The 125,560-nt window shown below is 45.8% G+C and overlaps 1 protein-coding gene across 1 annotated transcript; it reads left to right on the forward strand.

Annotated features, from left to right (window-relative positions):
• Positions 1 to 3,884: 3,884 nt before the first annotated feature.
• LOC135877757 (deubiquitinase DESI2-like) lies at positions 3,885 to 106,990 on the forward strand. The gene is given in 9 exon segments (XM_065403308.1): positions 3,885 to 3,984; positions 13,739 to 13,854; positions 14,542 to 14,667; positions 65,196 to 65,268; positions 69,115 to 69,208; positions 70,295 to 70,436; positions 106,197 to 106,419; positions 106,828 to 106,847; positions 106,850 to 106,990. Coding segments are annotated over 9 exon segments (1,035 nt in total).
• The last annotated feature ends 18,570 nt before the right edge of the window (positions 106,991 to 125,560 follow it).

The raw sequence follows: 125,560 nt of genomic DNA on the forward strand, positions 1-125,560 counted from the left end.
ACTTCTGTTTCCAGGATCTGCCAATCATGTATCTTTCACCACAACTGAATTTTTTAAAAAATGCATTGGCATGTTTTAGTTCTAATATTTAAAAGGAAGAGAATGAAACACTAGGTTCAGAAGTAGTATTATATGTTCCAGTAATTTGCATAATTGACAGCTCATTAGAAACAATGAAAATCATGTGATTAATGAAAAGCCAGCATAACTGTTGGGGGAAACAATCTCTTGTATCCTTTCCCCTCACCCTTCCTTTGATTTGGGTGTGTTCTTGGTTTTGTTCATTTAGATTGTAAACACTTCAGGGCAAAGACTCTTTTCCTGTATGTACAATATTTAGAAAACTTTAGCTATTGCCACATGCATAAAAATTATTATGCTAGAAGGTGTTAATGGCTGCCATAAAGTATGTCTTTGATCTATACATCAGTCACAAACCTGGTCAAAGTCTGTGAGTATACTAAGCATCCTTTTTTCATGCTAAATGGAAGGAGCAATTAAGCCTCTTTATGGAACAATAGAAGCTTTACGGAATGTGAGTCAATAGAAGCTACTGCCCAAGGCAATTGGCAACATGGCAAAGTCTGAGCAGGACTAAGCTGGGTGGTTTGAGGGGTTTCCCTGGAACTGATTGCAAACATAGGGGGCTAGTAGATTGTTTTTGGCAAACGGTGTGTCTTTGTTAAAGCAACCAGAAAGGTAGAGAAGCAGTCATGAGTATGACACAAAGAGGGAGTAGAGACAGAACTCCTTGGGGCATGGGACTGGCTGGAAAGGCGGGTCTAGAAAATGTGAGCAAGGAAACTATATACCATTGTTTGTTCCTACTGTGTTCAGGGAAACAGGACTCAGTGTACATTCTTTGTGAATCAACGGGATTGCCCTAAAGGAATACCTGAATCATTTAATCAATGTTTCCTCTTAACAAACAACCTGTCAAGGCCCTGACTATTGGCTAATTGCTAGGGTCAAAGGGGAAAGAGATTCTTAAAAGAGATGGCTACAGAAATGAGCATGTATTGTTATAAATTAAAACTCGAGGTGCAGAGTGTGGTAGCTTTAGTGTTTCATGACTATAATGAGGAACTGGTAGAACTGGTGAGCTTCCCCATGTCTCTTAAGCCATGCAACTCCAGCTGTGTCTGATCTGGCCCTGTGAAGGCTGATTTTTCAGAAGGACTTAACACCCACAACTCTAATCAAAGTCAGTGGGAGATCAACATCTCTGAAAAGCAGGCCCATCTTGACTACTCATTCTGGGCTGAGCTTGCAAAATCACAAAGTAAATTATGTGAGTAGGCCCACTGATTTTTAATGGGATTAGGTATGATAATAAAGTTGTGTGTGTGTTTGTAGGATTTGGCTGTACCTTAATGTATCCACTAGTTTTTTGTTAAGAAGACCAAACTCACTTCATTTATTCTCATAACAAAAAAGCTAGTCCATTAGCCTATAGTGCCATCTAGCCTCCTTGTCTTCTCATTTTTTGGAAATTTCATAAGTGTAGTATGAATATTTGCGAGGAAACAGCTGATGATATTCATGGGGCCATTTCTTTCTTAATGAAAATATATTTATTAGCATGAGTAAAAAAATGTTTCCTCAATATTTTGAAAAATGTTGACGCTCTATTAGCTGGTGGAAAAAAGTGAGAAATTTACTTCAAAACTTGGAAATTTCTTGAGTAGCTCCTGTAATTCTCAAAATCCACAAATCTGAGCAAATTATAAGGAAGCAAGCAGATAAGGTATATGACTATTATATATTTCCAGCATGATTAATTCCCGAGTGCTTTACAAATGTGATAGGAATCACATCAGAAGCATCCATCTCTGGGGTGGAATGGTGAAGTTGTTAGTAGCATACAACCACATTTCATAGCTCTTCATAACAGAAAATGCAGAAGAATATTGTATGAGAGTTAAAGTGAAAGGAGAATGTAGGATGGGGGTCCAAGATTAAAATTGTCAGGTGACCCAGGTTAGCATCCCTACTCTTGAGGGGAAAAGTGCCACAAGTCTTTTACTAAGTGGCCAGGAAAAAAGTGGGTCAAATATGGTGAAACAATCCACTTCTCTTCAATGCACTTATTTACAATTCCAGCATGTCTGAATTAACTTTCACGTACCAACTAACAACATGTACATTTAATCAAGAAGGCTCCTTGATTTTCTGCAGTCCTGTGGAAACAGACATACACCTTTTCATTGTGTCTTCATTAGCCATAATGCTCCTCCATTCAGAATAGAAAGAAATTAGCACACAGCCCTTTTGTGAACGACTGCAAATGAAGGCTAAACCTGTAGGGGGGGCACCATATTTTGATGTAAACAAAATAGACAGGAACAGAAATCATGTGCGCACTGCCGCAGGCCCTCTGGGCTGTGAACTGTCTTCTAATTAGTTTTATATTGCAAAGTAACACTGCAAAATGATCTCAAGGAAAACCGGATTGTACGCGACCTTATTAGTAGGACTCTTATACAAATTTCAGCTTCCATTATAGTGGTATCCACTAATATGAGTAAGACAGATATATGCTATGTACACCTGGACACACAATTTTAACTTCTTGAGGACAATTCTTTTTTTGTTCCTCATCAGGCTCCTCTGCTGGATCTTGCTGTCTAACTGTTCCTCCTGTGTTAGTGGTCTTTCTGTATGGAAGCAAATCTAGCTGGTGTACTTTGGATTGGCAGAAAACATCTATCAGCCAATCAATGTATCCATTGCAAATTGTTAGCTATGTCACCTGTCCACTATCACTGATTATACAGAGGCATGTATTAGAATTTCCATTATAACCCTAGATGGCTCACTGGGTTAATACGAAAGCCCTTCAAAATTCTTGTAAAGCCAGACTAGTGCTGTATGCCCTGAGAGATGCTGTGAATCAATTCAAGGAGCTAGAAAATGAAAGCATAATCTCCTTTGTTGCCCCTAGGGAATGAGCTACATGCTTTCTGTGGGCAACTAATCAGAAAGTGAGGTACTTGTTTTGGGGGAAATTAAACAAGGGCTGCCACTTTGAAAATATAGATCAATATCTCATTCCGTAAAATTAAAGACTTTTGGGGGGAGGGGGGTGGTAAAATTTGGGAGAAAATATATGCACCAATTGGTTTTGACACAGATTTACCAGCAGGTGGTGTTGGATAGGATATCTTAGCAGTCTTTAGTACAGGGGTTGGCAACCTTTCAGAAGTGGTGTGCTGAGTCCTCATTTATTCATTCTGATTTAAGGTTTCGTGTGCCAGTAATACATTTTAATGATTTTAGAAGGTCTCTTTCTAAAAGTCTATAATATATAACTGAACTATTGTTGTGTGTAAAGTAAATAAGGTTTTTAAAATGTTTAAGATGCTTCATTTAAAATTAAATTAAAATGCAGAGCCCCCTGGACCGGTGGCCAGGACCCGGGCACTGTGAGTGCCACTGAAAATCAGCTCGAGTGCCGCCTTTGGCACACATGCCATAGGTTGCCTTCCTCTGCTTTAGTACATTGAAAGGCTTTTCTACAGTTTCTTTGTGAGTGGCTAGTGCACCAACAGGGTTTTTTCAATACATTATTGACCGGAAACTGCAGCAGCTCAAAGATTTCTCATGTTATCTGAATGATATAATAGCTTTGGAGAAATCCATGGAAAGGCAATTGCGTAAATTGGATAATAATCACTCAGACTAGGCTATGGGATGGTGTCACATAGCTTCTCTGTCATTACCCAGTGTACTTCACTGCCTGGCCAGTTCATGTGGCTGTATGGTCACAAACACACACCAGCTTGTTATCTTTCACCAAGATGCGTATTCTTTTCTTACAAAGTAACAAGCCCTTCCTGAATGGGCTGACAGGGAAGCCGGTGATGGTGAAGCTGAAGTAGGGGATGGAGTACAAGGGCTACCTGGTGTCTGTCGACGGCTACGTGAACATGAAGCTTGCAAACACAGAAGAATACATAGATGGTGCATTGTCAAGACACCTTGGTGAAGTTTTAATAAGATGTAACAACATCCTGTACCTCAGAGGAGTAGAAGAAGATTGAGAAATGAGAGTAAGTTTGTATATTTCTGGAAAATAAAGATCAGTTTTTCACCAAAAAAACCAGTATAATTCAGATTTAGGGCAGGGGGCTTCCCTGCAGCCTGTACTCCTTAGCCCAAACTCACCCTCTGAGCTTCCTTCAGACTATCTTCTTTGCTGCCTGTTCCTTCCACTTATATTCTCCCAATTACCTGGTTAGTCTAGTGATTACCACCCAGCTGCTCATAATCCCCCAAGGGAAAGGTTAATTGCCTCCAGCTGGGCCTGCAGACTTCTTCAGGCTGCAGCAATGTCAGGTGATCAGGGTGCTGCTGATAGTGCCCTGTTAAGAAAAATGAAGTAAATTGTATTATCCTGAAAAAACTAACATTTGGACACCAACGTGATTGTCAAGAAACTTATACAGTGAAGGAGAAAAAATGGAGCTAGCCTGCTATCTACCAGTCTTACTGGACTGCAGGATTTCCTTGCAAAATGCTAAAGAAAAAATAATTTTATGCTTGCCTGTGCTGGTAAAACCTCTTTCTCATACGTAAAGAATGAAAATTAGGAATGGTCATGAGAATACAAAACAGCATTTAATACCACTAAAATGTTATCATCTGCACTCATGTTTTATGCAGAGACTGCAAAAGAGACTTTAGATGTAGTATTTGGAATAATGAAATTCTATTAGTACAGCATAATACCTGAACACACATCCTTATATTTCTTGACTCAAGACTTCTATTTTTTCTAGAAGCTACTAGACAGTAGCAATAGTGTATGATTTTGTTTCCGTATCACTATGATGTTGATAAATTAAGTGTCCTGTCTTCTGGAGAAAACGCTGGTCTTTAAAGATTATAGGGAAGGAGGAGAAGGAGGAATTTGCTAACAAAGGAAAGTTTAGCTTGGCCTGATTCTATGCTCAGGAGAAGAAAGTGGGAAACATACAGAGAGTCAAATAGAGCAGATGCTAGCTAAGCAGCTGGGAGACTGGTAAATCTGCAGAGTTCAAAGGGACAGTGTCAATCTGAGAAGCTTCAAACAGAAAGTCTCTGAAGAGAGGAAAGGATGTTTTTGTGGTTCTGGCAGTGGGCTAGGACTGAAGAGATCTCTGTTCATTTGCTGACTGTGTCACAGGCTTTCTGTATGACCTTGAGCAGATCACTTAACCCCTCAGTTCCACATTTGAAAAACCGTAATAATACTTCCTTTCTCCCAGCCTTTGTTTGTCTTGTATATTTAGACTACTAGCTTTTACTAGCAGGAACTGTCTCTTCCTGTGTATTTGTGCAGGGCCCTTTGCAATGAGGACCTGATCTTGTCTGGGGCCTCTGGGTGCTTATCCAAAGAAGCAAGTGGTGAAAGACCCTCTAGAAATACTAAAATATATATCTGCTCAGCCTCTGTGATACATAGTGTGAATTATTGTTACCATGCAATCGCTCTTTCCATGAATTGTGATAGCTCCTTTGAAACCATTACAGTCTGTGCTGTGAATTCATATTAATAATATCAAGAAGTATGTAATTTTGGTGTTCAGGAGTGGGTGTTAATACAAAGGTTCAGCATTTATATGTCTATTTCCAGATTTAAAAATATCATTGAGACCCCCTTTCATTGGGAGATATATAGCTATTGATTTACAGCAACCTTATTACAATCTTGTGTTACAAACGAAAAGATAAAAGCCCAAACCTCCAAATGCTTGACAATCAGGAACCTGTAGCTGGAATTAAAAACCAAAACTGAAACATACAAGTCTGGAACTACTCAGTGCAGGTTTCAACCAGTGCTTAATTTGTAATGAAAGAGGTGCTGGGGCTCAAGCAATTTTTTTACATTGATAACTGAGGCAGCCTGGGCTATGAGGTGCTGGGCTCAGCCCTGCAAAGCCCTGGCACAAATTAAGCACTGGTTTCAACACAAACATTAATTCTGCCCTCTTATCCCCAACCACTGTCCTTCATTTAACTTTAAGCCACAAAATGTATCCTGGATAAAACCCTGCAAATTGATCCATAAACTGTGAAACCATCCAATAATAAAAGGCTGGGGACCTTTTTGGTACAGACCAAAGGCCACAACATTTTACATATTGCCTTTCACAATGGTCTAGACAAACCATCCCAGTCCTTGGCTGGATATCCCACTCCCATTCACCCTCCCAATATTGGTCAGAAACCCCATACTCAAGATTCAGGTCAGAGATCAACTAGCTCCGTAACAGGTATATGGTTGCACAATGGGAGGTGAATATAAACATCTCTTAAATAATCACAGTGAAGCCTGTAACACTCCAAGGGCCAGTCTACAGAGCTCAAGTACTGATCTATGAGGTGGTTTACTATTGAAGATGGAATAAGTGAAACACAACAGTTTGCTCCTTCACAAACACTGCAACCTTCCTCAGGAATCTGATGAAATGTTGCCTCCAGTGTTTAACTCTATTTCATGCTGCTTTTAAAAAAATAGAATCCTGGTTAATGTACGTAGAATGGGATAATAATGACAGCTGTATGTAGGCAAGAGTATTGTGTGGAATCCCAAATGAAAGTTGTCAAAAATAGTAATGGACAACTGAGAAGTGCACCTGACATGGTTATAAGACACATTAATGGTGGGTTGGTGGAACAGATGTAGAAAATTTTTCAAGGCACCTTTTGCTACTGGTAATTGAGACATGATTATCTTCTCTGATCTATGCATAAAGTCTCCCACAATGTTATGTTGTCCCTTTAGTTCCAAATGAAATATAAAAACTTGTGTGCTAGTGCACTGCAGTGCCAACTGGAAGGAACCTGAGGAAGACTTCAAGTGAGAGAAATATTGTTGTTCCTCTTCTCTCATCTACACTATAAATCAGATTAATAGGTACCAGTAATTACTGAAGTTCAATGTCTGATTCTTGGTTTTTTTAAAGAATTTGTTAGACGTTGACATTAAATATTGTTTAATAACACCTTGGACTTCTTTGATATTCATGAATGGGTAGTGCTATAGCAGTTTATAAATACTATTTCAGCTTCAAGATACAGAAATTGAACCACAGAGTCTAAAGTCATAATTGGCAAACTTGGCTGAATAAAGTTTAAACACAATTTTCCTGTTGGGGTATATCTACACTGCAATAATAGAGCCGTGGCACAGCTGAACTGCCGGGCTCACTTGACTCGGGCTGCAGGGCTATAAAATTTCAGTGTAGACATTTGGGCTCGGGGTGGAGCCTGGGCTCTGGGACCCTCCCCTCTCCTGGTGTCTAGAGCCCAGGCTCCAGCCCAAGCCTGAAAGTCTACACTTACTACTGGGAGAATTCTGTGCTACTGCACACATGCAGAATTCATGTTTCCCACAGATTTTTTCCCCTGCAGAAAATAGATTGTGACAGGGAGGCACTGCAATTACACCTTCGCCTACCGGGGGCTGCTGTGGCACCAGAACAGAGGGCAGCCAGCCAAGGAGAGGAAGGCAGCCACTGCCCCCTTCTTACGGTGCCCTGGCACAGGATATGAGGTGGGAGGATGGATAGAGCAGAGCACCTGGGACTGCTGGGAAGTCACCTAGACTGGGATTCAGAAGGGCTAGTGGGGGGACAGACTAGGGCAGGAGCATAGGAGCCAGTGGGGTGACAGTATTGAGCCAGAGGCTGAATGGAAGTGGGGGTGCAGAGACACATGATGACGGGGAGAGGAGAGGTGGCTGAGTGTGGGTGCAGGGACACACAGGGATGGCTGAGTGTGGGTGCAGGGGCAAATGGTGACAGGAGCAGATGTGCCTGACTGAATGGGAGAGGCCAGGGTCTGCATGGGGAAGGCTCCCCAACTCCCTAACAATCCCTACCCCCCAAAAAACTATTCCATAACTCTCCCACACCCAACAACCTCCAGGTTCACTCCCAGGCTCCTTCCCAGCAATTACCCCTCTCCCTCAGCTCCTCCATTACCCCTGATGCCCCCAAGCCTTTGCACTTCTTCTGAGGGGTGCAAGAAATATGTTTCTGTATTGTAGTTTAAATGAATTATTAGTTCTGTATTAATATGCCTAGTAAGGAATTTATTTGTCAAAAAAAATGTCCTGAATCTTTTTTGTTGTCTGTATTGTTACAGACATACTTGCTTACAGGCATTTTGAAATAAACTACTTAAATAATTGAAAATCGTGTGATTATATTGTGTTATTTTGACCAATAAAATATGCAGAATTTTAAAATATTGTGTACAGAATTTAATGTTTTGACGGAGAATTCCCCGCAAGAGTACACACTGCAATTTTATAGCCCCACAGCCCAAGCCCCACGAGCCCGAGTCACCTGACCTGGACCCAACCATGGGTCTTCTATTGCAGTGTAGACATACCCTTCATGTAATATGGGAACTCTGGCTGCTCAGCAACTCTGAAACTCAGGTAGTCTTTATTTGCTTAGGTGCCTAACTATGAATTTAGGTATCTAACTTTAGGCACGTGTTTGAAAATTCTGGTATAAATTATTTGCTTAAGGTCACACTAGAGGTCAACCAGGCACAAACCCAGATCTCTTGCGCCCCAGTCCTAAAGGTCCTAACCACGAGTTTTACTACCTCTTCACACACAATTCATCTAAATCTTAGTGCATTCAATGGGCCAAAATCAGACTCTGGTTTTAGTGAGCACAATTCCATTGATTTCAGTGTTAATTTGAATTCAACCTGAAGCCAACGGACTTGCATCCATTAATGACTGCTTCTTGGAGCAGCTAGTCCTGGAACCCACAAGTGGAGAGGCAATTCTTGATTTAGTTCTAAGTGGTACATAGGATCTGGTCCAACAGGTGAATATAGCTGAACTGCTTGGTAATAACAACAATAATGAAATTAAATTTATCTTCCTTGCGAAGGGGAAAATACCAAAGAAACCCACCCCAGTAGCATTTAACTTCAAAAAGGGGAACTACACAGTAAATTATTTGTAAGTACCTCAGAGGCAAGAAACCAGCCAAACAAGCAGTGGGGATACTGGATGCTCCAGGTGCTAAAGGACTACTCAAGAAAGACAAGGACATAGTGGAGAAGCTAAATAAAATCACTGTAGAGGATGTGAGGGAGATTCCCACACTCGAGCCATTCTTTTTAGGTGACAACTCTGAGGAACCGTCCCAGACTGAGGTGTCAATAGAGGAGGTTTTGTAACAAATTGAGAAATTAAACAGTAATGCATCACCAGGACCAGATGATATTCACTCAAGAGTTCTGAAGGAACTCAAATATGAAATTACAGAACTACTAACTGTGGTATGTAACCTATTGCTTAAATCAGCATCTGTACCAGATGACTGGTGGATAGCTAATGCAACACTGAATTTAAAAAAAAAAAAAAAGGCTTCAGAAGCAATCCTGGCAATTTACAGGCCAGTAAGCCTAACTTCGGTACCAGACAAATTGGATGAAACTATAGTAAAGAACAGAATTATCAGACACATAGATGAACATAATTAGTTGGGAAAGAGCCAACATTGCTTTTGTAAAGGGAAATCATGCCTCACCAATCTATTTGAATTCTTTGAGGGGGTCAGCAAACATGGGAACAAGGGTGATCCAGTGGATGTAGTGTACTTGGATATTCAGAAAGCATTTGACAAGGTCACTCACCAAAGGCTCTTAAGCAAAGTAGGCAGACATGGGATAAGAGGGAAGGTCCTCTTGTGGATCAATAACTGGTTAAAAGATAGGAAACAAAGGGTCATCTTTTACAGTGGTGAGAGGTATCCCCCTGGGGTCTGTACTGGGCCCAGTCCTATTCAGCATATTCATAAATGATCTAGAAAAAGGGGGAGAAAGTGAGGTGGCAAAGTTTGCAGATGGTAAAAAATTATTCAAGAGAGTTAAGTCCAAAACTGACTGTGAAGAGTTACAAAGGGATCTCACAAAACTTGGTGACTGGGCAACAAAATGGCAGGTGAAATTCAGTGTCGATAAATGTGAAGTAGTGTACATTGGAAAACATGATCTCAACCATACATACAAAATGATGGGATCTAAATGAGCTATTAGCACTCAAGAAAGAGCTCTTGGTGTCAATGGGGATAGTTCTCTGAAGTGGTTTGAGCATTGACCTGCTAAACCCAGGGTTGCAAGTTCAATCCTTAAGGGGGCCACTTAGGGATCTGGGGCAAAAATCAGTACTTGGTCCTGCTAGTGAAGGCAGGGGGCTGGACTTGATGACCTTTCAAGGTCCCTTCCAGCTCTATGAGAGAGGTATATCTCCATATATATTATTTGCTCAATGTGCAGCAGCCATCAAAACGCTAACAATGTTAGGAACCATTAGAAAAGGGATGGATAATAAGAGGGAAAAGATCATGTCACTATATATATCCATGGTACACCCACACCTTGAACACTGTGTGCAGTTCTGGTCACCCCCATCTTAAAAAAGCTATATTAGAATTAGAAAAAGTACAGAGAAGGGCAACCACTATGAGTAGGGGTATGGAACAGCTTCCATATGAGAAGAGATTAGTAAGACTGGGACTGTTCAGTTTGAAAAAGGGATGACTACGGGGGGAATATGATAGAGGTCTAAAAAATCATGAATGGTGTGGAGAAAGTGAATGAGGAAGTGTTATTTATTCCTTCACATAACACAAGAACCAGAAGTCACCCAATGAAATTAATAGGCAGCAGGTTTAAAACAAACCTAAGGGAGCACTTCTTCACAGTGCACAGTCAATTTGTAGAACTCATTGCCAGGGGATGTTTTAAAGGTCAAAAGTATAACTGGATTCAAAAAAGAATTAGATAAGTTCCTGGAGGATAAGTCCATTAATGGCTGTTAGCCAAGATGGTCAGGGATGCAACCCATGCTCTGGGTGTCCCTAAGCCTCTGCCTGCCAGAAGCTGGAACTGGGTGCCAGGGGATGTGGGTCACTTGATAAATTGCCCTGTTCTGTTCAGTCCCTCTTGAAGCATCTGGCACTGACCACTGTCGTAAGACAGGGTACTGGGCTAAATGGACGATTGATCTGACCCAGTATGCCCATTCTTATGTTCTAATTTAAATCAAGGCTGAAATTAGCCCACATTGATTCCGATTAAAGTTGCAAACACCTTCTGTTTGTTAGTAAGATGTTCTAGTACAACTGACAAAAACACAAGGAAATTAAACAATAACTGTTTGAAGTCATTTTACGGAACTGATCTCAACTTACAAATGCAAGGAAATTCAGTTCTGAGATTAACATTCGTTGTATCTCAGTACTACAAAAGTCTCTAAATAGCAAATAACCTTTCAATTATATTTGTTCACTAAAGACAACCACGTGAGGTTAAGGATGGACTTTTAGCTTTAAATCTGATTTCCCCCAACCCTGTTTTTTCTGACCCTTAATCTACTTTAAAAATACGTAGAACCATTGGCTTAATTTAATTTATTACAAGATTTTTTTTTAATCTAAATGATTGTTATCTTTAGAAATGTCTTTAGGATAAAAGTGAATAAAAGATTGCAAGCCATGATCAATTTACTTTAAATCTATTTTAGTATATCTAAGAATCCATCTTTGTAATATGGCCTGCTCCAAAGTCTTTTCATTGACTTCAATGGACTTTGATTCAGGGTGCGTCTGAGCAGCAGATATTGTGCATCAGATTATTTTATCAAGTAACATAGTATGGTGTGTAGATAAGATATGTTACACAGTGATGAGCCCGTTTAAGAGGAAATGAGACCAGCCCCTCCTGTGCCATAATTAATTAGCTCCTTCCCAACCTGAGGGGGGTGGGGGGCTAAGAGGGATCAGCTGATACTTTAATAGGCACATGGGCCTTAAAAAAGGACTCAGGGAACTTGCTCTGGGAAAAGAAAGATAGTGAGCAAGCAGAAAGGCTGGCTCCTGTGGAAGGCTTTGGGGTAGGGTCTGTAGGGGAATGGTATTCCAGGTGAGCCAGTCTGGTGCTGAGTGTTTGATACTAGAAGAAGGGGAAATACTCAAAGGTAGCCCAGAAAAGGGCTGAGAACAAGGTGTTTTTAAGAACTGTTTTGTTTTTTGGGACCTTCTTAGTGGAATCTTGCAACCCCTGCCAGGGGTTAAGTTTGTTTGATATGGGTGGAGGGCTAAGACACATGTTTAGCACTGATCTTTGTGTGGAGTTTATTAAAAAGCCCTGAAGGAGAGGCATCCTAAAGTAGGGTGCCTGCAGCCCATGGAGGGGTGCTTGAGTAGCAGGTGTCCTGTTACACTGGAACACTCCTGTCGTGTGATCCCAAGGACTTGTTGCCAGTTTAGCAGGAGTGTGATGGCTGCTTTTTTGGGCCCTATCCCTTGTGAGGTTGAGTAAATGCATCCATTAGGAGCTTAGGATGCTTAATAACTAGCAGTATAGAATCTTTACCTTTATTTTTTAAATAGCATACAATAAGTTAAAGGGCAAATCCATTTCCCAGCTCTCAAACCAAGAATCTGAACTCAAGGAAGATATGAATGGGGGAAGGAATCTTCCCCACTTCTCCACATGGAGCAGCTGCTACTGCAATCCAGAGGATGCAGTATGCCTCTGGGACCAGTATTTAAAGGTGTTTGGGTGCCTAAGGATACAGATAAATGCATATTGGGATTTTTCAAAAGTGCCTAGACTCCCATTGAAATCAATCTGGACTCTGATCTTTCTGAATGGAGGGAAGACTTCCCCAGAGCAGCAGGTCATCTGACCCTGGGCCTGCCTTGCTCTGATACCCTTTAATCCATAAAAGCTTCCTGTGTATGTGCCCTCCATCTCCCCTGCCCTTTCTTGCACAGCAGAGATGCATGGGGTCTTCTGCTAGGAGACTCTCTGAAGGGTAGAGAGGCAGGGCCAGGATTTGTCCCTAAAGGCACACAATTCTATTTGTTTGTACTTATATCTTTCTAGAGGGATGACTAGAAATTGCTTGTTGGCTGAGAGTTTACAGCTGATCAACTCTGGCCTCACCCCTACAGTCACTGCCAGAGGGTGGCAACAGGTATTTTAGGACTCTGCCTTTTAGGCTGCACTCTGAGTTCTTGTGATATAGTAAAGCTGATTATATTTTAAAAAGTCCATACTGCAGCAATAACAGGAGCAGAAAACACCACCAAAAATACTAGCTTCAATGTAAATTATTCTACCCAGAGGGAAAACGGTGGGGCCTTTAAAAACAAGGCTGCTGGTGTTGCTAGAAATGAACAGGCCAGTACTTCAAACTATCTGAAGTGTTTTGTCCTCCCTTGGCCAGCTGGAATGTTGTTGATTTCCTTGCAAGCACTGGGGCACTTGTGTGAAATTGATTAGCTCAGCAGTCCTTATATACACACACTGAAAATACAACACTTCCCCTTTAAACTACAGGCTGAAAAAGGTGTTAAACATTAGGCACCTCTACTGAACCCCGTTTAACACAGAATTTGTGAAAGGTTCACCTCGAAAGAGAACAATGAAGGATGGTTAAAAGATTGTAAAGGCAAATTATTTTTTCACCCCCCCCCCTTCCCCTAACACACACCGGGTTACTAATTAATGGCATAATGAACCATCTAGGCAGGCAGGTGCAGTACTTTGACTCCCAAGCCATCAGCACTGGGGTTATTGTCACCCTCAAGAGACCTTCTCGTCTATTGAGTGTTTCCCATGCGGCGGAGGAAAGCATTCAGCTGTTGCCTGTGGAGGGCCGGGGAATGCTGGGCTTTGCTGATGTAACAGGCTCCCTGCACTTTTCATTCAGATCTGGTTGGCTGCAAGCTGGCAGAGAGCCTGAGCGACGCCTCCAACTCCGATGAGGTCATCCCAGCTCCCCTTTTTGGGTACTACAGGCAAGATCTGCGCTGCCTCAGCATTAAGGTCAGCTCGCGGCTCCCCCGGAAAAACGGATGCCTCTAGGAAGCCCCCTGCCGCCCATCCCCCTAGCCCAGACCCCGCGATTCCCTTAAAGCGAAAGGAGGAGCAGGGGGGGATTGACCGCAATGGATGTTCCCGTTTGCTCGGATTTGAACGCTGTTTGCGAGTCGGTTGCAAGAAATTGCGGAGCTGCCAGTGCCCGGCGCCCTCCTAACTAGCGCCGGGGAGGAGGCAACTCCCGAGCTCGCCGCTGTCAGCAGCGACACTGCTCGCTCAGCCCGCTCCCCAATTCGTACCCCCCCGCCCCCATCCCCGGGCGGGGATGCAGCGGCCCCGCAGAGAGCGGCGCGGGCTCCATCAGCTCCCAGTCCCCGGAGACTGGCTGCTGCGGGACAAGCGGATCCCGAAGTAGGGTTCGCAGCTCACCCCACGCTCCGAGTGGCGGGAAGAGCAAAGGTTTCCCGCGCTGGGCGCGCTCCAGCCCGCCCTTCAGCACTCGGGCAGCTCCCTGCACGCCGGGCCGGGACAAACTCCTACGGATGCGATGGCAGAGTAACTCCAGGGCTCGCTGAAAGCCCAGTGGCTGGTCTGGCCTGCGGCGCGTCCCTCTCCCCACCCGACAGCCAGGCCGGAGCCGGAGTCCCGCCGCAGCTCCCTGTTGCGGCTTCCGATGCCCTTTCGGCTCCGCAGGGTTCCCCGCCCGCGGCCCGAGAAGAAACCCGGAGAGAAACTTCAGCACCCGGACAGCTCCCATCTAGACGCGGGGACAGCAGCACCGCCTCGCGGGTGTGTCGTGTCAAGCCAAGCCCGGCCCCGGTGGGAGCGGTGACCCCGGGAGGATGAGGGCAGCGATCTGGACCTGATTCTACCCGCGCCAGCACAGCGATGGGGAGCTGACCTTCCTCCGCCGGCTGTGCTCCTACCTATTCGGCTGCTCCATTTGAATGCCTACTTTGCTTGGGAGTCTTCCCCTCTTTCACTAATTCAACCGCCCCCCCCCTTGCATATTTTCTGGAGACGGGGGGCTGATATCTGTGCAAAGAGCCTGCTCTGGCTGTCGTTTGGTTTGGCAGTTACAAGGCTGGAGGGTGCCTGGGTAGTGTATTGTACCAATGCAGCAACCCCGATGAGCTGCAGCGTTAGAAAGAAACCCAGGATTGACTCTGCTGGTGGGGGGTGAAAAAACACCCCCCCAACTTTGGCATCCAGGAAAAGCGTGTCCCCCACTACCCCACCCCAGCCAAGCTTCTTTCTTCGGCGACCATAGAAAGACATTTCCCATCCTATGTAGCTGAGGGTAAAAGCGTACCCTGGGGGCAGCGCCACATCTGGCAGGGATTTGGGGGTTTAAATCCAGTGTCCGCCGCAATCAACAATGGCAAATGAACCGGTGATTCTGAATGTTTATGATATGGTGAGTATGAAACAATATGATGGGGGTGGGGGAATGACAGCGTGCGATTGGTCGCAGAAAGACCAAGATGAGGAACCTAGCATCTAGCCCCGGAGAGGCTGAATTTTCCAAGCTTTTCTTGTTCTGGCTGACGCGGGTGGTGCTGGCTCTGGCTTTTTTTGTAGCACATCACAGCGGATTAAAGGTAAAACTGTGCTGGATTTTCTGTAGATTAGTGAAATTGACTTTTCAATTTACGAAGCCGCAGCTAGAGAGAGAGAGGTGCGATCGCCTCTCCTATTCCTAGAGCTAGATGCCCTTGACTTTCAAGGCTATCAAGCATCAGGCTGGAGAGAGAGCCCTGGGGGGAGGAAAAACAGTTTCCAAAATATTCCTTTAGTGTTGTTAAAACTAACAACCCAAATCCGAATCTCACATGTTTGGAACAGTTGAACAGAGACTGGCATTAGGAAAAGGCTTGAAGAAATGACCTGGGTAATTTTTTTTTAAGGTGAATAGTAATTGCTTGAGTAATAAGCAATTTTAACTGATAAAGCTTCGGCATGGGAAGTGAAGTATTCTGCACTCCATGATCATGCCTGAGAATGTTCTCTTAAAGTTCACAGCATATTTAACATCTCTCCTTACCATTCCTTTGGGGGTGGGGCGGGGGGAGAGGAAGGAGGAATTATTTGTGTTAAAATCAATAAACAAAGCAGAAATCTCAAATAAACTCATGGTACAACTCAAAACCATAAGAGGGCTTTGAACAAACCATTTTATTTATGGTTCCCACATACACTCATGAGAGTTGTACCCAGCTCCCTCTTAAACGATTGGCATTGAGTAGCATTCAGAGTGGGGACATTTTGATGGGGAAGCATTTCACCCGATTTGTCCTTTATAAGCCAAGAATATGAAATTCCATCAATCCCACAATTTTTAATTAACTTTTCTGTGGAATATATCACTTTATTAGGCCCAACATCTGACTTGATCATAACTATCCAATCCCACACTTTAAGAATTTATGGCATGACACTTCATTTTAACTCCATACAGTGGTAATTAACACTAACTTTTAACAGAGTCCATGGAACATATAACACTCATATGCCAAATGAATTATGATGAGGAGGTTCATAATGAATGCCAAAAATAGTAATAATGGGACACTTTAAATGAAGTGTTGGCATTTACAGCAAAGATTAAGTGATTCTCTGTCACCTGGGAAGCCTTAAAGTACTCCTGTTGGGGGAGAAAAGTGCTATTTAAACTGTAACACCTAGATCTAAGGACACAGAGGAATCCAGCTAGACTAACTTGGCATATACAATACTGAGCCTCACCTGAAGGCTCTCTCTGTTTTATGAACCACGCTGACATACTTTCATTTCTTTTGGAATGCACTCTGCTGTAGTCCATGTTTAATTGGTTGGCATCCCAAAACAGTGCCTTATTTGTGAGACTGTAGTAGGAATCATTCTATCTAATGCCTTGGAAAGGTGAAGTGTCAGAGGATGGTTCATTCCAGAAAGATTCAGACCAACACCACCTCCATTTGGTTCCTTCATTTTTTTTAGTAAGTGAATTCCCTGAGAAGGGTGTGAGCTTGACAGCCCTGCAGGTGAATTCTGCTGATTCTCCTTCCCAATGTTACAGCATGGGCAGCAGTGTAAGCTTTCCTTTGGTGCCCCATTCTCAGTATGCCTCAAACCTGAGCTGAAAGGATCGCCTCCAGAGGTGAGGGGAACCCAGTTTCCATGGCCCATTCAGTCCTTGACTGTTCTTCTGTGATTGTCACCAAAGATGATGCCTATTAAGGGCTTTTTTTTAACTCTGCCAGTTTTGTGTTGTGATGTGTATGCCTGTCCACAGGGAACTGTGCTGAGGCCACAAATTTAATTCAGACTAAACAAATTTTTGATCTCCACCAAACTGTGAAAGTCTCCATACCTCATTATTAATCCCCTGGGTTTCCCCTAACTTAATGACTGTACATAGAAAGCATTCTGGTTTCATATTCCAACTGCTTGCCTTATTACTGAGTCGCATACAATTCAGTTTCTATATTATAACTGCTGGGGCTACATTCTTTTGACTGGTGCTATGATTTTAATGCCATACAGCATGGGATATAGCCATGCAGTTCATTACATTGTGGTGGGGAGTTATGGGGCAGCAGGGAAACAATTGCACACATAAATAACTGTTTTTAAAGCGGCATTAATAAAAGGGGGGGAAAGGCAGCTGGGGATAACAATTAACTAGAATTTAAAGCTCTGCTTTCTTGACAAAGAACATGACCCCAGCATGGCATCAGGGAGTACTTTAGCTACAGGAAAGCTTAGCTTTGGGGCAAAAGTTCAATTAAGAACCCTCAGCGCAGATATGAAATATCCTCTTTGTGTAGTCTTGAGTATCGAACGATTTTTTCCCAGCACAAAATAATTGAGCAAAAATTGTTCAGTGTTTCCAAGTACTCAACTTACTATCAATAAAAGCAATTCTACCCACCTACAATATAGATGGGGATTGAATTATATATTGTTTCTGCCTAAAGAGCACAAAAAATATAGGAGGATGGAGAATTTACCTATTGAGACAGAAAACTTTAAAAATAGAATAGGTGGGCTGTTAACCTACTGATTTCAAAACATGAATCTAAAGTGATTGCATGGCTCAGCGACCGGTCATGGGGTTCAGAATCTTTTAACTGCCACATGCCCAGTTTGAAACTGTTTGAGAGTGTAGTCGATGGATACATGAAATGAGTTGTGCAAGTTCTGAAGGGGATGGCTGCTGTCTAGATAGTACTGCTCCTTTGAAAGGGTAAATCAGGGCACCTTTCAGATTAAGATGGGGAGAAAAATATTAAACTATTTAGTTCAGCCCAAACATTAGTGAGATTGTAAGATAACTTGCTTCAACCAGTCCATCTCTGGGTCTATTGAATGTCTGGGAATTTCCTTTAAGTATTTGTGGCTTATTTTGAGATGATCAGCTAAATCAACATAACTAACTTTTAATAACGATCAAGGTACTAAATCAAAGGTGTAAGATTGCAAATATTTGAAAGTATTTAACTCTGACAGGCTAACTACATTGACATGCCAAAACACTTCTCTAAAGAATAGTCAGTTTTGCACAGATTAAGGTCATCAGACAATCTCATAATGTTTTCAGTCAGTTACATGGCACATGTCGGCTGTTAAATTAACAGCTGTCCATGTATATCATTGCTCTCTTGCTTTATCTTTAAAATTGTCATGATTCTCCACTGCCTTGCACCTTGTGTCTAGCAGAAAAATGCTACCAATCTGGCCTGATGGCATTTGGTACCCACTGTGCCCTGGTGCCAATGATTACACCAGGTGCAGTGCGATGGCGAATCAGGCCTGGTGGCTGCAGTAAATGTAGAACTGTAATGCTTGATCTCTGTATTTCCTGAAAGCATGGGCCTGAGTTTCCTCTCAGTTACACTAGTGTCGTTCCACTGATTTCACTGGATTTACTCCTGATTCTCATGGGAGTAAATGAGAATCCAGTGTGTTCTAGGCAAACTTGATCTTACATTTTCCCCATGATCACAACCTTCAAAATGATAGCCAGAATGTAATTATTTCACTTTGGGGAGCCATTGGCTTCTTTGCATTTTCCAGGTATCCTTTAATCAATTGTAATCCAAGTGGCTGATAGTCAATAATTGCTAACAAGGGGCTGACACTGAAAATCTATGCATAAGTCTCTCATTTGCTTAGCTGATTATAGAATGACAGTGTCTTTTATCTAGGTTCTTATATAGCACCCATCACTCTCTTTGAGTGGCTCATGAAATCGCAAAGCGAACACACACATTTTTTTCTCTCCACTGCAGTCAACCAGGCCTAGGTTTGTTTGTGTGTGTGTATGTGTGTGTATATATATATATATATATTTGTGGTATTATTGTGGGAAGCCAACGCTGAAGAAGGGATTGCATATTGCTCTGAAGGTGCTGAGGTTTGTGGTCATCCTCATCTTTTCCAGGAGTCAGTTCCAGAGGCACAGGTCGGTTGCCAAGAAAGCTCTGTCTTCTGTAGATATGAATCTCACTCTCATGTTCCATTGTTCCCATGAAACGTAGCTGTTGTGGGAAGTCATGATTGTGCAGGGGGAGGCAGTTTGTCAGGTTAGACTTGAAGATGAGAGCCAAAACTTTGAGTGATGTGGTATTCAAAGGAAAGATAGTTAAGAGATTAATTCTGGGGTGATGTAGTTTCTGCGTTCTGTGTTACTGAGAAAGGAGCTGCTGTTCTATACCAGTTGCCGCTTTTTTAAGGTTGTTGGTTTCATATGTAGGTACAGAAAACTGCAGCAATCAATCCTTGAGGTCACAAATGCATCAACTACTCTGGCTAAATCTGAAGCTGACAGCATGGGGTGCAGTCTCCTGGCCAGCTGCAGGTGGAAAAAGGCATTTTTCACAGCTATGGCTAGTTGTCTTCAGAAGCCCTGAAGGGTGCAGGTGGAAACTGAGGGTGTAGACTGTCTTAACGATCTGAAGGCAGATGCATCCAGTGGAGGGTGATATTCTAAAGGTGGTAAGTTCTTTCCACACTACGCTTACCACTTTAGTCTTTCCACCATTCAGTTTCAGCCAGATATTCTTCATGGATTGGCATTGGATAAAAATGATGGAATGGAACTAGACATCCCTCTTCTCTGGTATATTTGAGAGAGGAAATCAATCAAGGAAAGTAAAGAGAAAGCAGTTAAACTGAGTCCATTAGTTCAAGTAGAAGGAATCAAAAGCATGCTGGGTATCTGATCTAAACCTCACAATAATAAACCAGTTAGAAGGCTAAAAGAGTAAGTGGCATGGTCTGTGTTAATGAGTCCAACAGCAAAATGTGTCCCTTTGTGCATAATAAATGGATTTTTGTTGTCTTAGCAACTGCCAGAAAATGTGCCAACTATCAATGTAACAATCTGCTTTGTCATCAGGGTGACAAGTTAACTACCTGTCCATGGTATATCCAGTTATGCCCATATCTTCTAGCTGACTGCCATAAGCTTTTACACCAGCTATTTAATTTCTTTCAACCATTCAGCTTGTTTGGACACACACGAGCTAGATCCACAAAGGGATTTAGGCACTTAACTACCACATTAGGCCTAAATCCAAAAGTTAGATCCTCATACCACCCTGCTCCCACCATCTAACCCTGTAGGTGCTTAAATTTCTTCCAGTGGGCATGTGCAAAGCCATCTCAGTCCTGATGCCCAGCACCTAATCCCTGGCAGAATACTCAAACTAGGTGTTAGCTCTACCTATATCACCATGACTTGCACTAAACAGTGGTTAGAGCACTCACCCAGGATGTGGGTGAGCCAGGTTCCAATCCTCACTCTGCCTGATGTGGAACAGGGACTTGATCCCAACTCTCCCACTCCCTAGGAGAGCACCCTAACCCTGGGCCATAGGTTGTGTAAATCAGCATAGCTCCATAAAGGAGTTACATTAGTTTACCCCAGCTGAAGATCTGATCCCATATCTCTTTGATGGGAAGAAGAGAACTCACCTCTGAACTTTCGCAAAGTTTGGGGTGTTTGGATTTGGCATGTTAGAGAGGGTGGGGTTCAGGTGGGGATCTGGATCCAGGGGGTTGATTTGGGCCCATGTATAATGTAGAGCTTGTATGAAACATCCACAACCTGAGCATCTGGCCCACAAAGTTCAGCTCCAGATGCAAAATTCAGCCTGGGGTTATGGTTTGGTTCTCCCTACAATAGTTACTTTCATTTATATCAGCAACTGGGAAGGTAGAGATTCTCTGAACATATGAGACAAATCCATGAAAGCAAGACAGACTTGCTCATACTCCATTCAGTCCTTAGCTTCTGTGCTATTCAGCAACTGGTAGTATTCTGCAGAATGGTCACCTGCCCACTAGCAACTGAAATGAAGCCACCAACTCATTGCCCCTGGGCCCCTGAACAATCATCAGGTGTATCTGTTAATATGGCGATGTGTGGTATATCTGAGTATTATCAGATAACTACATTGGGTCACAAGTGACCTGGGCTGAATTTAAACTGGTGTCCTAGCCTCTGTTAGCTACCCCTCAATCATCCAATTTTCTCTTGTTTGATCAAGGTTGGATTTTTTGACCACCTTGCGCTCATCAAGAACATCAGGATGATGCAATTGTCTGAATCTTGAGAGATGGTTTGGGAGGCAAGGGGGAGAATCAGACACCAAAATGGATTTATTTGCCTGTCTAGGAAGGGGAAAGAGAGAAGTAAAGTTCCTGTGTTTTTGTATCATTTTATTACTGAGCTAGCCTATATTGCTGGAAAAAACTGATTGACCGTATCCTATGTAAATCATGTGTGTTCATGAGGCTGATAGAACTATTAGCAGAGTGAAGGCAGACACCCCCTTTTGTGGGTTCACATAGCAAGTCTATGAATCGATGGCATTCCTTATGCCACAGCAAACTCTATGGCTGTGCCCAGCTTGGGCTTTTTTCTAAGAGTGGAAAACTGTTTAACTGATAGCTGGTAATCTAGGGTTCACTGCTGGGAAAGCAGTATTTATTTATTTAACATTTTGCTTATTCACCGAGCCAAGCAATAGCATTCTTAGTGGCCAAGTGGAACTCTTGGAGCCCACCGCTGAATTTGGTTCCTTGACAACGTGTGTCGTTGTTTGATCTACACCACAGCTGCAGCTTGGATTGTCTCGAAGACCCCAACAGTGCTAGTTGGCTGCACGGAGGCCTCGCCCAATTCGGAATGTGTTAAGAAGGGCCCACTGAAGACATGGCAGGTTGAAGCTGAGCGGGTTAGCAGTAAGGTCTGTGACGAGAAACTGATTGGTGGTTGGCAACAGAGAGTCCTGTGGCACCTTTAAGACTAACAGATGTATTGGAGCATAAGCCCACGAAAGCTTATGCTCCAATACATCTGTTAGTCTTAAAGGTGCCACAGGACTCTCTGTTGCTTTTTACAGATCCAGACTAACACGGCTACCCCTCTGATACTTGATTGGTGGTTGGTGATAAGCACCAGTCTTCCTGCCACGGGGACTCCGCTATCACGTCCTGGCATGGCAACCTCAACCACAATGGGTGTTGTGATGAAAGATGTGTAGCTGGTGGGTTTAAAAGGTCTTTGAAAAAGGCAGGTTTGGGTCAGCATGTATCTTCTCAAGCAGCTTGCCTGTTGCAATCTCCTTCCTGATGTAAGGGGGAGCAATGTGGCTCAGAACTGGAAGCCCTGAAAGATGAGTCGGTTGGAGAGTTCCTGTGATGATACGCATTGTTGAGTTGAATTACATATCAACAAGTTTTGGTGTGTGCCGACTGACTCCATACTGGCACACAGTACTCTGCTATTGAGTATAAGATGGCAAGGGCTGAGGTCCTTAGGGTTGGAGCATTTGCTCCCCATGAAAAATCTGCCAGTTTGCTGAGAAGGTTGTGGCGTGTCTTGATCTTTGCTGCTATCTTGCTCAGGTGGCTTTTGTATGTCAGTGTTCAGTTGGGAGTCGCACCTGAGTAAACTGGGTAGGCTTCATGCTTTAGCCTCTGGCCATTCATTATGATGCTTAGTTCTCTCTTAGAATTGGCATGGTGGAGGTGGAATGTGCTAGAGACTGTCTTGCTGGTGCTAGGCTGAAGGCGCCATGTCTTGCAGTAGTCAGCCAGCTTTGCAGAGTCGTCACTCAGGGTCTTCTCCAGCCCAGAGGAAGTTGGAGTCTGTAGCCCACAGCAGCTGTTGTCTGCATAGGTGAACTTCCATTACTGGGTTGGTGGCAGGTTCATTGACGTATAGATTGAACAAGGGAAAGCAGTACTAGGGAAGGGCAAAGTGCTGTGTTAAAATGTTCTCCTAGAGCCCCATTTCATTCTGGAGAAAAGCAGGCTCAGGGTGCTCAGAATGACAAAAGCATTGCAGCCTGTCTGGTAAGTGGCCCACTCCCCCAGTCCAAAATACAGGGCACTTACCAGATAGCCATGAAAGATCTGTAATTGGGAATACGCTGGAGCAGATTTGCAAAGTAAAGAAAGTATGCTGTGAACTGTGTGTAACATGGCTTCCTGGCCTTCAACCCCAGATCTGCCACTCTTCTTTCCCTGCAGTCTTATCAACAGCTCCCCTGGGATATAAGATTTCCTTTGTTTCTCTCCTCAACACCTTCTGCAAGCAGTTTTTATAAGATATTGGTGTTCTAAGAAAAAAAGCTTTCATTACTAGGATGGCCATAGGATTTTGAGTGTGTGAACAATTGGCCAGAAACTCTTCTTAGAATATAGCATGACCTGCAGCTCAATAGGTCAATAGAGAGAATTTCCCTGGGATTTGTGAGAGAGAAAATAACTCCTAGTTATATACTACCAGACTCAGTTATTTGCCCAAGGCCAGAGAGTTTGAACCTGGTCTGTTTTTAGGAACTTCTGGTAGTTTTTGGATGGGGCAAGCACTTAAGACCCTCCATTTTCCTTTCCCTATACTTATTTCCCCTCTCCCCCCCATTAGCACATTGAATTTGATGGCTTTCTGAGAGAGAGAGAGATGGGACAGGAAGCCAAGAAGTTCTGTCTTCTGACCCTGACCCTGTGTGACCTTGGGCAGTTCATGCCCTGTGATATAGTTCCTACATATTCTAGTGGTATGAGAACAGGCCTGGGAGCTAGGCACTTCTGAGTTCCAGTCCCAGCTCTAAGAAACTCTCTGGCCATGGGCAAATAACTCTTCTCTGCCTTTTTAAGCCAATGCAAGTGGAATTGTAAAGGCAAAGAGGTACATGGTTTATATCCCAGATAATCCCTCCCCTGCCCCCCCTCCTCCCCGCCAGCATGCTTGCTGAGTTTAGTTTTGGTTTTAATGCTCAGTGTTCTTGGCTGTAATGTCATCCGCTATGCTGTTCATTTTAATTTTGATGGATATCCGTTAGCCAAGACAGCTGGCAGTTTTCCTTCTGGTAGCCACTTGGGATGCAAAATGGAGCAACTCCAATTTACCCCAGCCAAGAAGCAGGCCTTCTGTGTGTATATATACTTGCTCAGTTTAAGATTAATGAGGCCAATGCCAAACCTAAATCATCCTTTCTACTTGGTTGCATAAGTTGCCATATGACTGTTGGATGCTGACGAGCTGCCTTACGGGCGCTTAATCATGTGAAGTTGCAATACAGTGACTAATATGCGCAGTATGTCATGATGGTTGGGAAAACTTAAAAACTGTGGGAGCGTCTTTGTGATTGTGACATAGTTTGCTGTAATTTATTGTGTATGAGTGGGTTTTTTCCTCCTTTACTTCAAGAATTCTCAGTCTTTTTTGAATGAGTGTTATGGCGTGGGTGACACTGCAATGCCATTCAGTGGCCCGTCCATCATTGAAAGAGAGATCACGCTTAGCGACATTGCTTGGCAACAAATCAGCAGCATTGTGTGCTATGGAAATGTCATTTCTGCTGAAAATAATTTGATATTTAAAATCATATGGGGAGGACTCTTTCAAATATACAGCCCATGTACTGGCTCTCACAAAATTGCACAAGCATGTACCACATGTGTAAAAATAGGTTGTGCACAAACAAATGATGTGTGTGCAATTTCCATAGGGCAGATGTAGAGACTTTTTTTTTTTTTTTAAGGGTGTGTGGGTGAAACAAATATTTGATCATCATTTGGGCTGAACTATGCAACTCCCTGCTGGATTAGCAATTTATCCTGAGTAATGCAGCTATTCCAAACTCATACCAATAAAGCTTCCAAACCAAACTACTGTATATTCTCTAAGTGTAAATACTTAGAAACATGTCTGAAATGACTCCCCTAGGAGTGACCAATCAGTTTCTTCATGGACGGGTTCATCTAATAAAGATCCAGAAGAACATACTCATTATGTTGGGGGATACTTTGGTGTGACTTCAGAAGACAGGAGGTTGCTTAATAAATGTGGTATCTTGTATAAGTTTCATTGTGACTGTTTCTCTTCCTCTCTCATCATTGTGTTTCACAGTGTAACATGATTTTATATATACAAACTATATGTTATGTTACATACTGTAGATATATCTTAGCTCCTGTTTATCTTAGTGTAAAGGGGCTGGCCTTATATTCATTATGATATGTAAATTGCCCCATCTGCCAGCTCTCTCAATGCCTGGCCAAAACCAGCACCAGTGTGCAGAGTAAATGGCTAAACTGAACCCTAGGGAGACTTCAGTGGTGGCAGCAGGAAGAGAGAAGACCTTGGAAAACCTTGTCTCCTCTAGAGCATTCTCCATTATTGAAAAAAGCAACAGAGGGTCCTGTGGCACCTTTAAGACTAACAGAAGTATTGGAGCATAAGCTTTCGTGGGTGAATGCCCACTTCATCAGACGCAAGTAATGGAAATTTCCAGAGGCAGGTATAAATCAGTATGGAGATAACGAGGTTAGTTCAATCAGGGAGGATGAGGTGCTCTGCTAGCAGTTGAGGTGTGAACACCAAGGGAGGAGAAAATGCCTCTGTAGTCGGATAGCCATTCACAGTCTTTGTTTAATCCTGATCTGATGGTGTCAAATTTGCAAATGAACTGGAGCTCAGCAGTTTCTCTTTGGAGTCTGGTCCTGAAGTTTTTTTTGCTATAAGATGGCTACCTTTACATCTGCTATTGTGTGGCCAGGGAGGTTGAAGTGTTCTACAGGTTTTTGTATATTGCCATTCCTGATATCTGACTTGTGTCCATTTATCCTCTTGCGTAGTGACTGTCCAGTTTGGCCAATGTACATAGCAGAGGGGCATTGCTGGCACATGATGGCATATATAACATTGGTGGACATGCAGGTGAATGAGCCGGTGATGTTGTAGCTGATCTGGTTAGGTCCTGTGATGGTGTTGCTGGTGTAGATATGTGGGCAGAGTTGGCATCGAGGTTTGTTGCATGGGTTGGTTCCTGAGTTAGAGGAGTTATGGTGCGGTGCGTGGTTGCTGGTGAGAATATACTTAAGGTTGGCAGGTTGTCTGTGGGCGAGGACTGGCCTGCTTCCCCATTATTGAAGGCATCTACCCTCAAACTCAGTCCACAGCCTTGCAGTCTTTTTGGCCGCCTTAGAGCGTCTGAATTCCCAAATGGCCATGTCAGGAAACGGATGCCCACTTCAACTGTGTCTGGCCAGGCAACGGCGCCTCTTCTTATGGGCCAGGGCAGACCTACCCACAGTGATCCATGAATATGTGACCCCTCAGACATGATTACTGCAACTCAGATCTAGGGATGGTGCTGCACACCCTGAAAAAGCTCCCACTTTTGTTGATACAAAACACAGTAGCCCATTTGCTTAGGAACAGGTTACCAGGCACACATCAGCCCAGTGCTCTGCTCTTGACGCTGGTTCCCTATTGAATGGTCTCTGCCCTGATGTTCAAAGGCCTCTGTGGGACTGGCCCTAGCTCCCTGAGGGATCACCAATCTCTTTCCATAATCATGGTCTCCACTGGCACGATGACATTGTCAACCAATAGGAGAAGGTCCTGAGCATGGGAGACACAACTTTCATGTAATAATATCAGGGCTGGACGTAAACTATGGAACTCACCCCTAGAAGAGATAAGAATGGCCATAGACATAACTGCAAAACTAATTTCTTCCACTAAGCTTTCCCTCAGGGAGTTCACACCCACCCACTTTCTGTTTGTGTTTACTTGCTTATTTGTGTGTGAGCGACAAACACAATCTATAAACTAATTAAACTATTTAACCTACAGAGTGGGAGGGAAGAAAGAGAGAGAGATTATTTCTATTTTAATATAGTTGGGAGGTGACAAAGCAGCAGTGGGAGCCATGTAAGTACCTAGTGAGATGGATAGATCTGTGATTGGTCTCTATACCCACACTATGTTTCTGCCTCAGTCTGAGTTAGATGAATGTTTGCTGGAGATAAACAATTTATCATACAAATAAGATCAGCTCCCCTGATTACTGTATTTCATCTTTCTAGACACTTTTTCTTGTGCTACCAATTTTGCATTTGGTACTTTGTGAAATTTCTCTGATTGTACTACCTATTAATACCTCACAGCCCTGCTCAGCCTCTCTTCCAGTGAAAGAGAAACAATAGTGTACGCAGCCACTGACTTGTAAAATCAATTTATCCATCTCTACAGAGAGAATAGACTATATACAGGATAATACTCCTATCTCTGCATCCGTGAGGCACATCCTTCTTGTGAAGAGTGGGAGTTGGTAGAAAATGTTATTACGTGAGCTTCTCCCTCTTTGCATTCTTCTGACAATTCAGTAGGCTTAGGCATTGGTTGAAAGAAATTAGACAGTAAGCTGTTTGGGGCAGGGACCATCTTTTAGTTCTGGTTTGTACAGCACCTAGCACAATGGGGCCCTAGGCAATACCTTGGGGATTCCAGATGCTATGGTAATAGAGATAGTGACAGTTACATAAGAGAGGTGTCAGAGTACAATATTTCTTGCATACTGTGAGTAGGAGAGGGGTATCTTGTCCTCTGGGAGCAGATACACTTAGACAAAGATTGTACATAATATTTGTGTGTGCATATATATCATGTGATGTATAATTCAGCTTTGGACAATATCCGTTTTTATAGCTTTCTATTATATAACATGGTGTCCAACTAATGATAAGCAGGGTGTTGAGGCTATATGGGCAAGAATGACTTGGACAGCAGGCCTGATCTCATATACACCAGTTTGTCCCCCCCCCCACACACACACACTTCTGGAGTAGCTCCCTGGACATTAGTGACGTTGCTCCTGAATTACACTGGTGTAACTGACACCAGAATCAGGCCCAAAACTGTGAGTGAAAGAGGTTTAGAAAGGTGCAATGTCACTTTTTTTAACTCTGCAAATATCTTTATGGAAACAACTTTCTCACAACCCTTCCCTTCCTCCCAGCATAGCCACTCATCCTCACAGCAATGGAAAGTCATTGGATTCATCAAGCCCGTCTCTCTCAATAGCTTATGTGGAAGGCAGTGTCCTTAGGAGAGGTGAATGCAAAAGGGAAGCGAATTTCCCATCCTCCTCTTGGTTCATCTCCTCCCTTGCTTTGTATTATCTTTCCTTTCCCCCTTGTTTGTAAGATGTGAGCCAGTGAGAACAGGTGCAGCAGCTGGACCTGCTCCTGCATCAGCGCAAATCTCCCTGTAACCAGACATGAAGAGAGATTGCTGAATGTATAAATACCAGCCGCCTACCAAGTTGCATTTCTCTCTTTGGCAAATGATGATCTCATCTTCCTTTTTAACGTGCTTATCTCATCGTTGCGTTTGTGTTCAAGGGAGGTACTGATCGGCACTGGGATTCGTGGGCATGTGTTACGCTGGCATTGTCTTGCTGCCTCTTCCAACTCACTCCCCTCTTTCCTTCTTCCTTACTGAAGATATAGTATGTTCAGAGGTTTCCTCTTTGCAAGATGGGAGGGAGGAAAGCAGATGTGAAATGTAAGTGCAAGGAGGCCAAATCTGAATTAACTAGTTGGGGAGGGCATGTGTATTCTATACAATGGTGGTGCTAATTCATAAAAAAAATGCTTGTTTTCAGGGGGAAGGAAGGGCCAGAGAGACTCAACATCTTCAATGGAGGGGGGGCAATAAGGAGACCCTCTGGAAGATGTTTGGAGGGGTGTTGAGGGGAACCCTTTGGAGAGAGTGTAAAGGTTTCTATAACTCTGAGCTTTTTAGGGATGCTGAAGCACTTCTGTACATTTTGGATTGTGAGCGAGTTTGCCATGACAGCAGGCCTCCACTTGAGCGTAGGGACAAAAAAAGGTTAAGAGATGTGTTAAATAGTGTGGCCTAAAAAATAAGGATGGGCAAACCTCCACGTGTTTGAAGGTTCAATTCAGAGAGACAGTGCATGTCTGGGATACTTATCCGACCTCGCCCAAGTGTTTGGGTCTGCAAAACTGGGCAAGGAGCCTGGGAATCTCCTGAGGACACTGTCTCTCATGTGGCTTCTGGTCAGTGCAGAGATAAAGTAAGAATGGCCTCTCTGGCATTTCTTATCGTTAGAGAGTTGAGACGTGCAGTGAAAACATTAAAAAAGGGGCTTGCTGTCATTCAAGTATTATGTGTAACCTATGCAAAAATATATAATTTTGGGCAAATGAATTCCCTCATCTTGGACCATCTGCACCTGTGGAGAAAATGGCAGGAGGATTCCCCCCAGAAAGGAATGGGCAAGGAAAGCATTCATTTTAAGCTCCCATCTGGTAAACCACATGTGTGTTCTGTGGGTGGTTGGGAAGGAAGCTGTCCCTGTCATCAAGTAGTCAGGATACAGTTTGAGCAAAGGTTTCTAGAGGAAATCATAATTGACCAATTAGCTCTTGCTTGCAAAAGGGATTTTCTTGCAATTATCCACGTCCAGCAGAGCGGAAATCCAAATCTCTCTGCCTGCTGTGGATTTGCTCTTCCAGTTCGTTAGGATTATTTTTTTTTTCACCACCCACATAATTCTCAGGACCAGTTTTTCCCTGTTGCCACATGCTAAGGTTATAAAGATGATTGGTGCTTCCTAGTGGCAGTGCAGAAGCATCTTTATCCATATCACTGTGTACTGACAGTTCTATTTTTTTCATTACAGTACTTCCTTCCCAAAGGGTGCACTCTGGTTGCTATTTCCAGAGCATGTGTCTGCATGTAGCCTTGGCCATTCCACATCTCCAATATGTCCCGCCCTGTAATGCTACTATGTAAGGGCTTGTCTATACAAACATCTTGGTTCCCAGCAGACTGCCAGGTAAATCTATCCCGTGCCAACCGACAGCGCACTAACTGTCCATGTGGATGCTGCTGCTGCATAATGAAAGTTCACTAGTCCATTTTGATCTACTCCCATTTCAAAGTGGGGTAGATCAAAGTACACTAGGGAACTTTTAGTGCACGACAGCAGTGTCCACGCAGCACCCCTCCAAACATCTTCCAGAGGGTCTCCTTATTGCCACCCCTCCACTGAACATGTTGAGTCTCTCTGGCCCTTCCTTCCCCCTGAAAACAACTCACAAGACAATTAAGCCAAAACCAAGCCTAATTTCTGTGTTTTTTCATGGGTTTGGCATGTCTGCTGATTTGAGGACAGAGTTCACAGTTGTGAATCCTGGGCAGGGGCACAACCAGAATATTTTTAAGGAGGGCGCCCAGGGAGAGAACCCCACTCCAGGCCCCACAGGCTTGGCTCAGTGCACGGCTTAAAGAGAGCAGAGCCAGCCACAGGCAGGTTTGAGGTGCTGCAGCCAGGGAAGAAGTGTTGGGATGTGCCAAGTCTGGGCCTCTGTTGCCAGGGCACAGCCCAGAGAGTGTAAGTGGAAGTATCGTGCAGACCCATAGCCCCATGTGCTTCTGTCCCTGTGGAAAGTCCCAGCATCCGGGTTGCAGCTCCCCTCCCTGCTACTGCCCTGCCTGGGGCAGAGGGCTCAGGGAAGCATTGGGGACTCCTCTCACAGCCTTCAGGGCCAGGACTCTGTCAGGAGCTCCTCTGTTGGATGGGGATGCGGGCACCCCAGCCCAATACCTCCTGTGGGGGGTTGCAGCTCCCTGGATGTGGGGCTGTCTCACACTGCTGTCTTGGGCACAACCAGGAGGGCAGGGAGTGGCTGCTGGGTTTCTGCTCAGAGCTGGACAATGGTGGGCCTGGATCCCCCTCTTCACTGTGCCCTTGGCAGAGGGAGATACCTCCCTTGAAGTGCCTACGTCCCTTTGAGGAGTGGGGCGTAGGCCTTACTCCTCTCCTCAGTATTTCCTATTGGCTGGCTTAGGTGGCTCCTGGCTCAGTGTGCTGGCTTTTTAAAATCCCATTCTTAGGCACCTAACTCTCCTGATGCGTTGTATAAGGAGCCTGGATACCTAACTCACGGCTGCAGGTTCCACCAGGTGGTAGGTGCCTACAGGTATGTCTACTCATGTTACATTCATATCTCCCAGTAACAGCCTAGACCTAATATGAAAGTTAGGTGTTGCAATGCTAAGTCTAAGTCCCATTTGTGGATCTTAGTCTCTCTGGGTGTCAGTTCCCCATCTGTACAATGGGGATAGTGGCATTTTCCTATCTCATAGGGATGTCGTGAAGATAAATATATTAAAGATGGTGAGGTGCTCAAACCCTGTGGTGGAAAGGGCTAGCTAGAGCTCTATGTTGTATTCTTCAATGATTTATCTCCATAGTCAGGATATGTCCTGACCACATGGCTTCGAAATTGATCACCATTTGAAAATGTGTGTGTGTGTGTAACACACAAATATATATAAAATTTGCAGGTAGCCATCTATAGTTACTTGGGCTTTGCTAATGAAATGAAATATGCAGTGAGTTGAAACTGTTTCCTCCCACTTCCTCTACCCCATCTCATCTGGGTATAATGAAGTAAAAAGCTCCCCCTGAAATCAAACTTCAGCTGTCACAAAGCCAGCAGTCCCCATGCCCCAGTGAATCTCTCTGCTAATGAAAGAAATAGAGGCTACAGCTAAATGCTTCATCTGCCATAAGTGGCCAAAGGCCAATGAAAACAACGGCCAGGAGCAGGTGTGTGGGTTGCCTCCCAGAAAAGCTTATTTGATATTGATAAAAGGAAGCTCCGGTGAAAGAGATCAAAGCGGCAATGCCAAGAGGAAATGAGAATCCCACGCTGCACTTTAGCAAGTGGCAATATATCAATCTTTCTACCCCTAGGCAAAACTGTGGGTGGGATGGTGAGCTCTAGCCAAAGAATGAGTGGCAATTGCTAATTAGAGAGCTTGCTCCCATGTCACAGAGTTGGAGTAGAGTTTTAAGGGCCTGATTCTGCTCTCATTAAATTCAGCTGGAGCAGGACTGGCCCTCAGAATGGGGTTTAATTAAGAACACTTCTATTCTCCAGTCTGGTAAGAACTGGTGGTATGCACTGGAAAACTAGCATGCTTTGCAATTGCAGAATCTCTGAAGAAAGGGGGAGGAGAAGAGCCACTGCCTTGCATGGCATGCAGCTGTAGCACCTGACTCTTATGAGAATTACATGGATTTATGCAGGTGTATATTTTATACGTAATAATAGCTAGTACTCAGGTAGCACTTTTAATCTTTAAAACATTTTACGAATGCTCATCCCATGAGGGAGGAAAGTATTTTCCTTCCTATTTTACAGGTGGGGAAATTGAGGCAGAGAACATTACTTGATTTGCTAAAGGCATAGACTGAGTTGGAGCCAGCCTGGATTAAAACTCAGGAGTTTCTGGCCCCCAGGTTTCATTTATTTTAGATTAAGGCCCCAGTATGAGTTTCATCAGTGGGGTGACACAATCTAATAAAGATTAGTAGTATTCAGAGCCATTGATTCACACACATTCTAAGCACTTGTATTTTTCTCCAACAGCCATTAAAGACAATTTTGTATTTGAAATGGTGGGAGGAAAAACATAGCTTGTGTATATGTCTCTGTCTGTCATTACACACAAATAGGGTTACCATATTCAAACATTTAAAAAAGAGGACACTCCACGGGGCCCCGGCCCTGCCCCAACTCCGCCCCTTCCCCGCCCCAACCCCACCCCTTCTCCGCCCCCATTCCAACCCCTTCCCCAAAGTCCCTGCCCCAACTCTGCCCCCTCCTCTGAGCACCCCGCATTTCCCCTCCTCCCTCCCGCTCTGATCTTGGTTGGGGGTTGCTAAGTGCTTCCCTGCTCCCCACTCGCCCTGCAGCCTCTATGCCCTTGCCTGCCCTGCCCCTGCAGCCTCTGCGCCCCCTGCCTGCCCTGCCCCTGCAGCCTCTGTGCCCCCTGCTCCCCACTCGCCCTGCAGCCTCTGCGCCCCCTGCCTGCCCCGCTCCTGCTGCCTCTGTGCCCCCTGCTCCCCACTCGCCCTGCAGCCTCTGTGCCCCCTGCTCCCCACTCGCCCTGCAGCCTCTGCGCCCCCTGCCTGCCCTGCCCCTGCAGCCTCTACACCCCCCCGCCCCTGCAGCCTCTGTGCCCCCTGCTCCCCACTCGCCCTGCAGCCTCTGCGCCCCCCCTGCCCCTGCAGCCTCTGTGCCCCCTGCTCCCCACTCGCCCTGCAGCCTCTGTGCCCCCTGCTCCCCACACACACACCCCGCCGCCTGCCCTGCTGCCCCCGCTCACCCGGCAGAGGGAGAAAAGCGGGCTCCACGTGGACTCAAACACTTCCGAGCTGCTCTGTGGGGGAGAAGGGAGCGGGGGAGGGGGAGGGACTCTGGCTGCTAGAGGCCCTAGTGGCTGCGAGCGGCTTTCAATCAGGCCAGGCGTCCAATCAGCTGCGCCGCACTCCGCAGGAGGGGAAATCCCGGACATTTCTACTTCATTAGAAATCCCCCCCGGACGGCCATTTAAGGCTGAAAAAGCCGGACGTGTCCGGGGAAACCCGGACGGATGGTAACCCTAACACAAATGAAGGCAGATCTCTGATTATGACATTCATCTTGACTGGAGAGGAAATATAAGAGTGCTCATTTATGACTAGGCCAGTCATTGGATATCTGTCATCTCCTCACTCACAAAGATAAATGTCCTGTCAGAGATCATCTATCATGGTTTTTTTTTATACATGATGATACATAAGGTGTAGCATACAGCTAACTGGAGACTGTGTACATCTTGGGATCCTAATAATGCCATGGGAACAATAGAGTGAAACCTAAATTCTGTGCACAGCCTTATTTGCAGTGTGATCTTTTTATGTACAGTACTTGATGGATCACCCAAGTAGTTAACAAGGAGAATCTTTTTACCCTCATTTAAAATCTGGCTCTTACCAGAGACCGCCTTTTGAGGTGTTCTGGCAAACTTTTATAAATGGGTCAGAGGATGAATTTGTTTAATTGGAGTTTCTGCTGTGACAAGTGCAGACTTCAGATTACAAGACTGTTTGTATAATAAAGGTGAGTAGTTCTGTCCTTCTGTATCATCTAGGAGTATGGCATATCCTCCCATTTTAGAGTGCTTAAAATGTACCATGTTATGAAATGATCCTACAGAGACAGACCAGGGGAACAAATTCATCCCTAGGATGGCTTGCCCCAGGGATAAAGACATAGGATTTTACTCTGTTTTATATGTGCTTCCATGCACCATGGTGGTGTATCCTCTTTCCCTTTCCTCCACTCCTCCAGAATCATTCTAATTAGAGATGAGCCTATAATAATAATAATAATTAATGGAGATGTCCTATCTCATAGAACTGGAAGGGACCTTGAAAGGTCATTGAATCCAGCCCCCTGCCTTCACTAGCAGGACCAAGTACTGATTTTGCCCCAGATCCCTAAGTGGCCCCCTCAAGGATTGAACTCACAACCCTGGTTTAGTAGGCCAATGCTCAAACCACTGAGCTATCCCTCCCTGAACCAAAACCAAACCACTGCATCAAAAAACACCCAAAGTTTGAGGAAGTTTGGATCTCAGTGCAAACATTGTGGTTATTCTCTATTTTAGAGTTTACTAAATTGCCCACCTCTGCTGAATCCCTGTCTCTATAGTGGGCTCAACCAGAACCTGAATCTGAACTCTGGGAAGTTTTTAGATCCATATCTGGATCTGAAGTTTCTGGCTTGGGCCCATCTCTAGTTATAATGGAATGATCCAGTGCTGGAGACAGCACTGCTGCCAAAGGCACTTGGCAGGGGCAGTGTGGAGGGGGACTTGTGGGGGCTATAGTCACCCCAAAATTTGCCTTAGCCCCCTCCATAGCCAGCCCTGCCAGTGCAAAGGTCAAACATGACGCAGAAGTAAGGGTGGCATGGTACGGTATTGCCATCCTTACTTCTCCGCTGCTGCTGTTGGTGCTGCCTTCAGTGCTGGGCACCTGACCAGTAGCCGCTGCTCTCCGGCTACCAACTCTGAATGTTGGTGATGTCCAGTGCTGGTCTTAGCAAAAATGGTGTGAATGGGGGTGGGGTGGGGGAAAGCTCCTTGTATAGTGATGATTGGAGCACCTACAGAGAAAAATTAGCAGGTGCTTAGCACCCACCGGCAGCCAAGCTCTCTCCCTCCCAGTGCCTCCTGCCCACCGCAGATCAGCTAGGGAGGGAGGGGGATGAGCGGGGATGGGACAAGTTTGGGGGAGGGGGTGGAAAGAGGTGGGGAAGGGAGCAGAGCAGGAATGGAAAGAGGTGGAGTGGGGCCTTGGAAGAAGTGGTGGAATGGGGGCAGGAAGTGGTGGAATGGGGGCAGGAAGTGGTGGAATGGGGGCAGGAAGAGGCGGGGGCTTGGGGGAAGGGGTGGAGTGGGGGCAGGGCCTGGGGGTGAGCACTCCCAGGGAAAATTGGAAGTTGGCACCTGTCACTCTGTGCTCTTGCTACATTTTTGGGGGTCTTTTTTTGGTAGGGGGCTAAGAGGTTACAGTACTGGTCTCTTCCTAGTAGCGAACTCTCTGGTTCAAGGCACTTGGCTGTAGACTACACCCACACCTCCTTGTGAGACAATCTCTCTAGGTATTTACGCTGTTTTCATAGCCGTGGGATCCGAGTGTCTACAATCTGTGTCGCTTCATGGGGCCAGCTCACTTAGCTGGGATGCCTAGTTGGAAACTGAGTTCATGTGTTTAATACGCTTTACAAGCACTTTTAATGGTACACCTCTGAGACCACCTGGAGGATAATGATGGAGACAGTTAGAAGCACTCTTTAAATTCTTATGTGCGTGAGAGGTGGAATTAGAGTTTCAAGTGCAATTTTTTTTAAAGTCCCTGTTAGAGGCATGTTAGAGGCTATGAAATTGTTCTGTACACGAACTTTTAAAATTTCCATCTGCATAAATTTGTTTGATCCAGTAACAGCTTTAACTACATCTAAATTTATACAAATTGAGACAATAAGCGTGGAATTACATATTGCCAAATAATTACGTATTACAAAGTGACATCTTGAAGCGGATCAGCCCTGCTCTCTGGCTGTGCAAATTCAGCCTCCAGGTGTTGAACCTCTGAGGCCCATGCCTGAGTGAAGCTTTCACCCTTCCCTTCACAAATTTTATGGAGGGTACAGCACGCGGATATAACCACGGGGATGCTGTCTTCGGCCACGTCCAGCTTCCCATAAAGAGAGCGCCAGCGGCCCTTCAAACAGCCAAAAGCACACTCCACAGTCATTCGGCACCGGCTCAGCCTGTAGTTGAACCGTTCCTGGTTGCTGTCCAAGCTCCCTGTGTAGGGTTTCATGAGCCACGGCATTAAAGGGTAAGCGGGGTCTCCAAGGATCACAATGGGCATTTTGACTTCCCCTACGGTGATCCTCTGGTCTGGGAAAAAAGTCCCGGCTTGCAGCTTCTTGAATAGGCTAGTGTTCCGAAAGATGCGTGCATCATGCACCCTTCTGGGCCAGCCTGCGTTAATGTCAATGAAACGACCACGGTGATCCACAAACTCCTGGAGAACCATGGAGAAATACCCCTCTGATTAATGTACTCAGAGTCTAGGTGGGCTGGTGCCAGAATAGGAATATGCGTCCCAACTATCGCCCTTCCTCAGTTAGGGAAACCCATTTGTTCAAAGCCAGCCACAATGTCATGCACGTTACCCGGAGTCACGGTTCTTCTGAGCAGGATGCGATTAAAGGCCCTGCAAACTTGCATCAACATGATTCCAACCGTCGACTTTCCCACTCAAACTGGTTTGCGACCGACCGGTAGCTGTCTGGAGTTGCTAGCTTCCAGATTGCAATAGCCACCCGCTTCTCCACCGGCAGGGCAGCTCTCAATCTCGTGTCCTTGCGCCACAGGGTGGGGGCGAGCTCAGCACACAGTCCCATGAAAGTGGCTTCTCTCATCCGAAAGTTCTGCAGCCACTGCTCGTCATCCCAGACTTGCAGGACGATGTGATCCCACCACTCAGTGCTTGTTTCCCGAGCCCAAAAGTGGCATTCCACAGTAGAGAGCATGTCCGTGAATGAGACAAGCAATTTCGTGTCATATGCGTTACGCGACTCGATATCTTCGTCAGACTCCTCACTGTCACTTTGGAGCTTAAGCAGTAACTCAACTGCCAAACGAGATGGGCTGGCGAGACTCGTCAGCATGTTCCGCAGCAGTTCGGGCTCCATTCCCGCAGATCGAAAGGGAAGACAAAGCGTGCTCTGTACAGAAACCGTTGAAAGATGGCGCCAAATGTGGACGGAAACACAGGGATTGCTGGGATGCAAAGTGATGCATCACGGGGCATTGGGACAGGATCCAGAATGCCCCGCACCCCACGCCCCCTTCCCACAAGCCACAGCGCCAGAATGGGAAGAGGTACTCTGTGGGATAGCTGCCCATAATGCACCACTCCAAGTGCCGCAAATGTGGCCACGCCAGTGCGCTTGCAGCTGTCAGTGTGGACAGACTGGAGTGCTTTCCCTGGTGCGCTCTCCGAAGGCTGGTTTAACCCAAAGCGCTCTACATCTGCAAGTGTAGCCATGGCCTAATGGACTCGGTAGCACTCCAAGGCCATAAGGAGGTATGACCAATCCAATTTCGCAGTGTGGCCAGAGTCCCACCCTGATTGCTTTCTTGTCACTTTTGTGCTGGGGGAGCACATGCCACACTTTTTGAAGAGTTGCTGCTCAGTTCTCCCCCGCATGCGGCCACTCCCCTGTGAGGCATTCTTTGTATCAGCTTCCTGTCTGCACAGGCAGATTGCCTCAGCCTACCAGAACACTTTGCATCCCCGCCAGCAGCACTGACTCTACCTAATGGAAAAGCCAGAATTTGGCCCATAAGACAGAGAATTCAACTGACAAATCTGTACACAAGTCCTTGTAATTTGTATTAGTTTATCTTTTCTGAGGCTTTTGCTATGTGAAAACCACAGTTTCCTGTTATTAGGAACATTCACTTAATGAGACCTTCTCAGGCTAAAAATCACATCTTAAAAAATAGGCACATTTTCTTTCCTATGGAGCCAACAATATTTGGGAATATTAAAACTGGAACCATCTAATTTATTTTTCACTATATGTGTAATCTGTTTGCATTTCTCTTGGTTTGCACTACGAAAATAGATTGGTCCATTTCACTTGCATTTTTGTTTTTTCAGTCCCTAATCAATTTCACCGTCAGATTCTCATGCACTAGCCCAGTGCTGAAATGTTAGGGTCACAAACGCTGCAGAAGAGCATTTATTTTAAAAAACAACAACCTGTTCCCAGTTAACCAAATGTTACTGTACCCAGTAAAACCACATTCTGTGACTCGTGTCCTTGCTTAATTTGCAGTTTCATTCTGAGACTGCCAACAGCCAAATCAGGTGGCTTGTGTGCGTAGAATTGTGAAAACACTCATGGTGGATCTACATTCCCATGTCACAGAAATATTTTATCATTGCCACCTTCCAACCAATGTCATCCAGTTTGGAATTTTAGGAGTCTAGCTCTAATCCAGTCGTGCAGTAATTGGGTGATATGGGAAGGAGAGAATGTGTGGTCATGACAAAACGTATTCACTTAACCTCATAGGAAATATAGTACAATGGAAGAAGATCCAAGGCTGGCAGCAATGGGGACGGCATTGGGAGGAGCTTTACACAAGACAGAAAATGGGGGTGAAGGAGAAACTAGTATTTGAGGAAATCTATATGCCCATATATCTTTCTAAGCTAAACTGATCAGACACTGCAAATCAACACAGCTTTTAGACGCTTCCTAGTAAGAATCATAATTTACACTGGAGCTGGGTTTCCCCTTCCATTCTGAAAAGTGATTCCCTCTTTGGAAGCTTAGAGATGGATACTGATTTTGCAGTAGTGCACTCCATACAATGGCACCCATCCAACCCCTTCAGAGTCATTGATGAGGCATTTTAAATGTGAGCCACCCAAGCCAGCCTGGAGAATATCTTTCTCAGGCATGAGTCCAGGACAGAAAACAGACCTTCAGAATTCTTTCCGAGTACATTTCCACTCTCAGCTCTCCCCAAGGCTGTTGCCGTCAATACCATCTGCACAGGTGCACATGCTCATGCCAAGAGAAAGTGGACCTAGAAAACTAAAAGAGGATGAGATGTCTCTGTGAAATTTAAGCATTTGGGCCTGATTTTAGTCTGAGTAATACTGGTGTAAAACCAATGTGAGAGGAGAACTGGGCCCTTTTTTTGTTGCGTCCTGTGCTGACTGTAGGGATCTGGCTTTTATCAAAATGTCATTCAATAACAAATAAGTGTGTAGGCCTTGGGGACCTGGCTCTATCTCTGCTGTTAGGATCTCTGTGCATAGGTATGGTGCCATGGAATCTTGAATACAAATGATGAGTGATGGAAGTGATAGTTCTGGTATGTGACTCTCAGGAATTTTTTTTCTCTTAATTAATTAGCCTCTTAGAGTTGGTAGGACAACTCCCACCTTTTCATGTTCTCTGTATGTATATATATATATCTCCTCACTATATGTTCCATTCTATGCATCCGATGAAGTGGGCTGTAGCCCATGAAAGCTTATGCCCAAATAAATGTGTTAGTCTCTAAGGTGCCACAAGTACTCCTGTTCTTTTTGTGGATACAGACTAACACGGCTGCTACTCTGAAACCTGTCAGGAATCTCTGATGGCCTTATCTAGGTAAATAAGCTTGCTTTAGCTCTTTCAAAGATTGCTGAGACTGATAATACTGGGAGAGATTTCCAAAGTCCTAAAAAGCAGTTTGGTGCCTCAGTGCCTTGGACATCCTTCTCCCAGGGACTTTGGGCAGAGAGAGCACTGCCATTAATCCTCCTTTCTCTTTTGGTACTACAAGAAACCTGGAGTATACACCACCAAATTTCTCTTGTTCTGGGACTGATCCCATTGTTTCTATGTCTAAAAGTTCAAAGCAGAATGTAATCATAGCTGGTCAAGCACTCAGAGATTACTGAGTGCATCTCCCGCCTGTGTCTGATGGTTGATTTTTAATACAGTGGTTTTCAGCCTGTGGTCCACGGACCCCTGAGGGACCACAGATTCTGTCTAAGATTCCCAAAAGGGTCTGACCTCCATTTGAAATTTTTTAGGGGTCCGCAAATGAAAACAGATTGAAAACAATTGTCCTAATAGATTCCATTTTTCCATCTTCTTTTAAGAGATTGTAAGTCTGAAGTGAGGATTTGGAACCATTTCCACTTTGCTCCATCTAGTCCTTTCACTCTCAACTACCATTTGTTGAATACATCTCATTTTAAAATGGCAAACCCCTGTGGATAACCTTTGGCCTTTCATAGGGTGCAGAAATCTCCTTGGAGTAGCCACACACTGGAACTGCTCCCATTTTCTTGACCTCTGTCTATCTGAGGTACTTATCTGGCCCCATTACTGAAGTATCTGAACACCTGGCAATCTCTAATGTATATATCCTTGCAACCAGGGCCAGCTCCAGGGTTTTTGCCGCCCCAAGCGGCGCGCAAAAAAAAAAAAAAAAAAAGCCGCGATCACGATCTGCGGCGGCAATTCGGCGGGAGGTCCTTCGCTCCGAGCAGGAGTGAGGGACCGTCCGCCAAATTGCCGCCAAATAGCTGGACGTGCCGCCCCTCTCCGGAGTGGCTGCCCCAAGCACCTGCTTGGCAAGCTGGTGCCTGGATCCGGCCCTGCTTGCAACACGGTGAGGTAGGGAAGTGCTATCCCCATTTTACAGATGGGGAACTGAGGCACAGAGATTGTGACTTCCCTAAAGACACACTGTTTATTCAATTGTCTGTGCAATTCTTATTCCTTTCTTTGACTCACATGTTGAAGGAAGGGATTTCTTATCCTTTTGTGATGACTATAGTTGCTATCTATACCTTTTGGTTGCTATCTAAACTTTCTCCAAGTAGTCACTCCTGACTTCTGCTGAGTCCTTAGGGAGTTGCTTTATCTGGTTATCTTCTTTCCATGGTGTTGACAGGTGCTGCCTTTTTGAGACCTTATGAAAGACTACTGTCCCTGATGAAAATCTCAGTGAATCTAGTAAGGCATGCAAGATGAATGCTGAGGCTAATGCAGTCTTGTTGGTGAGAGACTTGAATCTTTTCTTCTGGACTAGTTCTTTTAAGGCTAGTATTCCACTGATGAAATTAGCAATCTCAACACAGCTGATGAAATTGAGTTTTTTGCTTTTTACTCCTACACTCTTTTACTCTTGCCATCTGAGGGAGGCAAGTCCCCTTTGGATGGGATCATGTTATTCTTGGCAAAGGAGGCCAGTATGGTGTCCCTTTTTGAAAGGGTAACTACAGTAGATTGACTTCATTCTTTTAGACTTTATAGAACCTCATTATGTGTCCATGTAAACACTTTCCCTTGCTGAGGCATTCAGTTCCCTTTTGACAGACAGTATGAATGTGTAGGTAAACACAGGCCTTTGAGTCAGGATGTCTGCATTCTGTCTCCAAATCTGCTCCTTACTCACTGGGAGACCTTGATCAAGTTGCAGTCTCTCTGTGCCAGCATTTTCCTGTTTTTAAAATGGAGATTATAATGTTTTCTTGCCTCACGTGAATGTTGCAAGGCTTAACAATTTAATGCTTGCAAAGTGCTTTGAAACCCACAGATAGACTGCCAAATAGAGGTGTAAAGTGTTATTTAATCCCCTATTCTGAATGAAAGGAACCACTGACTCTTTCTCAGAATTTATAAAGAACCATTTACCTCAACATTTCTCTTTTCTGTCCAGGCTGGGAATTCTCCTCCTCTTTATGATTTCTCAGTATCTACCCTGGAGTAGCCTTTCTTTAGTGTCTTTCTCCTGAGGCACTGAATCAGAGAGCTCTGCTCCTCCTCTAGAGAGAGGCAACAACCCAGATGAGGATGAACCTGCACCTCCTGTCCTTAGCATTCCCTTTATCTTTTTATCTGTTTTTCTTTTTTAGGTATTTGTAGCTCTGAGTCACTCGTTGCTGAATTCCCTCAGTTTAGCTGGTCTCTTTTTTTGTGACTCACCTCACTTCCAGAAATTCTCTCCTAATCCTCTCACAGGCCCAGTGCAGCAGTTTTTCAGAGTGAGGCTCTTCAGACAGTGTCTCTGCAAAATAATGCTGACAGGGACTTGTCCACAGTGGATCTGCATTTACCTACTCACTCCATAGAAAGACAGACTTTGCTGTAGCAGATCACACCATTTGTCTACCAAGTCCCATCCTCTAGCACTGGTCACGGCCTGATGCATGAAAGTGCTGCCCTCCCCCACAAACACCTGGCTAATTACATAACTGTTTTTGTGGATGGTTTGGGGGACATTCCCTTCTGATCCTGGCAGGTGAGCGGCTGATGCTCTGAAGTGTGAGATTTGATTACACTTCCCTTAGTACAGCGTAAACAGAGGTCAGAGTGTGACTGAAAGAATCATGAGGCAGGAGGCTGAGCAGGTTTTCCATTACTCCAAGTTATGAAACTAAATCTAGATGTCAATGGGATTGCAGAGGCACAGGCTGCTGTCATAAGAAATAGCTGAGGAGGAAGATGAAAAAATCTTCTCTTGGAGGGAGATTTCAACTTGCTTTAAAAACAGATAGGCCAGAGGTGGACAAACTATGGCCCGCAGGCCACATCCGGCCCACGGGATCCTCCTGCCTGGCCCCTGAGCTCCTGTCCCAGGAGGCTAGTCCCCGGCCCCTCCTCTGCTGTTCCCCCTCCCTCGCAGCCTCAGCTCACTCCGCCGCTGGCGCAATGCTCTGGGCAGCGGGGCTGCGAGTTCCTGGGGCAGCACAGCTGCAGAGCCGGGGCCTGACCCTGTGCTGTGTGGTGGCGTGGCTGGCTCCAGCCGGGCGGCATGACTGCCTGTCCTGGTGCTCCAGGCAGCGCGGTAAGGGGGCAGGGAGCAGTGGGGGTTGGATAGAGGGCAGGGGAGTTCGGAGTAGTGGTCAGGGGGAGGGGGTGTGGATAGGGGTCGGGGCAGTCAGAGGGTGGGGAACAGGGGGGTTGAATGGGGGCAGAGGTCCCCAGGGGGCAGTCAGGAAGGGGGTGCAGTCAGGGGCAGAGGTTCTGGGGGCAGTCAGGGAGAAGGGGTGGTTGGATGGGGCAGGGGTCCCGGGGTGGGCAGTCAGGAATGAGAGGAGGGGTTGGATGGAGTGGTGGGGGGCAGTCAGGGGCTGGCATTCCGGGGGCTGTCAGGGGACAGGGAACGGGGGGGCCGGATGGGGCAGGAGTCCCGGAGGGCCATCAGGGGGCGAGAAACAGGAGGGGTCGGATAGGGGGCGGGGCTGGGCCACACCTGGCTGTTTGGGGAGGCACAGCCTCCGCTAACCAGCCCTCCATACAATTTTGGAAACCCAATGCGGCCCTCAGGCCAAAAAGTTTGCCCGCCCTACTGATAGGATGTTACATTAATTGTAAAACACTGGTCAGATGACAGCTCAGCTGACAGTAACTGTGAATAATTCAGTCCCTCGAGTCCAGTATCTCTGTGCTGTGGAAAGATGGAGGTGCTGTGTGGCAATTACCTGATGGATAATCAGCCTGTACCAGCTATAAATTCCCTCTTTGGCTGGTCAAATTATTCTCCTGTCTTCCTCGAACTGCAAAGGTAATGTAGTGGCATCTAATAATGGTAGGCAGGACCCATCATCTGCCGGCACTGCTCATCCTGGTCTGGGGAATGAGAAACTGCTCATAATTGCAACAAATGAGGTTGAGAAGGAAGTTTTCACCTCCACCCACCACCATGACTGTGTAGAGTTCCTGGCTTCCCTCACCTGGACCTGTTCAGTGTCTGTAGCTTTGAAGGAGAGAGCTACCCTCTGAATAGCTAATGTCTCAGGTGGGCCTGCTTTGTCATTGGATCAGACCATTGGTGCCATTTAGTTCAGCATCCTATTTTTGACTGATGCTAATACCTGAAGCTCCAGAGGAAGGCCAGAAGGCCCTATCACGTACCTATGTAAATACATGGTGAGTGACAGGTAGAATTCAGTCCTGGCCCCCATTGCTGATCAGCCTACACCCTGAAGCATGGTATTTGATTATCCTCATTATAATACATAACCACAAATGGTAGTGGTGGCAGCCATGAAATATGCCAATTCTTTTAAAACCCAAGCCCACTTCTGTGGCCTACAGTTCCAGAGGCTGACTCCATTTCTGCACAAAGCAGGAGTATTTCCTTTCACTTGGTCTAAGTTTACTGACCTTAAATTTCTTTAGGTGACTCTTTTTTGACCCTTTTTAGGGGAGCATAAAAAGGAGGGTTCAAGGTAGTTTTCACTCCGCCCTTGAATACCTTTATCAAGTCCCCTCTAACTCTCCTCTTCTTCAGTCTTGGGGGTTTGCAATCTCTCTTCCCACGTAAATCTCTTCCTATTGCTACTCATTGTCGTTGCCCTTCTCTGGACCTTTTCAGTCTTTGCTGTATCTTTCTTAAGATGAAGTGACCATGAGGCCTGGACACAGGGCTCCAAACAAAGGCAAAAATAGCATTTTATTCAATAGGAGGTAATTCTGCCCTGGCCTCTGCGGTTATGGATTCTCCCTTGGCAGCAGAATAAGTACAGTTTTGTTCTTCAGGAAGGAGGGCAGATTTCGTGCAGGGGATGTACACTCTGTGCAGAGCATAGCTCAATTTCACAGCAAATGGGGCCAGGACCAGGCAAAGTCAGGGCTGAGGGTATTGTGTTATTTTCTATCCCATTTTTAAAGAATCCAGGTATCCCATGTTTTTAAAAATACTGCTGCTCTGCACAGTGGTAAACACTCCCTTTTGGAGTGACAGAGATTGATAATGGTGTACAACAGGAGGCATTAAGCCTGAGTCCCAGTGTCCCTGAGCCTTGGGACATTGCCCCTTCTATCACAGAGACTGTTCAGGGTGCACATGATGGCCCTGTTAAGCAGTAATTCTGGTAGAATCATGGAACTGTAAGACTGGAAGGGACCTCAGTAGGCCATCTAGTCCAGTCCCCTGCACTCAAGGCAGGGCTATGTGATAACGAGACCATTCCTGACCAGTGTTCCCTCTAATTTTCCCCACACATGTGCGGGATGAATTTTGTTACGTACAGCAATATGGAAGTGATGTGTGACACACAACAAAATTCATGTGGTGGGGGTGGGACCGAGGGGTTCGGAGTGTGAGAGGAGGCTCAGGGCTGGGGCAGAGGGTTGGGGTGTGCGGGCTCCGGCTTGGGGGTACAGGCTCTGGGGTGAGGCCAGGGATGAGGGGCTCAGGACTGGGGAAGAGGGTTCTGGTGTGTGTGTGGTGGGGTGAGGGCTCTGGCTGGGGATGCAGACTCTGGGGTGGGGCTGGGAATGAGGGGTTTGAGGTGTAGGAGGGTGCTTGGGTGTTTTTTGTTGTAACAGAATGAGATCTTAAACTAATGTGATACCAAACTAGTGTCAAGGTGGCCAAACTTGCATCATCACTGAATGCTTCTTGCATCTGTTGGCTTGGAGAGGATTAATTTATCTTTACCTTGGGTTAAGGTTCTGAAAGTGTTAGTGAATAACCTGCTGGAACACCTAACCTGTGTCAAATCCACCACTATATTAGACCAACAAGTGCAGTCTATCTAAGCAAAGGCAGAGGAAAGTGTTTCTCATCTTGCATCTGTCATCCCTGTTCTCTCCAAGGAGTTTCCGTGTTTATGATGTCAGGTTCTAGGGAAGTAGTCTGACCCCTTTCTCTTTGCTAACGTGCCCCAAATAAGAGGTGAGCGGCCCGGGGCTGATCACTAGCAGACTCTGTCTGTGGTTCATTCTGCATGAGGGACCTGAGAGCCTGCAAAAATCTACCCTATAGCAATCACTCCTTTTATTCTACTCCCACCTTTAATGTATGTTAACGAGCAGTTAGTCAAACAAGTTGCGATTTGGGTAAAAGGTGAGCCAAATATGGTGCTAATCAACATAAAGCAAAATACATTTGTGCCACTATTTTTTCTGCTGTCCTATTACACTGGATAATTGCAGCCTGGGTGAAAAGCATAGGTAGGGTTTATCCAAGCCAGCAAAGACCCTTAACGGAATGGGAGGGAGTGTTATAAACTCCTGTGCTAGCTGTGGGGAACAGGGAGCAGGAGCTAGAGTGATTTGTTGCTTCTTGTCAGTACTTTGTCCTACAGCTCAGGAAGCATCTTACAGCCCTATACTCACAGATGAAAAAGACTTATAGAGGGAATCATCAGCTGCCTTTTTAGGGTGGCGTTATGGCCAAGGCAACATTGTCACGAACCTCGGGTCTCAAACCCATGTCTCCAGGTGTTCCTGGAAAGTCATCACACTCCAGGCCTCCACTCAGTAGCTTATTGGCATTACCTGGAGCCTGGACTCTTTCAAGCCCATCTTAGCTAGCAGACTCCCCCCAGGGCCCCACTTGGCTGAACACCTGAGCTCCTGATTGGCCTGCTCCCCCTATTAAAACAGGAAGGAGGAACAGGAAGTTGTCTGTACAAGTGGCTTCCACCCTGCTTTGTAATGCTTACCCATCTCTGTCTGATCCCCTGGTTTCCTGACTCATCCTGATTCAAGGTATCAGACTCTTGGTTCCTGACCTCCTGGTTCTGAACCCCAGCTGGTGTGGGGACCTGGCTGCCTGCTCTGTGCTAACCAGTAGGCCTGGCCACTATGCCCTGGTTCTGACTGACGAAGAAGGTAGGGCTGAAAGGCTGGCTTATCACTTCTCATAATGCCCAAATAATATACTGCAGTTACCACAATCGTAGGTGTTGCATATGTAATGACCCAAGATGGTTCGCCAGTAAGCATAGAAACAAAGACCTTCAGAACCCAAAACTTCTGAGCTAAAAGAGTAGCTCCTTTAGCTGTGAGTAACAGCATGCCCTTATCCTCTGTGTGATCCAGCAACAAGCAGGGGGGACCCATTCAGCCAGAGTGTTCCATGCAGTCACAGAGTGTAGCTAGCTTAACTACATTCTGAAGGAGAGGCTAATGGCACATGTGGCCTGAGGCAAAGACTGGAGAACTGCTCCACTTGCACACCTGAGGTGATCCACAGGAGAGGTGCTATGCTAAAGTGCACCTTCTAAACTGGTAGAACAAAATTATTAGTGTGAGTGGTCAGCTCGTCACAGATAAGAGTGCAAACACTATCTCATTATGAGGCTGATTTTTGACCCTACCCCCTTGTAAGTTAAAACAAACCAAAAACTCATGCGTTCACATTTTTAGGGTCAAGTCTCATTCACATTTAGAATGTATTCTGAAAATTTCTGAATCAACTGAATCCGTTATTTTGATATTAAAACACACAAATGCCTCCTTTGGGTGAAGTGTTTAATGTTTCTTTGTGACCCTTTATCAGCCCAATAAAACATTCACATCACAACATTCAAAACATAAGTAGATTTCTGGCTGCCTCCAGGCAGCCTTGCTGTTTTTTAATCCATGTACAATGTTTATATGCCATGGTAATAAGCCCTTTATAAACGATAGCTTGGATTTTGACATAGGATCATCCAACTGTGAGTTCTCAAGTATATAGGCAGGGCCGGCTCCAGGCACCAGGCAACCAAGCTGGTGCTTGGGGCGGCACCTGGAGGGGGGCGGCGCGGCGCTCGGGCCGCCGGGGAGAGGGGGGCCACAGCCGGGCTCGCCGCCCTCCCCCCGGCGCTCTGGCCGCCCTCCCCCCCGCGCCCTCCCCCCGGCTGCCGGGGGGAGAGCAGCGAGCCCCTGCAGGGGCTCGCCGCCCTGCGCTCTGGCCGCCGGGGGGAGAGCCGAGCCCCAGCCGGGGCTCGCCGCCCTCTCGCCGCCCTGCCCCCGTCGCTCTGGCCGCCGGGGGGAGAGCCGAGCCCCCGCCGGGGCTCGCCGCCCTGCCCCCGTCGCTCTGGCCGCCGGGGGGAGAGCCGAGCCCCCGCCGGGGCTCGCCGCCCTGCCCCCATCGCTCTGGCCGCCGGGGGGAGAGCCGAGCCCCCGCCGGGGCTCGCCGCCCTGCCCCCGTCGCTCTGGCCGCCGGGGGGAGAGCCGAGCCCCCGCCGGGGCTCGCCGCCCTGCCCCCGGCGCTCTGGCCGCCGGGGGGGAGAGCCGAGCCCCCGCCGGGGCTCGCCGCCCTCCTCCCAGGGCTCCGGCAGCCCTCTCCTCCGGCGCCCTCCCCCCGGCCGCCGGGGGGAGAGCGGAGCCCCCGCCGGGGCTCGCCACCCTCGCCCTGGGGCTCCGGCCGCCCTCCCCCCGGCGGGAGAGCGGAGCCCCCGCCGGGGCTCGCCGCCCCCCCCCCCCGGGCTCCCCCCCCCCCCCCCCCGCGGGGGGGGGGGGGGGGCGGCCGGAGGCTTTTTTGCCTGGGGCGGCAAAAAAGCCAGAGCCGGCCCTGTATATAGGAATAGTAAAATGAGGAATGTCAAAAGCCTGAGACAAAGTCCCTCATAAGGGGCAATTAAGGAATCCGAGTCACTATCGAGTGAGTGTAAAAGAGCTGGTGTAGATCAGAAACCAGCTAACAGATGGAAAACAAAGTAGTCAGCGCTGGCCTTTATAATCATGCAGACCTCATGGTCATGGGCCTCCCTTAGTTTGGAGTGGTTGAGTACCATGGTGGTGAACTGGCATCATGGGGGTTGTTAATACGGTTGCTAGACATCCAGTTTTTTACCAGACTGCTCAGTCGAAAAGGGACACTGGCGGCTCCGGTCAGCACTGCTGACCAGGCCGGTAAAAGTCCGGTTGGCGGCGCAGCAGGTTCTAAGGCAGGCTCCCTGCCTGCCCTGGTTCCGCACCGCTCCTGGAAGCGGCCAGCGTGGCTGGCTCCTAGGTGCAGGGTGGCCATGGAGGCTCTGTGTGCTGCCCCTGCCCTGAGCGCCGGCTCTGCAGCTCCCATTGGCCATGAACCATGGGAGCTGCAGGGAAGGTGCTTGCAGGTGCAGGCAGTGCGCAGAGCCCCCCGGCCCCTCCGCCTCGGAGCGGGACATGTCGCAGCTTCTGGGAGCCACACGGAGCCAGGGCAGGCAGGGAGCCCACCTTAGCCCCACTGTGCCACCAACCAGGAGCTGCCTGAGGTAAGTGCTGCCCGGCTGGAGCCTGCACCCTGAACCACCTCCCGCATCTCAACCCCCTACCCCAGGTCAGAACCCCCTCCCGCACCATAACTCCCTCCCAGAGCCCGCACCCCAATCCCCTGCCGCATCCCTGAGCCCTCTCCTGCACTCACGCATCCTCCCGGAGCTCACACCCCAATCTTCTGCCCCAGACCTGAGCCCCTTCCTGCACCCCAAGCCCCTCATTTCTGGCCCCACCCCAGAGCCCACACCCTCAGCCAGAGCCCTCACCCACTCCTGCACCCGAACCCCCTGCCCCAGCCTGGTGAAAGTGAGTGAGGGTGGGGGAGAGCGAGCAACAGAAGGAGGAGAGATGGAATGAGTGGGGAGCGGGGCCCTGGAGAAGGGGTGGGGCCACAGTGGGGAAGGGTGTTCAGTTTTGTGTGATTAGAAAGTTGGCAACCCTCGTTTGTTAATGTTGTCTTTGTCTTTTTAGTGGTTGTGGTTTTGTGAGGGGAATGCTCTTGTGCAGCCCTAACTGTAAGTTAACAAAGAATTTTGTCTGGGAATTTCCCAGTTTATTTAAAGAACACGCCCCCCAGCCCTCTATGTAAACATAAGGGTTGAGGAATCTGGGTTGGAGACTGGTTGAGAGTGTGGACAGAAAGGCAAGCCGAGGAATTAAAGCATCTTTCATCAGGAATGTAAAGTTTTAAACAGAGCCAATATGACTGTTTCACCACTATCCCTGTCCTTTGTATCTCACTAGCTCCATTCTTGACACCCCCAACTGGTAACCATGAAAAGTCTTCATCCTCTGCTCTAAACCCTAAGGAGGGACATCCTGTTTTCCCCAATCTCTTCCTTGTCTACTGCCACCTCCATTGCCCCATCCAATTTTCTTGTAGACCAAGGCCTTGTCTCTATCTGCAAATAGCTCTGATTCATCAATGAGTGTAAATGCATTGGTGCTGATACTGACTCCTAAATGCCCATGTGCAGCGTTGCACTGATTGAGTTAATCAGGATTTTGCCTTACTTCAAGTCCTTAATTTTTTAAAAGTTTTTCCACGTGGGGAACGCGTGTAAGGAGAGGAGCTGAGTTAGTTGGTTGACTCTATGATGCTGAAAAAAGATGACACCTTAAGTTACATTTTTGAAAATGTTGATTTGTGAGGTTTTATAGTCTATTTTAGGAGCATTACTCAGTGCTCCAAATACCCTCAAAAATCCAAGGGATCCTTAGAGCTCCTCAGAGCTGAGTGGCACAGAGTTGTGAATATCCCACTAAAGCCAAATGCTTGCTGCTGTTGGGGCCTCCATAATAGCTGTGCCTAATGCCAAGTTTCTGCTACCACCTGCTGAGGCACTAGAGCTATTCCCAAACAAATTGCAAATGTGTTTTTTGTTTGTTTGTTTGTTTGTTTTTTACAAACTGCAAAAGCATATATATTTTTTTCTCCTTTCATATAATTCTCAAATCCAGTTCACTCATTTTTGCTCTATCATTTCAAAAACTGTTATTTCCAGATTCAGGTTGTGATTCCTTTGCATATGTAGCCCAAAACTGCATTGCTTTTTGTTACATTGCAAAATTCCATCTTATTTCCTGTACTGTGGAAGTTAAGTGTAGACAAGGCCATTTAAAATTTTCTGCCCAGGTTTCTAAACTTTTCAGGTCCCTTTGTATTATTTCTCTGCCCTCATTGATATCTACAAAACCTTCTCATAAATGAGTCAGAGAATCTGATTCTTTGCTTATAACTACTGACCCTCTTGCAGCTCTTCCTTTTCTGTACCTTGTCTCCCAGTAGGATTAAAACCTGTACTTATGTTAAACCTGTTACTGCTAAATTAAACCATTTTTTTTGCATTAAAATGTGTTATGAGTAGCCTCTTTTATTATATTTCTAAAGTGAATTGAGTGAAAGGTACTGGATTGAGAGCCCTTCAGACTGAAGTCTTATCTATTTATCCACAAAGCCTACCAATATGCTTCAACCCAAACTTGAGAAGTCCGCCTTCCAGGGCTGCAAAGGGAATTCAGTGTCCATGGGATTCTCAGTAGAGAGGCCAAGGACTAATTGGGCCAATAGCCAGAGCCAAATTAGTATGAACTGTGGTGATTTTTATGAGGTGGAACTGTCTCCACTAGAAGACTGGACTGAAGCCATCCGCTATACTGCATATGCCGCCAACTATCTATCAGATGTCATTGACTTTGATTCATCACTTGAACCTGAGGTGAAAGGCTCTGCGGCCCATTAACAATCCTGCCCCAGTTGCCTGTTGACTTCAATTTCTGACATTCTAAAAGTGTGGTTCCCAAGGACAGCAGTAGAGAAATAATGTTTCTGGGCCACTGGCAACCAGATTTCATGTGTTCACCTTTTGTTTACAGAGAAAGAGATCATATAATAGTGGAGATCCTGGAAATGGGGTCTTGATGTGGAAGAATGAGCTTTCCTGGCTTGTCACCTGACTTAACACTGGAACTCCCCATGGCTTCTAGTGTAGTAGGACAGGCGTTTCTGTTCTCGTGCGAGAGGCCGTTTTGGTGAGTTCCTGTGGCGTATGAAGTTCTAAGAGCGGTGGCGGTGCCTGTTTGTGTGGTGCATTCTGTGTGGCAGAGTTCTAAAGACCTGTTTGCTGGTAGCTGTTATGACTGCAGTTGATTTGGAGGCTGCACTCAAGAACACAGCTGTGGATGTAATTTGTAAATAAGGACCCACATATTTATTTCTTTGTTGTGGTTTGATGTTCTGATCCAATGAAAGTCATTGTAACAGATTTTAAAAAGTATAATTTGCTTATGGGATTTCAGGAGACTAACTAATCCCCAGTTGGAATGCTCCACTGAGGGCTGACATGTCTATGCCATGCAGCAAAGGCACTGTAGAGTACAGCACTCACTGGGAACCATGTTGAAGACCTAATGTTGGAAGCTATCCTCCACCCAGGCAAAATCACATGTAGCTGTTGCATTGTGAAAACAGAAGTAATTTTTTCCCAGGTAAAAATACCAAAAGGAGATCTCAGTTGTCTATTCCCTCCCGAAATATCCTTTTTTGACAGCAGCTATTAATAGTGTCTTACAATCTGTTCCTGTTTTCCAAACCATTAGGAAAAACAAGGTTTTCTACTTGGTTAATTCACAAGCTTTGTACCATTGGAAATCTGAATATAAAATGACATAAGTCACAGATGAAATGAGCCTTGGATCTCATCCAATGGCTAGAGAGAACTTGCTAACATCAGACCTGCTATGTAATTTGATGTCATTTCTCATGATGGTACATTTCTGCTCCTAGGGCTTCAGGACTGGAATAGAAATAATGGTAGGATTGAGGCATATTGACAGAACTATGTGCAAGCCCAGGACTGGACAATTAGTGGATGATGCACATCAGGGCTGAGGTGTTTTGGCAGAAGTTTGTGGGGTAGCGTGTCATGCCTGCTTATAATCAGGGTAATCTTGCCTCTTCTTTGGAAGCATTCCATTTATATCAAGGAAGTAAAATATTTTGTTTGCTTTTCTCTCTCTGTTTCCTTCTTCACAGATCTAAGTAAGGGTTCTGGAAGCCATTAACCTATGTTGGAAAAACACACTGGGTGAAATCGTGGCTCTGCTGAAATCAATGGGAGTTTTGCCATTAATGTCAATAGGGCCAGGATTTCGCTCAGTGAATTCCTGAAGTGGTATTCCCTGGTTTCCCCTCTGTCTTCCTCTTTCATGCTATCACATTTCACATCTGGATCAATACAGCCTAAGAATTGGATGTCAAGACATTACTTTAGCACTCCCTTGACTGGCCTGCTGAATCAAACTGGTGCTGCCTCTACTAATGGCTTTTGGTTTTCGCCTTCATGTCACTAATGGATTTTCCCATGCTTGTGGTGTGTTTGTGACTACATACATGCACTCAAACATGCAAGCGTGTATATACACACTTCTCCATGTGTATACCACAGCATGCGTTAAATGTCCTCTCATCCCTGCACAAAGCCTAAGCAAGTGAACTTTGCACGGAGGATCTAAAGAGGGGCTGGTGTGGGGAGAAAAACTCCCTGCCAACCTGGTACCTTTCGTGGAACATCTGTGCAGCCAATGAACTGTGATAGCAGCTGGGGACCCTTGTGTGGTCCCTATGGGGGAAGAGGTTAAACCTTTGTATCCACATATTGATAGGTCCTTTCTCAGTTTGCCCTTATGCCACCGACTCCCCCATTCTTCTCAGCCTGACCCCTCTCTGTGCTGCCGATGCAGTATGGAATTGTATAAGACTATCTATGCCTGCAAAGGAGGAAGGCTCAGCATTTGGCTCCCAATTAAAAGTGACTCTAAAACAAACCACAAACAGTTGCACAGATGGAATCCATTTCAGAAGCTTGTGACACTTAGCAGGAAGACTCCAGAGGCTGAGGATCACTGGAGTGCAAGGTGGTCTGGCCAGGCCCCTCATACCTCTACATGCTCCCTACTCACCTCCAACATCCAGATCTCAGCCTTAGCTCTGCTCCCCTTTGCCCTTACTTATTCTCCACTTGCCACATGAAAGAAAGTTAAGGCAACCTTCTGGAATTACATTTGTATTGTCTCTTTAGTGTGATATAGGGCCAGATGGATCCTCCACTTCATTGACTTCATCTTGACTTCAGTGGGTTTACACTAATCTGCACTCCTCTTCCAACCTATATCAAGCAAAGGGTCTCATTTATATCATGCAACAGGTTTGTGGCCTGCATGTTCAGATGGATCTGGGGAAGGGCTGAGTAGGGTTGCTGACCAATAATGGGAGGATGAATGTGGTAAAGTGGGGTATCCAAGCTATGGAGGGGTATTGGATGGGAATAGGGTTTAGTATATGGACCACTTGGAGGAGCAAATATGTGAAATATAGTCACAATGTGTGTCCACAGTGTGGACTGCAGCCTCTAAGGGTTTGTCTACATTGCAATGTAAGCCCAGGGTTAGTAAACTTGAGTTAGCAGTCCCTGGGTTTGTTATCCTAGGCCTTGAGCATCTACACTCATTTGTAACCCCAGGTTAGGAATTGTTGAACCCTGGGTCTGAACCCTGGGTCCTAACTTGGGGCTCCAGTGTCTACACTGCATTATATGGGCCTGAGTCCACGCACCCATAACTCAGACTTCCTAGCGCCCTTCCCAAATGTGGCTGCTCTAGCCATTTATTTGTGATGCAGTGTGGGACAATTTGACTGTCTACCAAATGTGACTCTCCAGAGGACAAAGAAATTCAGCACATGGGATTGTGGGATTTTTTTGGCGGACTCCCAGAGCATGAGTCTACCGGGACTGCATCTACACTGTAAAGCAATAGGGCTTGAACCCCGGGTCCCAATTTGACTCAGGTTTGGACCCTCCACCCCCAGGGCAACCTAGGACGAGCCCTGAGTTAGCACAATTTGTGTGTAGACAGAAGGGGGGTTAGGCTTCAGCCTGAGTTTGAACCCTCGGCTTACATTGCAGTATAGACATACCCTAAAGCAGGGGTCGGCAACCTTCGGCACGTGGCCCATCAGGATAATCCACTGGCGGACCGCGAGACATTTTGTTTACGTTGACCATCCGCAGGCACGGCCCCCCACAGTTCCCAGCAGGGCCGGCTCTAGGCACCAGCAAAACAAGCTGGTGCTTGGGGCGGCACATTTTTAGGGGCGGCATGGCCGGTGCCAGAATGCCGCCCCTAAAAATGTGCCCCGGCCGCCCTAGCTCACCTCTGCTGCTGCCGCTCGCGCGCCACAGCGCGCGAAACAGCTGATTCGCGTGCCGCTGCTCGCCCTCCCTCCCAGGCTCTCAAACCTGGGAGGGAGGGGGAGATCCCGAGCGGCCGCGGCGCGCGAAACAGCTGATTCGCGCGCCGCTGCTCACCCTCCCTCCCAGGTTTGAGAGCCTGGGGGGAGGAGGCAGGGCTGGGGATTTGGGGAAGGGGCGGAGCTGAGGCGGGGCCGGGGGTGGGGTAAGAAAAAAACGGGGGGGGAGGGGGCGGCCAAAATTGTTTCTGCTTGGGGCGGCAAAAATCCTAGAGCTGGCCCTGATTCCCAGTCATCGCAGTTCGCTGTTCCCGGCCAATGGGAACTGTGGGAAGCCGCGGGCCACGGAGACGTGCTGGCTGCCGCTTCTCGCAGCTCCCATTGGCCGGGAATGGCGAACTGCGGCCACTGGGAGCTGCGGGGGGCCGTGCCTGCGGACGGTCAACGTAAACAAAATGTCTCGTGGCCCGCCAGCGTATTACTCTGATGGGCCGCGTGCTGAAGGTTGCTGATCCCTGCCCTAAAGGGTTAGCTAGCCAGACCATCCAGCATAGGAGGGGAGGAAGTATTTCTGTGACTCATTGTTGAACATTCGATGCCAGATGGGAATAGTGGTCTGAGGTAAAAAAATAGGGTTAAAATCAGTGATGGAAAACTGAATTGCTGGCAGATGTGAGCAATGGTGTTAATGGGCAACTACTCTTGGGACCTTTATCTTCGATAGGAGCCCATGGGTGCTCGCATTTCCCGACACCTTGCAAAATGAGGTAATCTGTACTCGCCTTCTCCTCTACTTCTCCAGACCAGTCTTGTCTGCAGTGATCAAAATGTTGGTGTTTCTCAGTCTTGTACTTTTCTGTGATGCCTAACGTGGTTCAAATCATGTCCTATTCAGATTTCCACTTCACTTCTGTATCTGCAGACTAGAGATGGGCACAAGGATAGGATCAGAATAAGAACCAGTTTGAACTTTCTCCCCAAATTTACCTTACCAAACCAAACCACACTACAAGGTTTTTGGCTAGAGCTGGTCTCAAACCCAGCCTCTGGAACCAAAAAAATCCCTGAATTTGGACAGTGTTTGGAATCTGAATCTGGATCCAGATCCTACATTTACAGTTTGGTTAGCTTTCTCCACTGCCTCAGTTGTTCATTTTCAGGTTTTTCTGTGTGTCTTAGTTCCAGATGAGACTGAGACAGAACTGCCTAAATCCATTCGCTTGGGATTTACTGCCCAATTTTGCAGACACCATGTAATAAAAGTATGAGACAGCAATGTGCTAGTCAGAGACCAATGAACATTATTCCTTGACCTGGGATGAGGTTACTGTGATGCTTCTCTGGACACTCAGGGCTGTTAGTCACCTTGATGCCACCTTCTTCCGGTATCAGTTCCCTAAACAACCAGCCTGTCAGCCACTCAAGCACTCTTCTCTGGGCTATACCAACCCTGCTGGTGACAATAGAGGTACCCCAGCCTCTAAATCCCTTCACAGTGTCCAGACACTTGTGGTATCCAGCCTCTGATCACTGGATATCCACAGAAATCCCAGATCCTCCATGCCCAAAGGAACAGTGTGCCCCAGTTTTACCTTAGACCAGCACTCCTGCTTTACACCAAGCACTTGAGTTCAATTATAAAACAAAAGGAAATTTATTTTAAGAAAGAACAGAGATTCAAATAGAAACAAGTGTGAGTGATGGAAACAAGTGGTTACATACAAAACAAATCATAAAACACAAACTAGGGCCTATGCTTACTAAGTTACCTTTCCTGGCTAATGAAGTACATTCTCACCCCAAAGTTCAGCCTTTTGCAGCGTTTACTGGCCCCAAGGAGCTAGGACCCAGTCTTTCATGAAGCAACTCCTGCACATTCAGTGAATGGATCCAGAAAGTCTTTCTCCACTCTGTTATATGCTAAATCAGTCTTTTGTCTTTATTCCCAGGCAAGGCTGTCATATTTTTCCTTTTCATTCCCAAGTGGTTTTGAGGTTTAGTTTATCTTTGATGGTTCTCCATTGACTTTTCTGGGTTGTTATCAGTGCTTAATTTGTGCCAAGGCTTGCCAGGACTGAGCTGGCCCGACACTTCTAGGCTTGGCAGTTCATAGCCCCGGCACCTCTGGGCTTGGCAGTTCATAGCCCTGGCACCTCTAGGCTTGCTGCATCAGTTATGAATGTAAAAAAATTGCCTGAGCCCCAGCACCTCTTTCATTACAAATTAAGCTCTGGTTGTTGTAATGGTGGATAACTGAGTAATACATTATGTAATTGAATTACCAGGCAGGGGTGACAACTGCCTCCCACCTGAATGGCCCATCACTGAGATATATGATTCCCTGATGACTCACTGTTACTCCAAGACCATAAGGAAATAATTTTCAATATAGTCACATTATTCCTTAAATATTACCTGTGCATGCATCTCCCAATGACTATGAGTATCACTAAGTTGTAAGCTTTCAGTAGAGCCCTCATAGGCTACCTCTTATGGATAAATACCATGAAAGTGGTGTATTAGGTGTAGTGAGTTTGTCTGGTCTGAGGTAGGAGTTACTAGTAAAGAACAGGGAACACTTTTCCAGTTGGCACTACTGGGCCTCTGCTTCAGTTACAAAGACCAATAACCCTGTTGTTTGACAGGGATCAGTATTTGCTGACTCAATTGATAGCTGTTACACTCAGAAATGCAGACAGAATCAGGCAAGTTTCAAGTGCTTGAACAAACCAGAGTTCAGATCTGACTAATTTGCTGAGCTGGAAAAGAATCTGACTGATGTGCTCAGTTTAGACAGAGCAGCCATGTCCAGAGATTTCCTGAGGACTGTGCCAAAGTGCTGGCAGGTGTTTGCTGCACGTTCAGCCGTGCATAGTCCTGAGGCAGCTTCTGCAGCTCTCTGGAGACTGGGATGAGGTGAGGACAATGGTACCCTTGCTGCAAAGGTGCTTTGCTTTTTGGTGCCTCTGATGAAAATCATGGGGACATTTTTTGTGTCTGAAATAGACATGGGCCCAAACCCAATCCGCATTCCAATAAATGTTCAGGATTGAGGGTGTTTGAAATCTAAAGCTTGACCCAGATTCAGCCTCTTCAAATGACTCCTACTATTATAATAGGCAGAAGCAAAGCACCAGGGCCAAGTTGCTGTACTTTGGGATTTTCAAAATCTTTATCTGAATTTTGAGGTTTGAGTTAATTTCTAATTTAAAAACTTCCCCCTACTTCCAGGTTCCTTATTCCTCCAACCACTGGGGCTGGCAGAGCCTGCAAATGCGGTGAGACATTGTTGCTACTTATAGAATCATAGAATACACTGGTCTACAATTTTTGAGAAGTCGTCTGCTTCAGAAATAAAATGTGCTATTTATTATGTATTTTGATGTGCTGAATTCAAATATGACAATTAAAACAACTGATTGGCTACTGTTTCTAAGATATTTAAGTTTTTACATTTTATGTCTATGTATATTGTGTAGATAGTAGAGTTTTAATCATAAATTGTAAACCTAGGTCTTTTCATGTGTTTATGGTTGCTTTACATGATAATATTTCACCTGTCCTGTTTATGTAACACTTTAAAAATCAGCAAAAGGGTTATATAAATAAAATTTATTATGAAACAAAAGGCAAAAAACTATTCTGTAGATAGTTTAGTCCTATTCAGTGTCTACTCGGCGCTTCTTGGCTTGTCTCTTATATTCATTAAATGGAGCATCTCTTGCAGGGCCGGCTCCAGGCACCAGGCAACCAAGCTGGTGCTTGGGGCGGCACCTGGAGGGGGGCGGCGCGGCGCTCGGGCCGCCGGGGAGAGGGGGGCCACAGCCGGGCTCGCCGCCCTCCCCCCGGCGCTCTGGCCGCCCTCCCCCCCCGCGCCCTCCCCCCGGCTGCCGGGGGGAGAGCGGCGAGCCCCTCCTGGGGCTCGCCGCCCTGCGCTCTGGCCGCCGGGGGGAGAGCCGAGCCCCAGCTGGGGCTCGCCGTCCTCTCGCCGCCCTGCCCCCGTCGCTCTGGCCGCCGGGGGGAGAGCCGAGCCCCCGCCGGGGCTCGCCGCCCTCTCGCCGCCCTGCCCCCGGCGCTCTGGCCGCCGGGGGGAGAGCCGAGCCCCCGCCGGGGCTCGCCGTCCTGCCCCCGTCGCTCTGGCCGCCGGGGGGAGAGCCGAGCCCCCGCCGGGGCTCGCCGCCCTCCTCCCAGGGCTCCGGCCGCCCTCTCCTCCGGCGCCCTCCCCCCGGCCGCCGGGGGGAGAGCGGAGCCCCCGCCGGGGCTCGCCACCCTCACCCCCGGCGGGTGAGCGGCGCCGCCCCCCCCCGGGCTCCGTCCCCCCCCCCCCCCCCGCGGGGGGAGGGGGGGCGGCCGGAGGCTTTTTTGCCTGGGGCGGCAAAAAAGCCAGAGCCGGCCCTGATCTCTTGTCACTGTCCAGCAATAGTCTGCAAGCATTGATGGGCTCCATTTGCCCTGATAGCGTTTCTCCATTGTTGCAATGTCCTGGTGAAATTGCTCGCCGTGCTCGTTGCTCACTGCTCTGCAGTTCGGTGGAAAAAAATCTAGATGAGAGTGCAAAAAATGTATCTTTAGTGACACGTTGCAATCAAGGCTTTTGTATGCCTTGAGGAGGTTTTCCACCAACAACCTCTAGTTGTCTGCCTTGTTGTTTCCGGGAAAATTTATTGCCACTAACTGGAAGGCTTTCCATGCTGTCTTTTCCTTGCCACGCAGTGCATGGTCAAATGCATCATCTCGAAGAAGTTCACGAATCTGAGGACCAACAAAGACACCTCCTTTATCTTAGCTTCACTTAACCTTGGAAATTTTCCACGGAGGTACTTGAAAGCTGCTTGTGTTTTGTCAATGGCCTTGACAAAGTTCTTCATCAGACCCAGCTTGATGTGTAAGGGTGGTAACAAAATCTTCCTTGATTCAACAAGTGGTGGATGCTGAACACTTTTCCTCCCAGGCTCCAATGACTGTCGGAGTGGCCAGTCTTTCTTGATGTAGTGGGAATCTCTTGCACGACTATCCCATTCGCAGAGAAAACAGCAGTACTTTGTGTATCCAGTCTGCAGACCAAGCAAGAGAGCAACAACCTTCAAATCGCCACAAAGCTGCCACTGAGGTTGGTCATAGTTTATGCACCTCAAAAGTTGTTTCATGTTGTCATAGGTTTCCTTCCTATGGACTGCATGACCAACTGAAATTGATAGCAAAACATTGCTATTATGCAGTAAAACAGCTTTAAGACTCGTCTTGGATGAATCAATGAACAGTCTCCACTCATCTGGATCGTGAACGATGTTGAGGGCTGCCATCACACCATCGATGTTGTTGCAGGCTACAAGATCACCTTCCATGAAGAAGAATGGGACAAGATCCTTTTGACGGTCACGGAACATGGAAACCCTAACATCACCTGCCAGGAGATTCCACTGCTGTAGTCTGGAGCCGAACAGCTCTGCCTTACTCTTGGGTAGTTCCAAATCCCTGACGAGGTCATTCAGTTCACCTTGTGTTAGGAGGTGTGGTTCAGAGGAGGAGGATGGGAGAAAATGTGGGTCCTGTGACATTGATGGTTCAGGACCAGAAGTTTCATCCTCTTCCTCTTCCTCGTCTGACTCAAGTGAGAATGATTCTGGTGCATCAGGAACCGGCAGTCCTTCTCTGTGGGGTACTGGGCGTATAGCTGATGGAATGTTTGGATAATGCACAGTCCACTTTTTCTTCTTTGACACACCTTTCCCAACTGGAGGCACCATGCAGAAGTAACAATTGCTGGTATGATCTGTTGGCTCTCTCCAAATCATTGGCACTGCAAAAGGCATAGATTTCCTTTTCCTGTTCAACCACTGGCGAAGATTTGTTGCACAAGTGTTGCAGCATATGTGTGGGGCCCACCTCTTGTCCTGATCTCCAATTTTGCAGCCAAAATAAAGGTGATAGGCTTTCTTAACCATAGTGGTTATACTGCGCTTTTGTGATGCAAAAGTCACTTCACCACAAACATAGCAGAAGTTATCTGCACTCTTCACACAAGTACGAGGCATCTCTGCTCACTTTGGCTAAACAGAAATGTGTCCCTTTGCAAAATCAAACACTGACAAATAAGAGAGCACGACACTGTATGATTTCTAGAGCTGATATAGGGCAATTTGTTCAGCAGAGTGATGTAAGCTTCGTTATGATTGCATCATCCATGACTTCTAGGAATAACATGATGCAATTCATATCATGTATGATGCAATACCAGCTTCAGATTGCATCATTCATTGTTTTGCCTAAAAAGCAAGTCCTGTCCAAACCCAGTCATAGATTTATTCATAGATCCAGTCAAAGATGTATTTTAGTCATTTCTGGTTTAAATTGAGATCCCTTCCCTTTATAACTCACTGATCCTCCACCATTCCCAAGTCAAGGGTTGTATATACTGACCCAATAGCATATCTTGAAAACTAGAGCCAATCAACAATTTTAAGCATCATTTTCGTTCTCAGTGACCCAGAATTAGTAAAGTTTGACTACATTTATTTCAGAAGCATTTTGGCTGTAGAGCAGTGATCAGGGTTGGAAGGGACCTCAGGAGGTCATCTAGTCCAACCCCCTGCTCAAAGCAGGACCAGTCCCCTACTTAGTCTGAAGTGTGGAGGCAACACAGTTAGCACATGCTCTTGGACTGTGTGGTGAGTGGCCCTCAGAAGGTTCAGAATTCAGGCTTAGTTCCAGGGCTTCTCCGAAGCTTAGCAGAAAGAAGTGAGCATGTGAGCAGCCAGCCAGTGAGAATAGAGGAAGGAAACGGGGGGAAATAGGGGATAAAGAAACTGAAATTGGCAGAGAGATGAACAGCAATTAGAGAATGAGGATAGCGTCACTTTCTAGGGTGCAATCCAGACCAGTGAGGGGTTGTGTCCTGCAATCTTGTGTGCTTCACAATGCTTTGCTGTAGCTCCTCACCGGAGCCACTCACAACTATCCTACTAGCAAGCAGGTCACACCCTGTGTGTCTCTGTGCTAGACAGCCCTGGTTCAGCAGTTCTGACCTCAGCAGCCAGTCTACAGCCCCACTCTTGCTTCCACCAGCCTTGGTCACTACTTGCAGGGTGACCCCAACACACTCCCAGTCCTGAATTTTCCCAAAACCATGTGCTCTGCAATGTCCAGCCCTCGACAGTTCAGAGAAATATGATTTGTGTGCTCCTTTAAGGAGTGAAAACACACCAGTTTGCCACATTAACTGGAGCTGATGTTCATTTTAGTATGAACACAACAATATTGGTTTAATAGTAAAACAAGTTTATTAACAAAAGCAGATAGGTTTTTCAGTGAGTTAAGTATAAGAGATAATGTTATAAAGGGTTACAACCAAATAAAAATGAAAACACGCATCTAAAAGCCTAAAGATTTGATTCAAGGCTTTATTTAAGATGGCATTTCTCACCCACAGTCTTCAAGCAAGATGGTGAATCATCCATTCCTTCGTCAGGATCTCTTCCAGAGGCCCATATGCTGGTGCCTTTGTCATCTTAGGTGAAAAGATTTTTGCCTAAGCAGGTTTCTCACCTATATTCGGTTCCAGAGACTTCTATCTGCCCCCTCTTAGTTTAAGGACCCATCTTTCTCAGCCTCCAAGAGCTCTGGCCCCTTCTGTCTGTCTAGTGATGGATGCCAAAGAGAGCTTCTGTCCTTGCTTATATCTCCCAAGTTCAATGATCTTGCTTCAAGAGGCAGGATGACCTCATGCTGTTCTGTTCTTCCTGTGGGCTTCCTATATGATTTCTATGTAAATGGGTCTTCCATTGTTTCTGATTCCACCATGCTTAATGTATATAGGAGACAGGTAGATAACTGTGCCATTCCCCACTGTCTGGGCAGACAGTACAGCCTAATATCAGTGAGCATCCATAATTCCTTACATTGTGTTAATACATACATTTCACAATTATATTAATCACCAGTGTGTCATCCGAAAAGACCTCACTCTGTACACTTTTATAATACAGTAATATTGTATACAATCAGTTGATTATCATTTGAGGTTAACCTGCTTCTCCCCATCTTTATAGCCCAGTAAACCTTTGAAATGAATTCTTCTGAAAAGTAAAACCCAGACCAACCTTCTCTCTCCTGCTGGATGTAGACGCCATGCTGTCTTCTCTCCCACTTGTTAGTGTGAGGTTTGCCTCCATCCCTTGTTAGTGTGAGGTTTGCCTCCATCCCTTATTAGCTTGATGAGTTTGTTTACTGTTTATATGTAAATTGAGGTAAACACACATTCCTTTGTTTAAGATAGACTGGTTTAACAACTCCCTGGTTCACACATACAAATATATGCTGGAATTATAACTAAAGTAACTCTTAATACCCATTGCGTACATACGTTGCACACGAATATTAATGATCAGTAAGCTGTTAGTTTTCAAATGATACCTCACAAGGCATATTTTGAACAAAGATTATTAAATAGTGTGTAGGGTGTGAATACAGGGCTGCTTGGTGTCACAGACAGAAACAGAAATTGGTGGAGTAGAAATTATGGAATGGGACGACGACTGGGGGATCCTCCCTTCCTTCCCTGAAACAGGGGGTCTGTTGCTCAAAGGGAGGGTTTGCTGTTAATTGAGAACAAGGGGCACAAACAGAGGTTCCCAACCTTCACCTAGCTCCAAACCCATGTTCTTAGGCCATCACTTCTATAAACACTGCACTTCACAAAGTTCAGTTAAAAAGCCTGCCTAATGAGGAGACAAATGGAGATTTAGTAATGGGAGAGGTGACAGATGGGCTGAGGGACTACAGAGGCTCATGTAGTTTGCCAGCTGCTCTCCTGAAATGGGAGCATATGTTTTAAAGCAAAGATCTGTAAAGAAGAAGAAGCACTAAGGGCTTCCTCGCAGGGGGAACAGGCTTGTAATGTCTGAGAAACTGCTAGTGAGGCATTTTGGAATTAGGGGTTTATGGTATTTGGGTTGAACCTCCTCCTAGTCACCTTTGGGACTGCACCAAGTATAACAATGCAACACTTTATATAGAGTTGTAGTCAAATACGTCTCCAGATATCTCACAGAGCTAATACAGTCAGTATTCAATCATCATCAATAATCCGTAAACAAGTAGAACTCAGAATGTGGATTAAGTGGAACAAATTTGTGGTTACCTGCCAACTGTGAAGCGCCTACTCTGCTGCACATCATGGCCATGCAGACCCCACAGAGATAGAAGGGATACAACTTAAATATTCTGGCTTCAAAAGCACAGACTCTCTACTATGTGAGCTGAGAGAGAATCTCCTGTAGGTGTTAGCATTATAGGGTCTTTGACACAGTTGGGGGCAGTGGTACACATATACTAACCAGTTAATTACAGGATTATTCAGGGAGAGTGACAAATGATTGAGGCTAACCGTCCTAGCAGGGCTTAAAGAAACTCTGACCATGATGTTCTGAATCACTAGGAAGTATCTGGAGGAGGAGGAGAGAGTAAATATGTGCTGGACTGTAGAATTCCTCTGCCCTTGGCGGAATGCAGATGTCCTGGACTTGGAAGCAATGATCTCATTTTCATTGAATTTTCTGAGGTTGGCTACTGATTTTGTGAATCAATATGAGACCCCATTGGGCTGGTTTTGGAGATGCAAATGCTCAGCCCTTCTGAAAATGGATGCATTTCATATGAGCTGGCACTATGTAAAATGTTGACCTTAACCTCACTGTGTTTTTGTTTCCACATCTGTTCTGCAAAATTATTACCTATGTAGTACAGATAGTGGGGAATGGTACTTTATAGACATGTGAGAAGAGATGCTTCCTGCTCCAAAAAGCTTGCTACCTAAGTAAACACACACAAAATGCCTTAATACAAAAAATCTGAAATGGGGAGAGTATTTACCTAACTCACATGGGTGTTGTGAGCTTAAATAAATTGGTGTTTGTAAAGTGCTTTGAAATCCTCAGATGCATGGATGGTATAAAAATTGTTGTTAACAAACTTAACTCTGCGTTAACTAATGTTGTTAAAATGCAGAGACAGATAAATATGCCTCCCTCCACCCCACGTCCCCTACTGCAGCAGCTGGTTCTTGGTGGGCTCATAGTACAGAGGGTATATTTACATCTAAACCCAGGGGAAAGTCCCACACTGTGAAGTCCAGATGAACAGTTTGTTTGGACATCACCCCGTCAGTTGGGCAAGCACAGCTCCCACATCCAAAGTGGTTGGTATTCTATCAGTGAAGAGTTTGTTTGTTTGGTCCTTGCCAGACTCCAGAGAAATAGCCTTGAGGAAAGGACACCAGGATATATAATAGACCAAGGTCCTATGTTCAGTTTATGCTCCACTAATGCTTCCAAATCTACCTTTCTTCTTACTGTAGTACTGGATAAATGAATACACCTCTACCTTGGGGATTGGGGTCTTCCACTCCGGCATCGAGATCTACGGCAGAGGTATGAAGCTTTCTTTTTAGTTACATCTGAGTCTGGGGGGACAATCCTACTGATCTTATGATCTTTTATAAGAAAGGGGTGCCCTGGTTTGTGCCTTTTGGGGCGAGGGGGCTCTGAGGAGTAGAAATTCAGCCAATTATTTTTAGACCGGGGTGTCCAAAGTATGGTATGCAGCTCATGCAAATAATCTATCTATCTATGGTATGCAGCTCATGCAAATAATCTCCTTTTCAATATAGATGTGCTGTCTGCAAAGCTAGAGTACTGTTTCTTCAAAGCTGTAGCAGGATGTTAGGTAAGAAGGGGCTGGGAAACATTATAGGCAAAGTGAAGCAAGGCGAGAGACAGAAAGAGAGTAGCTTTAAGGATAATACAGTTTCCCTTATTTTAATACATTTCCTAGTTCAGTGTTAGAAGAAAGCATCCCAGAAAAGTGGCTTTCTCGCTGTCCAATGACATGGTCTCAGAAATTCAGTCATTTTGCATCAGCGAGAAAAATAAAATGTCAAAATTCAACCCTGCCCAAGACTTTCAGTTTCATAAGCCCCTGGAATGGCCTAAGGGGAAGGAGCACTTTACTAGATATTGAAGCTTACCACACAGTTTGTGGTAAAATACAAGTCAGCTCATTAATTTATGCAGTGGGGAGTGAAGCTAAAAATGTTTAGAAATCACTTGCCTTCACTGAGGAATCAATAAGAATAACTATTATGTTGCCTTTTAAAAGGGTGGTGAGTATTTAATTCCAAAAAGGAAAGTATTATATGAACGGCTATGCTTTTATGGCATTTCTAAAGGTCTTTTATGAACAAGCAGAGCATCGTGACTTTGGTATCTGTCAGGGAGAGCACGTAAGAGAACATATAGTGGTTGGGATTTTAAACAAGGAGCTTTCAAAAGAATCAGGTCTGAGGTCCTCTGGAACAAGGTGGTACAACAGATATGCCATCTGAACTAGTGAAAATGCAAGTCACCCAGCAAGGTAGCAGTCAGAGCAATGTGCAAGAAGTAGCAATGAAAAAATTCCCATGGAGGAGAGGGGGAAAGAAGCCTCATAACAATGGCTCTTAAGAATGCTGAGTTCCTGGACAGAACTGTGGCAGTTGTGGCCGGGGAGAGCACAGGACAGATTATTATTATTATTATTTTTATTATTATTATTGTAGTGCCTAGGAGCCATCGGTGGAGGTACATAGAGGTAGAGCAAGAAACAGGGATATTAGCAGAGCAGCTATCAAAGCAAAGGAATGAAGGAGTACAAGCCAGAGTGAATAATTCATGTTTCTTAGGATCTGTGTCCAAAGGCAGCGTTTGTGAATAGATTAGATCCAAATCTCAAGATTTGCAACATTTGTTAAATTTAAAATTGATTTCAGGGGTAGAGGTGACTATCTTGTAAAGAGACTTAAGAAGATAAGCCTTAGTCCTAACTTGGAGTAGCCCAGGACAGTGTTCAATAGCCCAGGGGAACAGATCCATTGCCTCAGTCAATTCAAACTTACCTACAGAGGCAAGGAGCATCTGGTGTTAATGAGACTACCGCAAGTAAACTAGACCAAACCACAATCATTAAGATGGCCCTCATAAAACTGGACATTGGCATGGTGTTCAACAGACAGAGCCTGCTTAAAACAGAACCATTCCAGATCCTACTAGAAGAGAGGATGTACCCTATGTGTGCAGTACCACCTGGAGAGCGCCCATCCCACTGCTCCTGAAAATGAATGAAGAACTGGAGAGGAATGGCAAAATAAAGAGCAGTAATGAACCACCGAGTGATGTGCCCCAGTAGTGTCATGTTGCAAGGGGGAAAACTATTAGCACAGATCTAAAGAGGCTCAATTAAACAGTAAGGAGGGAAAGGGATATTCGTCTCACCCCAGAAGATACTATCTCCAAGTTAATGGGTGCAACAATGCTTTCTTCACTAGGTTTCAGACAAGTTCTTCTCCACCCCAACAGTTCCAACTTTTCTGCAAAGCTATTCAGAAGGAATTGCTCTTTGCTGCCTCCCAGTCAGGGTCACAAGCACCCAGAAATCTTCCCATGGAAAAGGAGTGGGATACTGCAAGGCCTGGAGAGAGTGGAAGCTTTTCTGGATGATGCTATAACTCCTAGGAAATCAGAGAAAGAACATAGCATAATACAGTATTGCAACAAGTTCTGATGGCAATGTTACAACAAACCCAGGAACAGTTCCAATTGCTAGAAGAGGGGGGAGGGCAGATCCAGAAAAAGCTAAAGCTATAATTGAAATGTTACCGCCTAAAATATACCAAAAGTGATGTGGTTTCTTGGTCTGATAAAATTTTGGAAAACAAACTGGAGAAAATTCAGATCTAACCCACCCTCAAAAGGCCAAGCTCTTTATGAACTCCTTAAAACAACCGTCTCTAAGTGAATCTGGAACCAAGCATAAGAACAAGCTTTTGAGGATCTAAAGAATCTATTGACCACATCCCAGGTACTGATATGTTATGATGTTTCCAAGTTTACAGACTCCACAGATTTCAGCTGCTACTGAGGGGTGCTAATAGGAGCCTTTAGCATATTGTTCCAGATGGCTTTCAGATCCTAAAGCCAAAGTAGAGAGAGAACATTTGGCAAGCATATGGGCATGTGAGAAGATCAAATGGTACATATAGGGTCTTGGCAGTTTCATGCTCGAGACAGACCACAAACCACTGAGACCTTTAATAAACAGCAAAGATCTAGGAAAGGTGCCCCTTACATGCTAGAGTTTTCTCATGCATTGTTTGAGAATTAAACCTATTGTAGAATATGTACCACGGAAATCCTTTGCGGTGGCTGAGAGGTGCCAAATCTAAGAGGCTTTCTTCTCTAACTGTTAGAATGCAGCCCAAAGCTTATCCAGCCTTAAACCAGGAGACTCAATCCTGATAAAACCACATGAGGAAGAATGTTGGACAACACCAGCTGTTGTCACTGGACGTAGCTGCAGCCTGAGATCCTACATGACTGAAACTGATGAAAGTACTCAGTACAGAAGAAAGAGGCAGCACCTTTGGCTGGGTGGAAGGAAGGTTCTAGACTGGAGCTCTGCAGTGAAGCGGAGAGAGAGGGAGAGAGAGAGACAGAATAGCTTTAGGGGTAATTTTGTTTTTCCTTATATGAATAAAGCTCCTTGTTCAGTGTTAGAAGAGAGTGTCTGTCTTTCTGTGATTTTTTTTTTCTTTTATCATTGCCACATGACAAATTACATGTTCCAGTATGCAATGGTCCACCTTGAACCAAGCAGCTTTTACAGTTGACTCGAGATGGAGCATGACATGATGGGTCCTGTAGTTTCCATATGTCTGACCAGCATAAAGATGAGTGCAGCTGCAATTAGCTCAGATTTCTAAAAATCAGGTGCAGACTTTTGACTCCTGGTAAACTGCCTGTGTGTCCTTCTGCTGGGCAGTGTTTGGTAACCCTCTGCTTTACTGAAGAATGGAAGTTTTCTCTTAACTGGGCGTCAGTCCCATCACCTTCCTAAATGACTTTAGGATTTCTTCACCTTAGTAATAAGCTTTGCTGCCCCCTTGGCTTGCTGATCAAATCCATTCAGGCAGGCTCAGAGAGCCCCACACAGGGATTGTCTAGGACTATGGCCAACTAATAGCATTAGCAGAGATGGAGCATGATTGGGAATTGGGGTTGTGAGGGTATCCTGGGGCTGATATGTAACTGGACTAGGAGGATGGATTTTAGTGCCTGACTGAAACTGACTCTGGCAACGGCCCTAACACCATGGCTGACATTAAGCCATGCAGACAGCTGCTGTGGACTTTCCCTGATACAGCCTTCATTTGATTACTCACAGTCTCTTTCTTTCCTTGTCAGAATTTGCCTATGGAGGGCATCCTTATCCTTTCAGTGGGATTTTCGAGATCACACCTGGCAGTGCGGTAGAGCTTGGCGAGACCTTTAAGTTCAAGTAAGGGCCCTTCTCCACACACCCTTCATCTTGCAGTTATCAGTGAGCCTATTTAGGGTCAACAAATCAGTCCTGCCTTGCCATTTTGAGTCTCATCTTCCCATTACCTGCTCCCACCCCCACCATGTCCCCCCACCTGCTCCTGATTCAAAAGCAGTCCAACAGGACTCTTGGTGTGGGTGAAGGTTGTGCACAAGGATGTGGGGCAGTATATCTGAAAGAGTGCTCAGAGTGTTTTCCTCCTCTGTTTTCAAGTGCAGTTTGACGTGAACACAGTTCTTTTTTGTAATTTGGTTGTTTTCTTTTTGTGCTCCAGTTTTGCCATTCAGCAAAATTCTGAGACAAGTACCTTGGTAGCTGCTGCAGAGCCAGTAGAAGGAGCACAGGAACATCACACGTTGCTTTTTATGCTTTCCACAAAACCAGGAACTATTGGAAGTTTTCTCTCCTATTGACAGAGTGGGAATACATTACTTTCTAGAGCAGAAGTGGGAGGATTTTAGATGCCCCGTTATAAAATATTCAAGGTGATCAGATTTTGGGACTGTGGCTCAGTTAATGGAAGATGGAGCCTGTCTTCCCTAGATCACTGATTCAAATTTGGCTCAGAAGAAATTGACTGACTGGAGGATTTTACCCTCAGAGATCCATGGCCTATGTCAAATGAGCTTGGTGGGGGCGGAGAATTTTAAATCCAGTTCCTACTGTCAGAAGTCCACATCACAGAAACCACCACCATAACTGGCACACTTCTTGGCAGTCTCAGCTGATGGACCCCGGACTGAATGGGTAGAGAAGTGGTCTCTGCAGCTCAGAGTTAAGGTACTTTTGCAGGGCAGTGTGTAGGGAAGGTCTCAGTGCCGCTGCTTGGGCTGTACCTGTTTTTGTGGATAAATAAAGGACATTAGCCTGCAGTGTTGGCCATTTAGGAACTTTTCACCAGCACTATGTACATGTAAACCAATCCTGCCAAATTTAAAGCCTAAATGACTTGCCAGTGTCTTGTTTTCTCTCTCTTTAGCCTGTGTTCGTTCAGCCTTTTTCACTGTGTGTCTTCCCATGTTTCCTGTTTTGTTTTTAAACTAGAGAGTCCGTTGCCTTGGGCACCACTGACTTCACAGAAGAGGATGTGGATAAGATTATGGAGGAGCTGGGCAAGGAGTACAAGGGCAATGCATACCATCTTATGCACAAGAACTGCAATCACTTCTCCACCGCTCTAGCAGAGGTTGGCATAGCTATTTTCTACTTATCTTTACTGCTTCAAGACCCATGGCAATGCTCATGTGGGAACTGGGGCCAGCACAGCCATAACCAAATCTCTGATCTCTGGCTTTAATCCTCCTTGTGATGTTGCAAAAGTCCTTTGCTGTTCTTAAGCTTTCCAAAGCATGCAATCAGGATGGTAGTGAGATCCAATACAGCAGGTTAATCGCAAGTAGGTATTGTCTGTATTGCTCACCTATAACTTATGTATCTGTGGTAAAGAGGTGGGAGCTGAAATAGTGCTATAGGGCAGGGGTACCTGCACTCTGGCACACTGTATTGGCCACTCAACAGGAACCGGAAGGCCATATTTAAGTAGCATGTAAAATGTACATAATTTTTAAAAGCAATCTTAAATTGCCCATGCAACCTTAATTCAGCCCCCTTGTGCACATGCCTTATGATAGTATGTGATCATGCAATTAAAGCCTGTTTTTTACCACAGGACCCCAGTCTCATTCAGTGAATGGGTAGTTATTCGATATTTCTTTTTATCCTCCGCATTCCGTATGTGACCCCAGGTCTTATTTACCACACATCATCCGAACCCTGCACTGAAGACTGACTTACTAATTTCCTCATAGACTTTTCTATGGTACTCAACACTGTAGTATCCGAGTGCTTCACACATATTAATGAATTTATGTTCACAACACCCGTATCTCCATTTTACAGGTGGGGAGCTGAGGCACAGAGAGATTAAGGTAAAAAAATATCCCCTAATTTTGGATGCCCACTTTGAGACACCCAGGACTTGATTTCAGAGTGTTTAGCATTATAGAGCGCTTCATATATTCAAAGCACAGCTTCAGTTACGGCTGTGAGTACTCAGCACTTCTGCAAATCAGACCCAGGGTCTCAAGTCAGGCACTCAGAAAATGAGAAACACACAATGAGTGCCCATCTGTGTAAAGTTTGGTTTAACTGACTTGCCCAGCGCCACACAGGATCTCTGTGGCAGAGGCAGAGATTGACTGGAGAACTGGAGTCTATTGCCTTAACCGTGAGGATGCTCTTTCTCTTCCTGCAATCCCCTACCTGATTCACTATACACTTTCCAACTTTTGCAACAGATGAAGCAGAGGTCCTATAGACAAAAGCCTCTGTCACTACACAGTCTTGATTGATCCCCACAGCAGGTCCATCCTCTGCACTGAATGAGGCAGGGGTCTTGTGGAAAAATGGTATCTGCTCATGTAATTAAAAGCAGTGTCATAATTGTGAGAACCAAAGGTTAATTTAGGAGGGAGCTGATGACTGGCTGACATACACCCAGATTTTCAATGGTTCTGGTCCATGTTGCCTATTGAAAGAGAGAAGATTCAGTATCCGTTATATACATTTTATTAGTGTTAATAAACAAAAATAAAATCAAGAAAGCATATCGCTAAAAGGAAACTTCTATTAACACTGCTAAATTGAATTAAGAAATACAATTACAAAATCAGCAAGTTAACAGCAATATTGGATGGGAGTCAAATCATCATATTTATTTTATACAACAGATAAACTTATAAATCATAAAAAGGCATCTCAGGAGGTGGTTGTCTGGTTATAAGTTCCAACTAAAGAACTTCATCCAAGGCAGTGCAAAAGATGAAATTTGACAACTCTTATTTGCCAATTTACAGCTGACAATTTTAAAGTGTTTTAGTTCTCTACACAGAACATGGAACATGCATTCAATCAATAGCTTTCAAGAGACTGAGTTCAGGGTTGTTTAAACTTTCTTTCCAGTTCCTTCTCTGTGTGAACATTCTAGGCACTCATATGCACACACACATCCACGCTTTCGTCTTCTAAAATGCTGCTAAAAGGCCGGGACATCCTCCAATTAATAAAATAAGACAAAAACAGAAAAAGGAAAAATAAAATACATAAGATAACAGGATTTGAACTCTTTAGCTCTCATGGTCTCTGGACTCACATGGAATAGGAGCTGGAGCTGCAGTCAGGGAACCAGATGATGATGTAGCCGATACAGTGCTTGGTGCTGGGAGACTGGGCAAAAGTTGGCATAATCTGTTTTTGTTGTCTTCACTTCCTTTCCCCAAAGGTGGCCTGCTTTGTATACCAGGAGTGTCAGACTTCCCTTGGCTGGCCTGTTGAGCTGATGGACAAAGGCCCATGGCTTTAACCTTCTTTTTTATAGTTTGCGATTCTCACTCACTCCACCTTACAGCACCTCTCCCTGAGGTCTTTGGGCAAATCAGGCGTGAAGTATACCTTGATCAGAGGTTAGGTAATTTTTAGGCCAGCATCAGTTTGAAAAAGAGCTGCTTAAGCCAGCAGTTTTAAAAATATTTATTGTTGCATACTACAAGCATTGTGGGGGTGAGTTTGTCACCCCCAAAAATATCCAAAATGAAAGAGGCGCAAGACCCCTTTTGAGGAAGTTAACCTCCCTCTCTCTTCCCTGTCCCCTTTGGGGGAGAAAGCCTTCACTGATATCTTGCACCAACTTACCAAAAGTGAGGGCTCAAAATTCAGTAAAAATAGCTGGTTGCAAAGACCCTAGCAAAAACGCCAGCCTCTCAACATCCATCAGCAACATTAAAATTACATATGAACATCTTCTGACAGATGTCTCTGACTTTTCTGGTAAACACGATAATTTGGCAACCTTCCTATTTTAAAAATGAGTGACAGGTCATGCAGCTTATCTCTTTGGAAATTTCAGTCTTCTAGGGGAAAGACTTTAAAGCTTTTTATGATAAATCCCATTTAAATGAAAAATAATTAAAGTTTATATAAAGTCTGTATTTTCATATATGTTATTTCTCTCTCAAATCACACACACACAAGGGGGCCAAATTAAGGTTGTGCAGGCAACTTTAATTTTGGCATTTCCTAATTTTTGACTGCTTAACTTTGCTTGACTTAATATTCTTTTCATGTGGGTTTTAATGTAACTTCCTATTAAACAAACAAAATGAAAAAACAAATTCTATCATGTGGAGCCATACTGTCCACCCACCGGAATCATCAGCAGGGTTTGGATCTTTGCATTCACAGTAAAGGGCAGTAACTAGTAGCAGTAGTAGGCTGTTATCTTCTCTATAGACCAATCAGTGGAGGATGGCAGAGAAACACGCTTTGCCAGTAGGCTTCACAGATATTGGCTGAGAGCAGACAATTTAGAGACTTAGGACTCCTCAGTTCAATTTCAGGTTTTGAAGGGGTATGTAATCTAGTTGTTATAGACCCTTATGCCCCCCAGCCTGTCTCTTTTCCCCGTACTCCTATCCATCACAGCCCAGCTCTCACCCTTCTGCTCTTATCCACCCCCAATTCTCCACCCACCCTCCTTCTATGCTCCTACTGCACCTTGCCTCCAGCTCTCCTCCCCTTATTCAAGCCCCTATCCCCTGGCTTCTGTCCCTCCATTCCTCTGAGACTATGTACCCTCCAACTTATTCACCCCTTTTACTTCTATCCATCCCTGTCCCCTTCTGTTCTTATCCAGCCCCACCCCCACAGGGGCTCCTCTTCATCTGAGGCAGACCACAGCATCTATTTAATAATGCATAGCTACATTATGCAAAAGTGAAGAACTGGAAGTAAAGAAGAATATCGAAGTGTAGAGGTGCTGGCCGGGGCTCGCCCCTCTCCGGGGCGGAGGGGAGCCACACCGCCTCACTACACCAAGAAAAAAATTGAGGTGGGGATTTAGGTCAGCAGAATGTAATTACTTGCTCAGACTGGGAGTTGATTAGGGACACCAGGTTGAACATACAGCCCCATGCAAAAAATCCCCAGGGGGCTCAAGTGGGTACATGTGGTCAGGACCTCTCTTGCTACCTCTCATCCAAGAGATGGCACTTTCAAGACTACTGTGCCCTTACACCATGCTTGGCATTGACTCACTTCTGGCATGAAAGCAAGAGTGCTACCTACTGAATCATCAATGCCACTTCCTACAGCACACTGGCATTCCTTGGAGGTAGTGTGGCCTAGTGGATAGTGCATTGCACTGGGCTTCTGGAGACCTAGGTTCTATTCCTGGTGCTGCTGCTGACTTGTTGGGTGACCTTAGGGAAGTCTCTTCACTGCTCTATGCCTCAGTTTCCACATGTATAAAATGGGAATAATGATACTGGCACTTTGAGATCTACTTATTGGAACTGCTAGATAAGATCTAGGTATTACTCCTGCTTCTACTACGATTATTATTACTATCTGTCAGGCCAATACTACTTGGGATATTTGATGAGATCACAGCCTGTGGTGCTCTCAGTGCAGACAAAATCAGGGGTGGCACTATGAAGCTAGGGAAAGAACTATCTCATCCAGAAGGACTTAGCTGAGACAGCCCAAAAGCCAGTTGGCAATGTAAGAGTTAACATTTAATTTTTCACAAATACGGCTGGTGGGCCTCAAGGGTCAGATGGACAGCCATGTGCTAGCTGACTGTGTTTGGCCTTCTTAATTTTCTCATTTGGTTGTGGCCCTGTTAATTAGTGTCCATACAGATGATTGGCTGGAAGTTTGGAGGCTACCATCTGGTCATGTGGTCTGAAGGCAGACTCCACGGCATGTTAAGCAGACAGAGGTCATGTTGCCACAGAAAGAGGACAGAAAGGAGTAGGAGCTCTGTTCTCCCCATGGGGAATGGGTTAGGTTCTGAGTCCAATCTTAATAAAACACCCATTCTTCCCATTGATCGGGCTCAGCTGATTGATTGAGCTCCCTCAGACAAAAGCCCAATTACAATCTGAGACAGGAATTTGAGCTACAACATTCAGATTTGGATCCAGTTGATAGCTGAGTTTTGGAAACACTTGATAGTTGAGGGGAAAAGGGGGTATATGTGTTGATTTCAACCTCTCTCTTATTACAGTAGGACAGATTTACTTTTAACAAGGCCTCAGCTTGGCTTGCCTTGCCTTTTCATGCCCACCATTGTTTGTGGATGCAAATAGCTGTGGATGCAGTTGATGTCATTTAGATGTCTAACTGCTGGCCTGCACCCACATATTAGGCATCTAAATGATTCTAGCTGCAACCCAGATCTTACCTAGCTGCCCCTATTGGTACCTTAATGGTTCATCTGGGAAGGGAGTGGGAAATTAGTGAATGTGGCAGCCTCCAGCAGGGATTTTCAGATGTGAAATGTGCAAGAATAACCTGGTTCCCTTTCAAATTCTTCTAGGGCAGAGGCAAGTCTTAAACTGTACAAAAGTGTGCTCTGTGATCCTTATGACAGATCATGCATGACTGCTCCAAACTGTCCCTTTTGATGATGCATCCTCAAGCTGATGTCCCTATAATTAGGTACTGGATTGAGAACCACAAACTGGTTTTAATCTTAAAGGGCATTCATATTGGAAGTACACTGCAGGGCTGCAGTGACAGAAAGGCCAGTGGTCGGTTCATTTATTGGTTCTTTGCTCCCTGCTCTTGAAAGGGGAATGATTTTCTTTCTGATTTGTATGCGTAATTTATCTGAAGTGCCACAGAAAAGGTCACAACCTTCTTCATCTTGTAGCAGCCTCCCAGCCTGGAGTTATTTATCTGTCTTACAGTTGCTGTGAAACCCTCCTGCTGCTGCTTTTTTTTAAATAATGGGGGCAAGTAGAAAAAGGCTGAATCAGTCAATCCAACCAGGTCAGGTTTCCCAGGGCACAGACAGAGAATCCCTGACAGCTATTGGGCCAAACACTGCTCACATATGCTTGTGTGAATGGGCAATAATTCTGCTTAAATCAATGATAGCAGAATTCAGCTGCATGGTTGAAAAACTTGTTCTGAAAGGTTTCAGAGTGGTAGTCGTGTTAGTCTGTATCAGCAAAAACAACGAGGAGTCCTTGTGGCACCTTAGAGACTAACAAATTTGTTAATCTTAAGGTGCCACAAGGACTCCTCGTTGTTTTTGTTCTGAAAGAGCTCTCTGGGATGCTGAGGTGAGAGTTCAGCATCCCAAATCACCTAAATTATCATATCATATATATATATTTTTTAAACCTAGTGTGACAAAGTTCCTCCTCTAGCTTGGTGGGTCCTGCGCTTATTGGCGGATTTTCTTGCCTCAAAGATTCACCATGTGGGTTGGGGAACAGCCCAGAGACCTTCCCCTCTGGAAGAACTCACAGTCCAGGTCAATTGGGAGGTTTGGGGGGAACCCGGGCCCGCCCTCTACTCCGGGTTCCAGCCCAGGGCCCTGTGGACTGCAGCTGTCTATAGTGCCTCCTGTAACAGCCGCATGACAGCTACAATTCCCTGGGCTACTTCCCCATGGCCTCCTCCAAACACCTTCCTTATTCTCACCACAGGACCTTCCTCCTGGTGTCTGATAACGCTTGTGCTCCTCAGTCCTCCAGCAGCACACCCTCTCATTCTCAGCTCCTTGCACCTCTTGCTCCCAGCTCCTCACACTCTCACCACAAACTGAAGTGAGCTCCTTTTTAAAACCCAGGTGCCCTGATTAGCCTGCCTTAATTGATTCTAGAAGCTGCTTCTTAATTGGCTCCAGGTGTCCTAATTAGCCTGCCTGCCTTAACTGGTTCTAGCAGGTTCCTGATTACTCTAGTGCAGCCCCTGCTCTGGTCACTCAGCCTCTTGGAACTCGGGTGTAGGGATGGTCTGTCGTTCGCCCTCCTGTCCCTGGATCAGGAGAAGGCGTTCGACAGGGTGGACCACGGGTATCTCCTGGGCACTCTGCGAGCGTTTGGCTTCGGGCCCCAGTTTGTGGGTTTTCTCCAGGTGCTGTACGCCTCCGCAGAGTGTTTGGTCAGGCTCAACTGGACCCTGACCGAACCGGTCAGCTTCGGGCGAGGAGTACGTCAAGGGTGCCCCCTCTCGGGCCAGCTGTATGCTCTGGCGATCGAGCCCTTCCTCTGTCTCCTCCGTAGGAGGTTGGCAGGGTTGGTGCTGCGGGAGCCGGAGCTGCGGCTGGTCCTGTCGGCGTACGCCGACGACGTGCTCCTCGTGGTCCAGGACCCGGGTGACTTGGTGCGGGTGGAGGCTTGCCAGACCATCTATTCGGCGGCCTCCTCCGCCCGGGTCAATTGGGTCAAGAGCTCTGGCCTGGTGGTAGGGGACGGGTGGCAGGCGAGCTCCCTCCCACCCGCGCTTCAGGCCATCCGGTGGAGCGCTTCAGGCCATCCGGTGGAGCGCGGGTCCGCTGCTCTATCTCGGCGTTTACCTTTCTGCCACGCATCCGTCTCCGCCGGAGAACTGGCTAGGTTTAGAGGGCAAGGTGTCGGAGCGGCTCCGGAAATGGACAGGACTGCTCCGGTGTCTCTCCCTTCGAGGGAGAGCACTGGTGCTCAATCAACTAGTCCTGTCCATGCTCTGGTGCCGGCTCAACACCCTGGTCCCGGCCCCGGGCTTCCTGACCACCCTCCGGACGTTGATTCTGGAGTTCTTTTGGTCAGGACTGCACTGGGTCTCTGCGGGGGTTCTCCATCTACCCCTGGAGGAGGGAGGGCAGGGCCTGAAGTGTCTGCATGCTCAGGTCCACGTCTTCCGCCTCCAGGCCCTGCAGAGGCTCCTTTATGGTGCAGGTAGTCCAGCATGGAGCGTATTGGCGCACGCCTTCCTGCGCCGCTTCCGAGGGCTCCGATATGACCGGCAGCTCCTTTGTCTCCATCCGAGAGGTCTTCCGCGAGGCCTCTCCGAGCTGCCGGTCTTCTACCAGGACCTCCTCCGGACCTGGAAACTGTTTTCAGTGACCAGGTCCGTGGCGGCCACCGTGGGGGCAGATCTCCTCGCGGAGCCCCTGCTACACAACCCCCAGCTTCGTGTGCAGGTGGCGGAGTCCCCCATGGTGCGCCAGAGGTTGGTCCTGGCAGAAGTCACCAAAGTCGGAGACCTCCTGGACTACGACCGGGGAGACTGGCTGGATCCCCTGACGCTCGCTCAGCGCATGGGGCTCTCCAGACCTCGTACTCCCCGGCGCGTACTTCAGGAGGTGAGGGCCGCTTTGCCGCCCGCTGCTCGGGACTATCTCGACCGGGTCCTGCGAGAGGGCACGCCCCGCCCACCCTCCATTCCGAGCCCTCCAGACTTTTTCATCGGGCCCCTGCCCCGTGGACCCAACCAGCCCCCTCCCCGTCCATTTGCCATGAGCCGGCTGCACCATCTGCAGCCGGTTCTGTTCCGGACCGCGCCAAGGAAACATCTATACACGCTCGTGCTCCATGTTCTTCATGTCCTCACCCTCGCGTCCCGCCCCGATACGAAGTGGTGGGACCTTCTGCCACCTCTGGAGGGTGAGGAGCCCCGGTGGGCCAGCCTTTATTCTGCTCTGATCCCGAAGCCCACCGGGGACATCAGTTAGCGGCTCCTTCACGGAGCCGTGAGCACGGGCGTGTACTTGGCGCGGTTTACCCCTATCCCAGACACCTGCCCCTTTTGCGGCGTGAGGGAGACCCTGGCGCATGTTTACCTGGAGTGCGCCAGGCTGCAGCCCCTATTCCGGCTCCTCACGGATATTTTATTAAGATTTTGGTTGCACTTTTCTCCTCACCTTTTTATTTATGCACTCCCTATCCGTCGCCCCACAAAGTCGCGGGACCTCCTGGTCAACCTCCTTCTGGCCCTAGCGAAACTGGCCATCTATAAAACCAGAGTGAGGAGGTTGGCCGATGGAGTTTCCTGTGACTGTGGGGCGTATTTCAGGTCCTCCGTTCTTTCACGTATCCGGGCAGAGTTCCTCTGGGCGGCGTCCACTGGCTCCCTTGACGCCTTCGAGGAGCAGTGGGCGCTGTCCGGGGTTCTCTGCTCGGTGTCCCCGTCTGGTTTGCTTCGTTTGACCCTTTGACCTCACTCCTGTCCCTGTTCTTTTATTAGTTGTCCCCCGTAATTTTTTGGTCTCCAGGTCCTGTGGACCCCCCCTTAGGCTGGGGGGGATCCTTTAGCAGTGGGCGGGCTTTGCCTGCCCACTTCCTGGATCCCAATAGGTCTGTTCACTCAGGGAACAGAAAACTACTCATCCAGTGACCAGTATATTTGCCCTCTACCAGACTCCTGTACCCCACTGGTCTGGGTCTGGGTCTGTCACACTAAAGAGACTATTTAAAGAGACTGAAACTGATCCTGAAGTTAGCACATTAGGTTCAAACTCCCATGCGATTATTTTTTCAAAGTCTCTATATTTCTAAGACTATCTGTTTAGATTTGATTGGTAAAAATCACTTGTCGGAAGCAGTATCATCTCAGTGACCGATTCCCTTCTTACCAGGCTTGTTTTTTTCCTCCTTTTGCACCTGCTGCTGCCTTTTTCCTCCTTTATTCCTCCACTCACAAGCCAGTAGGTTCCCCATCTGTCCAGCATCATCACTGTGTGGGCTAGTGGAATGATCAAGTGGAACCTGGCAAGGTTCAGAAGTTTGGTTTGGATTAGCACCTTGAACTGATTACACTGCTCTACTGCCAAAATGCTTCTGAAATAAATGTAGTCAAACTTTACTAATTCTGGGTCACTGAGAACGAAAATGATGCTTAAAATTGTTGATTGGCTCTAGTTTTCAAGATATGCTATTGGGTCAGTATATACGACCCTTGACTTGGGAATGGCGGAGGATCAGTGAGTTATAAAGGGAAGGGATCTCAATTTAAACCAGAAATGACTAAAATACATCTTTGACTGGATCTATGAATAAATCTATGACTGGGTTTGGACAGGACTTGCTTTTTAGGCAAAACAATGAATGATGCAATCTGAAGCTGGTATTGCGTCATACATGATATGAATTGCATCATGTTATTCCTAGAAGTCATGGATGATGCAATCATAACGAAGCTTACATCACTCTGCTGAACAAATTGCCCTATATCAGCTCTAGAAATCATACAGTGTCGTGCTCTCTTATTTGTCAGTGTTTGATTTTGCAAAGGGACACATTTCTGTTTAGCCAAAGTGAGCAGAGATGCCTCGTGTGAAGAGTGCAGATAACTTCTGCTATGTTTGTGGTGAAGTGACTTTTGCATCACAAAAGCGCAGTATAACCACTATGGTTAAGAAAGCCTATCACCTTTATTTTGGCTGCAAAATTGGAGATCAGGACAAGAGGTGGGCCCCACACATATGCTGCAACACTTGTGCAACAAATCTTCGCCAGTGGTTGAACAGGAAAAGGAAATCTATGCCTTTTGCAGTGCCAATGATTTGGAGAGAGCCAACAGATCATACCAGCAATTGTATCACCAGCATGGTGCCTCCAGTTGGGAAAGGTGTGTCAAAGAAGAAAAAGTGGACTGTGCATTATCCAAACATTCCATCAGCTATACGCCCAGTACCCCACGGAGAAGGACTGCCGGTTCCTGATGCACCAGAATCATTCTCACTTGAGTCAGACGAGGAAGAGGAAGAGGATGAAACTTCTGGTCCTGAACCATCAATGTCACAGGACCCACATTTTCTCCCATCCTCCTCCTCTGAACCACACCTCCTAACACAAGGTGAACTGAATGACCTTGTCAGGGATTTGGAACTACCCAAGAGTAAGGCAGAGCTGTTGGGCTCCAGACTACAGCAGTGGAATCTCCTGGCAGGTGATGTTAGGGTTTCCATGTTCCGTGACCGTCAAAAGGATCTTGTCCCATTTTTCTTCATGGAAGGTGATCTTGTAGCCTGCAACAACATCGATGGTGTGATGGCAGCCCTCAACATCGTTCACGATCCAGATGAGTGGAGACTGTTCATTGATTCATCGAAGACGAGTCTTAAAGCTGTTTTACTGCATAATGGCAATGTTTTGCCATCAATTCCAGTTGGTCATGCAGTCCATAGGAAGGAAACCTATGACCACATGAAACAACTTTTGAGGTGCATAAACTATGACCAACCTCAGTGGCAGCTTTGTGGCGATTTGAAGGTTGTTGCTCTCTTGCTTGGTCTGCAGACTGGATACACAAAGTACTGCTGTTTTCTCTGCGAATGGGATAGTCGTGCAAGAGATTCCCACTACATCAAGAAAGACTGGCCACTCCGACAGTCATTGGAGCCTGGGAGGAAAAGTGTTCAGCATCCACCACTTGTTGAATCAAGGAAGATTTTGTTACCACCCTTACACATCAAGCTGGGTCTGATGAAGAACTTTGTCAAGGCCATTGACAAAACACAAGCAGCTTTCAAGTACCTCCGTGGAAAATTTCCAAGGTTAAGTGAAGCTAAGATAAAGGAAGGTGTCTTTGTTGGTCCTCAGATTCGTGAACTTCTTCGAGATGATGCATTTGACCATGCACTGCGTGGCAAGGAAAAGACGGCATGGAAAGCCTTCCAGTTAGTGGCAATAAATTTTCTCGGAAACAACAAGGCAGACAACTACAGGTTGTTGGTGGAAAACCTCCTCCAAGGCATACAAAAGCCTTGGTTGCAACATGTCACTAAAGATACATTTTTTGCACTCTCATCTAGATTTTTTTCCACCGAACTGCGGAGCAGTGAGCAACGAGCACGGCGAGCGATTTCACCAGGACATTGCAACAATGGAGAAATGCTATCAGGGCAAATGGAGCTCATCAATGCTTGCAGACTATTGCTGGACAGTGACAAGAGATGCTCCATTTAATGAATATAAGAGACAAGCCAAGAAGCGCCGAGTAGACGCTGAATAGGACTAAGCTATGTACATAATAGTTTTTTGCCTTTTGTTTCATAATAAATTTTATTTATATAACCCTTTTGCTGATTTTTAAAGTGTTACGTAAACAGGACAGGTGAAATATTATCATGTAAAGCAACCATAAACACATGAAAAGACCTAGGTTTACAATTTATGATTAAAACTCTACTATCTACACAATATACATAGACATAAAATGTAAAAACTTAAATATTTTAGAAACAGTAGCCAATCAGTTGTTTTAATTGTCATATTTGAATTCAGCACATCAAAATACGTAATAAATAGCACATTTTATCTCTGAAGCAGACGACTTCTCAAAAATTGTAGACCAGTGTTATCTGAACGTGTTGGGACAAATTCATGCACCTTCACAGACTTCAGTGGTGTTGCATTTCCTGATTCTATCCTTAGCAAAAATTCCAGTATGCTCCACTGAAAGTTTCCAAATGCTCCCTCTTCTGTCTCAGCTGGATTTATTTGGAAATCTAGGAACCAGTAGACCAAAGAGCTGCTTTGCTTTGTTTCAAAATTGGCCAAATGGAAAAGTAGTGTGGGGTTGTGGAAAGCATCCATTTCCTTCCCCATCTATAACAAGATCTTCCCACCTTTGCATATCTATCACACACACACACACACACACACACACACACACACACACACACACACACACACACACACGTATACCTTGGCCACCTCTCACCAGTCTATGGGCAGTGTTAATCCTCCCCTCCCTATCTGAAATTCTTCATCATGTGATCACACCTTCCTCACACCCAAATTGGCTCAGGAAGTGGAGCCAAAGAGCAGTTTCCTAAATGGACAGTGGGGAATGGTATTGAGGAATTAGTTCTCTGCTGATGCCTGATGGCTCTGGAGTTGGACAGGATCATGGAGAGGGAATTTAGAAAGATACTTTGGCTGGTGGGTCATGGGTACGTATATGGAGCTGGTTCTAGGGATGGCGAACATGGTGCCCACTTTGGTGAGCAAAGCTCTGGGACTAAGAGTAGTGGCAATAGTTACTTTAGAAAAAAAAAGGGTTGAGATGATGAAAATTTCATGGGTGAGGAGTGTCTCCTTGGGGAGAATAAAAGGAAGGTGACTGAAGAAGCTTGTGTCCTACTAGGCAGTTCTCATAATGTCACAAGACCAACGCTGCTCAGACATGCTTGGGGCCATAGCTACTGGCTCATACAGACTCTGGATTCTCACTATTAATTGGTAATGAGCCAATACCTAGAGTTCAGAGGTCTGATTTAGAGAAGCATTCAAAAGCTTGTCTGCTTATCTGCCAGCCTTTGGGTGGTAGCTTCTTTTGTTTTATCTGTCTTACTCCATAAAGGAACTTAATTGCTTCTCCTATTTAGTCAGAATGAGGGGAGGCTAGCACACTTATCAGCCCCAGCTAGGTCTGTGATTGCCCACAGATGAAAGACATGCTTGCTGGCAGCTACCAACACCAACAGGAATGGAAGGAGAATGCGTATGAGGTCAGCAGTTAGAACGTGAGATTGTGAGCTAGGATTCCTGTGTTCCATTGCCTCTGCCACTGACTCACTGTGTGACAATGGACAAATTTGCTAAACTTCTCTGTCTCCGTTTTCTCATCTGTAAAATGGTGACAATAATACTTCCCTCTTTCATGGGCATAGTGTGAGGCCTAATTAACATCTGCAAAGTGCATCAGATCCTCTGATGACAGGCGCTTTAAGGGGCAAAGTATATATATTTTTTATTAAATAGCCTTAGTTGGCTGCCAGAAGAAAAAGAGAGAGGCTCCTAAACCCCTGAGCTGGTTTAGTTCAATCTGCAATAAAATACTTCAATGTCCTTACTAGGGCTGAACTGTGAGATTCCAAGCTTATCAGAACCAGTTACCACTGAGCTTTGTAGCTAGAAATCTTTTGTGAGTTCTGGTTCAACAGATTCAGCATCACTTCACTCAGAGCATCCTGCTATGAGGGTTAGCCCAGAAACTCACAAAGGCAGTTGGGTTCTCTGAACTTTGGTAAACATCCAAACCCCAAATTCTTTGGGGTTGTCATCCTCAGTAATGCTTATTTTGAAATTGCTAAGATTGTGTCAGATGGAGTCTGAATGAGGGATTATGCGGGGTATTGCAACCTGAGGGCTAGTGTGAGTGTTAGCATGTGGGAGCTAAACTAGCAGTCTAGTGGACAGGGTGCTAGTGGCTGGCACCATGTTAAGATTATCAAGATTATGGGGGCAGATGGAGCTGGCTTGGGCAGGCACACCTGATGAAACCATGCAAATGGAATCTTAGTGGGAGGTATCTGTATGCAGTGTTGTTGTAGCCATGTCAGTCCCAGGATATGTGAGAAACAACGTGGATGAGGTAATATCTTTTATTGGACCAACTTCTGTTGGTGAGAGAAACAAGCTTTTGAGCTACACAGAGCTCTTCTTCAGGTCTGGGAAAGGTACTCAGAGCGTCACAGCTAAGTACAAGGTTGAACAGATAGTTTAGCATGAGTAGTTATCACATATTCTAAGGCAGAGGTGGGCAAACTACGGCCCGCGGGACCCTCCTGCCCAGCCCCTGAGCTCCTGGCCCGGGAAGCTAGCCCCCGGCCCCTCCCCTGCTGTTCCCCCTCCCAGGCAGCCTCAGCTTACTGAGCCGCTGGCGCAATTCTCTGGGCAGCGGGGCTGCGAGCTCCTGGGGCAGCGCAGCTGCAGAGCCACGGCATGACCTGGTGCTCTGTGCTGCGCGGTGGCATGGCTGGCTCCAGCCGGGCGGCACGGCTGTCTGTCCTGGTGCTCTGGGCGGCGCAGCTGTAGTGCCACCATTCACTGGTGCTCCAGGCAGTGTGGTAAGGGGGCAGGGAGAAGGGAGGGTTAGATAGAGGGCAGGGGAGTTCGGGGGTGTGGTCAGGGGGCGGGGGTGTGGATAGGGGTCAGGGCAGGGAAAAGGGGGGTTGAATGGGGGCAGGGGTCCCGGGGGAGCAGTCAGGAAGGAGAGGAGGGGTTGGATGGGGCGGCGGGGGGCAGTCCGGGGTGGTGATTCCAGGGGCAGTCAGGGGACAGGGAGCGGGGGGTGGGTGGATGGGGCAGGGGTCCTGGGGGGGCCATCAGGGAACGGGGAGGGGTGGATGGGGCACGAGTCCCAGGGGGGCCATCAGGGGGCGAGAAGCAGGGGGGGTCGGATGGGGGCAGGGGCCGGGCCACGCCTGTCTGTTTGGGGAGGCACAGCCTCCCCTAACCGGCCCTCCATACAATTTCAGAAACCCAATGTGGCCCTCAGGCCAAAAAGTTTGCCCACCCCTGTTCTAAGGGACCATTCAAGGTGAAGTGGCCTGTTAACACCCGTGTAATCATAACACAGAAAGGGGTTATAGATTGTTCTAATAAACCATACATTGTGTCTGTATTAAGATCATGATTTTTAGTGTCTAGCAAAGTTATGGATTTAAGCTCCCAGGGTCATCTTTACAAAGTGTTGTGCAGGTTTCCTCGGTGTAGCTGGAAAGCATGTCTCTCTCCCCAACAGAGATTGGGCCAATAAAAGATATTCCCTCAATGACCTTGTCTCTGGGAAGTATCTGGCGATTCCTGATGCTACAAGATTTGCAGGTGGAGCCATATCCAGACAGGATACAAGATTTTGTCCCCCACCCCACCCCTATCATTCTGGGCAAAGGTCTCTCTATTGATAGGTGGTGGTGTGTGGCGGGGAGGGCGGTGTAGGTCTGTCACTGGTTGATAGAATCATGCTGGACAGGTTTGTGCCCTGTGTAATTGAAGCCATGGTGGAGTGGGGGTTAAGGAGTCTTAAGATACCTGTTATGTGGACAGGTGGAGTTATGTTTTTTGCTTTCAGTGTGGTGGGTAAATGGCTCATCCTTCATATGGGCAGTTGGAGCCATGTTGAGATGGGGCAATTTGTTCTATTGTCAGGTGGAGGGTAGAGCTGTGCTGAGGAGCGGATGGCTGGAGCATACTAATTGGCCTCTTGCGATCTGTATTTCCTTTCTAAACCAAGGCAAACCTGCTGATGTGTGCAACAAACGTACCCCAGTGTTCTGATTTCCTTAAAAATTGTTTGATTGTCAGCAAGGCAGGTCTGCTGCATCAAGGAATGGTCAAACAAGAAAGCCGCTTTTTAGCTGTCAATGAGTAATTCGACTCCAAAGCTGAATGCATCGGTGTCCGATTTTGAAGATGCAGCTGCTTTTGGAAGCTGAACTTGAGCATATCCCAGTCAAATAGTATCCAAGGTTTCTTCAGCTGGTAATTACTGTTGGTTTGTTCTCCAAAGATGAGGCCCATGGGATGTGTTTGTGGGAATGACATTTTGTTCAGCAAACACATATGAGCTATTCTGGTTAATGGTTGGCAGGGGGCAGAGACAGTTAGGAGGAGGGATGGGCAGCAGGAAGAAATAACAGAGAAACAAAGAACATCAGCAAGTGTTTGCTTGTTTCGTTCCTGGTCCAATATCCACTGAAGTGAATGGAAAAACTCCAACTGACTTCAGGGGGCTTTGAATGTGGCTAGCTGGGGGCAGGGGCTGTATATTTTTTCTTAGTTTAAGTACCATGATGATTTACAGCATTCCATAGAAGCTCATTAATAATGACATTCTGTATCCATAAATTCCTCCTGCAGTTTCAATTGGAGGTGATTTTTCTTTATTTCCTGCCATAAGGTTGTGTAGTTTTGCTGTTGAATACAGCAGCTGTTTTATTTCAGGTTTGGCTACATTAAGGCAGTGAAATGAGCAGATTTCTAGGAATAGCTTCTACATCAGTTTAAGTTTATGAAGCATTTTAGGATTCCTTGGGATGAAAGATGCTATATAAAAGTCTAAGAGATTATTCTTTCATCACTAACCTTTCCACTCTTGGCTGCACTGCGTGATTCTCTCAGCTCAATGAAAATGATTAACAGATAAATGGTTCAGAGAGGGCAACAAAGATGATTAAGGGTATGGATCAGCTGACATATAAGGAGAGACTAAAAAGATTAGAGCTGTTCAATTTAGTCATAGACATGAAGGCCAGAATGGACTATGATGATCACCTGGTCAGACCTGCACATCACAGGCCACAAAACCTCACCCACCCACTCCTCTGGCTGAGTTACTGAAGTCCTCAAATCTTGATTTAAATACTTCAAGTTACAGAGAATCCACCGTTTACTCTAGTTCAAACCAGCAAGTGACTCGTGCCCCATGGTGCAGGTGAAGTTGAAACTCCACCAGCATCTCTGCCAATCTGACCTGAGAGAAAATTCCTCCCCGACCTCAAATATGATGAGCAGTTAGACCCTGAGCATGTGGGCAAGACCCACCAGCCAGACACCTGGGAAAACATTCTCTGTAGTAACTTGGAACCCTCCCCATCTAGTGTCCCATCTCTTGCCATTGGGGATATTTGCTAATAGCAGTTGTGGATGGGCCATATGCCACTGTATGCAATCTCATCATGCCATCCCCTCCATACATTTATTAAACTCAGTCTTAAAATAAGTTAATTATTTTGTCCCCACTTCTCCCCTTGGAAGGTTTTTCCAGAACTTCACTCCTCTGATGGTTAGAAACCTTTGTCTAATTTCAAGCCCAAAATTACGGATGGACAGTTTATATACATTTGTTCATGTCAGTTTTGGCCCTTAACTTAAATAACTCCTCTCCCTTCCTGGTGTTTTTCCCTCTGATGTATTTCTAGAGAGCAACCATATCTCCCCTCAGCCTTCATTTTGTTAGGCTAAACAAGCTAAGATTGTTAAGTCTCCTCTTGTAAAGTAGGTTCTCCATACCTCTAATCATCCTAAAAGCCTTTCTCTGCACCTGTTACAGTTTGAAATTATCTTTCCTAAACATGAATTGCTCACAGAATTCCAGATGAGGTCTCACCAGTGCCTTGGATAATGGTACTAACACTTCCCTATCTCTTCTGAAAATACCTTGCCTGATGTATCCCATGATTGCATTAGCCTTTTTCATGGCAACATCACATTTGGCAGCTCATAGTCATCCTGTGATCAACCAATACACCCAGATCTTTCTCTCCCTCTGTTGCTTCTAACTGATACATCTCCAGTTTATAGCAAAAAGTCTTACAGCTAATCCCTAAGTGTATGACCTGCACTTTGCACTGTTAAATTTCTTCCTAGCTCTTTTACTACAGTTTTCAAGGTCATCCAAATCTTCTTGTATGATATTCTGGTTCTCCTCTGTATTAGCAATACCTCCCAATGTTGTGTTATCTGCAAATTGTATTAGCACAAAGCCACTTTTATGTGCCAAGTCATTAATGAAAGTGTTAAATATGACCAGTCCCAAGACTGATCCTTGAGGAACTCCACTCGTAACCTCCCTCCAGGCTGACCATTCACCTTTCAGTATGACCCTTTGTAATCTCTCCTTTAACCAGATCCTTACCCACCTTTCAATTCTCATATTAATCCCTATTTTTTCCAATTTAACTGATAATTTCCCATGTGGAACTGCATCAAATGCCTTTCTGAAATCAAGGTAGATTCGATCTACTGCATTTCCTTTGTCTAGAAAATTGGTTATCTTCTCAAAGAGATTGTTAGTCTGCCACAATCTACTTTTTGTAAAAGCCTGTTGTATTTTATCCCAATTACCATTTACCTCTATGGATTTAATTATTCTCTCTTTCAAAATTTGTTCTAAGTCCTTGCTTGCAAGTGAGATCAAACTCATGGGTCTGTAGTTTCCCAGTCACTATTTTTTCCTTTCTTAAATATAGGTACTATATTTTCAATTCTCCAGGCATAGGGTATGACCTCCCCACAAGTTTACACATTCATTAAAAATCTTTTGTTATTGGGGTGGCAATTTCATGTGCCAGTTCCTTTAATATTCTTGGAAGGAGATTATCTGGGCTCCCTGATCTGGTTCCATTAAGATGTTTGAGTTTAGCTTCCAACTCAGATGTGATGATTTCTGCTTCCATAACCTCGTTCCCATTAGTCACGCTGCCAGTGCCCCCAAGCTTCTCATTACCCTTATTAAAAACAGGCAAAATATTCATTTAGGTGTTTTGCTGTGCCTACATTATCTTTAATCTCCACCCCATCCTCAGTGCTTAGCGGTCCCACTTCTTCTTTCCTTGTTTTATTTTTATTTAGATGGCTAAGGAACCTTTTACTATTGGTTTTAATTTCCTTTGCAAGGTCCAACTCTGCTTGGCTTTTGGCATTTCTCACTTTTCCCCTACACTTTCTGACCTCCAAGAGGTAGCTTTCCTTGCTGATGCATCCTTTCTTCTATTCCTTAAAGACTTTCTGCTTTCTCATGATACCCTATTTGAGATACTTGTTCATCCAGTTTGGTCTGGAACCCTTCTCTACAATTTTTTCCCCTTGCTTGGGATGCAGGGTTCTGATAGTTTCCTCAACTTTGACTTGAAGTAATTCCAAGCCTCCTCCACATTCAGATCCTGGAGTTCTTCAGTCTAGTCCACTTCCCTAACTAATTCCTTTAATTTTTTTAAATTTGCCCTTTTGAAATCAAGGACCCTAGTAGCAGACCTCTTACAAAAGAGATGATTAAGGGGGGAGGGGATATGACAGAGGTATGTAAAATCGTGAATGATGTGGAAAAAGTGAATAGAGTAGTTTTATTTGCCCTTTTCCACAATACAAAACCCAGGAGTCATCCAATGAAATTAACAGGCAGCGGGTTTAATACAAACAAAATGAAGTACTTTTTCACACAATGCACCATTAACCTGTGGAACTTGTTGCCAGGGGATGTTGTGATGGCCAAAAATATAACTGAGTTCAAAAAAGAATTAGATAAGTTCATGGAGGATAGGTCCATCAATGGCTGTTAGCCAAGATGATCAGGGATGTAAGCCCATGTTTGGGGCAACCCTAAACCTCTGAGTGCCAGAAGCTGGTAGGGGAAGATGGGTAGATCTTTCCAAAATGGCCCTGTTCTGTACACTCCTCCTGAAGCTCTGGTACCGGCCACTATCAGAGGCAGGATACTGGGCTAGATGGACCATTGGTCTGACCCAGTATGGCCGTTCTTATAATTGCCTGTGCTCACTCTTGGTCCAGCCTCAGGCCCTGTCTATCCGCACTTGTGGGTAAGAAATTTGAATTAAGAACAGAAACCCCTTAAATTTCACATTTCCATTTTAAAGTGGTCCTATTGTCAAGCAAATGATATGAAATTTGCAGGTATCTTATTAAAATAAAGGCACATGTTCTCAACTGGCATAAATTGGCATAATCCCACTGTAGTCAGAGGAGCTATGCCAATTTACACCAACTCAGGATCTGGCCTGAATTTTCCTGGTCATAGCAGCATCAGTGGCATAGCCAGGTTCTAAGAGCAGGGGGAGCGAACACAGGAAAAAACGCGCCACCCGCTACGAAGCAGCGAAGAAGAAGAAAAAAAAAAAGAAAAACCCAAATCTTGCCGAAGAACCTGCTGCGCCGAATTACCCACCGCCGAATTGCCGTCGAAGACCAGGAGTGACTGAAGCGCCCGCTGCCGGATTGCTGCCGAAGACCCGGAGCTGCCTGTGGGAAACCCGCGCTGGAACTGCAAGGTAGTAGGCGCCCCCCAGCAGGCACAGGGAGGAGCGTCACCCGGCCGCCACAAAGCGAGGGCGGGGGGAGCAGGAGCCGCCGCCGCAAGATGCACGCAGCGGAGCCCGAAGACCCGGACATGCTGGGTAGCGCCGAGTGAGTGCTCAGGGGAGCGGCCGCTCCCCCTGCTCCCCCCCAGCTACGCTACTGAGCAGCGTGACATTTTTGTGTGTGCAATGGCATGAAAACATATTCCTCTTTTGCACAGCTCTAGATGGCAAGGACAAAACCTAATCCTTATAACTAAGCTCGGCAGGACTAGCTTTGTATCAGTAAATGTCAATTTTACCATAAACACAGGCACAAAAATATTTCCATTGATGATGATTGAAATTTACAGATAGGCAAAGTAAGAAAAATGCTGCTTGAGTTCTAAGAGTTTGATTTAAGGATATTTACTTTGTATATTTTGACATGTGACGTTGACAATTTCTATTTCAATGGCTGTAAAGCTTAAACTTTTTGAATCTCAATAACTACATTCATTAAATAATTATTGCCTGACCCTCTATTGTCTGGACCCCCCCCCCCCATAATTTCCCACAACTGTGAAAATTTAAAACCATAAAAATAAAAGAAAATGCTTAAAAATAAACATTGACATTATCCACTGAAATTACATGTATAAAAAAATCAAATTCTGTCCAGCCGACTTATAACAGAAGCCAGTTGATAAGTAAGAAGTGTCAGAAGGGTAAGCAAATTACCTAGGTGTGGCCGTTAGTTTTTGCAGGATTGGGAGTCTTGTTTGGGAGCAAATCCCCCCTCACTCCTAAGAGCTGCTGGATTCTACCTCTGATCTTTCCCTGCCTCCCACCACTCCACCAACCTGTTGCTTCTGTATAGTTGTTAGAGAAAAGCAGCTGGGAAAAGAAAAACTGGAGTGTCAGAGTCAACCCTTCAGGGAAGAGGCTGGTGGTGAGCTCATCACAACACACAATGGGATTGGCCTAGAAGACATGTTCAGCATGGAATCCACACTCCAAGGGGTGAATCTCTGAGTTGTGGCTGTTCTGAGCCGCTGGCCTGGCAGGAACACCTGCTGGGAAAGAAGAATTCCTCTGTGTGCCCTTGCAATAGCTTGAGTGAATTACAGTCGTTCATCCATTTGGTATGATAACCTTAATTCTAAGTGTCACCAGTAGTCCCAGTCTTAATTATACTCCGTCTTCCCTAGAGGACCTTCTGCTATTAGGCCACTTGTTACCGAGCTTGTCATCCTGCAGCTGCTTGCTGTACTTAAAATCCTAGTCTCAATGAGTTTCACACAGGGGAACATCATCATAGGGCAGGCTTGGTTTACAGCTGAACAGCTTGATACCATTGGTGGATTTGACTTGTTTTGTTCATCAAGATGGCATATAGTCCAGACTCTCAGCCTTTGAGTATCTCAACTGGAGTCCTGGTTGGCTGGGCTGAAATAGCACTTCATCACCCACAGCCCCAGAAGCCAGCTGTTTCATTTGACCCTGATTTTTTTCTGCTCTCATAACTTCTCTGCTCATGGATTCCTATGTACATGTAGCTATATCCTCTAGTACAGGGACATGGAGATGCAACTGCCATGTTTCCTGCAAGTGGGCAGAGGGAGTATGAGTGATGGTTTGGCAGACCCATCATTTCTTCCTGTTCTTTCTCTTTTGCAACCTCCTTTCCAGGTTCATTGTGACAGTGCAGAGGCTTGTTTCACTTTACATGAGGAAAGTGACTGGGATTCCAGGGAGAATCTCCATGAGTGACCATCTCGTACCTAGGGTGGACCAGAAAGTGAGTGCATGGGGGAATCTGGGCATCCTGGACAGCCCTGCTTGAACTGATTTTAAAGCTTCTCACCCCTTTCCCCGCTGGCCTTAGGATACCAATTCCCTGAAAACAACCGAACTCCTGAGTCCAGTCATCCTCATTTACTAGTCTCAGCTGTTCTCTACACTGTGAGATGAAGGCCATTCACAGTACTGCTTCTTTAGTGCATGCACACTGAATGCAGTCTGGCCCGAGCTTTATGGCATGTTGCCACTCAGTCTATTTTGTTGATCTCTGCAGGCTAGTTACACTCCCTGGGGTGAAAGTTCAAGTTTTTACACAGTAACTATAAAACAAATTTAGTCTACAATTAATTCCAACATGAAAACTTTACTAAGGCTTTTAAGGAAACTAAGCAGTCATGGGATAACGGGGAAGGTCTTCTCATGGACCAGTAACTAGTTAAAAGATAGGAAACAAAGGGCAGAAGTAAATGGTCAGTTTTCACAATGGAGGGAGGTAAACAGCAAGGTCCTCCAAGGGTCTCTACCGGAACCTGTACTGTTCAACGTATTATTTAATGATCTGGAAAAGTGAAATGGCGACGCTTGCATATTCAAAATTATTCAAGATAGTTAAGTCCAAAGCTGACTGTGAAGAGTTGCAGAGGGATATCACAAAACTGGGTGACTGGGCAACAAAATGATGAAATTCAACATTGATAAGTGCAAAGTTATGTACTTTGGAAAAAATACAAATATATAACGATAAGCTCTAAATTAGCTGTTATCACTCAGGAAAGAGATCTTGGAGATGTCATGAATACGTCTCTGAAAACGTCAGTTCAATGCGCAGCAGTGGTCAAAAAGGCTAACAAAATGTTAGGAGCTATTTGGAAAGAGATAGAAAATAAGACCAAAAACCTCATGTGTCACAATATAAATCCATGGTGTAGTGTGTCTGGTTCTGGTCACCTCATATCTAAAAGGATATAATGGAACTGGAAAAGGTTCAGAGAAGGGCAACAAAGATGATCCAGGGTATGGAACAGCTTCCATATGTTGAGAGACTCAAAAGGTTAGGGCTGTTCAGTTTAGAAAGAGAAAATATGATAGAGAGAGAGAAAATAATAAATGAGATGGAAAAAGTGAATAGAGAAGTTTTATTTGCTTTCCCCACAAACAAACAAAAAATAATCAGCAGGTTTAATACAGTAGAACCTCAGATTACAAACACCAGAGTTCAAACTGACTGGTCAACCACACACCTCATTTGGAACCGGAACAATGCAATCAGGCAGCAGCAGAGACCAAAAAAAAAAAAAAAAAAAAAAAAGGCAAATACAGTTCAGTATTGTGTTAAATGTAAACTACTAAAAAAATAAAAGGGAAAGTTTTAAAAAAAGATTTGACAAGGCAAGGAAACTGTTTCTGTGCTTGTTTCATTTAAATTAAGAGGGTCAAAAGCAGCATTTTTCTTCTGTTGTAAAGTTTCAAAGCTGTATTAAGTCAATGTTCAGTTGTAAACTTTTGAAACAACAACCAAAACGTTTTGTTCAGTAACAAACATTTCAGAGTTACAAACAACTTCCATTCCCAAGGTATTCATAACTCTGAGGTACTATTGTAGAAACAAAAGGAAATATTTTTTCCACACAGTGCACAATTGACCTATAGAACTCCTTGCCAGGGGATGTTGTGAAGGCCAAAAGTATAACTGAGTTCAGAAAGGAGCTAGATAAGTTCATGGAGGATAGGTCCACCAATGGGTATTAGCTAAGATAATCAGGGACGTAACTCTGTGCTTGGGGTAACCCTAAACCTCTGCCAGAAGCTGAGGGGAAGATGGATCTCTCAAAAATTGCCCTATCTATACACTTCCCCTGAAGCTCTGGGTTTGGCCGCTGTCAGAGACAGGATACTGGGCTAGATGGACATTAGTCTGACCCATTATGGCAGTTCTTATGTGAAATTGGTTTTCACTACATCTCAAGTTATGGTTTCATGCTTGAGTACATGTTACCTTTCAGGAATGTTATTTGAAACAAACAAACCTCATGTTAGACAACCAGGAAATGAGGAATTCAAGTTGCACTTCTCCACAAGGTACCCAGGCTCCCGTAACTCTGCCTTCATAGAGATGCCAGGCTGCCATCTTCCCTCCTTTGCATGCAGAGCATTAAAAGCACGCACCACAGAGCATTGATTCTAAAATTTAAACCATGAATGCCCGAATGCTAATTGTGCTGCGTTGTCAACACAGTAACTCTTTCTCTTTTCACATGACGTTTGCACAATAGCATAATCTGGGCACATGACGTTTGTAAAAGGAGACCTGCTAGCCTGTGTTTCCTGGCATCGGTAGAACTGGTTGCCACATTGAATCACAGGGCCTGGTTCTGAGGGCTTGATGAGCGCCATCTACAATGTACTGAATACCTTCAGCTCCTCTCCGGATTCTGCCCTTAGAGTCAGAGCCAAAGTCCTTGGGAAGACTCACATTGACTTCATGAGGTTTTGGATCAGGCCCTTAATGAGGTGTGGGAAATGATTGCCCTCACTGTGTTATTTGTCTAATCAGAATTTTTTAAAATTCTGTGTGCGTTCTAAGTACGATCCTAAAGAAGGTTGTGAAGCAGCACAACAATTATATGCTTAATGTTAAAATAACAGGAGTACTTGTGGCACCTTAGAGACTAACAAATTTATTAGAGCATAAGCTTTCGTGGGCTACAACCCACTTCTTCGGATGCATATAGAGTGAACCATATATTGAGGAGATATATATACACACACATACAGAGAGCATGAACAGGTGGGAGTTGTCTTACCAACTCTGAGAGGCCAATTAAGTAAGAGAAAAAAAACTTTTGAAGTGATAATCAAGATGGCTCAGTACAGACAGTTTGATAAGAAGCAAGTGTGAAAATACTTACAAGGGGAGATAGATTCAATGTTTGTAATGGCTCAGCCATTCCCAATCCCTATTTAGCCCTGAGTTGATTGTGTCTAGTTTGCATATCAATTCCAGCTCAGCAGTCTCTCGTTGGAGTCTGTTTTTGAAGTTTTTCTGTTTTAAGATAGCCACCCGCAGGTCTGCCAAAGAATGGCCAGACAGGTTAAAGTGTTCTCCCACTGGTTTTTGAGTATTATGATTCCTGATGTCAGATTTGTGTCCATTAATTCTTTTGCGTAGAGACTGTCCGGTTTGGCCAATGTACATGGCAGAGGGGCATTGCTGGCACATGATGGCATATATCACATTGGTAGATTGGGGACAATACCTTCAAGTCAGCGGCACTGCTATGGGTACCCGCATGGCCCCGCAGTATGCCAACATTTTTATGGCTGACTTAGAACAACGCTTCCTTAGCTCTCGTCCCCTAACGCCCCTACTCTACTTGCGCTACATTGATGACATCTTCATCATCTGGACCCATGGAAAAGAAGCCCTTGAGGAATTCCACCATGAATTCCACCTCAGAGTTGGTAAGACAACTCCCACCTGTTCATGCTCTCTGTATGTGTGTGTATATATATCTCCTCAATATATGGTTCACTCTATATGCATCCGAAGAAGTGGGTTGTAGCCCACGAAAGCTTATGCTCTAATAAATTTGTTAGTCTCTAAGGTGCCACAAGTACTCCTGTTATTTTTGCGGATACAGACTAACACGGCTGCTACTCTGAAACCATGCTTAATGTTGAGGCTTTCTAGTCTTTGTGGTCACCGATAAAAGGAAATTCTGTAGTGCTTGGATTAAGAAGTAGGAGTTTCTGATTTTGTAGGGCCCAGGTATGGAGACAGAGTTAAGATGGTTTGGGGGTCGTGTTTGAGAAGTGTAACCTTCACTCTGCATTTTATAATGTGTGAGGATTGTACGGTGTTGTTCTTAAAAGCTCTCATTCTTGAAAGGTAATACACACCCAAACTGCTGAGATGTGCCTGCCTCAAGTGAGTCTAGAGAGTTTTTCAGGCCTCCAACAAGCCAACGTAAGTCTGTCAGGGTCTGAAAAGGCTCAGGCCTCCTGTTGTCTGCAGTCCCATCCCTCTGCAGGTGTCCTAAGGTTTGCAGGACAAGGACTCCTTTCCTGCAGACCTCGGAGGTCTGCAGAGTGAGAAGCATATGAAAATTGGAGGGGAGGGGGTGTAAGGTGAGGGGATAGGATGGGAGGAGAGTAGATGAGGGAGACAATCCTCCTGGGATTTCCAGGATAGAACCTCCTTGCACTGGTGAAGTTCTCTTTTTCGTTAACAAGCCTCTCTAGCCATCAGGTTTCACTTTAAGTTATATCGCTGCAGGGGAAAGGACCAGAGACTTATTTTTTCCATTGACATGCTATAGTAATCTTGCTGAGGCTGATGTTCCCTGTAGTCACTAAAAGAGAACTTAACTTTAGGTACGTGAGATTATTGTTTAAAAATGTGGTCCATGGCATTAGATCTCAGCTAGGTGACTCCAGTGAAGTCAGTTTTATCCCTCTACTATGTTCTCTCAGTCTATGAAGCTTTGATCAGTAATTTAGCAGAAGATCCTGTGGTCTGTTATTTGCCACTGATTCATAGATTCCAAGGCCAGAAGGGACCATTGTGATCATCTAGTCTGCCCTCCTGTATAACACAGGCCATAGAACTTCCCCACAATAATTCCTAGAGCCGAGCTTTTAGAAACACTTCCAGTCTTGATTTAAAATTTGCCAGTGATGGAGAATCCACCAGGAACCTCGATAAGTTGTTCCAATAGTTAATCACCCTCACTGTTCAAAATGTATTTCCAGGCTTAATTTGTCTGGCTTCAGCTTCCAGCCATTGGATCATATTATACCTTCTTTGCTAGACTGAAGATCCCTTTATTAAATATTTGTTTCTCATGTAGGCACTTATGGACTGTAATAGACTCACCGCTTAACCTTCTCTTTGTTAAGCTAAATAGATTGAGTATCTTGAGTCTATCACTAAAAAGCAGGTTTTCTAATCCTTTAATCATTCTTGTGGCTCTTCTCTCACCTTCCTGCTAACCGTGCTCCCTCCTTATCCCCCATTCTCATGTTTAGGTCCCCAGTACATTTCTAGGTATCCCAAATATCACAGGGGTATTTGGGGATATTGGGCTAAACCTAAATACCAGTGATATTTAGGGAACTATTCAGCTGGCTGAATAGCACCAGTTAGGGACGATAGTTTCCTGTTGCATTATTCCAAATGTTTTTTATCACACCTTTTGTCACTCTCCTATTGCCTGTGAAGTAGCATTTCTGGCATATATGGGTCAGATTATCCAGCTGTCAGTTTCAGCAGTAGTAAAGGATGCGGCTGCCAGCAATAACATGTGCTTTAAACATATGGTGGATGTTATAAATTTCTGCTATTTTCCTTCATTTAAATGAATTCAACTCTCAGATACATTGGAGGATGGGAATGGGAAATGGCCCTGACTTCAGGGGCTCTGAGGCGCTCTCTATTTTCTGCATCACTTGTAGATTGGTGAGCTGAAGCACTGGTGTGGACTTGACAGCTCCCCAGAACTAGATCCCAGGCTGTCAGTTCCCATCTCTCCTTCACTTTTGGCTTCTGCTCTATATGTCTGAACTGTGTTTCCACTTGGCTCCCCAGACAGCAGCAGGGGCATTTGCAGTTCTTAGCCAACCCCCCCCAGAAGAACTTCTAGTAAAGGAAAGCCAACTTCTCTACTGTAAAATGCCCCCTAGTGGCAGTAAGTACACACAGCTGCTGCAGAAGTTTTCTGCCTCAAATGGGGGCAATGCATGAAGTGTGCAGGTTTTAGTGTGAGCCGTTAACCCATAAGGGAGATGGTGGAAGATGCAGGAATATCAGGGATGTACATGGGGATAAGCAGTGACTCTCAATCCCTACTCTTGCTAGTCCAAAGTGTTGAATCTCTGTCTGTAGGAGCAGTGTGAGCCCCCATGGCACCAAAATGTAGTGGGGCAAGACGAATAGATCAGACTTGGATACAGAAGCTGTGGAAGGTCTAGGGCCAACAGCAGTGAATGGATACAAGTCCCAGGGGTTTTGTATGAACAAGAAAAACTGTTCTTGGGATGTGTATTTGGGACTTTTTCTCTAGTAGCTGTACCTCTCAAATGGCCACTGTCTACACTACCAATTTGTGTTGACAAAAGTGATGTCGACACCCAAAAGTCGACATAATAAAAATCGCAATTTCATGTTCAGACTTGCTACCTCTGTCGGCAGATTGCGTCCACAGTGGGGGCACCATCATCGACAATGTGAGCAATGCACTGTGGGTACCTATCCCACAATCCTTCTGTCGCTAGGTCTTGTGGGATGATGGGGTGAATTGCGGCGCATCTTGGGACAGTGCTAAATGTCCCGTGATGCATTGCTTTCTGTCCCAGAACTCCATGGGCTTCTGGCTTTCTTTTGCGGCATTTTTTTCAGGAGCCCTTCTTTGCTGTGCACCCCGGCATCTTGGTGAGAAGGGATGGATCCCGCACTGCTCTCCTATGCTCTGTTAACTGTCATGAAGACCTCGTGGAGGGCAGTGCAGTTAATTGTGAAGTTCCTAACTGAGGAAGACTCGCAGGTGCTTGACATTCTGCACGATATGGATAGGAGCAACTTTAGATAGCTTTTGGCATTCACAGAGCAGGTGCATAGGATAGATCGTCGCTTTTGGGCTCATGAAACAAGCACTGAATGGTGGGGTCGTATCGTCATGCAGGTGTGGGATGACGAGCAGTGGCTACAGAACTTTCAGATGCGGAAAGCACTTTCCTGGAACTGTGCGCGGAGCTGGCCCCAGACCTGTGGCACAAGGACATCAGAATGAGAGCTGCCTTCTCAGTAGAGAAGCGTGTGGCAATCGCTGTGTGGAAGCTGGCAACTCCAGACTGCTACCAGTCAGTTGCAAATCAATTTGGAATGGGGAAGTCGACCGTTGGGGCTGTGTTAATGCAAGTGTGCAGGGCAATAAATCACATCCTGCTATGAAGGACCGTGACTCTGGGAAATGTGCATGAAATAGTGGACGGCTTTGCAGAAATGGATTTCCCTAACTGTGAAGGGGCGATAGATGGCACACACATTCCAATTTTGACACCAGACCACCTTGAGATGGAATACATCAATAGGAAGGGGTACTTCTCCATGGTGTTGCAGGCACTTGTGGATCACCGTGGGCATTTTACTGACATCAACATGGGGTGGTCTGGGAAGGTGCGTGATGCATGCATCTTCAGGATCACCAGCTTGTACAGAAAGTGCAAGCGGGGACTTTCTTTCCTAACCACAAGATTATGGGGGGTGGGGTTGAAATGCCCATAGTGATCCTTGGAGACCCTGTGTACCCCTTACAACCGTGGTTCATGAAACCTTACACGGGACACCTGGACAGCAATAAGGAGCAGTTCAACAACAGGCTCAGTAGGTGCTGGATGACAGTTGAATGTGCCTTTGGCAGATTAAAGGTGCACTGGTGATGCCTTTATGGCAGGTTGGACCTCACTGAGGATAATATTCCCAGGGTCATAGCCGCGTGCCGTACATTGTGTAATCTCTGTGAAGCTAAGGGTGAAAGGTTTGCTCAGGGGTGGAGTGCTGAGGCAGACTCCTTGGCCACTGATTTTGAGCAGCCAGATACCAGGGCTGACTGAGGAGCCCAGAGGGGAGCTATTCGAATCAGGGAGGCTTTGAGGCAGCACTTTGACAATGACCACCAGTAACGTATATCTCTGTGTGACTTGCTTTGTTACATTACATGTAGTTTTCCTAGGGGGGCAATGGTGACATTTGGGGCATTATATTCCTGTAATAAAGTGATTAAAAGGCTGTGCATGTATTGGCAGTGCTTGCAATCTCACCTTGTAGAAAAAAAAAAAAGAGATGATTTACCATTATAAAAGTTTGCTTTTATTGCACAAGAAAAAGCACACACAAACACATAGATGCTTGGCAGGAAAGGAGGAACCAGGGAAGGGCAGACTTTCACAACTGTGTGTAGGTCCAGCTATCATTGTGAAAGTTGTCCAAGGGGGTGGAGTGAAGAGGAAACCGAGAAGTCCCGGAAGGTGGAAAGAAATGTGGGGGAGGAGTTTGGGGGGGCATGAAAAAGAGTTCTGAATGTGCTGCAGTGGAGGTCGAGCACTGATCTGCTCAGTCTGCTGCATTATTAAGGACTTCAGCATCTGCGTTTGCTCCTCCATTACTTTAATCATCTGCTAACGAACGCGTGATTCTCTTTCCTGTCCTGCTATTTGGCTTCCCAGCACTCCTTGCGTTCCCTTTTTTCTGCATTGGAGCACTGCAGGACGTCCCGGAACACGTCTTCTTTGCTGAGTCTTGGGCGCTTTCTTATCTGGTGCAGACGCTTGGCAGGGGTGTGGGGGGTGTTCCCGAAGGCCACATCTGGTGAAGCACAGGGGACAATGCACAGAAGCAAGATTGTTAAATTTACGCACAGCATTGAAACATTTTAATTAAATACACCTTTTGCAACATTGCCATCACTTTCTCACTGACCCTAGCCAGGCACACATCTCTGCGAACACCCAAAGCATGGCGAATGTTGGCGGGGGGGAGGAAGGGGCGCTCCACATGGGGAAAAGAGCACACACTCTTTGCAAGGGTCATGGTGCAGCATTCTAGGGAACAAATTCTAAAATTCTCCAACACTTTTCCACATGCGGGGTAATTCTAGCAGACATCTCACTGCTAAAGGTAAGCAGGGAAATGAGGGTACATCTACTCCATGCTTGTGGCTTCCGCCCTGCTCCCTATGCTGCTTGTCTATGTGCCGCTTTGGTCCCCACACAAGTGATTTCCATATGGCATGGGAAAGTTTCCTACAATGAGGGAAGGAACAAAGCTGCTCTGCCAGGGAACCTTCAGCAGAGGATTACTGAGTACCTCCAGGAAACTTTCTTGGAGATCTCTCTGGAGGATTCCCGTGAGATCTCGGCGTGCATCAACACCCTGTTCTGCTGTATTGATTAGCTACACAGGGAAATGTCCAGCTCACAAAAACACAGCCAGCCTCCCACATTTCTTTGCCCTGAACCCACCTCCGCACTACACAAGCCACAGACACAAGCCAGGAGTCTCATCTCCTGCTTCTTGCTCACTGCTGAGAGCAACTGCTGAGACTGACTAGGTACCTCTGGAGTGGAGAACAATTCCTGGCTGCCTGCTCCACCAGGCGACTCCGCCGGGAGCTGCACATCCTCATCTAACTCCACCTCTTCATCAATAACTTCGTCCTCTGGGTTAGGTCCTCTTTCCGCATCTCCATGCCCTCCAAAGTATCCACGGGGCTCTTGGCGATGGAGGTGAGGTCACCACTGAGGATAGCATCCAGCTCCTTATAGAACCTGCAGGTCTTAGGTGAAGCAGTGGAGCAACGGTTTGCTTCCCTCACCTTATGGTACGCCTGCCTCAGCTCCTTAATCTTCGCTTTGCACTGCAGCGTGTCCCGATCATAGCCCTTTTCGCACAAGCCTCAATAAATCTGCCAGTAGGTATCCCAGTTCCTATGGTTCAAGCGCAGCTGGGACTGCACAGCCTCCTGTCCCCATATACTGAGCAGATCCAACAGCTCCGCAGTGGTCCAAGCGGGAGAGCGTTTGCTGCAATAACCCGCCATGGTCACTGGGGAAGATGCAATGAGACCCCTCCATGCCGAGCCAACAGGAAATGGAATTTCAAAAATCCCCAGGGCTTCTCTGAGGGAGGGATAGTTCAGTGGTTTGAGCATTGGCCTGCTAAACCCAGGGTTGTGAGTTCAATACTTGAGGGGGGTATTTAGGGATTTGGGGCAAAAATCTGTCTAGGGATTGGTCTTGCTTTGAGCAGGGGGTTGGACTAGATGACCTCCTGAGGTCCCTTCCAACCCTGATATTCTATGATGGTTAGTTACCTGGCTGCAGGGCAGTGGAGTTCAAACTGCTGACCAAAGCAATCAGGATGGGCATTGTGGGACACCTCCTGGAGGCCCATTAATGAAATGAAGCATGGTGTCTACACTTGCACTTTGTCAAAAAAAAAATGTAGGGGAAAAAGACATAAATCTATTGTGAGTATGGATGTATTTTGTCACCAAAACCGGGCATTTTCCCTCGCAAAAGTTGCCTCGCAGTGTGTACGCACTCACTGTTTGGGTTAACAAATGGCAGTTTTGGTGACAAAACTTGGTAGTGTAGACAAGGCCTTCATGTAATGTTCCTTAAATCGAGGCACATTTGAGAGGTACATTAGTATTACTCAAGCTGTATTCTTCCTCAAATGGATGCCTAAGCATCCTCATGCTACCTCTTCAGAGTTCAGTGTGATGCAGCCCAGTCCAGCCCTTGTAGCTCCCTGTCTTCATTTTCTAAGGGGGGATAAGCATCTTTACAGTCAACTTAAAGGGCTTGTTTAGTGTAACAAGGCTCCCTGTCCCAATTAGCAGAATCAGCTAAGAGCCTCAACTGCCTTCTCAAAGCCTCAGACAAACTGGAAAAGACAGCATTCCTTATTCCATCCACATTTCAGTACAGTTGTCCTGCTCCCAGGGACTCTGCAAAGCCAGACAGGAATCCAGATGAGGATTCACTACAGCTCTTTTAAGTTTCCTAGGGCTGCCAGTAGGTACCTTTGAAAGCATGCTGGGTGTTTATTTTGATCTAGAAATCCAGACCAGTGTTTCTGATCCAAGACAGTTTACCTGTTGTGTCTCAAAAGGACTTGTACACATCCCTCCACAGAAGGGAATGCCCCTCTCGGGGTGGGAGGGAGGGGGAAAGTACGCCTCATTGTCTGGCATGTGTGACACCCATGAAAAGGTTACACTGCTGGAAACAGTGTCTGGCCATCAGGGTAGATGAGTTCTTCTCCTGATGTAATGTTTCTAACTGATTATACTGCCTGGGGAGCTACAATGGGCAGAGTTTCCAGGGATTCAAATATTATTAGAATTCTCCCTCTTCATTTTCCTTGTACGACTTTAATTAAGTTCAGTTGGTCTAATCTCATTAAAATCTGGTTTTCTCTATTACCTCTGGACTGGCATGTACTACTACTCCAGCCACAATACATTGCAAAGCAGGCAGCTCAAACCTAAGGAAAAGGTTGAACTACTGTTAGGATTTCCTGAAGTTCCTTTTTGCTACCTTGTTGAGATTCCTATTCCACTGTGGAATAGTAACAAGGTGGCTTTGGTGATGGAGAAGACTCAGACTGGCGTGTTTCTGAGGGAAGGGGAACTACTCAGGCCTGGTCTACACTTAAAAGCTAGGTTGACATAGGTACAGCACTCAGGGTGTGAAAATTTCACATCCCTGAGCGCTGTAGTTATACCGGCTTAGCCCCTGGTGTAGACAAGGCTAGGTTGATGAAAGGATTCTTCCACTGCCCTAGCGACCATCACTCGGGAAGGTGGATTACCTACAGCTATGGAAAAACCCCTTGGTAACAGGGTGTGCTGAGTCAGGAGCTAACTTAGCACTCTGTCACTCCAGTCCCCACCAGTATATATTAATGGGGACTTACTGGAAGGCGGATAGTTGACTGAGGGTGCCACTTCACTGAGGAGAGCTACAGCTGAGGGTCTGATTGAGGGGGAAGCAACTCCAACTCCTGGGATAAGATAAGCAGACAGAAAGGCAGTGCTGGGGAAGAGGAGGGAGCTGAAGGAAGGCAGAGATAGGCAAGACTGGCTGCTGCTAGTACTAGTCCCTGCCCTAGAAGCAAGTGGGGAAGCTGGCTCTGGACAGTAAATGTATGTAAATAACACTGCAGGCTGTGGCCTGCTGGAAAAACACAGTACTGTACAATATGGTGGTGGCAAAGGAGATCTAGAGTGGTTTTGGTTTGTGTTTAAAGCTTGAATGGTCTCTCAGTGGATTGCCCCGTGACACCCTCCTGTCACTGTAGGAAGCATCTACACTACAGAGCTGCTGTAGCTGTACCACTGTAGCACCTCTAGTGTAGACGTGATCTTAGGTGTCATCATTGCCCTCAAGCTCCATAAACTGCCCTAATTGGTGAGTGATGGCCTGATGCCCACATGTCCTTAAGTAAGTTTTACAGTTCCTCCTGGCTTCATTGATTTGCCCTGTGAAAAAGCTAATAAAAGCAAAATCCTTCAGCATCATTGCCACATAGGGAATGGCAGGAGCAATTGTCACAGTTTTCTGAGCTGCTTAGTGAAAGGAATCAAACAAAACAGCCACTCCAACCTCTCCTTCCTTCTGCTGCTCTTTTTCTAGCACTAATTCTCCAGAAGCTCCACTACTATGTTCATTGTTCTAATGGTATTTTCGTGATTCCTTCTTAGCTTTGATCCAGCGCCTTTCCCCAGAATTAAATGCATACTTTAAAAAAGGGCCCCTTATTTTATATATTCATTTTCCAAGGAGGCGGTATGTTACCAGAGCTACTGGGGCTGGAAAAGGGATTGAGGGGAAATGCAACCAAAAATGGAGGCAATGGTACTAGGTTTGGAGGTACTGGTCAGGCTTCAAGGAGATAGATGGGTAAAATATTTGCTTTTCAAAGGTGAATGTTGGGCTAAATTTATATAATATAATTTTAAAAATGAATTTTCTTAAGATCCTGGATGGAACTAAAATGACCTGCTGACAAAGTCTTATTCAGTGGTTCTCAAACTGTGATTTGTGGATCAGTCTGGGCTACAGATCCTTTCCTGTTAACTATTCTTAAACCCATTTAGTAAGGGTATGGTCCATGAGAAGATCTGGAAGTGGTGTTTAGAAATTTGGGAGGAGTGGTGACTCCATGAGGAAGTCACCGAGGTAGGAATTTGTCCCCAAAATGAAAATGTAGAACATTACTGATTCTTACATAACTTGGGTGTTTACAAGTAATTTTGGCAGCAAAAGAGCTACTCAAGGGATATGGTTCTATTCACTTCTCTGATGCTTAGTACCAATGCCCTGGGTTTCCTACACTTATCTCTAAACTTTAAAGTAGTTCCACATGCTACTGTTGTTCAGTAAAAATGTATTTGGACTCATGGTCTAAGGGAGAAAGGGTCTGTGTCACAAAAACAATCCCCTGAGCCATCCCATGCCATCATGTCAGATTTTGTGTGGTTATTAGCAAAGCAAAACAAAACATGGCAGTACACATGCCATGCATGTGGTCTGTGTAGGACCCACAAGATACTGGGATTTGTTCTTGGTGGTTTCTTTTTCCTATTTCAGTAGTTTATTTTAAGGAAGAAAGGAGGGGCTAAGAGTTACAATAAGAAAAGAACTTCAAGGTGCTGTGGCATAAATCTACTTTGTAGATTAATCAACCGGACTGCATCAATGTTACAGAAAGTGGGGAGCAGACAGAATAGTTCCTCACAATCATCCATTCACCTGGTTATGGCCAACCGTCAGCTTAATGAAGCTCAGGGCAATGTCAGTCCAAATCTTTTGGCATTACAAAGTGAAAATGGCATTAACTGTGTTCTGAGAGCTACCCACAGGACTGGCTTTCTGATCTATGAGCCCCAAATAAGAACAAGGTCTCAAAATGCCAGAGGAGAGAGAGAGGACAGGAGTAGTTTTCCCCACCTTCCCCAAACCTGCTGATTGAGGGACAGGTTGGGTTGGCCAGTCACTTGGGAGTTTGCCTAAGGCACCCCAAGAAGAAGCTTACATTGTTTGAGTTTAAGGCTGGCTGTGACCTCAAAAGATAGCCCCTGTAATCAAACAGGAATCTTCTGAGCACTGAGGAATCCAGGCCATTGACTGACTGGGGAGGAGGAGGTGGTGGTCTTCATAGCAGCCTCATGATACACATGCTTTGGTGTTGGTAACCATGTTCCTTTTCTGTTTGCTCTGCAGATCCTGTGTGGGAAGGAGATCCCCCGTTGGGTGAATCGCCTAGCTTACTTCAGCTCGTGCATCCCTTTCCTCCAAAGTTGCCTCCCCAAGGAGTGGCTGACCCCAGCAGCCTTGCAGAGCCACATCAACCTCGGCCTCCACAAGGAAGATCAGGAAGACACGACAGATGAGGAGTCCCCATCCACTTCTGCGGCTGCCTCAGCCTCAGGCACCTCGCGAACCTGTAGGCATACCCGGGTCTAAACTGTGCCCAACGTGCTCCCTTCTCTCGCTCTCTGGGTTTCTTCTATTTCTTTCTAATTTCCTCTCTTACAGCACCTTTCTTTCGCCTTCTTTTCTTCGCCCAAGAACATTGGGGGAAACCCGCTTTAATGAGAAGACGAGCTCTTGATCCTTCTCGAAGGGTTGTCACTACTGTTGCTTGGCAAAATGATGCTGAACTATAGCATTGTGCTGACGAGTGTGGTGGCTAACCTGGATTCTCCTCCCAAGGCCCCCTGTGCTCCTTGATCCACAGAGAACTGTTGACTTTTTGGGCATGAGAGCATGGGACTGGAGGGGAACCATACTGTGAAGTTCCTTGTCTGGAACTGTTTTTATTCTTTTATCTCCCCCTCTCTCTCCTCTCCAGTTCTGTCAAGGCTGCCCCCCGCCTACAGCATTCCTCCTGGACGTACCAAATGAAGGAAGCAGAACCTCAGCTTGACTTTTTCATCTCTAAGACCAGCAACAAGCTCCTACCAATCTTCTTTTTTGTAATTACCAGGTTTCTAAATCATTCGAAGGACAAGTGAAAGGTACTGCTGTTCTACGACCACCAGTTTTCTGTGTTAGAATTTAAGAGATCAGAGGACTGCCTTCCCCCCAACAACAATACCAAATTTACCTAGAAAACAAATGTGTAATGGTGATTTTTATTTGGTTACAACAGGGGGTGGGGGCTAATGCTTGGGGGAAGCTACTAAGTAGATGCAGGGGTGTTCTCTGGTGGATTGGTTCTCTTACTTCCCCTACCCAAGTCACCAGTTTCACATCCCTGGTTTGCTGTTTCCCTTCCTTTTCAGTGGGGTGTTAAATCTGTCTTCTGGCTGACTAGCCAGCTGCCTCTGGCAACCTGTGTTTTGGGGAGGGACTTTTGGAGTGAGAGGGTGGTGAGAGGGAATCCCATGGGCAGATTGCTATTTCCTGCAGTCTTTCTTCCCAGAACCACAGAACCCAACATATGGGTCCCTTGGCAGCCATCTACCCAGTCTAAATTTAAAGCCAAGCCAGGAAGGCGAAAACTATCTAGACGGAGAATAAAACAGAAGAATTGACATTTGTTCCCCTGCCTGTTTTGGGATGGAAAGGGCAGCTTGGAATCCTGTCAGGAAGCAGAGGATGCTGCATCATGTACATCCCCATGGCATCTTTTGTTACATAACAATCTCTTTATTTCAGTCATTTGGGATAGAAAAGAGGCAAGGCGGGTTGACCAACCACCCCAGCATTAAGAACAGGAGTACTTGTGGCACTTTAGAGACTAACAAATTTATCTGAGCATAAGCTTTAGATGTATTATGCCCATGATGATGGTTTCTGTGGTAGAGGGAAGGTGGAGAAGGGAGCAGGTACGCCAATTCCATTATTCAATCACCTAACCAGGAATTATGTTCAGCAGCTACACCAGCATGGAAAAGGAAAATCTAGGTCCCTCTTCCCCCACCAGCTATGCAGAAGAGGAAGACAAAAGAGCCCGAGGATGCATGTGTAATGTATTGACTTAGGACCTGATTCTTGGAAGTTCTGCGCACCAGCAGCTCCAGCTGAAGGCAGGAGGAGCTCTGGGTGCTCAGTGCCTCTGAAAACCAGGCTGTTAATGTGGATAATCCTGTCTCCTGCTGGTGGTCAGCCACAGTGAGAATAACAGCCTGCTAATTACAACCAGCTACGCAAGCTACTCCATTAGCTCAAGTTTATAGAAATTGTGGGCTTGGTATTGAAAGTCCTGGGTTTGATCCCCACTGATGTGCCTAATGTCTGTACATACATGGCCTCAGTTTGTTACGTGTGTGTATCTATATGCCCAGAGAGATTAAGGAATAATGAGAACCCTGTGAAGAGGTTGGGACAACTGCTGCCTTCTTGGCAAGGTAGCAGACTCTAGGGGCTTTTGATGGCCAGAAATTCAATCCTTACGTATGGTCTAACCTCATCCCCCTACAATGATGCACATGTGTACAATGAAACCTTTACAACATGCTTCTAATGTTTCATAATCTCTACAATGAATATTAAAGAGCTGTAGTTCCTAGTATCCCTGCCCAGATCCAAAGTCACATTCTCTGTTAACCTTGACTACCCCTGGCTGGTACCCACAATCAGTACCGCGTTGTCAATTAGTCCACTGCTCTTGGCATAGCTACCCAGAACCAGCACCACACTCTATTATCCTGGGTTCCTGGTGTAGTTGCATAGAGCCAGCATCACATTCTCTATTACCCTGGTTTGTTCCACAATGATTTACTAGGATCAGCATCATATTCTCCATTCAGGGCTGGCTCCAGGCACCAGCGCAGGAAACAGGTGCTTGAGGCGGCCAATGGGAAAGAACGAAGCGGCGCGGTAGAGCTGCCGCCGAAGTGTCGCCAATCGCGGATTTTTTTGTTTGTTTTTTTCCCCCCCCCCTTCGCCGCTTGGGGCGGCAAAAAAGCTGGAGCCGGCCCTGTCTCCATTATTCTGAAGTTGCCAGAGCTGCTGCTGCCCAGACACAACATTACACAATACAGTACTGCACACTCAGTTGCCCTGCAGTGACTCATGTCACTGCCTAAACCAGCCATGCAATCTCCATTTTTTTTGAAGTTCCCAGGGTCGCTGCCAAAAACCAGCATTGTGACCGCAGGTATGTGCAGTGACTGGAAGGAACTGAGTGGAGATCTCCCGGAGCTTTCATTTGGTGAGGGAACATTGCAGTCACATTAAGCGGTAATAGCAAATAGTCCCTGATCAACTGCCATCCATCCATCACTCCAACCTGCCATCTTGCATCTGATCTCATATGAAGCATCACATTGGAAGTCCAAGGTGGAATCAGGGCTCCAGTGACATACCTTTCCTAAGGAAAATGCTTTCTCGAAATATTTTACTAAACAGTAAAGGGGAAAGCAGTGGATGTGTTATTCCTTGACTTTAGCAAAGCTTTTGATACGGTCTCCCACAGTATTCTTGCTGCCAAGTTAAAGAAGTATGGGCTGGATGAATGGACTGTAAGGTGGATAGAAAGCTGGCTAGATCGTCGGGCTCAACGGGTAGTGATCAATGGCTCCATGTCTAGTTGGCAGCCGGTTTCAAGCGGAGTGCCCCAAGGGTCGGTCCTGGGGCCGGTTTTGTTTAATATTTTTATTAATGATCTGGAGGATGGAGTGGACTGCACTCTCAGAAAATTTGCCGATGACACTAAACTAGGAGGTGTGGTAGATACACTAGAGGGTAGGGATCGGATACAGAGGGACCTAGACAAATTAGAGGATTGGGCCAAAAGAAACCTGATGAGGTTCAACAAGGACAAGTGCAGAGTCCTGCACTTAGGACGGAAGAATCCCATGCACAGCTACAGACTAGGGACCGAATGGCTAGGTAGCAGTTCTGCAGAAAAGGACCTAGGGGTGACAGTGGACGAGAAGCTGGATATGAGTCAACAGTGTGCTCTTGTTGCCAAGAAGGCTAACGGCATTTTGGGCTGTATAAGTAGGGGCATTGCCAGCAGATCGAGGGACGTGATCGTTCCCCTTTATTCGACATTGGTGAGGCCTCATCTGGAGTACTGTGTCCAGTTTTGGGCCCCACACTACAAGAAGGATGTGGAAAAATTGGAAAGAGTCCAGCGGAGGGCAACAAAAATGATTAGGGGTCTGGAGCGCATGACTTATGAGGAGAGGCTGAGGGAACTGGGATTGTTTAGTCTCCAGAAGAGAAGAATGAGGGGGGATTTGATAGCAGCCTTCAACTACCTGAAGGGGGGTTCCAAAGAGGATGGAACTCGGCTGTTCTCAATGGTGGCAGATGACAGAACAAGGAGCAATGGTCTCAAGTTGCAGTGGGGGAGGTCTAGGTTGGATATTAGGAAACACTATTTCACTAGGAGGGTGGTGAAGCACTGGAACGCGTTACCTAGGGAGGTGGTGGAGTCTCCTTCCTTGGAGGTTTTTAAGGCCCGGCTTGACAAAGCCCTGGCTGGGATGATTTAGTTGGGAATTGGTCCTGCTTTGAGCAGGGGGTTGGACTAGATGACCTCCTGAGGTCCCTTCCAACCCTGATATTCTATGATTCTATGATGCTATACATAACTAGCTTTATTTTAATCCAGGCAAGCTGCATTCTTCCTCCATTCAAGCCTTTGGGGAGAGGAGACATTCTTGAGGTTGCAGGACACTCCTTTGGTGCAAGCTGTTAGCACTATAAAAAGATAATTTTTTTTTTTTTTTTTGCAATGGGGACAAGGCGGTGAAAGAGAATCAAACCATCACTGTGGCTAATTCATAGCTCAGAATGTGTTCTAGTCCTCAAAACTGCTGCTTACCTCCCCGCCCTGGCCAAGCTACCTGACCAACGGTGACCAAAATAAAGAAAAGCGACACTGTGGAAATAAAAAGTATAATAACAATATTGTTACCTGTGTAATTAACCACATTTTAATGATTAAAATGGAGTTTTTAAAATCGAATGTATTGGTCCCCACTGGTGCAGTTTGTTTATTTTGGGCACTTTGCTTACCCTTCAGAGAGTGAAATTAGACTGGTTGATTTCACTTTCTGGTTCTAGTCACTTTTACTTCCTATTTCTCCTGTACTGCTCAGTGCTGTCCTTTGGGCTCCTAACACTGCCAGGGAAGTTTCAAATACAAACATTTTCCACTGGAAAAAATATATATGTTTGTGTACATTTGGAAAATATTTTTATTCATAATGTTTTGTTACTCCCAACCTCTTTTTTCACTTAATTACAAAACCTAAAGTTGGGGCCAAAAATATTTGACAATGTCCTTTTAAAAGGAGACTCAGAGGAGCCATCTTGGCACCTTGAAACTAACAGCTGAGAATGATTCTTCTTATAGAGGGCGTGGCTTGCAAAGATGAGGTGATAAGAGTTCAGGCATGCTGAAACACTAGCTTCATCCAAGAGGAGAAGTGTAGGACAAGAGAAAGAGAGGTAAGCAATAAACAGAATCTGCTCTCAGAAACTATATTTCAATAATGCCAGCTCTCCTGATTTGGGGAGACATTTCTTTCAGAAGGCCCTTGTCACTTGGCTTCTTCCCTCTCCTGATCCAGGATTTGGGGACCCCCAGCTCTGAAATGCTTAAAGGTCATAGAAAACAGTAGCTCTGCTTTTAGAGTCTTTGTCAGTTAATTCCCTGAATTTTGTACCACTGCATTGGGACAATGCAGTGAAAAGTGCCAGTCTGAGTACCACATAGGGCCTGGTTACAGAGGGGCTCCTCTCTCTCCCCCCGCATACTTTCAGTTGGAGTTGTAAGCGTTTAAGAGTTCTGAAAATCAGGCCCATATTTCTCTTGCATAGCTGGTAACTTCAAGAAGCAATAGCATTTGTGAAGATGTCAGTCCCAGCTAAGCAGCCCTGCATCTTCTGCAGTTGAAAATTGGGGTACATGTGGCATTTATGGTAAGTGACTTGATGACCTTTAATTTTCAAGATTTTAGGCTGCTAAAAAAGAACAGCATCCCTGATACTAGAGATGGAAATACCTCATAGGCCATCCAGCTTAGGGCAGCATTGTTCCCTACAGTATACTTTCCAGGGCTTTGTCTGGTTTAAAAGACCCAAGCTATGTGACTTCCATCATTTCCCATGGGACATGATTCCATCTGTCTCGTTGTCAGGAAGGTTTTTTTTTTGGTATTCAGCCTAAGTTTTTTCTTTTTCTTAAGTTCATCCCATCACATCTAGTTATTCCCCTTAATATTCCCTTAAACAATTCTTTCCCCCCACCTTAGTGTTTGTACTCTTCAGATCAGTTCAGAGGTGACCCTGGCAACTACAGGCCAGTAAGCCTCACTTCAGTACTGGGCAAACTGATTGAAACTATCGTAAAGAACAAAATTGTCAGACACATAGATGAACATAATTTGTTGGGAAATAGTCAACGTGTTTTTTGTACAGGGAAATCATGCCTCACCAATCTACTAGAATTCTCTGAGGGTCAACAAGCATGCGGACAAAGAAGATCCAGTGGATATAGTGTATTTAGATTTTCAGAAAGCCTTTGACAAGGCCCCTCACCAAAGGCTCTTAAGCAAAATAAGCAGTCATGGGATAAGAGGGAAGGTTCTCTCATGGATTGGTAGGAAACAAAGGGTAGGAATAAATGGTCAGTTTTCAGAACGGAGAGAGGTAAATAGTGGTGTCCCCCATGGAACTGTACTGGGCCCAGTCCTATTTAACATATTCATAAACGATCTGGAAAAAGGAGTAAACAGTGAGGTGGCAAAATTTGCAGATGATACAAAACTACTCAAGATAGGTAAGTCCCAGGCAGAGTGCACAAAAGGATCTCACAAAACTGGGTGACTGGGCAACAAAATTGCAGATGAATGTTGATAAATGCAAAGTAATGCACATTGGAAAACATAATCCTAACTATACATATACAATGATGGGGTCTAAATTAGCTGTTATTATTCAAGAAAGAGATTTTGGAGTCATTGTGGATAGTTCTCTGAAATCATCCACTCAATGTGCAGCGGCAGTCAAAAAAGTGAACAGAAAGTTGGGAATCATCAAGAAAGGTATAGATAATAAGACAGAAAATATCATATTGCCTCTATATAAATCCATGGTATGCCCACACCTTGAATACTGCATGCAGATGTGGTCGCCCCATCTCAAAAAAGATATATTGGAATTGGAAAAGGTCAACAAAAATGATTAGGGGTATAGAACAGCTTCCGTATGAGGAGAGATTAATAAGACTGGGACTTTTTAGCTTGGAAAAGAGGCGACTAAGGAGGGATATGATAGATGTCTATAAAATCATGAGTGGTATGGAGAAAGTAAATAAGGAAGTGTTATTTACTCCTTCTCATAATACAAGAACAAGGGGCCACCAAATGAAATTAATAGGTAGCAGGTTTAAAACAAACACAAGAAAGTATTTTTTCACGCAACGCACTGTCAGCCTATTGAACTCCTTGCCAGAGGGTGTTGTGAAGGCCAATACTATAATGGGGTTCAAAAGGGAGCTAGATAGATTCATGGAAGATAGCTCCATCAATGGCTATTAGCCAGGATGGGCAGGAATGGTGTCCCTAGCCTCTGTTTGCCAGAAGCTGGGATTGGGTGACAGGGCATGGATCACTTGATGATAACCTGTCTGTTCATTCCCTTTGGGGCACCTGCCATTGGCCACTGTTAGAGGACAGGATACCGGGCTTGATGGACCTTTGGTCTGACCCAGTATGTCCATTCTTATGTTCTTAATCATCTCATTAGATGGATTGGTTTCTTGGAGGATTTGGTCACTGAATGGAAACACCATTAAGGAGTTGTACACACTATCACTTATGTTCATATAATTTATGTCACACGGGGTGTGAATAAGCCACCCTCTTGGGCAACATAAGTTACGCCGACAGAAGCGCCGGTGTGGACAGTGCTGTGTCAATGGGAGAGCTTCTCCCACCGACATAGCTACTGCCTCTCGTGGAGGTGGTTTTATTATGCCCACGGGAGAGCTCTCTCCCGTCAGCATAGAGCAAGGGTGGCCAACCTGAGCCTGAGAAGGAGCCAGAATTTACCAATGTACATTGCCAAAGAGCCACATTAATATGTCAGCAGCCCCCCATCAGCTCCCCCCTCTCCCATGCCTCCCACCCACCGGCAGCCCCGCCGATCAGCACCTGCACCTCCCGATCAGCTGTTTTGTGGCGTGCAGGAGGCTCTGGGGGGAGGGGGGAAGAGAGGAGCGAGGGCATGGCAGGCTCAGGGGAGGGGGCAGGAAGGGGTAGAGTGGGGGCAGGACCTGTGGCAGAGCCAGGGGTTGAGCAGTGAGCACCCCACCGCACATTGGAAAGTTGGCGCCTGTCGCTCCATCCCCGGAGTTGGTGCCTATACAAGGAACCGCATATTAACTTCTGAAGAGCCGTATGTGGCTCCGGAGCCACAGGTTGGCCACCCCTGGCATAGAGCGTCTTCACCAGATGTGCTACAGTTTACTTTTCATTGTATATTTGATCATCAGGCATAGTTTGTTTATGCTCCTGGCCTGTCTAACATGGAAAAGCAATCAGGGCCCTAATAAAAGGGGAATCACCACTGAAGTGCAGAACTGTTTCTACAGCTTAATGTTGCCTCAATGAATCAGGATCCTTTTTACAATTATTATTTATATAGTACCATTGATGTGTATGGTACTTAGTGAGCACATAGGAAGACAAGGGGCCAAATTCAATTCTGGCATAGCTGCTCCCACTGTTCTCCTTTAACAGTGTTGAATTTGGTCCAAAATCCTGTGGCATTAACAATCTAAGGGTCCTGTCATGCATGTTAGCAGTCATTGGGGGCTGTACCATGAGTTCCTTGGGAACAGGACTGGGCCATGAGGGCTTCATCCTGCAACCCATAGCTTATCACCTGCTTGGGACAGGGAATGTGACTTTTATCTGTCTAGAAAGCACCATTCTCACCTATGTTGCTGTAAAAATACTACTAATATAAATAGTGACAGACTGCCAGGAGAATTGAGGGTCCTCAACACCTCTGACAATCAGGCCAATTAGTTAGGCGCCTAAACATGGACTGAGATGCCTGGTTTTAGATATCTACTTTTGAAAATGTTGGCCTAAGTCAGTGGCCTGAGGTCACACAAGTGAGAGAAGTGGGAGTAGAATTCCAGAGTCCTGACTCCAAGCCTGGGGGATGGACTCAGTGGTTACAATAGATCTGTCCATCTCTTCCTGCTATGATTCCACTCAATAGTATTCTCTTCTTCTTCACTCTGTATTTAGTCAGGTCTCCAGGCTGTCGGGGACCCTTCGTATGGGACATTAAATTCCTTGAACTATCTGCTTGAAATTTAGATTAGCAGCTTAGTAGGTTTTTAAGTGTCAGTGGGGGTTGACACATCATCTTCCTTGCTGCCATGACCTGATGTAGAACTTCAAAGACAGCTGTTCCTTTTGAGCGCCCTCACCCCTTCAAGAACCCCCATGCAGCAGCTTCTCTGCTTTTTCCCTATGCACCTCCTGGTTGCAGGCTCTCCCCTTCAGCAGCTTCTTCCCTACGCCATCCCACCATCCCTTCCAGGGCCGGCTCCAGGGTTTTTGCCGCCCCAAGCAGTGCAAATAAATAAATAAATAAATAAATAAAAGCCGCGATCGCCATCTGCGGCGGCAATTCGGCGGGAGGTCCTTCGCTCCGAGCGGGAGTGAGGGACCGTCCGCCGAATTGCCGCTGAATAGCTGGACGTGCCGCCGCCCTCCGGAGTGGCCGCCCCAAGCACCTGCTTGGCAAGCTGGTGCCTGGAGCTGTCCCTGGTCCCTTCTTATTGTCAACTGTACTCATGTCTGCCACGTGTGGCTAGAGCTGGCCCTGTGTTTGAAGCACTTAGCAATTCTTTGTAATTAATTCATTAAATGATGCAGGGAACCAATGATCTAGGTTTGCTGTGATGCTGTCCAGATGTTCAGGCTGTGCAGGTCTCATTTGATTACTAAGGAAGCTCTCAATCTCCCACTTCCACTCAGTCCTTTTTCAAATCCATTGGTATATACTGAACCCCTTTGCTGCAGTAGCATGTACAACGCAATCGTGTTCCTGGGAAATGCTGACATTTTGCCAACACCTTATGGTGATACAACTCCATGGGTGGCAGCACCTGACACATTTTGCACCAACTGCCTGGTGCTATGTGGCGCACACAAGTGGTTACTAGTAGAAATCCATTGTGGTTCTTAATCTAAACTAAAATGCACACTCGTGCCATGATAACAGATGGTCCAAGCTCTACAGCTTTGTTTTTGTAGAGCCTACAGAAAGTTACGCACCTGTTGTTTTATTTATCATGGCTGTGTTGATTCGCGTGACTAAAATGAAAAACTGGTGGCAGCTGGAGCCTGAGGACTGCATTAGTCAATGAGCTTTAATAGATAGTTAAACATTATAGGAGAAATTCTGCCCTCAGAGGCAAGAATGATCCGTCCATGAAAGCCAGCTGGGACTGCACATGCACAGTTTAAAGCAATGTTTGGCCAATTGACAACACACCTGTAACTTGTCCTTATCTGGTTGAAAAAGGTGCTGTTTTGAACATCAAATGAGAGACTAATAGTGTTGATTTCAGTTATAAATAGTGCAGGCAGGTGCTGTACACGTTTCTCCTCCCTGGATCTCCCAATGCACATCAAGCCTGAACTGGAACACGCTCTGCTATTCCAGTCCTGTTCTCCCTCGCAGCTCTGCCAGGGCACCGCCTTCCTCCTGAGCTACAGCACTTCCTCATCCCATCGTGTCGCCCTCTTCTAGCTTTGTCAGAGGGGCTCAGTCCTCTTGGCCCAGTTTGACTCAGACTGTAAATCACACTGAAGTGCGGGATGGGTCTGGGGAAGTGGAAAAAAATCACTGAGAATTAGGATGAGATTAAACGCATTTAATCTGTGACCTGGTGGGCTTTGAACTCAGCCCTCCAGAAGAGGCTGAATTTGTGTTTGAACCTCACTTCATCCTACCCAGGTCCTGCTATCATGTTTCCTACAGAAGCACAAAAAGGCAAGTTTTAAACAGCTCAACACTCCGAGTCAGAGAGTTTCACTTGAACTTTCTTTTCTTTTCAAATACTCCCCATAAAACAGACAGTCCAGCCAGCGATGGTATTGACCCAGGTATGTGTGTGACCCATCTCACAACTGGAATGCATTGCATAGCATGCATGCACAGTGCAAAATCATCCCCGGGCTTCCAACTGCCAGAACCCAGAGGACACCAGGGCTGAAAAAGACAACCCTTTCCTCCCGTATCCTCACCTCTCTGAAAAACATCATAGGATTAGCTTCATGGCTGTAAATGCCGTAGCAACTATCAAAGTTCACACCAGTTTGTTTTTTAAGCAATGCAGAAGGGTTTGTTCTCTTCCCAAATGATTCCCTGCAGGCTTTGCCTCTTTCATGACATCTGGTCGCTGGCTGATTGAGCTGATACAGTCTCAGGGAAGATGGGGATAAAGACCATGTTCTCCTCTGAGATCCTTGAAGGGGAAATCCCCCTGAAGGATTCTCTGTGATAAATCATCTGGCCACTTGGTAACACCAAGCTCCTTATCAGCCTGAGAGTTATACTGAGACCCTCTCTCTCTCTCTTTCTTTCTTTCTGTGACCTCAAAGAGGTCGACACTCAAGGCAAACTTCCCTGACTTCCAAAGGGAATTTTGCCTGAGTATGGCTGCAGGGTCAGGCCCTAAGTGAAAGAGTATCAGCCTGTATGCCCTCCATCCCACCAGTGTTTAGCAGCACTAAAATGGCCTCCGCTTTGCTGCCGGCTATACCAAAGTGGGTGTCTTTGGATTTCCATTGGCTTCTGAAATACAGAACTGCTGAACTGCAGCTGCAGGACCACCAGAATTGCTGTCAAGGAATGGCTATCATGATTATTGGTCTGTATTACCGTAGTGCCTGTAAACCCCCAGTCATGGATCGGAAAACCACTGTGCTAAGCGTTGTACAAGCAGGGAACAAAAGGATGTCCCTGCCCCGAAGAGCTTCCTTACCAGTTAAGAGAAGGGTGGGAACTTCAGTTCAAATGCAGCAGATTGACAACTAAAGAAATAAATGTGAGAGAAATGACCCCACATGGGTTAAGAAATTAGTAGACATGCAGCACCGGTGATGCAATTTAAACAGCCTGAGTGGGATGTAGTTAAAAAAAAGAGTGTGAAATAGTGAATGTCCTTATTTAATTCATATCCTGTAAATGGTTTGAAAGGTCCTGCATTGCATCTATGGCAACCTCCGGCTCACCCAGACCCAGGCATACCAAGACCACACAGCCAGAGCATCCAGCCTGCTCAGTGAGGGTGAATGAAGTATTTTATATGGATTATTTCAGAATGTGGTTATGCCATGTATGAAGCAAGGCAGGTAGGAGTTTAATCAGGGCTAACTCAACTATAAAGATCTGTTTCTTTTTTTGACCAGTCTGTCTGACATGTAGTTTAGCTGGAGTCTTGAATAGAGATGGGCAAACCCTGATAAAATCAGGCTTCAATTCGAGATCTAGATCCAAACATTCCCAAGATTCAGCATGTTTGAACACAGGATTTGGACCATTGTAGTGAGAGGGATCAGTGGTGATGTTTGATCCAGATCTGAACTTTCCCAGAGTTTTGAGAATATTTGGATCTGGGGATTTGGTTCAGCCCATTACAAAGAGATGGGCCAATCAAAAAGCTCGCATTCAGAGTTTTGCACACTATGGGGAGTCAAGAGCTGGGCATTTGGCGCTCAGGACCATAATGAAATCCAAATGGTTTGGGGGTATTTGGATTCAGGATTTTGGTTTGGGACCATCTTCAGTCTCTCTCAATTGGAGGCAGAGGGGAAGATGAGAAAGTGGCTGCAAATTGCTGCATCATTGAATCCTTCCATACATAACTGTAGTTGTGATTTTGTAGCTGGTTAGAGGCAACAGGCATCTTAACAGGTGATAAGCAACACTGACAAATTTTCTGTGCTGCCTAACAATGTTTGTATTAGTGCATTCTGGGAAAATCTAGGCAGTTATCCCATGGGATCTCAGTAGGATATTCCAGGTCCAGAAAACTTGAATACAGAGCAGAAGTGCATGGGGCAATGCATTCTAGGCTGTCCACCAGCCCAGATTGCTGGGAGGAAGGAGGACTGGCCAATCCTTTTATACAATTGGGGGGGGGGTCTTATCTGCATTGCAAAACAAACAAACAAAAAGCCCCAAACAACCAAGTGTGCTGATTTGGTTACAGAAAGGCACCCCTGTGCCAGACCAGGCAGGGATGCGGAGACCCATTGTTAGCTGCTACAACCACTGAGATTTAACCTCCTGGTGTCCAGACACAACCCACATTTAAAAGCTGACCATGCCAGTAAGTGGCTACAAACTTAATTAAAGATTTGTGTGGACAGGGACTTATTTACTCTCTGGTACCCCCTTGCCACAGTTGGCAGAAACTTTCTGCAGCTTTCTATGGAGACAATGTGAAGTAACTGCACTAATGTTTGACACCGTCTAGTGGTGAAACAGGAAGTATACTAGTACAATCAACAGGTTAATTTGCCCAGTTCCTAAAGTCCCAAATTTTGCTACTGGAGGATAGGTCCACCAGTGGCTATTAACCAAGATGTCAGGAATGCAACACCATGCTCACGGTGTCCCTAAACCTTTGCCTGCCAGAAACTGGGACTGTATGCCAGGGGATGGATCACTTGATAATTGCCCTGTTCTGTTCATTCTGTTTGAAGCATCTGGCACTGGCCACTGTTGGAAGACAGGATATTGGGTTAGATGAGCCATTGGGCTGACCCAGTATGGCCATTCTTATGTTCAGATGTTTGATGCCATCTAGTGGAGAAACAGGAAGTATACTAGTACAATAAACAGTCTAATTTGCTCTGTTCCTAAAGTCCCAAATTTAGCTACTGAAATGCTCCATTGCAGTGGAGTGAACCATGCACATCTACTCTTGTGAGTCCTAAGCTACATGAAATGTTCAGATGTAGTGGTGTTATCTAAGAATACGTTCCCTCATGGCTCCCACCCTGAGCTACCTGAGTGCCCATCCTAGAGAGCAGTGATAAGGAAGGAGGCCCAGGGTTGTGGAGTTAAGACAGTGACTTCTTTGCCAGTTTGAGGCACACAGGCTTTTCAGACTGTGTACTTAAAAAGTTATTGGAATCACTCATATCCATTAACTGAAATGAAAACACGTCAACAAAATAGCATTAGCATTGAAAAGCAAAGCAGAATTTACAAAATCTGTTTAGTTGTAATAGGGCAATACTTGTAACAAAGGTAAGGGCTGTTTTAAAATATCATTTTTAACATGCTAATGCCCCTTTAGTATTGTTAGTATCTACTTGAACACCATCAGTGCAATTAGCATGGTACAGAGCAGAGGAGAAATGTTCCCTGGCTCCCAAGATGGTAATAAAGTAAGAAGAAAAGCTAACAAAACACTCAAAGCTCTGCATGGCCATATGGTGGAGCTGGATGCATGGCGGCACCACATTCTTTTGTTATTATTATGAGTGAATCCCATCATTGGAGTTGCTGGGAAGTTAGGTCTGTAATGATTCACAGGGGAGCCTGCTCCTGTACTGGTGAAGGTGCAGCATGAACCCAAGAGACAATGGGGCAGCTCCACGCATCCTCGGAAGTTTGGGCGGGAAATTGGAAGCAAGAAATGGGCAGAATCTGTGTGTAGGGAAAACCTGAACACACAGGAGGGTCAAGCAGTTAGAGGCAGGGGAAGAAGAGGTGCAAAATCAGGGATGGGTAGTGTGATGGGGTGTCTGCCCCACACTGGGATGCAATGGGTTTATAGAGCCCTAAAGAGCCTGCGCAGGAAGCAGCCAATAAGAGAGGGGCTGTGAGAAGCAGCCAATCAGGGCCCAACAGGCCCATATAAAAAGAGACCCAGGCAGCGCACGGCCAGTTACTCCCTGGAGCTTAAGGAGTGTGGACTAGGTGCCTTGCAGATAGAGAGAAGCTAGCGCCCTGAACAGAGCCGTGCTGGGCAGGAATGGGGAGTAGAGGGAGCTCCTGGCTGGGTGCTAGGACTAGCATCCTGATGCGAGGGTGAAGAAGGTGCTGGGACCATGGGGAAGTGGCCCAGGAAAATGTATTGAGTTGAAGAGGATGCAATATGTGGCTGCCATCTACAGGGTCCCTAGGCTGGGAGCCAGAGTAGTGGGCAGGCCTGGGTCCACCCCCCTCGCCACTGGGGAAGTGGCTGGACAGTTGACTGCAGGGCCCCCAGATGGTGGGGAAGCAGAGATTGTGACATAGAATCATGGAATATCAGAGTTGGAAGGGACTTTAGGAGGTCATCTAGTCCAACCCCCTGCTCAAAGCAGGACCAATCCCCAGACAGATTTTTACCCCAGTTCCCTAAATGGCCCCCTCAAGGATTGAACTCACAACCCTGGGTTTAGCAGGCCTACGCTCAAACCATGAACAGGATGCTGTGGTCCTTGGAGTGATGTGGGTTTGGGACCAGACATGATGGCGGACGAGACACCATTGGGAGAAGACATACCGACCTGCAGTACTAATCCCCGAGACAGCCATCAGGAGGCGCCAGTGTGGTGAGTGGATCCCCCATCACAGGTAGGGTTGCCAATTTTGGTTGGCCATATTTCTGGAGATTTCATCACATGACATAATCTTCAAATAGAGATAATCACAGGACTGGAAGGGACCTCGAGAGGTCATCTAGTCCAGTTCCTTGACAGTTAGAAAGTTTTCCTAATGTCCAACAGTCAACTGTCCAGCCACTTCCCCAGTGGCGAGGGGGGTGGACCCAGGCCTGCCCACTACTCTGGCTCCCAGCCTAAACTGCCCTTGCTGCAATATAAGCCCATTGCTTCTTGTCCTATCCTCAGATGTTAAGGATAACAATTTTTCTCCCTCCTCCTTGTAACAAACTTTTATGTACTTGAAAACTGTTATCATGTCTCCCCTCGGTCTTCTCTTCTCCTGACTAAAAAAACCCAATTTTTTCAATCTTTCCTCAGAGGTCATGTTTTCTAGACATTTAATTGTTTTTGTTACTCTTCTCTGGACTGAAATGTGGCGCCCAGAACTGGACACAATACTCCAGTTGAGGCCTAATCAATGCAGAGTAGAGCGGAAGAATAACTTCTTGTGTCTCCTGCTATTACATCCCAGAATGATATTTGCTTTTTTTTGCAAGAGTGATACGTTGACTCATATTTAGCTTGTGATCCACTATGACCACCAGATCCTTTTCCACAGTAATCCTTTCTAGGCAGTCATTTCCCATTTGGATGTGTGCAACTGATTGTTCCTTCCTAAGTGGAGTACTTTGCATTTGTCCTTATTGAATTTCATCCTATTTATTTCAGACCATTTCTCCAGTTTGTCCACATCATTTTGAATTTTAATCCTATCCTCCAAAGTACTTACAACCTCTCCCAGCTTGGTATTGTCTGCAAACTTTATAAGTGTACTCTCTATTCCATTATCTAAATCATAGAAGATATTGAATAGAACTGGACCCAGAACCGATCCCTGTGGGACCCCCTTGTTATGCCCTTTCAGCTTGACTGTGAACCACTGATAACTACTCTCTGGGAATGGTTTTCCAACCAGTTATGCACCATCTTACAGTAGCTCCATCTGGGTTGTATTTCCCTAGTTTGTTTATGAGAAGGTCATGTGAGACAGCATCAAAAGCCTTACTAAAGTCAAGATATACCAAATCTACTGCTTCCCCCCATCCACAAGGTTTGTTACCCTGTCAAAGAAAGCTATTTGGTTGATTTGACATGATTTGTTCTTGACAAATTCATGCTGACTGTTACTTATCACCTTATTATCTTCTAGGAATTATCTTTAATTCCTGGAGATTCCAGGACAATCCTGGAGGATTAGCAACCCTTGGGATGGGGGCAGGAGTCTGGGTTAAGAAAGAGGTAGAGGCACTGTGTAGCGAGGTGGTCACCCCGCTCCGGCCCTGAAGGGGTAAAAGCAGCCCTGGAGAGGGCTGCAGCTGGGAAAAGGTAGGCTGATGAGGAAAGCAGCCACAGCTGTGGCCAGCTTAATCAGGGCCCAGCTGGCCCTTATAAGAGGGCAGTGGGACAGAAGCTAGGGCACACGTTCTCTCTCTAGCTTCTTGAGGGAGAAGGACCTGGTTGCCTAGGAGCTGAGAAGAGTACCTGAGGTAGAACAGTGCTGGGGAAAGGCAGAGGGAGCTGAGGAGCTCCAGCCTAGAAAAACCCCAGGCTGCAGGCCTTAAAAAGGTACTGGGGCTGCAGAGGGGTAGCCCAGAGATAGGCAAAGGCAGTAGGTCCTAACCCCCTTGCTGATGATGAGTGGTTTTCAGACTGCAGTCGGCCCCAGGGAGCAGGGCCTAGATGATGATTGGCAGTAGCCACTGAGGCAAGGTGGGTTTAGAGGGCTGGGGGTTCCCCTGGGAGGGGAGACCCAGAGAGAGGGGGTACTGTGATGGGCAGAACCCCTGGGCAAAGGGCACTCGGGTCTGGGAGGGACACGGGGCTAGCGGCAGATGAGACACCAGCCTGCAGAGGGCGTGCTGGGCTGGAAAGAGCCAATTCCCAAGATGGCCAGCAGGAGGTGCCACACCAGTGAGTCATCACCCTGCCAGACAGCAGCAGAAGGGAAAACTCCAGGGATAGAGAGGGGTAGAAGGGATAAAAGTTACCTCAAATGAAGTGAGCCCTCTGCAGTGGTTGCAAAAATAGGATGTTGGGGGGCAGAGGGGCTTTTTCCTCCCTTGCAGGAAGATACATCTCAGCACCCGCTTCCCAGGGCTATGTTCTCAAGGGCACATTCATCCCAATGCCTAGATAAGGCTGCGCTTCTTTATCTGAAATGAGGTATTGAGCTGCTAAAAAAGACTGGACTTGGTACCTGTAAAATATTTCACCCCCCCTAAAAATTATAATTGTCATACATGGTGTTAGTGGGGTTTTTTGGTTTTGTTTGTTTGTTTTTTAAAAAACCTAATCCAGGGATGCTGGAACAGGATGGGCCGGGGGCAATGACCCCATCACTTTTTATCTGCCTTAAGGTCGAGCAGTGGGGTGAGGGGTGGAGAGGAGCGAGTGGAGGTAGAGCCTTGGGGGAAGGGGCAGAGCAGGGGCCAGGGCCATGATTTCGGTGACAGTTGCCCTCCCACTTCTAGGAAGCTTCTGGCGCTCCTGCCCTAATCTGTTTATATGTCTGCATAAAGCCTCATGGCAGTTCACAAATATGTCTTGGCTACTGTTCAGATTGCCTGAATTGGACTGCCTTTTTCTTGTAATGCACTGTAAATGTCGTTTCATTCCTTTAAATTATTTACTTTTTAAAATGCTATTTTTATTACTCTTGGCATGTCATCATGTTCCTTCATTATAATTGTGCAGATGTCATTGTGCTTTTTATATTTTTATTAGCAAATAGTAATTCATATTTAAATAGTTGCTAGTAGCTTCAGCAATCACATCTCACTTTTGTAATTTACATTTTTAAATTCTATTTTTTTTTCTTTATTTTATGACACAAGTTTATTCTTCAGGCTCATATGCATACCAAGTCTGACTGATTTCCTGAGTCGATATCAAAACTTCTTCAGTTTCTTTTGATCTGCCAATGGGGATCACCTTAGTCACTGTTGTTTTGCTTCTCTATCCTGTACCCTAGTGCTTTTTCATATCACCACTTGTGTGTAGAACTTGGTTCCCAAATATTCTCTGAGGGACAAAAGGACCTAGAGGCTTTTGAGAATCCCACTATAACATTCAATGCCACTTTGGACTTCTAAAGTAACATATGGTTCCCCTCCCACACACACTTTAATTTAAAATGTATTAAAAATTCTTATTTCTGTAGGTAATTCTCATCCTGCAAACACGGAAACACACACTACTCTTCTGTTATTTCATTTGCTGTGTACATGTTTTTTCTTCTGAATTGTTTACATTTCTAATTGAAGATTTAATTTTATAGCCTTTAGGTTTGCTGCCTATTTTGTTCTGATGCATTTCGGTGATGTTCTTCATTCTGACAAGTTTACTTTTTGTACTTCTTGCCAAAATCAAAGATATTTTTACATAAATTATTCTGTTACTTCCTTGCATTGGTTGGGCAGAGGCATAATGTTGACCTCACCTAGTTTACCCTGTGGTGAAACTGAAGTGCCTTGTCTCCTCATTGTTTTTAGTGGAATAGCTAGTGTATACTAGATCCCCCGCAGTTAAAAACACACCTTGTTAGCAGTGAGGCCACAAACTATAATGGTGACTCGGGTGTTAAATGCACTTATTCCTGTCCATGTCTTGACAACTCCGATATTGCGGTAATACTGCTCCTTTGCTATCAGAGGTATGTGCATCCCAGGGCCTGAGGCCTGCGGGTTGTGTAAATGACAGGGAGAACCAACTTCAGCATTTTAAACTCAAGGAATTAACAGTCTCTCCTCCCCCCGCCTTCAATTTCCCTTATTCCCTCCCCTTTGCTTAATAAGGGCTTGTCTACATGGCCACACTAAAGCTGTGACGTTCATGCTTCACAATCCCCCCTTCCACCTCCGCCCACCCCTGGAGCGGGGGCGAGGCGGGCGGAAGTTGCTCGCTGCGACATGGGGAACCTCCCTG

Source organism: Emys orbicularis, chromosome 4 (genome assembly GCF_028017835.1).
Source record: "Emys orbicularis isolate rEmyOrb1 chromosome 4, rEmyOrb1.hap1, whole genome shotgun sequence".
NCBI lineage: Eukaryota > Metazoa > Chordata > Testudines > Emydidae > Emys > Emys orbicularis.